Here is a 137231-nt window from a genome sequence, read left to right on the forward strand (position 1 = left end):
CGAGAGAAACGCGTCTTTGTGGAAGGCGTTAGCGGCGCTGTGTCCAGCGGCGTCCAGTGCGAGGCCGGAGCAGCTGAGCGGGGCGGTCCCCGACCGAGGCAAAAAGGACGTTTCCTGTGAGAAGGCGTCGTCCAAGTCTTCGGGGGAGCATCCCGAGCGCCCAACAGAGCCTGTCCCGTTCCTTGCGCCGCACAAGGTGTCGTACGGCGAGAAAGCGTTGTGGAGACTCCTGCCTGATGCGCTTGGCAGCCGGGCGCCGCGAGTCGAAGCGAGAGCCGCCCACTGAGACGAGAAGGCCGGACTGCGGGAAGCGAGAGACTCGGAAGGTTTGTCCAGTCCAAACTGCGTGCTTGCGAAAGTCGAAGCCCCGCCGCCCGCGGACAGACTCCAGCGCGACTCCCGCTCTCCCGCAGCTCCCTCGCCCCGAAAGAAGAGCCGGCTGGTCTCAGAGTTGCCACGCAAGAACGGGACGCAGCCGAGCGTCTCGTCTGTCGAGCGAAACTGGGCGGCGTTGAAGAAATCCGAACTTCGCGAGGACGCGCAATCAATCAGTGAGCCATTCTTGCTGGCACCCATTTTCGCACACGCAGGTTCTCGTGGACAGCAGGCGCCGGAGAGGCCGTACGCGCTGGAGAGCGTCGGCAGGTCGTCTTTGCCGTCTGGATCGTTCCTTCGCGACGAACCTAGGCTTCCTGGGGCGCCGGACTCGCCCCGAATCAGATCCTGCTTTCGCGGGCCGCTCAACCCCCCGCCGCCTCGCCCCTTTTCACTTGGCGGGGTCCACGAGGGCAAGGCCGCGCCTCCCCCCGCTCCTCTGGAGTCGCGCGCCTCGCTCGACGCCGACAAGCCGTCTCCTATCCAGAGGGGAAGTCGCCGCCCCGACTGACAGGGACGCCCCGAGTGGCAGGCGAGACCGTCGCTCTCTGCGTCTTCGCCCCATAGCGAGGCCAGGCTGTCGCCGCGAGGGAGCGCGCCGCGCGAGGCGCTGCCTCCGCTGGGCGAAAAGAGGTGTCCAAAGCGAGCAACGAGCGCCTTCTCTTCACTGGTCAACGACGCGCCAGTCTCCATCTTCCAGTCGAGGTCGGCGCGCCCCTCGCTGCCCGGTGTCCCGTCCCAGAAGGGAAGCCGGCCGCGAGGCCGCGGCGGCGAACCGCCGCTTGACCCGCCGAAGAGCCAGTGGGGGGTGCTGCTGGACCGCGGGTCGACGCTGAATCGCCTTTCAGGCTCGTCAGCGTCGGATTCGACTTCTTGCTTCTCTCTGATCTCTGCTGCGCCCAGCGGGCGGTCCGAGAAAGGCAGGTTTCCGCACGGCGAGAAGGCCCCGTTCGCCGGCTCTTTCCCCTCTTTGCTTCCCTCGACGCTCTCCTCGCCCTCGGCCTTGAAGCTCCGAGAACCGTTTACACCTGCGAGCTTTGCGCGCTTTTGGGGATGCGACGCGCCGGCGGAGTCTCGGTCGTTCGGCGTCGCCGAGTCGGCGTGACGCGTCTTGAAGGCATGAAGAAACTCCTCAATGCCGATGGCCAGGCTCTGCTCACTGTCTCCGACCTTGTTCTCCCCCTCGCCTCCGCCCACGCCGCGCCCGGTCCCTTGCCGACTCCTCCCTTCTTCCACATTCCCCTTGTCGCCTGCCTTCGGCTTCTGACGGCACGCCGCTGCGCGGCCACGCGTGAGTACGCCAGACTGAGCGGACGCACCCGTCCCCGAACCGCTTCCGTCTGCGTCCCCGCCCCGACCCGACTTGGAAGTCGCCCTCGACACTTCTTTGGAGCTGTATGGAAGGCGCATCGCGTCCTCGGCCTCCCCACCTGTCGCGTGGTCTTTCTGGTCGAGGTTGGCACTCTCCAACTTGCTGATCCCCTCGGACGCGATTCCGACTTCCGTCGTGCTCAAATCCTCGCCGGATCCAGGTTCCTCCCGCGACGTCTTCTCTCGGGGCGCCGAGCCGCCCTCTTCCGCCCCGCCCTTTGCGCTCTTCGGCCCTTCCTTCTCGCCTCTGTCTCCGCGCTTCGCGCCGGCCGTTCTGTCTCCCGAGCTGCTGGACTGCTCTCTCCACCTCGCTCCGCGGGATGCGCCGCCACTCTGGGACGACGTCGTGCTGCCTGACTTCTTCCGGCGGAGCTCTTCCCCCTCGCAGTCGAACAGACACGCTGCGTCTCCTTTCTCGCTTCTCGCCAGCACGTCCGCCTCCCCACACTCGCCGCTCTCTGCTCTCTGAGGAGTCGCCCCAGCGCGCTTTCTCTCTTCACATCCGGCGAGGCGCCCACAGCCGTCGGGCGTCGACGCCCCTTGCTCTGAAGGCCACAGCCCTAGAGCGCCGGAAGGCGGAAACGCGAACGGTCCCGTCTCGCGATGGGGCGACACTGCGCCGCTGCTAGCCTCGCCGAGGCCTTTCGGGTGTCGACCGCAGTGTGCTTTGCGTGGCGAAGCCAAGTCGAAGGAACTCCCTAGATCCGCGCTGACGCGCGTTTTGTCTCTCGAGAACGCCCGCAGCAGCTCCACAGCCTCCGCGGATGACCGTGGGCGTTTCTCGCTGTCTCCATCTCCATTCGGCCGCGAAGATAGGGCCCCTTTGTTCCACAGGAACTCGGCCAACTCGAAAAGGAGAGAAGTGGAATCCGTCTCCCTGCTGCCTCTGTCCGCCGCCAGGCGAGGAGCTCTGTCCTCTGTCTCGAGGAGCAAAAGGCCCGGTTCCGCCGTCCCCGCCTCGCCCCTGGAGACACTCTCCGTCCAGCACGGCGAGTGGCAGGGGCGAGACGAAGCCAAAAAGGGAGGCAAAAGTCTGTCTTCTGGACCCACCTCCCGCCCTCGCGACGCTGCAGCTTCGAGTCCTTCCTCCTGAGGCAGTCCAAACTCCGCCCTGCTACAGGGGCGAACTCTTCCCCACCGTCCTCCGCCCCACTCCTGGTCTCCACGCACTGGCCACGGCCCCTCGTCCCCGCCGAGGTCGCCGCGACCGCGGTAGCCGCCCGACCCGCGACTCCGGCCCCTGGCAACCGACGCAGCGAGGTCGGAGGCGGCAAAGGCTGAGAGCTGCGGGATTCCCAGCAAACTGGCGAAACAGGCTCCGGCGCGCGCGACCGCCGAGTACGCTGTCTCGACGTCGCGCATGACTGCGTCGAGTCGCGCATGCGCTCGGCGCGCCGCCTGTTCGCCGACGAAGAGACAGTCCAGGAAGAGGGCCACATCGGGCGGGGAGAACGGAGAAGCACTCCCCGCACAAGCGGACACGGGCACCCGCGCTGGGTCGCGCGGTTTTCTGCCGTGCGGCCACGCACTCTCACTCGGCGTGCACACGCTTGGGCCTTCGCTCCTCGACTCGTGCATGTCCAGGGACAACGAGCGTCTCCTGAAGGACGGGGCGACGGCGGGCGACGGCGGGATGGCTACATGCGTCCCGCGCTCCGGCCGTTCCGACTCGCCAGTCGGCGCGGAACGGTTCTCGCTAACCTCCTGATCTCCACTTTCGTGGGGAAGAGCGGCGAAGGCACCTGAACACGGCGCGGGATCGGAGACACCGACCACGGGACGCTGGGCCCCGTCGGGGTCCAGAGGCCCCGAGTCGACGATCTTCGCGGGCGTCGACTCGAGGCGCGGCGCGCAGACCTTGCCCTCGCCGTCGCTCCCGCGCCGTGCCTGGTTTTCTTCGTGAACGGAGAAGGACGACAAGGCACTACCCGTTCTCGACAGCGACTTTTCTTCATCTGAGGCCGCGAGACACGGCTTGGACGGCGCGTTGGAAGACATCGTGTTCGACCGCGAGAAAGACTCTGCCTGAGACTTCTCGGTCCCCTGTCCCTGCGTCTTCTTCCGTTTCTCTTCGCGCATGCCGGAAAGACTTCCGGGCGCGGCGGGTCTCTTCTCCTTCCTCTCGAGGCCCTTTGCTTCCGTGCCGTCTGTGCGGCTCTGCACGGCCGTCTGGGCGCGCGTCTCTTCGAGGACGCGAGCGCCCGGGGCCTCCACTCCTGCGCTCTTCTGCCTTGCCCCGTCTCCGCCCTCCGCTCCGGCGACTGACGGAAACGAAGTCAGGAACGAGCTCGTGGCGGGGACTTCCGTGGTCTGCGGACCTGGTTCGTTCACCGGTCCAGCGGCAGGCACCAAGACGTTCCCGTCCGATGTGGAAGAGGCGGAGGTCGACGAGGACGTCCGCCGAATCGTGAAGTTGCCGGAAGACGTCGCCAGTCTGCGAGAGAGAAGCCGATTCTTCTTGTCCTTCTCCTCGCGACCGCCTTTGCTCTGAACGGGCGAGCGCGACTCGCCCACGCCCAGCTGCGGCGCCTTGCCGGGCGTCGCGCATCCAGACGTCCCGCGAGACGCCGTCGTCTCTGCGAGCAGGCTCGACGGGGAAACCGCTTCCGTCGCATTCACAGACACCCTGCGGGAGCGAAGATTCAAAGCGAAGCCGCCACCTGGACGCGGGGCCTTCCCGCCCGCCTCGCTCTCCACAGTCGGCGACATTCTCGGGTCGAACGAGGCGCCGGATCTCAAAAAGGGGCGAGAGGGCGGAAGCCTGGGCCGCTCCTCGCACGGCTCAGCCGCCTCGACCTGGAAGGCAGAAAAAATTTCTGCGGTGTGGGACGGGTGTCGGAGCTCCGCGGTCGCTTCCCAGAAGCTTGGCGCCCCGGCGCAAACCCTCGAAATCGCATCCACGGGAGGAACGCCCGGCTTTGACTGGCTTTGCCGATCTCCTCGGCGTGGCGCCTGCCAGCAGTCCGTCAAGGCGGAGGCACGGGGAAGATGGAAAGTGCCGAGCAGTATCGACGCAAGATGCACATCCAGGGTCTGGCGGCGCGGAGAGCGGGAGGGGGGGGGTTCGGCGAGACTCTGACACGCGCGCGCGCCACGCGATCACACGCGCGTCTCTGCGACAGCAGGCCAAAACCCCGCCTCGTGAGTTCTCTTCCGCAGAGTCAGCAGCGCGGTCCCTCCAGATTCAGACAGCCTCTCGACCTTCCAGCTCTTTTTGTTCTCGCGGAAGCACGCCGCGAGTCGACTCCGGGTTTGCCGCAGCAAGGGGGGGAGGGGGGAGGGGCGAGGTCTGGGGAACGCAGGCGCGGCCTCCGTGCCTGTCCCTGTGAGCAGTTCCCCGCGAAAAAGTGGGATATGTTTGGGAGAGAGCACGACGCGCGTGTCTCAGGGGGGCGAGGAGAGACAGTTGTGGCAAGGAGAGTCGAGATCGAAGGACGCGTGTATGGAGTGCGCCTCGGCGGGGCGTCGCCGTCGTGTGTGGCCTGAAGAGGCAAGTTGCCCCTCTGCAAGAATCCCTGCCTCTCGCGAGCACACAGTCCCCCGTCGAACGTAGGTCGGAAGCACTCTCCCGTTGCTGACGCGAAAAGAGCCTCTCGGCTCCAGTGCGTGTCCGTGCTTGGCGCGAACTACACTACGCTCTCTCGCACATGGAAGCCGAGAGCAAACCCGCCTCACCCCGCCGGACGCGTTTGCTCGGGGAGCCAAGGCGTCTCTCTTCCAGAGGGGATTTTTGGCGAGTTTGAAGGGAGAACAGAGTTGAGAGGGAAAGGAAACGCACAGTCTCTGCGGTCTTTGCCAAAAAGAGCACACGCCTCCTCAGGGGCACGCACCGGTCCCTGATCCCCACAAAACTGCCGGTCTGACGTGGAGCCGGGCGAAGCCGCAGAGAGGCGCCTGGCGACGTCGAGAAGAGCCCGTTGTGTGACGGGTGTTCTCGATCTCAAACTACGGATTCAAGCGCGTTCGGGAGACGAGAAAGACACTGGAAGAGGCACTGCAGGCCTGCGCGCGACGGCACGAGTGAAGAAGCGAATGGGGAACGTGCAGGACACTCGGTTGGTGGCAGTTTCGACACAGCGCTAGCTCCAGAACGACTCTGAAAGGCAAAGAAGTCTTTCCACATCTTGGACTGAGACCCTCCGTCAAAACCCCATGTACCTTTCGGTTTGTTGGAGAGTTCCCAAGGCCGCTCAACAGCTGGGGCGGGAAACGAGACAGACAGGTCGGCTAGCTCGGCTGATTTCCGTTGGATGGAAGTCTTCAGAGACGTTCGGCATCCTCGAGGGTGCACTTTGTCGGGGATTTTCGGCGTAAGTGGCGTGTGTGGGACGGCGGAGCACACACCGGGACCCTCGGGGATTGCGCGAGGAAGAGGGCGACGAGAAGGGACGCGGCCGGAACCCACTGGGGCGCACCAGGCTTGCGGCAAGCGTGAAAAAGACAACCCCCACAGAAAGCGACACACGAAAAAAACGGGAGGAACGCCTGCCAAAAATCGAAGGCGACTCGGGATCGCGCAGAGAAAAAGAACCAGATGGCAACAAAACCGGACGGGGAGACCCCGCGGGTTCTCTCCCTGCGTTCGCCAGCTCTTCTCAAAAACGGCGTTTCGGACTCGACAGTTTCGCTGACACAGAAAACGCGCGTTCCAGGAGCGCAGATTTTTACACATTCTCTACACACGTGCGCCTTTCGCGTGCACTTGTGTGAAGCGCCTGTCGCCGTTTCCGGCGGAGTGGCTCAGCCTTGAGGCCTCCCCCCCTCGCTGCCTGACACTGCTCTCCACAGAGAACTCCCAACCACGCCGGAGCGGGTGAACGAACTCTCTCCGCTCTCCCCCCCCCTCCCCCCCGCCAGTGCGAGTCGGAACGGACGAAAAAAGCCGGTTCTCTTCGAGAGGGGAGCAAAAAGGACACAGACGCAGAAAGGAACCGACTAGCGCAGCATGAAACGGAGAGACGGCTAACAGGTGACCCGTAGATGGGCAAAACGCGTTGCTTGGCAAGCACACGGGCGGGGCCCACGCGACGGAAAGCGTCGGACTCCGCTCCGCACGGTTCCTTTTTGCGTTCCAGATCGAAACGCTCTCTTTTTCGCTCGTCTGAAAAGGTCAAAGGGAAAGTATGCGCGCCACTGCCGGCCGCATTTTAGGACAAAGCTTTCGAGGAGCAAGGCGGCACGTCGCAGCGACGCGTGTGGTACAAAATACACGATGCCTACTCCCCCCCCCCCCCCAATTTGTGCGCCACTCTCTCTTGCCCCGCTGAACTTCGTACCTGGACCCCTCGAAAGCGCGGCGAGTCGGAGATCATGTTCCCACTGTGTGTATCCCCTGGAACGGAGGGCTCTCCGGCGCACAGAGAAAAACGCGGAAAAGAGAAGGCGCGAACGAATCGCCACAGAAAAAGGTGTGTGTGTGCGAAAGCACAAAGCTGTCGGACGCTTGCCAAAGGCGTCGGATATTTTTGGGTCAAACGGAGCGCGGGACGGGGCACACTGCGCGGGGGCGGAGTTGGAGACGGCACGTCCTTCGTTGCCGCGCCGTTCGTTTCGGAGCAAAAACGGGCGACTGCGGAAACGAAGGAGAGTCCACTGCACTCCTCACAATCGGGGCACGGGCAGGCGAAAACCAGGAAGAACGAAGCGAGCGCAGGCCTCGTCGCTAAAAAAGAAGGGTTTCCGAAGTGCTCGGAAACGTGCAACCCGAGAGAGCGGGGAGAGGAGAGGGGTAAGATCCCGAGGCACTTGCCTCCTCTCGCGCGGCACCGAGACCAAGCAGAGCGAAGGGACAGGTGAACCGCCGTGGCATTCCAGCCAACTGCCACGCGTGGCCGAGAAAACACGTCGTTATAAATAGTATGGAGCGCGTCTCCGGGAAACACAGCGACAAAAGGGGAAAACGAGCGTTTCTCATAGGGCGTATATACACCGCAGAGAAATCGCCGACGCAAACACGCCGGGGATCCGTCCAGCCCGTTTAGAGAGAAGACGCAGGACCAAGGCGATGTGCGGAGGAAATCACAGAGAATCTCGAGAGCCGGAACGAAAGCGGCTCGCAGACGAGACGAGGCCGGTTCATTTCTGGGATTTCTCGGAGGCTCTGCGGCAACGCCTCGCTTTTTTTCTACGTGTGCTCGCGCCCGGCTGTGACCCGAGGGTCACTTTCCACAACCGAAAGACTCAGCGGAGAGAGAAGTGTCTGAAGTCGCCTCCTTTTAAAACGCTCTCTAGGTGACAAGTGCCGCACGTCTTACCGCCAGTTGAACGGAACGCTGGGGATGCAAAATGCCGCCTTCTGCCCCCGGGCACGGGAGGCAATCTCAGGCTCGGCAGGTTCGTGCCTCGGAAAGTGCTGCGGGTGCTGTGCCGTGTAACGGAGTCTGTACGACGCATCTTTCACCCGAGCGATACTCCTGCATGTCTACCCTGACGTGAACAGGAAATGTTCGTCGCAGCGGGAAGTAGAGGGCAACATTCGATGGTCTGTCGCGCATTTAAACAAACGTGAGTGGACGCCCGCCCCGGTAAGCTTGTCACCTAGGTCGTCTCACCCACTCTCCATGGGTCGGCGCAGGAAAGCCCGAACAACGTTCGTGATGAAGCACAATGCCTGTGGAAAGAACAGAATCCAGGGTAGTTTCAGAAGGCAGCCTAGACAGCCCCCGGGCTAGGGGGCGAGCGCGGCAGTTCTCTCTATGCGCTACGGACAGCCCTGGCAGCGGCGAGTTTCCACTGAAGTTCACATTTGCCTAAAGAGGGCACTCTCGCAGGTGTCTGAAACACCCAAAAGAAAGTGTTCTGCTACGCGTAAGCAAAGTGGAGCCGGCATGGAACCCAGTCTTGCGTGGCCAGAACCAGGAACTCCTGTGCCCAGAGTTCGTCCCTCGTGAAACAGCTTTTTGTCAACTTCGTGTCAGTAGCACGGTCGTCATGTACCGCTCCCAAACGCGGGGCTCGTCTGTCTTCAAAGCCCCCGTGAGTGCCCGCCCTTCGGGCACTCTTACCGCAAGTTTCTCACTGAAAGAGAGCTCTGCTCGCATACGTCACCAGGATGGGTCAAACTTCTTCCACTCTCGTGAAAACGGAATACCTTAGCACAGAATCGGCATGCGCAGTGCCAGTGAGAAGTCAGTCGACATACAAACATTGTTGGAACGCGCAGGGCCCCCAACGAATGGAGCTGGACGAAGCGGATTTCACGTGCGTGTGTTTCGGTTCAGTCAGTTGTCCAAGCGGCTCCTCTCTCGCCGCCGGCTCTTTTGTGCGGTTTGCTTAGTCCACGCTCCGCCCTCTCGGTTTGTCGAGTTGGGTGAGAACAACGAATGCCTTTTGCGTGCGGGGCGTTTGGGACGGCGCGCTTGCCTCGACTTCGCGCCCTCTCTCCCGTTCACTGTACGGGGTGTTAACTGACATTGCAACGAGCGCAGCGAACGCGTTTTCATCACAAGGATGTCCCCGGAGCGACTGTATGTACTCCTCGCTAGCTGCGGGGACGCTCGGACTGTAAGCCTGGACGACATTTTCTTCTCTTAAGTGCCGCTTGTTCTGCTGATCCATCTGAAGGAGTCGCCACTGGAAGTGTACGTACAGCTCCCGCAGTGCCGCCCAGAAGAACTCGCCTCCAGCGGCTGCGAAGGAAGCCGCGCGGGTCCACACCTCAGGAGAGTACAGAGACGGCAGCGAAATCGAAGTAGCAAACGAACGCGAGGGACCTGCTGAGAGCTGAGTGCGGTGCTCACTCTCCCCCAGGTCTGGTGAAGACGGAGGAGGAACCGCCGAGCGTTCTCGGGGCTCGGCGTCATCCTCCAAGACTCCCTCGCTATCTGTGTCGGGCCCCTCCAGTTCATCTTGGGCGGACTGCAACGGGAAATGAGACGCCCACAAGCGTCTCCCGTTTCGTGTCCGTAGAACTCTTCTCTGCGAAAGTTCACGAATGCCTCGCGTACGGGAAGTCTCTTCCCCTTCGCGACAGCCGGAAGGAGACGCCCTGGCGGCGGCCGCGGAAGACAGGGCCGAACCGACCGTATTTAACGCGTTTCTTGAAGGGGCTAACTCGGCTTCGCCGTCTTCCTGCCTGTCTCGATCGAATCGCCTTTCCAGGCTCTCGTCTCTCCCTCCGCCACCCTGCTGCGCCCTGTCGCTCCTCCTCCGCAGTTCCTCTCCGAGGCGCCCCCGCACAGCGTACACAGAATTACGGTGGGGCGAACGGTCTCTGTTGGGGTAGGGGCCCAGCCTGCTCGTCTCTCCTTGCCTAGCACACTGTGGGAGGACGTCGCGGAAAGAAATGTGCCCGAGATTCTCGCCACTGTTGACATCGAAAATGCGCACCATACTCTCTTCGGTGCCGCCTGTGACGAAGCGCCGCGACCCCTTGAGATAGAAGGACCGCCGAAAGTTCGTCGCGGCATTCGCGCGCGCGGACGGCAGGTCAAACCTGTCGGGGACCGCCTTATATTCGGGCAAGGCATACTGCCGGAGGACTGTATCGATGCCGGAGCACAAGAGCCAACGGCCGTCGTCGGAGAAGGCACACATGACATTCGGAGATCCAGTGGGGAAGGCCTGGACGGGCACCGCCGAGCTCGCTCCGCGGTCCCTAGACGGCGGCCAGGGCCTCCGTCGAAAGTCGCCTAAGAGACTTCCCGGGACTTGCGCGTCGAGCCGCGGCTGTCTCGGGCTCGCGCGCGGCCCCTCGCAGGCTCCCAGCGCGGCCGTCTTGCCCGGGGAGGCTGAGAGCCCAATCCGCTGGCGGAGGTCCCACACCTTGCACGTTTGGTCAAATGAAGCTGTGGCGAAAATGTGGGGCGAACACGACGAGAAACGCACAGTGTTGATGGAGCCGCTGTGGAGGCGCTGCAGAGTCCCGAGGCGCTGCCCCGTCGCGATGTCGTGAAGACTGAGGTCGGGGCTGAAGCCGGAGAGAAGAAGGAAGTCGTCGGTGCACGACACAGACAGCGAGCTCAGCTGCTGATCGAAAGAGACGCCCGTGTGAACCACGCGCAGAGACGAGGAACGCGACGAAGACGACCTCCAAGCTCCAAAAGGCCCACCACGACGCGAACCTCCGGACTGTTCATCTCGCTGGCGAGGAAAGCGAGAAGCGCCAGGAGAAGCCGTGTGGCTCACGGAGCAGCGCGCCGCTCGTGGGGCAGTCGCCTCTCGCCCCTGGGGCGCGAAGTCTTCATCTGAAGAGTCTCCTTCGCTGTCCTCAGCGCTGCTGCACGCCTCTGCGAGGCCGACATCCTCAGCTTCCGTTGAAGAGAAACCGTCCCTGTCAACATGCGAGATCGGCCTGTCGCGCCTTCGCCCGAGCCCCCTCTCCCGTTCTCCAGGACTCTTGAACCTCCGGCTCCAACCTCGCTCCCGTCTTCTGTCTCCGAGCCACGCTGCCTCGCCGAGGAACTGCGCCAAGTCCCACGCCACGTAGTACGGCGCTCCGGTCGCACTCGCGGCGCACACGAGTCGCCCAGGGTGATGGTGGAGCCAAGTCAAACCCAGAATCGGGCCGCTGTCCACAGCTAGCCCCGCGACAGCGCAGTCGCGTCGGCTGTCGATGATCTGGATCTACAGAGACACCACAGAGGAGAGAGAAACGCAGAGAGAAGCGAATCAGAACCCGCGCACGTCGGCACTCCGTCTCTCGGAGCCTCGGGGAGAGCCGGCGATGCAGGCGCGACGCCAGGTGAAAGGAGAAACGTCGTCCTGCTGGACTTCTGTGGGCACAGATTTGTCCAATCGCTGACTGAAGCGTGCGTTGCTACATGGAGCAAAAGCAACGAGAACACGAGGAAGCAGGAAAAGCGCATTGGGTGAAAGAAAGCGGCAACGCAGATACGGACGATGCCACGCGAGTCGAGTGCTTCCCTCCGCAGTGAGGCCCGCAGTCAAGTCTTGGCGTGCACGGTTTGTGACGAGGGGAGCTCTCGACTCTCGGGACACGGAGAGTTTTTGACCCAAAAAAGCGACGAGACCTGAACTGACGAGAAAAAACCCAAAACGCCACGGAAAGTCGGAGAAACGAAAACGCGAGAGAAAGCAGCCGTTTCCTGCCCTACCGATCCGTCTTTGTGGCCGCTGAGAATCACATCTGGAAGGTCAGGGTGGAATTCGAACTGTCGCGCGTCGGCGGTCGAACGAAGCAAGCGACGGGAGCACGCAAGACTTCTTCTTTCCAGGTTTTCTCGCGAAACAGAACTGTCGCGCGTCGCCCTCGGATAGGCAGCGAGCGGCTCCCCGCTGCTGCCTTCTTCACCATTCCCTGCAGAGGGAACGGAACGGCTGGGCGCGTCCCTGGAGTTCTCGACAGTCGAGCCTGCTGGTCTCGTCTCTCCCGTCTCTTTGCGAGTCTCCGACGGCGCGACAGAAGCTGACGGGGCAGCAGGTGAGGGAGACGCGCGGAGTGGACGCTGAGCGAGGCGCTCGACTTGCGAGCGGCCGGACGAGCCAAGAGCGCCGGCCTTTCGTCCCTCGTTCGACACCGGAAAAGCGTCTCGACAAAGAACAAACACCGGACTTCCGCGCTCCGGCTCCTCTAGTGCCACACGCAGGGCGCCTAGCCATGCTGCAGCTGCGTGCAGAGACGAATCGGGCCAGGACGGACCGCGCCCGGATGCAGAAGCGGGTAACCCACCGGGTAATGCATCCCTCGATGCCTGCGCTCTCTGCAAACACCGAGACGGTCCTACACTCTCTGGAGCTTCGTCCACGAATCTCTGCCCAGTCGTTTCTCCTGCTCTCTCACGATCCCCTGGCCGCCCGACCGCGCCTTCACGGACCCTGCGCGCGTCTTGCTTCTCGCCCGTTCTCCGGTTTTCTGCGGTCCGTTCCTCGAGAACGCCTGACGCTCTCCCCCTCGCGGAACCTCCTTTCTCCTCTTCGAGACCCCGACTGGAGGGGCGGCGAGAGGCGTCCGAGGCAAGGGAGAGAGCGGTGCCTTCCGTCTTCCGCTGGCCTTCGCTCGCCTCGTCCGCGTTGACGGAAGAGCGGGCGAGGAGCCGCGGAAGGGAAGAAACGAGCTCTGCCGACCTCCCACCAGCCGTGCATCCTGCCCCACGCAGTTTTCCCTCTTCCGCGACGACCGGCGAGGAACGAGCAGCGTGAGGGCTTCCAAGCGGCAGGTCCAGGCTGAGGACGAGAGGCGGAGGCAGGGGCGGGTGCGCAGCGACAGTCGAAAAGGGGACTGGAGCGAGAACAAGGCACAGACGCTCCCCGAAGAAGAACCGACAGTCCCGAACGAGGTAGGCCTCCGGCGGCGGCTGGGCCTGAAGACTCGGCGCAGATGGGGCCGACAAGGCAGGAGCAGAGGAGACCAGCCACGCACGGAACAGCGTTTTCTTCAGTCCCACATGCTTATCATGTCTCCTTTTTTTCTGGGGTCGGTCAGGGTCGTCCGCACTGGCGCCACTCCGTGCGCTCGCGGGTTGTCTACTCTCGTCGGTCTCTTTTTGCCGCGACGGCTCCATCCTCCGTGTTTCCGTGTCTCCGCCCTTCGGGCCCCGCCTCTCCCGCTGCCCGAAGACGGCAGGCGCCTTCCCTATCTCTGCGTCTGCCACGTCGCCGCGCAACTGTGGAGAGGTCGAGGCCGGAAAAAGCGAGGGCGCGCGCTCTGTGTCTTGCGAGTCTGCCGACGCGTTCTGTTTCCCAGCAGCACGCATGCCGGGGACGTCTTCGTCTTCCACATCCCCCCCACTCCAAGGCAGGAGTCCTCGCTCACGAAGCGAGACGAAGATGTGGATCCAGAGATCCTTGATCGTCGCCTCGCGACTCAGAAGAAGGCCTACCTCGACTTCTTCGGATGCGAGCACCGGCCGCCAGTTCCGCCTCTCTCTCAAAGTCGAACGCACCCGCGCGACGCCTGGCTCTGGAAGACGAGACGGAGGCAGCCTCTTTTGCGCGTCGCGCTCGCAGCAAGGTCCGACCGCCCAGGGCCCCTGTGCGGCGCCGCAGAGAGAAGAGCGATAGACACAGACTTGAGAGAAATCTCCACACGAGGAGACAGTCCAGCGGGACACACTGGGGAGGCGAACGCGCAGGAAGAGAAGCAGGGCTGGCGAGGGAACGCCCAGGCGATGCGCAGAGGCGAGCGGCGCGTGAAGCAGCCGAGAGAGCAAAGAGGGAGTGACGCAGAAGGCCGTCTCGTGGCCTTCGTTTTGCGCTGCATGCGACCGCGCAAGGCTCCTGGCCGAACCGCCCTTGGCAGGTTGTCGGGGCCCCACACCCTGTTGAGAGCTCTCATCTGGGCGGGACGCAGGCGCCGGCGTTCGAGGAAGGAACGAAACGGGGCGAGCGGAAAGCGGCCTTTCCCCGCCTCGTTCTCCCCCCTGAGGTTCGTGTTCCTCACGCACCCGGCGCTCTGTAGCATCGCATCCCTCCTTCGTGTCGCCCAAGGCGCGACGACTGCCCGAGAGCGCATCAGGAAGAACCTCAGCGCTTCCTTCTGCGTCCACGCGGGGCCTCGCCACTCGCAGCTTCAACCTCGGAGAGGAGGCAGACGAAAAAATCGAAGCAGAGAGCTCGGCCTCTCCGTGCCGTGGGACACTCGCCAGCAGCTGGCGACGGTCGCCCTCCAGCGATGCTGCAACAGGAGGTGACAGAGAAGACAAAGAGCAAGAAAAAGATGAAGAGGAAGATGAGGAAGAGGAGGAGGAGGAGGAAGGGGAGAAAAAAGAGAGACGGTGCGTGCGGGAGCACAAGCGAGGCGATCGGTGTGTCGATGGCGAACAAAACGCTTGAGGGTTTGAGACGGGGGATTTCGGCGGAGTCCTCGTAGCAGTCGAGTCAGGGAACAGGGTGGTTTCGTCCTCCACAGCTCCACGTTCCTGTGACAATCGACGTTTCCGCCTGCTTCTCGTGTTTCCAACTGTGTTCCCCTCCTCTTCGCGGTCCTGCCGCCCAGGACCACTTCCCACGCTTCCTTTCTCCGTCCCTGCACGCTTTGCTCCATCTTCCCTCCTCCGTCGTTCTCCCTCTGATGACCCTCGCCCTGCGCACCGCTGCGCCCCTTCTCCTTCTCTTCCTTCTCCTTCTCTTCTATCTCTTCGGTCTCCTTGTCTTCTCCGCGCTTCTTCCTCCTCGTGGTCTCCGCCTTCGTCTGCCTCTTCGGTTTCTCGCTCTGAGTGTGCCTCGGTTGCCTGGCACGGTTCGCGTCTGTGCAGTCCTCTCGCGGCGACTCTCTTTCCGCGCTCGGTCTCCTGTCCCTCGCCGCCTCCGATCACCCAGGTGGAGCCGTCGAACTTGGCCTTTCCCGAGGCCACGAAAGAGGCAGTCGCCGCCAGAGCCGCAGCCGCGCCCGGGCTTCCCGTCGCCGCTAGAGCGATCCAGGCGGTGAGGCCCGCGGCGGCGGCGACTCCGGCGCTTTCTCGGACGTTTTTCTGCGCTGAGAGGACAGTCATCGACACTGCAAACAGCGTCTCCACCCACGACAGACTCCAGGAAAAAGAAGGCTTCGATGCCCGGGGAGGACAAAGAGCCGAGGGCGACGCACAGAGCCTCACAGGGGGAGAGGACGACGCAGAGCGGGGGGACGGAGATGAAGAAAGAGAAGAGAATGACGAGCATCGAGAGGGGGAGGACAGAGAAGGAGAAGAGAGGAAAGAGAGAGACGAGGGAGGAGAAGGGGAGGAAGCAGAGAGAGAAGAGGAGAGGGACGGAGAGCGAGGGGGAAGCGCCGAGAGCGGACGGGAGCCTTCCGCAGCACAGAAGGCCGGAGACGCAAAAGGCGACGGAGTGGCAGGGCTGGAAGGCGACGGCAGGGAGGTCAGGGACGAGACAGAGAAGAGGGGAGGTGACGGCGCGTGTCTGGAAGAGGGTGAGAGGGGCGACCGCGGGAGCGAAGCTGACATCCAGGGAAAGAACGGTTCCCCACAGGGAGACGGGCCGTGTATCGGCGACGAAGGCGAGGAGAGAGACACTCGGCGGGGTTCGCCAGGTGGGCGTTTTGGAGACGCCGTGAGAGAGAGGCTCGAGAAAGAAGAGAAGGATCGACACGGGCGCAGCGCGACAAAAGGAAGAGACGACGAAGGCCAGCCATGTGGTTCTTCCGGCTCTCGCATCCACGCACCCCCTCGTCGCGTCAAACCCAACAGTGACTGGCTCGGCGCCACCGGCGAGCGTTTGCGCAGCCTCAACGGCGGCAAACTGGCGAGTCGCCCTTGGCCCTCTGAGAGGCTCGCAGACACAGAGCCGAGGCTTCTCGTCGCTGGCGCCTCTTCCCCCTCGCCGCGCGTCTCGCAGGTCTCTTCGGCTGCGTATGCGTCGCCCCAAGGCCCCCGGCCTCGCCCTGTCTCCTCCCCTCCAGCCCGTGAAGCAAAGCCGCTGGACGCCGGGCGGGCCCCGCCTCGGCTATCGAGGACCGAAAGCAGCCGCGAAACAGCGACGAGCTGAAAGCAGGCAGCGATCCAAGAAGAGAAGGAGACGTTGGAGAAGAGAGCGACGAGCCCAGGAGACAGGAGCTTTAAGAAGCTCGCCTCGTTGAACCGCTGTCCGTCTCCGCTGTCTCCTTCCCCGCACGCCCCATCTCCTCCTGCCTCTGATGCACCGTGCGGGGGGTCCCCTTCGCCCCAGCGCCGCTCCGCCACCGCCGCTCGCCCGGCTGCGTCTCCGTCCACCCCCCCACCGACGGTTTGTCGGCTCTGCGCGGAAGAAGCGGCGACGGACGGCGCGGTCGCTGCCTGTGCATTTGCGTGCCTGTCTTCGTGCGCAGCGGATAGCTGATGGTGGTAGTGCGAGTTTTCCAGAAACAGAAAAGCAAACAGCGTCGCGAGGCCGTCCTGCTCATGTCCCTCCTCGTCTTCCTCGTCAAAGGCGTAGTCGCTGTGAACGGCTGCAGAGGACAACGCGGCTGCAGCTGAGCAGGCCCCCGCGCCCCCACGGGCCGCCACGACCGCGGCCGCCGCAGTCGCCGCCGCTGCCAGGGCTCCAGAGACACTCGCTGTGAAGGCCGCGACAAGGGACGCGAGCAACACGCCCGCTGCAGCCGCTGTGGGGTGACCCGACCAGAGAGGTTCGAAGGCGTTCGCGACGAGAGCGGTCGCTTGCGCCGCGACCTCGGCGCCCGAACAGAGAAGCCTTTGCGGCGCAGGCGCGAGGCCGGAGGGGACACAGAGCCACCGTGTCTCGGCGTCGTGGCGGGAGTCGTCGCTGGAGCGCTGAGTGGCGTGGAGAGAGACGGCGGAGAGGAAGGACGGGGATGATGCATCAGAAGACGGCGAGAGACGCGAGCGACAGCCAAGGAGAAACCGGGCGACTCGCTCTGCCACGAAGGCTCCGGCCTCGGAATCCGAAGAAGCCGTCTCTTCTCCCGGCGGAGAGGCAGACCCAGGGCCCCACGCACGGAGACGGTGGTCGGGCCTAAAGCGCGCGCCTGCACGCGGTCGAGACGGAACGGCCTGGCTGTCTCTTCGCGCGCCTCCAGGCCTTCGCCGGCCGCTCGGCACCCACGCCGAGCAAGGAAGGCTCGCGAGAGACAAGGCAAGGCCGCCGGTGGTGTCTCCAGCGACGCGCGTGGCGCGGCCCGAGAGTGGACGCGCCGCCTCCCCCGCACACAGAGAAGAGGACGGCGAGTGCAGCGCAGAAGAAGGGGCGAGGAGAGACAGGTCGCGGCAACTGTCTCTGGAGGGCGGCAGCGGCCAGTCGAGCACGACGGCTCGCCGAGCACGCAGACGGCCGGAAGAGACAGGTGCACACGCAGCGGAGGCATCAGGACGGGCGGACGGCGAAGCCGCGAGGGCTCTGGCCCTCCTCTCGCAGTCCTCGCTTTCTCTCGAAACGAAGCACGGCGCCGCGAGAGCGACAGGCCGCTCGAACAAAAAGTGCTGGAGCGGGCAAAGCTCGTCGGTGTCGAGCACCAGCAGGCCGGGACGCCCGGCCCTCAGGTAGCGCAGGCGGCCCGAAAGGGTGCGGTCTTCTGGAGACAGCAGGGACGCGACTATCTCGTGGAGCACGCGCGCGGAAAAGGAGGCGTCACACGAAGCAGCTGAGGTGAGGGCAGGGATCTGTGGCCGTCGTCCACTGGGAGTGGCGAGGACCAGCAGATCCGGCTCTAAGCTGTTGTCTCTATCCCGCGTCCCCCTGTCCTCCTGGAGCACGAGGCGATGGGAGCGGGAGGCGAGCGCTCGGGGAGCGAGTGGCAGGGACACGCGGCTGCGCGCCTGTCTCTGCTGGCCCGCCAGGTGAGGGGCGCCAGAGGGGAAAGGACCAGGTCCAACCGGCGCGTTCACTTTCGCGCTCCTACCGCTTCCCCTTTTCTCCATGCATGCGCAGACGCTCTCTCGTGGACAAGTGAGAACGTCTCTGTCTCCGTTGCTGCGCAGAAGCTTCTCCGCGTCCGTGTCCAGTTCCAGGCCTTCTCTGCTCTCCACTCCTTTTTCTCTGGCCGGAAAAGGCGAACAGGCACCAGAAGGCGAAGCACTCGGGTTCTGCGTGGGATCCTCCGGCGGCAAGGAGTCGCGACGGCAACCGGTGTCACCGTCTCTTTTAGGCTGCGGGGGTTGCGAAAACGGAGACGCGACGAAGCAGGGAAGAGACGCGTCGAGAGCGTCTACATCTTCAAGCGCTCTGCGAGGCAAAGGCGGAAGGGGAAGAAGGAGGTCAACGGAGCCGACGCGAACCACGCATACTGACCTGGGTTCTCTCGCAAAGCTCTGAAGGAGATTCGGAGAAAACGAGGAAGAAAAAGAACCAGGAAGGAAGGCGTCACCTCGTCCACGTGCGCCTGCGGTCCTCCTACCCCCAGAAGCGTTCAAGACGTAGAGACGCTTCCAGTTGATGAACAGCAAATCTCGTGTGGACGCGTCGTCCTCTTGGGCGCGGGAAGCCGCTGTTCTCGCCCATTTCCACAGGCGGGCGTCGACATCCCCACAACAGAGCTCCTCTTGCGGCACGTCGGTACGGCCTTCGTCCCTGTCTGGCCAGCAATCTCGCCCTGCCCCGGCTTTCCGCGTTTTTTCATCAACTCCTCGCGCGCCATGCCTCGGAGACTGTCTTCTGCGCCGAGTCCGCGGACTCTCTAGCGCTCCACGAAAGTCGCACAGAGGCTCCTCGGCGTCATCCGACAAGAGAACGCAGCTGGAGGCAGGCACAGCGGAATCGTGCGTCGAAACCAAAGAGACGGCCGTCGGGCGACAGCTCGTCGGACGGAGGTCAGCACCATTCGCCAGAGTGGGGTAGCAGCTGTCGCTGCACAGATGGAGTCCTTCCCTCTCCGTCGGATGCCGAAAGGTTCGGTTCACTCTTGCGCATGAAGCGAAATGAGGCTCTTCGCGTTGGTGGAAAGCGCCGAAAGGCGGCAGACACGAGACGTGTGCACTTGCTTGAGCACACGCCGACGAGGGAGGCAGTTGTTCGCGCCACCGCGCAGCGAAGCCCTCCTGGAAGCAGCAACGCCGCCAAAGAAACGAACAACGAGAGAGCCAGAGAAGATCACGGGCGCACAACGAGAGGGAGACGAGATCCGGAGGAGAAAGGAAGCGCCCGACCTCTGCGATAAGACACGGCGAAAGCGACTGGAAGAAAGAAGAAGAAGAGCCCGGCGGCAGAGATGAAGATAAGAGAAAAGTGGAGTGAGAGAGGAACCCTTCTTCTGACAAGGTTCGTCGCACTGAAAGAAGTCGTCGGACATGTGGGAGAGACCGGCTCTCTGAGACTGCGAGAGGCGCGGTGAGGCCAGCAGTTCGAGAGAGAGAGGAAAGGCAAGAGGAAGAAGGGCTGGGCTCCGCAGTTCCCTGGTTATCGACCGACGAGGGTGACGCGCCAGCCGCAGAGAAGAAAGACTCCATCGAATACGAGTACGGGAGTCGCTTTCCGTCTCCTCTCCTCGCCACACGAGATGGACCCGCCGCGGTGAAAGCTCTCGGCTGGCCCAAGAGCGCCAGGCACGAGACGCCGCAGCCGCCCTCAGCTTCTGCCAGGAGGGGAAAACAGGCAGCGGTGTGTGGTCCCAAGGCCTTTTGCGAGACGAGAGGCGAAAGGCGTCTCTGTGGAGGGGAAGCAGCCTGTGTTCCGTGCTTCCTCCGACAGCCGCTCGGGCCTTGTGAGTTCACCACCTCTTCTCTCGCGTCCAGCTTCATCTCGGCCTCGTCGAAGTCCGGCAGAGAGCAGGCAAAAAGGCCCTCTGTCGTGCTTCGCTTTGGTTTTCCACGAAGAGCAGTCACGCCTTTCTGCACGGTTCTTTCGAAGGGGCTGGCCGCTTTGCGTTCAGCAGGGTGATCGGCGTCGGAAGCCTCTCTTCCCCCTGCGCAGCCTGTTGATGTGGACGGACCGGAGTGCGCTTTCTCAGGTGACCGGAGCGAGGGGCACTGGGAAACAATTGAGAAAGGCTCTATTTGGCGCAAGCAAGGAGTTCAGCGGACGAGCCGAGGGAGCGTCGAGCCAGTTTCCCCGGAAAGGCCAGGTTCTGGAAAGAGGCGCGCGTCTCCTTCCTTGACTCCAGGAGAAAAATGAACGCGCTGGCTGTGGGGCCAAGGTCAGCGGTGTGTGTCTCTCTAAACGAGACGGAGACTTGGAAAGCGGAAATGTCGCTGACGCATCCCTAGCCCCGCGCCGCATGTGCCGTCCTCTTTATCTGTGATCATGGGCAGCGTGCGGTGTCTTACCTCTCTGGGACACAGCAAAGGCTCAGCGAACGCTGCGCTTGCACATCCCCTAAAACGGCCGGGACAGGCGAGTGGTCATGTCAGGCTACGCCGACGGTTTCAGGCGGCAAACCTCCCGTCTCGGGAATATTTCCCCGAAAGCTAGAGGAAAGAAAGACGTCAGGGGCCGCGCGTTCGTCTCCGGGGCTTCTCGACTGTACGGACCCCGCATTGGACGCGGCATTCAGGAACGGTCAGTGGACGAGCAGAGAGAAATCACAGGCCCAGTGAGATGCTTCAGACGCTTCGCAACCCCCAAGCGGTGAGGAACTCGTAAATGAGTGAAAACAGAACAGACACAGCCGTCCTCGCCTTGACAGGGAGAAAGCTCGCCGCTTTTCGGTCCAGAACCGCCTTCAGGACCACGGAGCGAAGCCGAAAACGGGCGAGTCACGGAACAGCCCGCGTGGACACAGCGGAAATCGACCGTTAAAGCGCCGCTTTCCTCTTACAGACAGCAGTCTCTCTGCCTCCGTACATGCAGTAGGAGGCGGCACACATTTTGCAGCCTTCTGCTTTTGCCCAAACCAGCCGGTCTTCGGCACTCCCCGTGCCAGGTCGCTGTTCGGCTGTTGCAACGGTGTGTCGGAAGACGAGGTTCGAAGGGCCCAAAGGAACAGGCACACAGAGCAGGGCTGTTCCATTCTCGCGTCGGCAAAACCAGAGAGAAACCATCCAGTGAGAATTTGACGTGTGTTCTGAATACGAAGCGAAAAGTCGATGGCGACAGCTCTTAGCTGGATGGCCGCGTCGCCGTCGCGTTTCTGAGTGCGGACGTCACGACGTCCGTTCCGTGCGGGAGCGAACTCGAGGCCGCGTGCTCTCTTCTTGCGGAAGAGTTGTCATTCGCGCTGTCGCGCGAACATCTGCGCCGGTTAGAGGGCCGAATGTTCGAAAAAACTAGCCAACCTTTGCGCATCAGACCGGAAGACGTTTCGCCCCCATCCCACCCCGTGCGCTCCGGTACCAGCGCGGGAGAAAAGCCGTATCCGTCCATATCGCAACGTTGCTGTCTTCCGCGGAAACCGGTAGCACCTGTCGTCCCGCCAGATTTGCGACGCACACAAGCCTGCAGCTTCGATCGAGTCGGCAGGTACAGTTACATTCGAAACAAACAGAGAAGACTGGCCGGGAAGCGTTTCTAAACGAACTTGCGGGGAAGGGGGGACGGTAGGAACGGAGACACCGCGTCAAACAGTCCCGCGGACACAGTCGGCTTGTTAGCACGGAATCCACATGCACATACAGCCGAGAGAACAACCACGGAATGAAAGACGCGCGGCAACGGCCTGTGCGCGCCTTTTCGTGAAGCAACAATCATTTCGGGCAGTCAGTGCAGTGCTGAATCTTTGAGGGTGGAGCCAGGCCGAAAGCCAAGGCGATTGTCACAGACTGTCGGCCTCGCCCCGACAGAAGTCGCCGAGTCCACGTTTTTACGACTCATGCACCAGGCATTACCTCCGGTCGAGAGGTGGGTTTGCAGGGGGGTCTTTTTTGAGAAGATTCCGAAACCGGTCACGAGGGCCGGCCGTCAGAACTCAAAGCCAAGTACCACGTTCCCTTCGGGCGCAAACGCGGTCTGCGATCCCTGCTTGCAGTCAGGTGTAAAAATTTGGTGCTCACTTTTACACGCCGCAGGCGGGCTCTCGGAGCTGCCTACCTCGAATTTCTCTGCACACTCCTTCCCGGTGTCGTGAGTTAAAAAAGAGAGCGAACGCAGCTCGGCCAAAGGGGCGGCGCTGTCACACACACACAGTGGGTGCGACGCCAAGCTTGGAATAGCCGGCGAAGGAGATCCCCTCTGTAAATGCATCTGTGCAGATGGACACGCGCTTTAGCTGTGTTCCTGCTACCTTCCACTGTCTGCTGGTTTCTATTTGGTCCCCTTGTCGCGGCTTTCTTCAGGGGGTTGATAAAAACTCTGATTTCTTGGAGATCATCGCGGTAGTTTCGTGAACCGCCTCGCCCTAGCGCAATCAAATGGCTAACGCTTGGCCCCCGCGCAGTCGTTCTTACACCCGCCACATTGCATAGTCCAGCTTTTTTGCCGCGCACACATTGTATAGCGCTCATTCGCTTCTTTCAAACCCGGCGCGGCCGCAGAGGCTCCCCGCTGCTCTGCCGCCGTCAAGCGCTCTCTCACCACCCTGGGCTCCTCGAAGCGTTTTACCCAGAAACGAAAAGGTGTGTTAGCCTCAGTTTGTGAAAGAGTTTTGCCCATCTTTGCGTCCCGCGTCAACACCGCGAGCGTGGACGAGTTGTCAGTGTCTCTTCTATGATGCAATTCCTCTTGCCTTGATGCCGTGGACCAAGAAGAAGCTACGAGGGGGAGTACCGCCTTCCCTGTGGTGACTATCGCTCTGTGGAGTGAAAGCACGGTTGTTGCATTCCTCGAAAGTGCCTCAGTAATTCACGATTCGAAAGGCAACGAAAAGGTGAACGCAAGCGTGCGAAACACGGCGTCAGTCAGCCTGTACCGCTTTTACATGCGAGTTGCTGGACCTGCTACATGCCGGTAAAGATTCCAGGGTACAGTTTACAGACGGTGGGGGGTGTATCGCTGGTCCCGCGTTTCAAAAGAAAGCTTGCGGAGCACCTAGATGCGCAACAGCCGCACCTGTGCCTGATTTGGATTTGTAGCCAGGTCCAACGACAGGGGCTGTGTCTCAAAACGGCGTCCGCTCGCGGAGCATCGAAAGTGCCGCGCACGTTCGAAAGAATCTGCAATCGCACTGGTGGGCCACCCGCTGTGGACCACATTTTGACGAACACCTACCCGCGGGTGTGCGCCTACAATATACGTCCCTGCCCCAGACGGTTTTCTACGGTGTATTGACCGAATCTGCCTCGCTCCCGGATGTTTCTCTCCTTGCATTTTCCAAGGGATGGCCAAAGCTGGAACTCGGTTCCGTACGACCCAGGCTCCAAACATCTCCCTCTGAGCGCTAACGCCCAGAAAAAACAGCACTGGTCCGTAGAAAAGCTCTAGAGGTATTCCGCAGCGGTTCATTCACAGTTTCCTCACGCAGTCGCGCCGCCCTGACTCACGTAGTAATCGAGGACGTCGCCCTGAGAACACAGCCACAGCACCGAGCCGGACGCTCGACAGAGGCGAAAGTCTCTCCGCCGCAATCCGCGACTCAACGACGAAGAGTTTCGCTTCACACGCGCACTCACGGGTGCACAATCCACATGGACAGCTCCGACTTTGTCTATACGCCACCATTTTGGGGGCCCACCAACGAAACACACTGTACGAAGGAATTTAACTGGAAACGTTCTTCTGTATAGAGATGGCAGGTTCCGGCACCATACAACCGCGCGACATGCTCCGACGCAACAAAAGTGCAAAAACGGACAACAATGGCATCACAGCTCCGCACTGAACCAGTCGCCGGACGCAGAGGCACGCGACCCGCCTAAAGTCGGTCCTGTAAACTCCCCCCGCATTGCACCGGGTGAAGTCGTCTTCCGAGCCGCTAGCAGTTTCCCACGGACAGACAGGTGCCCGTCCTTTTTCTCCTTCCCGCTTCCTTTTTAGCAGCCTGCGCAGTCGACTTGCACTCACCTCACGCAGTTGAACGGAGAGAAACCGATCATGCTGGAGCCCCCGACGTGTGAGGGAACAAACTACCGGCAAGCCTTGAGGAAGGATTTCACACGGGAATCCCCAACAGCGACACGCGGCCGATCCCAGCGAACCTGCAAAGCAGAACCCGCAAAAAGAAGATCCGCACCGTCGGTCTCTCAAAAAAGCGCAAGACACTGTGGACATCTCACGATCCAGAGAAAACAAGACGCACGATGCAGGTGTGTTCCCGCGGAAAAGGAGTGCTCGTTCACGCGAGAAACCCGGTCCCTGTCCAGAACAAGTACATGCGCACGGCTGCTCACATATGAATTCCTCGAGGGACTGGTGTGTGTATGTCTCATCTTTGGACGAGGCACCGGCGGCCTTCCGCGTCCACACGCTCGACGGCCGAGATAATCTCCATTCACAGTTCCCCCCGCCGATTTTCAAATCTGTCAACTTCAGCGTACCTTGGCGGACCGCTCGATATCTCGACTTGCGAACAGCGACATCCATACCGGAGAACTCGGTCTTCACGTGCTTCAAGTGGGGAGAGAAGTCCTCTGTAGCATTCACGCGACTCCACAGCACCCGAACTACCGAGTGTTTTTGCCGACTTCAGTGCCTGCGTTTCTTTCTTGCACCATTTTTCCTACGCGTTCTTCCCCTGACTCTCTCTCCTCGACCCTGGTGGTGGCATTCCCCGATCCGCCGTCTCTCTCGTGAGTTCTTTTCGAAACTCTGCCCCTCGCACCTCTCGATTTCCCAACTGTGTTCCTTTCTCTGCTGCGTGCGCGCGCGCCGCCCTTCCCTCCCACAGTCTTGGGTCTCCTTCAGTCGCCTCCACCTTCCTGACGCCGCCGTCCCTGCGTGGCCAAAAGGCTCCTTTGCGGAACTCGCCGCGTCTCCCTGCTCACCTGGTGCCTTCGGACGCTCAGTGGCAAGGATTCGAAATTGATCCGCAGGCAACCACTCGGGCGAGCAGCGTTCCAAAGGACAGATCTCTCGGTTGAAGACGCCTCTAGTCGACACAGACTCCTGTCGATGCTCCGTTCGCGCAGGCAGCCAGTGGACGTTGTCCAGCGCCACGCGGCCGCCTCCGCTGTAGACAGTGACAGCGACTTCCACGAAGTCGCCCACGCAGACGCGCGCAACCGACCCCATCGCAGCTACACCGGTCTCGTCGCCGTGGAACCGACACATGTCACGGTGCATCCAGAGAGTCCGGCTACTGTGCGCGGCGCTCGCCGCCAACGAGTACGACACCGTGAAGCTGCGGGAAGGCGTGTGCGTCGGGCACGGCTGAAGAGAAAGAGGACCGCACACGCGTCGACACGTGGGAAGGCGGCGCTCCACGGACACAGGGCGAGAACCCACCAAAGGCGACAGAACCTGTGGACCTTTCTGATGCATCGACTCCACGCGGCAGTCGTTCTCTCACGTGCATATCGAAAAAAAGTGGAAGCAGAGACGTGCAGAACGTGCAAACACGCGAGAGGAGGGAGAGAGAGAGGCAATGTTTGCGCTTCACGCACCTGTCCACACGGAGAGAGAATGACGCCTTCGTCGAACTGGCTAGACGAACGTGTCCTCTCTCCAGTCTGTCGTCCGCGCGCTCGAGTCTTCCCACTGGCGGAGGCCTTGTCGTCCACCGAACGCGAAGTGGAGCTTGCGTCGTCGGGTATGTAGGAATATGTATACGAGATGTCAAGGATGTTTCCCTCGCATGCAGGGAGAACCTGCGCGACACACACGAGAGATGGACACGTGCAGACAGGGTTTTTTCCGAGCGCCGTTTTTGCGCGTAAAACCCTCGCTTCCGGTCTGCGCGCTTTGCCTCTGGCGCCCCTGCAACGAGAGGACGCCCGCGTACGCGGGGCATACGCCTGTGGCTGTGCACCACGCAGGCCACGCAGAGAAGGCGAAAAAAGCCGGCACAGCTCCCCGAGCTGACAAAATGGAAGAGGAACAGAGTGCTCGACAAAGAGAGCAAACGAAAACGTCCGGTACGTCTGGGAAACGTCCATAAACGGAAGAGACCTATTCGTGAACCGTTCTCCTATGTGCGTCCCACGTGGGCCAGCTGCAGCAGGCTGCAACGCAACGCTGAGACGCACCTTGGCAAAGATGACCCAGTCCACGCGGACTCCTCCATCGCCTGCCGTCTGGAGAGGCTGAAGCTTGACAGCGCTTCCCCAGACTTTCAAGTATTTTGAGTACATTTGCTGGAAGCCCTTTGTGACAGGCGCACACTTGTGTTCCATAGCCCTGAAGAAAACAAAGTGATGCGCGCGGGCGAAGAAATGACGACGGGAAGAACGTGAGGGAGCACACGTGCGGGGAAACGGTTCCTGTCAAGTAGCGCGGCGGACGCGAGGAGACAAGTAGCTGAAGTCCGACCACCCAAGCAAGTGCAGTTCACACCGGCAAGAACCTGGAATTCATGTCCGTCCACGGATGCGCTTTGTGCGGGTGTATATGCGCCTGCAGCGACCCTTCACGTACCGGTTGACCTTCATGAACCAGTGAGGACACACAGCCATGCAAGTTGCGAGGCTTTTGCCGAAGAGAAATGGAACAAGCAGTGACAAGGCGGGTTCGTCGAGAAACGGAAAGTGGTTTTTCTTGTTTCCGTAGATGCAGGCATCCGCGTCTGCGGACGCCTTGTTGCCGCTGCCCCTGGCAGACGTTCCTGCGGACGGGGGGCGTTCTTCGGTCTTTCCTGATTTCGCTATCGCCTTTTTTGGGAGCTTAGTGAGACCGAACGAGTAGGAGGGGGAGTGCGGCGAAAACCCTTCGAAGTCGCCCGCGAACTCGGCCAAGTCTCCATCGGCCCAGCCTTTTTCTTTCCCTTCCTGCGTGCACCCTCCACTGGCATGTGAAGGAAGGGCAATGTCTGCTGCGCTGAGCTGTGTAACCTGCTCTTTTTGTCGGCTTTGCTTCGAAGGCGGGGAACTCTTCCGCGCTGCATGTGGCTGTCCAGTGTGCAGACACGCGCCACTGGTCCCGGACGACGCCACGCTCCCGTTGCTCCTTTGGCGAGGGTCGCGTTTGGATTTGTCGGATGTGTTCACAGGATCCTTTCCCTTTCCCTCGGCCCTCTCCTTCCTGGCGTCCGAGCTTCGGCCCCCGGTCGCCCCGGTCACGCTGCCTGCAGAGGCAGTGGGGGAACCGGGCGAAGAACCGAGACTTCCGTCGACTTCCGTTTTCTCGTCGTCCTCTAAGTCTCTTTGGGAAGGTCCGTCAGACAGCGTTTCACAGGGGAAAAGTCGCGGGGATGGCGCCTTGACACCTGAATCCTTTGTCTGAAGCTTGAAGTGCGCGGGGCTGGCTACTGCACAGTCATCCTCCTCCGCGAAGTCGTTGACAGCTGCGTCTTCCCAGTCGGATCCCGTTGCCGTCGACTCCAGATTTGGAGGCTCTCCTTTAGCGGTCCGGCGCTTGCCGTCACTCGGATGAGAAGAGTTTCCGTCCTCGTCCGACTGCGCAGCATCCCGCCGGCGGTGGGCGCGTTCCTTTCCGCGTTTCTTCGCATCTGCACTGGCACTCGAATGGTCTACGGAGGAATTCAAACCCGACTGCTGCACAGACCGAGAGGGCTTTTCGCCCTTGGATGACAGTTTGCGGGGTCGGTTTGCAGCATCTCGCTTGCCGAGCTCCTGGCAGGCTTCCTCGGTGTTTGTCCTGACACGAGAACGGCCATTGCTTTCAGGCTGTGAATGGAAGGAGAGGCTACGGTTCGGGAACTGTCCCAAGCGGTTCTCGACACTCTTCAGAACAGCCAAATAGTTGTCATGCAAATCCGAGGCAGTGGATTCTGCGTTGCCCATTGTGGGGACGGTAGGAGGGAGAGGCAGGCAAAAAAGAGGACAAAAGCGAGAAGGCGCAACTGCACACGGAAAAGGAAACAGTTTCTGACTCCAGTCAATTTAAAATGTGTTGGAGAAAGCCGTTACGGAAAGGCGAGACGCCCCTAAGAGCGAAGGCAGTCCATCAAACCGGTCGGGCTCGCGCCGAGACAAACCAAGGGCAAAGTCTGCCCCCGGGAACAGAGGTAACCGGATTTCCGTCAAAGAGCAGAAAGACTACAAAAGTTGGCATTGACGTGCATCGAAAAACAAGGGGCTCCGCCAGGAGAAAGGAAAAGACGTGCAGAGCAGGTTGCATGGAAGATCGAGCGTAAATCTGACGAGCGGCTGACGGTTCTGGAGGTGAGAAAAGACTGTCCGCGAAGCAGCGAAAGTGACCGGAACCGCCGTGTGGTTGGCAGGAGTCTCGCCACACGTTTATGCACAATGAAGACGCTTTGCAAACAACCGTGAAAAAAACAGTACACTCTGAGTATCTGGCCTCTGAGCCGTTCTTGGTTCAGACGCTAAGGAGTGGGGCAAACGTACAGATTCGGCGCCCGCTGTATTGGGAACCAGCAACACCGGCGCGGAGAAAGTCAGGACGCGTACAGTTTACGCAGTCAACACGCGAGTTGCGAGAGCGGACGATACCTTAAAAAGCTCCGCGAACCATGTGCGGAAAGAGAAGACATTCCCTGAGGGTTTCCCGAGAAGGACAGATGAGCATCGCGTGTTTTTCACACGGGAACGGAAAAATTCGCCTCCCGAGAAAGCCTGGCCCGTGGCCGGCGAGTTGCAACGCGAAGGGTGTCTACGCGAAGACTCAAGACACCGCGCGAGCTTTGAAGCCGGTTCACGAACCATGACGCGCCTCCCAGTCGCGTTTTTTTTTCTCCAGTGGCTGTCGTGGAACTACGGGGGCGCAGAGGCAACCACTATCTCGATTTTTTACTTGCAGGAATGTCCTCGCTGGGGAGTTGTACGAGGAAAACTCGGAAAGGTCAGACTACATAGGGGGCTACCCGGTGGACAGCTCTACACAGGGGGGGCGGCGCGTCAAAAACGGTGGCGTTCACGAAGCTTAAAGGTGTTCGCAAATTGCCTTTTCTGTTGAGGACCACGGGGAAAAGCAGTTTCGCAAAAAGTTCGTGGGAGATACGTCAAAGGCTTCCCCCATATGTAGCTCAGCGCGGTATTTCCTGTCGGCGCGAATCTACGCCTATCTTCAAGGACGATGCGTGTCGCAGGGTGCCCGCCTCCTCATTTTGGCCACTATAGCTCAGCAGGCTGCCACGCCAGCTGTGTGTTGCTGAATGGCGTCGTGCTGGTAGTGAAACCTAGCAAGTAAAACAACCCAGCATGTAGCTAATATAGTTTCTTTCTCGGGCTCTGATGCTGTTTCGAGGACGGTCTCCACTCCTAGGAAACCAGCACCGGAAGCGGGTTTTCCGATCTGAGGATTCCGCTCGCGAACTTTGAATCGAATATAGACAGAATCTTAGCCTCACCTTCCTTTTCGCGAGGCCTAAGAGGCCGAAGGAAACGGCCAGCGGCATGAAGCGCATTCGAACCGCCCTTACCGCTTCCCGTGGAACCTCCCCTTCTCTCCCGGAGAGCTGGACGGGTTCGCTTTAACCCGAGGATACATAGAGGAGGAAGCCCAGAATGTCAGCAGGTGAAACTGCAGAGCTGCAATGCGCCGGATGTTAGCAATGTATGAAGGTGTGTTTGAGGAAAACGAGAACCCGATTAGTACGGAGAAAAGTACGCTTCATCTCGCGGTAGTGCCGATTATGCTTGAAAGCACACCGGCGCCCCTGGGCCACTCATACGACGTACAGAGAAAACGTGGAGAAGCCTCAGCACAAACGAACGCAGCATCTCTTGGTATAGCAGTGTTAGGTCACTACGTGTTTTCTGCTCTCAAGCACCCTGCTGTTGTGGCACTGCACTGGCTGAATGTGACGGCCAGTCTCTAATCTGGAAAGGCGGTAACTAGTCAAGTGCTAGGATGATCAGTTTTCTATTCGTCTTAAGCTAAATAGGTTACTCCCGAGGATCTCCTCCGGCAATGCTGCATCAGAGATGACACGGCGAAGCACGCTGAGGGAAAATTCTAGCCACGAAGTGCCGCCAAGTGACGCAGCCACATCCCGGAAACTCTCAGACTGCCTCTCTACTCGTTTTATATTACGGAACCTAAAGAGCCTCGGTTTTTGTCACAGGCAACGGTCACGGTATACCCATAGATATGGGGGGGGCGACGACGGCACGCTCCGTCAAAAAACGCAGACGTTGGTTCACAAACGGCGACCTCGTAATCCGATTGGAATTCCGCTTCAGCTAACCCGAGGTGACTTTTCCTAGACAGCAGGCATGTGCTGTGTCTGAGGTGATCCAATGAGTTGTGGTGTATCGTGCCGACCGGTTTGCCCTCGTATCACGCATGGCGAGACCGGCTACGATAAAAAGGCTCTAGGATCCCTTCACCAGGCCGAGGGCCGGTTTTGAAGAGTGGAAACGAAATGGCTGTCGTGATACAACGAAGAAAAGAGTTGGGGAGGATCTCGATTCAGTTTCTTTTCCCGACACATTTTGTTTGTTGTTTCGAAGAACCTTGATTTGTATTTCACTTCTCCACCAAGCAGTCGCCAGGAGACAGACACAGGTTTCGTTATCACCCCCCATCCCACTCAGGTCCGTTGTTAACAAGGCAAAGCAGTTATTCAAGAGAACACCAACCTAACAAAGAAAAAGCAGAGAACGACAGAAAAGCAAGTCGGTGTACGCGCGGTATCTATGGAGGGGCATAGCGCTGTTCGCGTGGAGGAGGAAGCCCGGGATGCTGATGATAAATGCGAAAGAGACTTGATGCTGCCCGAAGGGTCGCCCCTTTTTCTCCATATCATGCTGTTTTCTAGTGTAGGAGGATATCCACTACTCTATGCAACTTGTCGATCAGACAACTCTACGACGCTCTCCCCTTACCTCTTTTCAAGCCGATCCAGGATACTTGATCTCTAAACGGTCCGACAACAATAACGTGGCAATATACTACGCTGGGAGAGAAAATGGTGCTTTGCTGTGTTGTCACTGAAGATGCGACGCTGGAGGAGAATTATACCGAGGCCAGCGTTTAACGAGGAACAATTCTGCGCAGATAATTCCTTTGCTTGCAGAAAAAAGTAGAGCGTTTTGAAGAGTTGCTCTCATACCACCGTCATTTTCCAGAAAAAACAATTTCGACTGGAAAAACAACGTCGATCGGAGGGTGGAGTTCTCCGTAGAACTTCCTCGCACAAAAAACGATAAAGTTACTTGTCCTGGTTTCACGTTTCTCCGGAGAGCACAGAAAGAATCAGTGGCAGGGGTCGTGGAAAACCGTGCAAGTGACAAAAGGAGAAAAAGTCGGTAGACTTGTGCTTCTGTTCGACACTCTTTAACGTGCTGTGGCATCCGCCTCTGGAATAGACTGCATCCCGATTCTCCCCGGCATCAGCAGCGCTCTTACTTTCGGGCAGGATATCTCCGTTTTGCATCATGATTCATCAATACTCACACAAGATGTTGTCTGTGATAGCGCTAACGGAAGTTCGGCCTTCCGTCAGTGGTCGACAGATAAAGAAATCCTGCCCCTCTCTGCTTCAGTTGAACGCCACGCGCACTAGTGATCTGTTATATCTAACGGTTGGATGCTTCTAATATCAGGAAAATCGGAAGCATGGTTGTACCTTGTCTCCTCTCCAGTGTGTACAAAGAGCAGCCACAGTGAACCGTAGAGGTGGCAACAGTGGAGATGAGTTCCAAACAGGCTCTAGTCAATTCTCTTTCCCGTAGTTCCTAGAGCACACTGTCCCTCAGGTTGTTGATTGCGTCAGTCAGAATAAAGGCTGTTTCGACTCATCCTCCCCGTCGAGTTATTGAACTAAACTGGAGGATGCTTTGTCTCACGTCGAAAATACTATTTGCCAAACGTAGTCGGACTGCCGCATCCCCTCCAGGTTTCGCGAATCAAATCAAAACAACCTGTAACTCTCTTGAAACACACGGCGGGACAAAGCTTAGCCACGTGTCTCACTGCCCAGACACCTCCAAAACGTGCGAATGCAGGCAACACCGGCTGCTTTGGAACGGTTCAGCATCTACCTATTTGCCTCAACAAGACGTTTTCCACGTTCTTCTTGGCACGACTGACAGGTGAACACGAGATGCCAGTACTATGACAGCTCCTGTCCTGTACCGCCAGTATTCTGACAACTCCTATCCTCTACCATGCCTGAGCATGACGCCCAATCATTGCTGGATGCGTGGAATCGAGGCGCGTTGGGAGCTAGTGGCGTGCTGGGCAGCATCTTGTGGTCTGTGTGCCTTGGAATGGGCATCTTCCAGATCGGTGCAGCGAAGTATGTATCAGAACAGTTCGTTTGCCTTTTGCCCACATGAGACGGCACTGTCCGCTGAACCCGTCGACCTTCACGTGTTGTGCGAGCTGGGCTGTGCGCAGTTCAAAGCCTGAGTTGTCATTGCTAGGTGACGGTTTGTGCGCCGATGGAGTGTTGCCAGAATCCACGACGCCCTCTGCAAACTCGAATGGCTTTTCCCTCCGGACTGTCGTCGTCCAGGCTATAAAAACGGGTCCATTGCCCTTACCTGCATGCGTAGTCTCGCATGCGGGCTGCATGCGTGTCTTTGGTTTATTGATAGTTAAAACCAAACAGAAAGCACCTTGTTCGCTGTTTCTAAAGCTCTTTGCGGACCGCCGTGCGTGATCGAGGCAGGCCGTCCCGGGCGGGGTGCGGGACGAAAACGCACTGCTCCAGCGACGCCTGTGGTTGCGCTCGAGGCGTCTTGCGTTTCTCGGAAAGTTTGCGTTTCCGGTGTATCTACACGCCTATGACGCACACCTCTCCACGTTTGCTGCCAAAGGCCACACCAGCAGAGAGAGTCCGGCTCAGAGTTGGGCACAAACCGAAAGCTGGACCTTCAGCACTTATGTCGGGGACCAGTTGACTGTGTGATGGGGGGACCAGGAATGTGCGCGCGCGGAGTCGCCGACGCTCTCTTGCTTTCTTGGTCTCCGGACGGAAGACCGCGCGCGCGCGGCACAGGACGGGTCAGCATGTGCCACCGGTGATTAGGGCACGCCTGCAATCCCGTGCGCATGCCCGCCAGTTTTGAAGTCTTCTGCGCTGGAGTTATTGATCTTTTTCAAAGTTTTCAACACGTACTTTTGGATTCCTCCGTTCTCAAAACGCGTGGATGATGGCCAGCTGCGGCCACCAACGGTTGTGAAGAGTGCTGGGCGGAAACCGGATCAGGAAGGCAGTGCCAGGCGCACTGCATGAGTACAGAACAAAATATCCCCGCATGCTTTTTCATGCACTCCGGATTTTAAGAAAAACATTTCTTTTGGCATGCAACGGAAATTGGGGAGGTTCGCCAAGGGAAGTCGCGGTTTCCGGAATTGACCAACAGCGTCTTTCTTCGGTAAGACGTTTGCAGCGACGGCTGTTTTTCGGGGTGACGGAACGGCCGTTTGCCTGCTCCCCGATAGATTTGGTCCGTTTCGGGGTTTTGGCCATGCGGCCACGGCATCTTTCGGCGTTGTAGCAGAGGAAGGGAGGCCTCTTCTCAGGTCTCAGTGGCGTTTTATTGCGTGCATTCCAATCCTCTCCGTGACATTCTCCCTTCAGCAGGGGGAAACCGTGAAGTGGATGGGCCGGTGCGTTGCGGCACCATTCCGGTGAGATGTGCGTGTACACGGGGTGCATGTCCAACATTTATTGTGTCGGGTGCTCATTTCCTCGCCAACTGGCACTCTCCTCTCCATCGTGTGCCTGTTGCCTCTCCGTCTCTGATTTTCTTGCCTTTGTGCTGCACACCGAAGACTGGCACGAGACAACGCGCGCCAGTGCTTCGCTTGTGGGAGCATGCGTGCGCAGGGGTCACCGTTTCCTGGTCACTTTCTGAGCTTTTTACTCGTTCTACGTATCGCGATCAACCGCACTCCTCCTTTCGGTTCACTTACGCTTGCCTATGCGGCTAAAGAGGCCCAGTGCTCGTTGCGCGGAGTCACAGCGGTAGCTCCCGACAGGAAGGCGCGGATGTTGGCGCTTCCAGGCTGACTGCTGGACGTGAAAGTCCCGACTTTGCAACATCACCAACTTGAGCGTGTGGTGCGTAGACTCTGTCGACATCCTCAGCGCATGCGTCTGCAAACTGGCGCATGCTCCCGCTGCTTTCTGCTGTACTGGCTCTGCGTGGAGCGCCTGCGGCCATTCGGTGGGACGCGCTGTTGCGTGAAGCTTTCGGTATTTTTGCATGTGCAAGTTCCTCTGCGTGTCTGTGACGTCGCCTGGCCCGTCTGGACTGCCAAGGCCTCCTCGCTTTCCTGTCCGCACTCACGGATTGGGACTGAGGGAGGCACGTAAAGGCCAGGTCGCCTCGCAATGTTAAGCGTCCTCGCCCGCCCGGTGAACGCGCAGCCAAGAGCTTCTGTGGCTGACGGCGCTGCAGCTGCGGCGCCGGCTTAAACCTCGACGTCACCGGACACGCAGAAGGCGGCAGTCGATGGTTTTTCCAGTTCCTGCACTTCTCTATCGTCTGGAGGCCCTGGCTCAGACGTGCGCAGAGAGAGCACGGTTCCTCCGTCGACAAGTGAACCTCCGTCCTCTTCTCTCTCCCCCGCCTCGCAAATGTGTGCCGCCGCCGCCACCCACGCCGACGACACGACAGGTGTGATGGTCCCCAGCCCTTCTGTTTCTAATCACGCGGAAAACGTCGCCTCCAACCCCTGCCTCGCGATGGAGGCCGACCAAACTGCTGCCGGCGCTGCGGCAGCGGAGAACTCTGTTCTCTCGGCCAGTGTCGATCCACCGGCGGCGCCGTCCGCAGCCGAGGAAATGCATTGCGCTCCTTCGTTAGTGCCTGGCGAAGCGCCCCATCTCTTGGCTGCCATGGCGGAGGCAACGAGTAGCGACAAGGCTTCAAGTGACATGCCAGGCGTCCACCCTGGTGTCGCGGAAGGAGCGAACCCTTGCGGACCGGCCGGCGCAACTGCCGGGACCTCCGCGGCGGCGACTCACGATGGAGCTCTGAACCCGACTTCCGCTCTCCTGTCCATTTCCTCGGCATTTCTCGGTGGGACCAGCGCTGCCGGCGCGAGTGTGAAGGAAGTAGCCGATCTGGGCGAACTGTCCGGCGGGCTAACCAAGCAGGAAGCGGCAGCGGCGGTTGCCGCGATGGCGACCGCCGCCGGCGATTGCTCCGAGGGCGTCCTGGCCAGGCTCGCGGCAGTCCTCCCTCTCTCGTCTGGCGCCTGCCGTGCTCCACCTGCGAAAGGCGCTGCACAGGGCGGCGAACCTGCGACCGCGGACGGGAACAACGCACCTCTCTCTGACCTCCTCGGAATCTGTGGGGGGGAAGCAGCCTCGCAGGGTGGTGCGGCGCTCCAGGAAACGGCGAGCGGCGTCGACGCTGGACAGCCGACGGTCCCGGCCGAACCCGCGACTTCGGGCGGAACGGAACAAGCAACAGGGGCGGTCCCATCCGTTTCCGAGTTGCTGCTGGAAGGCTTGGTGAAGGCGGAGCAGCAAGACGGCGGCGCAGCCGCTGCGGCACTCGGCGCGGCGCTCAAACCAGGCCTGGTGCCTTCGGCCCTCACCTACAGCGCGAAGAAAGTGGCGGAAGTTGCCAAGGGTCGGCTGCTCGCGGGAAGTGCTGGAGCTTTGGATGGCGCAGGCGCTGGGCCGGGCGCGCTCTCAACGGCGCAAGCTGCCTCCTCTTCTCTCGACGTGTTTCAGCAGTGCGGTAAGCTGAGGGCTCGGTTCACATGCAACGTCGCGCTCGAGACCCGATATATCCGTTCCCTCCCCGCACCAACTAGAGACGCGAAGCTGCACTGCTTTCAAACACTTTCCGCTGGAAGCGTTTTTGCGCATGAGTGGCCGAGTGGAGAGTCATCCACACCGTGCGCACGGATCTTCCTCTGTTAGACTGGGGGCTCCGTCGGGCGGTGAACGCGTTCCGAGTGACGGAGGTTTGTTGATGGGGGCGGGTGTTCAGCGCGTCTCTTCACTCGCCGTTGCTGCCTGTCCTGCTTGTTCTTCAGCGCCCGGGTCCGGCGGAATGATGGTTCGTCTCGACGGCACGACCACTCCGGCCACATCGCCTTTCCTTTCCTCTCTTTCTTCGCTCGACTCCTTCAAACGCCTGTGCTATGGGGCGTCGTCTCCTTCTCTCTTCGAGACCTTGAGCGCAGGGAACAGCATTGACCAACTCTCTTCCCTCTCGTCTTTCTCTCTCCAGGCGTTGTCAGCCGCCGCCTCTGTTGACGAAGCAGCCGCAGCCCAGGCGGCCGCAGCTTCTCAGAATCAAACGCCAGAAACGACGGTTGCTGCCTTGGCGGGGACGCAACTCCAGGGCGCGTCGCCGCAGACAGTGGCGGCTCTGTCTTCGACCGCTCTCAATGCCGCTGCTGCAGGCCTCGCCCCAAACGCGCCCGGCGGCGCTTCGGCGGGCGCCACAGGAAGCGACGCTCGAGGGACGGAAGCGAGTTCGACCTCTGCAGTTTCCAGCGACGCTGTAAATGCCGAAGCTGCGTCTTCGGGCGACGCAAGTAGTTCGCTCGGACTGGCCAGTCCGTCTGTCTCTTGCCCCCAGGGGCCTTTGAGTGTCTTAAGCGGCCTGATGGCTGCGCCCGGCGCTGCTGGCGTGCCTCAGGGAGACGGTACAGAGGACACCACCAGTGCGGGCGGCGCGACATCTTCTGAACCGGCCTCCGGGGCGAACCTGGCGGGCGTGCCTGAGGGCGAGGAAACCGGGGTCAGCGGTGGGGCGGCTGCTGCGTCGCTCTCCGCTGGTGTCCTCGGCGCAGCTGGAGCAGACGGCCTCGTCGCCACAAGTCCAACCTCCGCGGCTGCTGCGGCAGCGACCGCAGCGGGCATGGGGTTCGCGATGGACAATGTGACGGCTGCGCTGCAGGCGGAACAGATGCAACGTCTCTTGGCAGAATTCGCCTCGTCGAGCGACCCGTACACCGCAGCCATGGCCATGGGCGGGTTGGGCTGCCCCGGCTTGGGCGCCGCCATGGCGGGCACCGCGGGCGCTGGGAGCAGCGGCGTCGCAGGAGCCGGCGCGGGAGTTGCAGGCGATGTGGTCTTGGACGAGCGGCAGAGACAACAGCTTCTAATTCCACACGAACACCAGCTGGCGGCTCTCACCTACCTGCAGAGCATGGAAGGCATGACGGGTAAGAGGCGTGAGTCGCCCCGGGACGGCGGGGGACGCACGGAAGGCTGCACGGGGGCGAGGGCTTCACGCGGGAGACTCTGTGCTGGGGCGACCAAACGCGCGCCGGTCGGGATCATCGCGACTCTCCCAGTTGTGTTCCGGGGCGCGTCGCGGACGTTTCAGACCGCACCGGGTTTCGTCTGCTTGTGCTCTTTTTGCGTGTTCAGATGCAGTGAACGGTTCGCTGTGGATGCCGGGGATTCTGGGGAGCCGGCTAGGCGCGACCGGCTTCTTCCACTCTCTCTACGACTTTGCAAACACCGCGCTCGCAGCAGCTGTGGCGGGTCCAGCAGCCACAACCGCGCGGACTTGTGCCGGGACGCCTCCTGAAGCCAGCGGTGCGGAAGTGCCCGTCGCGGGCACAGACGCCGCGGGGGCTGTCGGAGCGGCGTCGACAGGCCGCTCTCACCGACGGGGGACACAGGGCGCAGGACGCGGGCGCGGGGCTGCAGTGTCTCCTGTCTCTGACGCGTTGTGCGTCCCAGGGGCTGTCCTTGGTGCGACGGAGGCCTTCGCTCAGGGCGCTGCGGATCCGACGGGGGCGGGCGCCGACGCGGCGGCTGCCGCAGCGGCTGCCGCGGCGGCCTGGGGAGTTTATGGAGGAATTCCCACGACAGCGGGAGTGGGCGACGCGACACTTGGAGCGGAAGCAGTTGGGGATGTGGGCGCTGCGGCGCAGCCAGTGAAGCGAACCAGGTAGGAAGGAGAGTGATGCATTTCCAAGGGGACGTTCAAGAACCTGCGACGCCCGTTCTCGAGTGTGTCGCCTTGGAGCGCAGCGACGTGGCTTACGAGAAGTGCTGTGGGGATCTGCATCGGCGGAAGCAGGCGCAGTTTTTATGCGTTTGTTTTCCACCTCTCGGAGTCGGTGGTTTGGCTGTGGAAGGCGGGGGGACGCGCCGTGCTGGACGGGCGAGGCTTTTGCAGCGGCGTCTCGCGTGTGCAGTGTGTGTGTGTGTGGTCCGGTGCGTGCATTTTGCCTCGTCGCGAATCCGGCGCGTCACCCTGGCGTTCCGGTTTGCGTGTGTGTGAAATTGGGCGATCCTGCGCCTTTCTTTTCAGAGGGCGCCCGCGCAAGCGCCCCGCAGAGAGCCCGGCGGTTTCGGCGACAGGCGCGATGGCCGTGAAGCAAGATCCGGGACAAGTTGGAGGGAGCGCGAGTCCTGCCGCGCCGTCGGGCCTCGCCGTTGGAGACGACCAGAAAACCGGCGTCGTTCCAGGGGCCGAGGGGACAGCAGGCGCAGCCGGCGGTCCTGGAGCGGCAGCCGCCTTGCATCGCCGGCAACCATTGGCGACTGCGTCCGCACCGAAACGGTACAGACGGGGAACGAACAACCCGGACAGCGGTTTCCCAGGCGTGTCTTGGAACAGCCGCATGCAGGCGTGGTTGGCGTTCTATGTGGACAAGGAGGGAACGCGGCGCAGCCACACGTTCAAGTGTAACAAATTTGGAGGAATCGAGGTGAGGGCGCGCGAACGAGACTGCCGCGGTTTTTGTCTGGCGGCGATTTCCGGCCTGAAGTGGCCGCAGCTGCTCGGTGACGCAGCTGCGGGGAGACTGCAGCCGCCTCGAAACTGCCGGAGCGCACTTGCGAGGTCTGCTCCGCAGGGGGAGGGGGGGGGGGTATGATTTTTCGTGTTCTTTACAGCTGGAAACGCGTGACAGTGCTCGTTGCGCAGTATGGAAATGCACGTGCGGGCGCCTGGTGTTTTGCACCCGGTTTGAACGTTAAAAAACGTATCCAGGGTAAATTGCGAACGCGATGCACTTCACCTTTTGTGCTGCTGTGTTAACTATACGGTCCGTCGTTGCGTTGTCGTTGATCTTTCATTGACATCTGTTGCCATAAACATACTAACAACCTCACACCGGTTTTGAAGGACAGGACTTTTTAACGCCTGATCCTTTGACCTAGAAATACCATTCAGGCACGATAGGAAGCGGCGTCGCGGGACAGCGTGTCGGGGCGGGGTCCGCGCGTTTCTCTGGGTGTGTTGAGGTGAGGCGTCGCGGGAGAGAGATGTGCCCATCTGCTGTGTACCCGTCGGAAATGCGTGTCGCTGCGTCTGCCTCCAGACTGCACGGGTGGAAGCGATTGACTGGTTGATTCGAAAGCGCGGCGAGTTGCAAGCGGAGAGTGAGCAGCAGCGCCAGCAGGTCCAGCAGCAAGTTCAGCTTCAGGCTCAGCAGCTTCAGAGTGCGCAGGCGCCTTCCACTCAGCAGCTTCAAGCGCAGCTGCAACAGCGAACTCAGCAGCAACTCCAACTCCAGCAACTCCCGTTCACGCACACGACGCCCGACGGGCGCCTAGTCGGTTTAGGTGTCGGCCCCGACCAGCAGTCCGATCTCCAGCTGCATCAGTTGCTTCAAGAGGAACTGCTGCTTCAACAGCAACAACAACTGCTCCTGCAGCAGCATGCAGAGCAGCATTTGCAGCATCCGGGCGGCGCCACGACGCTTTCCGCGCTGGAGGCGCTCCAGCCGACGGCAGACGCTCTCGTGTGCGCGATCGGCGGCCTCGAGAAGGCTGCCGAAGAGTCGCTTATCTCGCAGCATGCGCAGGCAGCTGCTGTAGGTGGATCTTCCGACGACGCGGACAAAAGTGGAGTCGCTGCAGGCGTCGAGCCGCAGCCGGTGGAAGGTGCGGATCCGTTGCAAGCGGCGCAACCCGATCTGACTCCGGACGTCCATTCGATTATTCAGGCGGCCGGCGGAGAAGCGGCTCTCGAGCCGTGGGCACCCGCTGCAGTAGGAGCTGCCGGAGCAGACCTGGCGAGCGGCGAAGGGGGAGACGGCGGCGCGGGCCTCGGCCTCGACATCGGAGCGGGGCAAGACGGCGCAGCTCTGGTCGCCCAGATGAGCACGCCTGAGGACTTTCTGCAGAATGCAGAACTTGGAGGAGCGGTTGGCGAGATTCTGGGCTCGCTGCAAGAATCCGCAGCTGCAGACCACCCTGGTGTGGCGTTAGGCGCCGCCGCAGAGGACGTGCCGCCTCTCGGGGGCGACGGGGGTGAGACCCGTGGACTGGAAGTCACGATGGCGAGCGACGTTGCTGCCGCCGGGACTGGAGAGAAGGCAGAAGTCGAGCTCGGGACCACTGCGGTCGAAGGCGCGCTTTGCCAGTGAACGGAAGTGTTGGGAGACGCAACGGATACCGCCAGCGGGAGACGCCACGCATGCTTCGCCCCACGGAGTTACCGGCTGGGCATGGCGACGCAGAATCAAAGACGAAAGAGCCCTTGTGGTTGTCAGATTTCCTGCCCATTTGCTTCTTTCTGTCTTGTTCTCAAAGAATCGACAAGATTCTTGAAGCGCCAAAGTAGAGACACACCACCGCGCCTCCCTTCTGGGCGTGTTTAGTCCAAAGAGTACTCTCAAGAGACTGCGAAGTAGTTCAGCACGCGCTACAATTCACGCCGTCTGGAGAAGCTGTGGGGGCGTCAGGGGCGACGGGGAGGCGTACGTTTGCAAGATATTGAAAGAGAAACTCGAACGGCAAGATAGTTTTCTTTCTGCTCGGCCGTGACTAACATTGTGCGTCGATTGCGGTCGTTTAGAAGATGCGAGGGCTATCAGATGGGGCGAGATGAGTTGTCTTCATGTAGACTCTCTATTCGTCAACGTCCGGAGCTCTCCGTCCTTTTTTCTTCTCCAGTTTCTCCTGCGGCGTGTTGCGCTAGTTGATCGTCGATAGTTGCACGCTGTCTGCGAAAGTATTTTACCTGATTGGTTACATTTTTTGCAGTTGTGGTACTTCACTATGCAGTACGTCGCGTGCCTCCCGCGTCAAGGAAACGGCAGCTGCAATGGATTACGAGAGTAGTTTGCAATTGTTAATATAGCAGTAGATGCATTTTATCAGTGGCCTGCGTAGCACACTGCAGCATAGGAACGTGTGAAGACCTCAGTCAACCGTTTTCTCTTTTTAGTGCACTCACATCGCCCTCTGTTTATTCTGTGGTTATGCATCTGTATGGAGCTTCTGGTTTCCTGCGGGCGAAAAAGCGCGTTCATCTGTTACCTCTGGTCTTCCGTTTTTGGTTCGTGTCTTTCTGGGGAAAGGTTCATCTTTTTCGTGGCATTCACATTCTCCCTGTTCTATCTGGTGGAGGCTCTCACTGATGAAAAGAAAGGAAGAACGTGCTGTTACGAATTCATTCAGCCGAGCTTTTCTGCAGAGACGCCTGAAGGCGTCTGTTTCACTCGTCACCTGTGTGCAGTTCTCCCTGTGACCGTTTAATGGCTTCATGAGAGTATGCAACACACGCACTTCCCTGAGAACCTTTTGATATAGAAAGCTCAAAGTGTCCTCGTTTTGCATCCTTGCGAGACGGCTTCGGCCGACGGGAAGCATTGATGGGGCTGCTCTTTTCTTCGGCCCCTGCCGACAGTTGAAGATGCTTTCGTTTCGCGGCTGGCGTGTCTTTTCCGTGTCTCACACGGCAGTGTGCTCACGCGACGAGCAAGTTTTCTGGCATGCTGCACTTCCGTTTTTGACACACGGAATGTTTACGCGTGTTCTCGGGCACCTTTCGCCACTGACCAAGGGCTGTGTTTCATACACGGCCAGATCAGGACTGTTCTTGTGTGATAAAGACGTTCGGACTGGTCCTCACGAGCCCGAATAGTACGTTTGGCGTGTATACAGGCAGTTCCAAATTGGGGGGGTGTACGCTTGGCGCGTGATGGAGAAGGCGTCCTTCAGGCTTATACACAGGAACAGAGCCTCATGTGCGGTGTTGAAGCAACGTTCTCGCTACCCTGCGCAGTTTTTCCACTTTTTTTGCAGTTCTCTGTGCACGTGCAGGATAACGGTTTTCTCGACCGCATTTATTTCCGGGCAAAATTCCGAAAAGCGGTTCGAAACGTGCAAAGTGGAAAAATTCTTGGATCCTACTAAATCCTGCGTGGACCATTCTGGCGCGCCATCAAGTTCTGACTTCCATTTTGCAAAGGACGTGCGGACCTCGACGCGACCGTGGATAAAACCCAACGAATAGCCTCATTTAGGGAGCAGGCTGGACACACTGCACAGTGGTGATGCAGCACGCGTTCGTGCATGAAAAAATGACGGCAGTGAGGAACAGCTGCCTCGTTCCTTGAGCTGTGGATTATCACATGGACACTGCCCGTAGAAATGTTCCGACTTTTGCACTTGCGGTCCTTGTGAACGGCTTCGCTTGGGCTGGTACCTGCGGCCGTCTCTGTTTTGCTCAAACTACCTTTGTTGCTTGTGCTTTTCGCCGGGAACGAGACTGGCCAGCTCCTCACTTCTTGAGCCGAAGCCGCGGGGTTCCAGTGTGCAAGCGAACACGCAACGACGCTGTGCGTCTGCCAATGCCGGGTGACTCTGCACTTTTCAACTTTCATCTTGCAGTAGAATTGGTAATGCTGGCGCACATGTCAGCCATGGAAAGTGCTCCGTAAGTGCCCTGGGATCATAGGCCGGGGCAGACGACACGTTAACACAGCGTTGTTCACGATAGATACGTCTTCTGATACGTGTTAAAACTTCGTGATTGCTCGCAGCAATTAGTCAACTATCCGAAGTTTCCTGCTAAGACAGGCACCGCGCGCCAACCGCAAGTCTGTGTCTGAACTCCAAAACCAGTATCCGCTGTAGGGGTGTACTTCGTAGAACCAGCGGTACTGTGCAGATACGACGGGTTGGACGTCGGAATGTTACTGCTCAGCAGGCGTACTGAATCGCCTGGGGGTCTCTGGCTTCTTGCAGGCGCGGAGAAGAACTGATGCCAGTGAATAATAGCACGCTAGGCCTATGTGGAACTGGTATGCCTCTACTGATTGTTGAATTCATCACCCCCTAACAAGGCTATGAGTAACAGGCAAATCGCGATGTTGAAAGCGTCACGCTCCGAACATTGGCAGTTCTTGCCGGCAAAGAAAGTGAACACCAATGGCTCGTGCCAACAGTCGAGTTGTTGGTGTACTTTGCGTGTCTGACAACGTTTTAAAGTTAATCCGTCCTAGTGTAGCGGAGTGTTTTGCGTGCCTGAACTGTAGGAGAGGATATCTTTGCGAAGGGACACAAAGGTTCCCATGTACTTTTGTCCAACATTGAGCAAAATTTTTGGTAGTACAACGGGAGAAAACTTGAATTTAAGTTCAAAAAGGCCCATCCACAAACTTTTTCCACCGGCACCGACAAAATGAGGCCGCTCCTACAGACGCGTCCCGCGAAGTGGCGTTCGGCGCTGCACTCACCGCACACATTTCCTCGTCCTCCTGCCGTGTATAGCCCGTTCGGTTCCTCTTTCCCTCAGACAGAAGTATCGTCGCTAAGCACCGTTCCCACCCTGGGTGCATCCACTGACCACCGCTCTGCCGGGTTGCTAGGTACAAGGTCCACGTTCACCGCCCCTTTAACGATTCGTTGCAATTGCAAACCTAAGGAAATCTGCTACCAACCAATTGCTGGACCACCGCTGGAACGGGCGGTAACACGACCTTGATCTGTTTTACCACTTCTTGGCTTACAGACCATGGCACCGGGGACCGCTCCGAAGTCACCAAATACATCGGGGCAGCCGAGCTTGCGGTAGGCTCACGTGGGAACGAAATTTACCTGCTGCCGATCACTGTAACAGAAACGTTTGTTGCGCTCCTCCGCCTCATGACGTGGGAAGCTCGCCGCCAAAGAAGAATTTAATGCGTTGCATGACGGAATCCTGCGACCAAGATCCAGAACACCACAAAAGGGCGTCATCAGGACAGACTGCCCCAGCACTCCCCGCCTTCCTCGTATGCCTGTAAAACGACTCTCGCACGCCGCGCTTTTCAGCGCCAAGGAACCGGAGAATCTGCCTTCTTACAGTATGTCTGTGAAGGAGCGGCAGAGACCCAGACCTACACATGTCCTCAGAGACACGGGTTTTGCACCTTGCCCCTTTCTTGTGAGTTTGCCAACGGTCACGACAAGTCGATGTTTCGGATCGAAAAATGAACACATGCGCGGTCACACAGAGAAGACATTTGTCACCAGAGCTGTCTGCAGACAGGCTTCTCTTTCCCGCGCGTGAAGTCTAACTGCTTTACCTCACCTTGCTCGGATCATATGGTTTGTCTTTGCTGGGAATCTCCAAGATTGTCGGAATGATTTTGGTGTGGAGATCTACCATGTATCGAATGTCGTCGGCGACCTGGGAATAACGGATCCCGACACACAAAAGAGGTTACTATGTCCACAAACAAGAAAACCACAGCCACTGGACATGCAGAGCATTCGTCTTCCCGCCCAGAAAACGTTCTCGTTGAGTGAACAGCTTCTAGTTCTCTGTTCTCAATAGCCTCGGGCACCCCTTCTCATTTCTGACAACACAGCGGCTAACGCGCAGATCCAGGCCGGCGAATCTTCCAGAATTATTCCGAAGCTGGGAAGTTGAGCAAAGGATGAAATGCTCTGGACCGGTCAAACGTCGTGCCAGCCGGGTCCTCTCCACCCTAGCGTCAAGTCGCACCCACGCATCCCTCGACAGGCAATTTTTCCTGTTACCGGGGGGTGGGGGGGGGGGCTGGGGGACGACTTCGAAAGAGAACGGAAGACCGCCCAACAGACCATCGCTTACGTGCTGGTTGATGAGCAGGATGCCGATGTCTTGTCTCTCAGTCATCGTGCGAAAAGCCTCTTCAATATCTTGTCGCTTCGTTTCTGTAGACACACAATATGCGCTCACCACTTTGCATCTTTACTAATTCTCTGTCTGTGTCTGTACAGTTGAAAAGGCACAAACCACTCCTCGAACGCTGTTGAACGATCACGGAAGGTTCTGCGCTTCACTGCGCCTCGAAGTATGCACAGTGAGTCTGCTTCAGTATGGAAACAAATGCGGCTCTACTGCCCCTGTAACCGCTCCACAATGAAGTTTCGCAGCGGCCTCACACTACGTTTCTTTTGAAATGCGAAATGCACTGAGAACGAGTGTTGGACATTCTACATAGAATCGAACCCTCCACAGTACGCTGTCGGAAAGCGGGAAAACACATCACCGAGAATGCCTTACTTGAATCTACGACAAAGAAATTTGTGCGGCCAAGTCCATCTCTCATGCCAATGCCTGCCATGAGAAACCCAGCGACCGTATCCTGAGAGCAAAACAAGCATAAGGACCAAAAAAACCAACGACGAATGCCACGTCCACACAGTGCGTGTGCTTTTGGGTTCCAGTTCCACGAAGAAACAGCTCAGGCGAATGTGGCCAACGAGCAGCTGCCTGGTCCTCAGCTGTGCGTAAACTAGGCGTCCGCTCACAGTTTACTTTCCACAAAGGGAAGAAACTGCAATGCTGTGCTCGGGCGAGGTTGCGAGGGTATTATGCGTCGCCGCCGATTTCACATGGAATACTCACACCACCCCGCACGTGTTCATGCACAGCTCATTAGTAACTTTTTCCTGCTTCCGACGTCCTTTTTCTTTAGACCATGTAAGAACGTATACAGTCCTCTTCTCGCACGATGCGGGCTCAGCACGACGAAAAGCTCTGCAGAGAGCCATAGACACAATCGCCACGCTCGGCGTTGCCCGCCTCTGTAAGCCTGTCGTCTTTCCAGCAGTCTTTACAAGGTTCGCTCAGAAGCCTATTTCTGCATGTATTTAGACATAAGCATATAGGGGTGAGCTCGGACGGGGGTTCGACGCTGCGTCGATGTTCGTATAGGGTGCGCGACCAGTATGGTGACATTCCTTTGTGTCCGCTCAAGCCTCAACTCAATCCAGCCATTTGTGTCTAAAAATCTGGTCTGAATCCGCCGCGACGACAAGGACAACTATGGGTAAGGCGCTCACCTCATCACCAATAACCGCAACCTTCAGGTCAGTTCCTTGAACCCGCCCGAGTACCGGCGCCATTTTTGCCTCCTGAGAAAAAACGTGGAGTTTCAGTCACATTCAGTCAGCCCGCGGCTAACCTCAAGCGAAAATAGCGTGAAAGGACAAGAGTACAGAGAAGCCTCTCTGTAAAGGCCAACGTGAATGAGGGGCGACGGAACTGGTGAAAATGTCCTGCACATGGACGAGAGGTTCGTCAGCTGGCGGGTCAGCTTTAGCAGTCGTTCAGAGAAAGCACACGAACGTCTCGCGCCCCATTGTGCGGCCGAGGAAAACGTTCAGAATTCCACAGAAAGCAGTTGAACAGCTTCCAAACTAAGAGAGAAAGATACGAAGTGCCGTGTGTTGTTAACAAAGCCGGTGGAAGCTGGAAAAACAAAAGCACCAGCTAACGGAAACGAAGGTGGACCAGCGCAAACGGCTGAACGAAAGTACGTCTCGAATCCCACCTCGGCATCTAAAATGTCGTTTCACTGTGCTCTCATAATATAACGAAGCAATTTCTGGAAATAACCCTACGTTGCCTGTTCCTTGCGTTAGGAAGAACTATCAGCGGGATACTCGGCTGCATGCTTTTTCTGGAACAACTCGCGCTGCCAGCGCCGAACCCGCAAAATGGTCCCCGAAGCGCGAAGAACAGTTCCAACACCCACCTAATGCCATTGCCAGAACTCCTCTCTTTTATTTCGCCGTCATACTCGTTTTTCCAGGCCAACGTTTGACGAGGCACACGCGCAGGAAAGAATAAACTGCAGCACGGACGCCCTGCGAAGCATCAAGCGGGAAGCCAGCGGCATACCTCTGTTTTCTTTGCCCTATGCCGCAACCTCTCCCCTCCATTAATTGCACAGCTTCCGTCGTACCGCAACTGAAAACGACGAGGGGGCCGAGAGGCAACGCTTTATTCCGCTTGTAAGCTCAGATGTGCATCACTTACCAACGTGTTGGTGCCCGAGAGGAACGGCACCAGCAGCGCGCAGCACACGTCAGCAAATCCCGCTAACCGCCGTTGTCCTGGTGATAGAAAATACGACGAAAGATCGAGTAGCTAGTGTGGTCATCGACAGGTATATCACAAATTTTCGGGCAAACGTACCATACTCGAGCCAGGCAGCGCAGTGGTCTGGAACAGACTTATCTTGGGTTGCGTGGGCGGCCCACTGCACATCACCGAATATCCTGTGCCCAGCCGGAAGAATCTCTTCAGGTGTCGATAAACGCTACGCGGTGCAACAACGATACTCCTGGTGTGCCTACTCGACAGGAAACTGCCGATTCCTGGGCCACTCAGGAAACGTATGGTGCACTAGGCCCGCGTGATGGCGTGCGTGCTTCTCTGTCTGAGGACCATCGAGATCAACAGTTTTTCCCTGCCATCCGCAAGAATAGCTTGCATCCACATTATATAGTGGCGTGGCGTTTCACCAACCCTTTAGAAACGCCCGGAATGGCAACTGCGGACTTCCTCTTCGTTGCCAGGACACCTGTGTACAGTCGTTGGTTTTGCTTGGGTTCTGGCTGAGGACGCTGTGAGCCATCGGTCTCGCAACGTCTCATAGCCGAAGGGAATCGTTGTTCTCACATCAACAAAGGATATACAGACACGATTAAACTCACTGCCTCTCCTGGTGGCACAACCTGAAATTCTGTCGTATATACTACAAAGCCGCTGACAGACTCGGCAGGGTCGTCTCACTTCAAGGAGAGTCAACACCTCCCATAGGATCAAGCGGAGAACGGACATGCTTATATGAAGTCGGCGATATTTTGAGTTTAGAAGCGCACCAGCCTGGAATTCAGGAATTCCTAGGTTCTCCTCTAGCTTATTGCATTCTCCGTTTTTGTCCTCCGGCCGTTTAACGCGTGGGGGCGAAAACACGGTTTTCGACTAGCTCCAGATACTGATTTACGCCCACGTGGACGAAAGGATCGTGGAACAGAAAAACCTCTCCCTGGCAGTGTGGCATGCCGATGAAAAAAACTGGGGGAGGTGGGGGTACGGGAGCAGTTTATTCCCCACGACCCTCTGCAACTGAGAGCTCAGTCTGTGGACCTGCGTACCAAATGCCAAGCTGCATCTTTGGTGTCCCCTAAATCTCATGTTACCATGCGGCATGCTCCTAACTGCAAACCCATGCCTAAGGGTTTGAGAGAGCCACTGCACCGGTAAAGTATAAAATCCCCGTTTATTAACATAAACGCCTGCCGCACAGCTTTAGCTTCCCGCCGCAAGCGGCCTTTCTGTAAGAAACGAACGGCACGGGTTGATCAGACAGACGAAGGAGCTCCAGAGCGCCTGTGTGTGGCTGGGGTTGGAAGATTAACTGGTTCCTCCCCATGAATGCCAGTTAACGGACTGAATTTCATTCTTTGCATTTAGATATACTTCAGAAGCATCTTGTGTTGCTAGCTTTCTGAGGTTCAGTTCCTGCTGCAAGCGTGAGCAGCCGCCCTTTGCTTTGTGTACGGGACCAAAGAAGTTTTGCAGCGTTGGCATGAAAAATTATGTTCCGCGGCTATGGGTCCATAGAATAAAGCGTCCGGAGTACTAATAAAGAGTAACACCCTCATCTCGTCCGCTCGCAACTGACCACAATTGCTGCCTCGCGTGCTTTGTTTTTTTGCCATAGCGAAACACGGCTCAGAGGCTCTTCCATGGCGTTGTGCCAGCATTCTGAGGCCATGACTGTTGGGACACATGCTTTTTTTTACAGACGCACGTCACCACTAAGAGGAAAACACTACATAGGACACTTCGTAACCGCCACCGTTAGCACCGCCTACACTTCACTTGCGCTCTTAAAAAACTATGAGCTCGACCAGTTGACTGACTGGGCGTCCAGGACAACGTCCATTTTTTCCACTGGTCTCCTTCGAGGCCCAGATGACCTTCTACGCAGGTGATTTACGTGCGATGAAGCCAGCGCTATCGTTGCTTAGATGTTTTTATTCGAAACGACAACCGCAGACCGAGAGGGTACCGCAGCTCGGGCTGCAGCGAACGTAGTGGCGTTTTTCACCGCGTATAGGGCACCTCTGTGCGGCGCCTTTACTCGCCTACTTGAAATTGGAAGTAAACGTCCACAGATATCCGTGAGGCTTTGCCACAAACTGGAAAGGGAACGAATGCGAGCGGTACCGTCGGTACCTTCGAACACTATGCTCTACTGTTTTTTCCCCTCGATCCCCTTACCAACACATAGCCGTCCCGGGAGGGGACCGAGGCACCTTTCGATAGCGACACTAGGAAAAAGCGCGTTCTACACACGTGCGCTGTTCCCTCGGCTGGCATTCTCTGAACCGAAGCGTACTCTCAAACTCTCTGTTTTGAACGTGTCATCACACACACGCACAGCTGTTTCCCCAGATGTTCTGTGTCCTGAGGAAAAGTCTTGCGTTTTCTTGGGGGTCTGTCGCGCGGCTTCTGTCAAAGCTCGTCCGAAATGTGCCGCGAGGCCGCCTTCCGAACCAGCGCGTCGAGGTTGACTCAACGGTCGCCTTGCGGGGCAAGAGAGAATGCGGGTGAACCGGCAAACTCTGCTGCTACGTAGGCAACGCTCCCTGTGCGGCTGCTGGCGAGTGTTTGAGCGGGACAGCCTCGGAGCGTTTGCTAGCTGCGGGTGTTTCGATGCTCAACATCCACATGCACAGATATTGTCTCTCCCGTCCACACAACTTCCCAAATCGATGCTTTTTATCCCTTCTCGACACACTTTGACCGTTTTGGCCTGTATTTGGTGTCCAGCACTAAGGCCACTCGCTGTTCCCTCCCAAGCCGGACAGCCAGGTAATTCGACAAGACCACACGCCAGCCCCTCTTTCTCGACTTCCCGAGCTGTGAGATCGACAAACTGCAGAGCACTCCACGCAATTTCTCTTTTTTCTTAAATGCCTGCTTCTTGTTGCCGAGTCTGAGACAGAATTGCTTTCAGCTTTCGATTTTCTTCCGTAATGACCCTCGGGTTCCAGCGCCGCTCTCCAGCCTGCGGCGTGCTCCTGTAAACACACCCTTTCCCCAGTTTTCGTGACTCACACTTAGCCGTCCGGGAGCCGGCACTGAGTTCGCGTCCTCTTTTTCCACGACGAGGCACGCTGGGTCAAAACGGACACGCGGTGAAGGCAGGTTCACACTGTACTGCGTATGCCTTTGTATTTCTGCGACGGACGGGGAACTAGACTGGGGCGCGCCTTGAGACGACGCTGGACGCCTATTCCGGGCGCGTCTGTGTATCCGCCCATGCTGAAAGCTGTTTTGAAAATGGACCACAGAAGACTCGAATGGGTTGTTTCCAGATTTGAAAGGAACATCACTCCCAGGGGCCTGCAGCGTGCCGAGGACGAGTCTTTCTGTGACTTGCCACTATGTCCAGGGGAAGCCTGAGCCTGCCTAGGTTTTGAACACTCGTATCTTCCGGGCTCGGCTCGCATGGATTTTGCTGTAAGCTGGTGCCGTCCACCTTCAATGGTACTTCCTTTCCCGTGTCCGTTCCAGTTTCTCTCTTTCCTCTACGAACACACGTTTCTCTCCGTGGTTTTGCGAGTGTTTTCGCTAGGTGGAGGTCGAAGCGTTGCCTCCATCTTCGTCAGATTGCGCAGAGCGTAGTTTTTAATCCTTTCGCCGAAGAGAGGCGGCTGCACTACAGAGGTGTACATCTTCACCTTTCTGTCCCGCGTAGGCAAACCGCGGTTTTCGACACTGTGGTTCTTCTCGTTTTCTTTTGCATCCTTGCGCCCACGCTTCTGAAAACAACACTTCTCTTCCCCCGGCCCATCTTTTCCCCTGAATCGATGGAACTCTTTTCGCTCGTCGCTTTGCTTTCCTCCGCAAGACGCCTTGTCTCCTCCGTTGATGGCGGTACCCCATCTAGGCCTGCTGTGTCTCTCTCTCCATCGCCAATAGCAGCATCTTTCCCCGCTTTCTCGACACCTGTTTTCAGCCGTGGTTTTCTTCCACCCTTCCAGCGCATTCGCTTCGTTTCCCGTGAGGCGTGTTGTCTTTCCCCCACCGCGGTCTGTCTGCCATCGTTTTCTTACTAGGCCATTTCCGGTCTCCCCCTCGCCGCCGCTGGTGTACCCATTTAATGCCCATTTGTCGTGGCTTCATGTGCTCTTCCGACCTCTCTGTAGAAGACACGTTATGATGCCGGGAGGCTCGCCAGTTCCGTCACCGGCTCCTCGCACAGGCCTGCTGTACCGCCCGAATCCTGCAAGTAAATTCCTGGAGGCCCTGAAGCGACACACGGAAGAAGCTGAAAATAAGAAACTCTTTGACTCCGTCCCCTTGTTTCCCCTTCCGTCAGCCACTTCGACCGTATACACTGACACTGTGGTGACGATTCATCCGCTCGGGGCATCGACAGCGCGTCTCGAGGTGTGGAACCCCAAACAACCGGCATATCCGATACTTCTTCTCTGGGTCTCTCTGGGCGTAAGTGTGTCCGGTTGCATTGCCTGCCAGAAAGAAAGAAACCGTTTGCCTCGGAAACAGACAAGCGCGTCGACACACGCGAGATATGGGGAGCCAAGGATCTGACCGAGGACCACAGAGAGCGCTGGGATTTTGTGTGCGGCCTCGACACGTGACCAGGCACCTGGTTCCCAGCAAACGCTGTTCTGTTGGAGCAGCTATTTTAACGGTTTTGATGGACACGCGCTCCGTCAACTGCTGACTGCGCGCTACACATCAACCGTTCCTCCTGGATCCGTTTGAATCTTTTGTTGCGTTGCTTGCATTCTTTCCGTGGCCGTGTCGCCTCGCTTGCCACGAGGCTTCCTCAGTCTAGTGAAGGCGTCGCGTCTCGCACACCAGCTTTTCCCACGCGGATTCAGAGGAGTGCACAGAGAGAAGAACGTCACGACGCCCGAGTGCATCTGATTTCTCGGCATTTTGCGGTTTGCAGAAGCAGGGCGAGCTCCTTTTGCCGTTTGCCTGGATCCATCAGATTTCTGTTACTTTCGTTCCTCGTGTTTCTTCCCTGCAGACCAAATTAGGAGTTCCCCAGAACCGCTACGTTGTCCGAGTCTCCTCGCGCCTTCTTCATCCCCAGTCGAAACGGGTTCTCGTAGGCGCGGCGCTGTCCACTGCGGCTGTCCACCCGATCTTCGCGGCGCACAATTTCCTCGTCGTGCGACTCCCGGCAGAGACCAATTCCGGCTCTGGAAAAGAGGGAGACTACCAAACCTACTTGCTGGAGAAAGAAGTTCCCTCCGCCGCTCCTCCGAAGCCGACGAGCACTCGGGCCACTCGCCCCGCGCCCCCCGCGTCGCAGAGTTCTCCGTTCCTGTCCCCAGGAAGGGTGCCGGGAGGCCGCAGCGCCGGCGCCAACTTCGGTGTTGAACCGGTGAGGCGGAGGAAACAAGAAAGGACCAGACACTTACGAAGCGGGAAGAGAGGAAGCCGCGCCGGACACATGTGGAAGGCGCGGGCAACGCTTTTGCGCTTAAAAACCTGATGTCCCACGCTCCGCCGATGCTGAAAACAAGGCCAGGGTCCCCTATGAGGAAGCAGCAACCAGAACGCTGTCGGCTACCCCTGGCCCCGTGGCGGTTCCTGTCGCATTCTTCTGCGTCGACCCGTGCCTGTGTCTCTCGTTTCCCCCCCTTCCCCCCCCTCTGTGCTTGCAGCTGATTCTCAAGTTTTCCTGTTTGGCGCACGTCTCGCCTGAGGGGCGTTTGACAGATTCTACTCAGCTCCGATCGCGATGTTCTGGGGATCTTCCATTCGATTCCTGACTTTTTTCGCCCGTGTGCCGTCGCTTCCCCTTCTCGCCGGATGCCTTCTCCTGACTCGCTTCCGTTCCCGATTGTTCCTGATTTGTCTCTTCAGGACGCCAGCGGCGCGGTTGGAAACAGCGTGACTCCCCGCTTCCCCTCGGCCCGTTCAGTGGTCTCCCTCCAGATTCCCGAGTCCTCGTCAGCGCCCTTCTCTGCGTTTCGCTCCGCCGCACCGGTCCCCTCTGCATTCCCCCGTCCCACTGGGCAGAGCAGTCAAAGAGAACAGGGCGGGACAACCCACATCGAGAGAAGCATCTTAGAACACATCAACGATATCGCACGGTGCTCTTCCGGCTCGCTGGGGGGCGGCCGACCGACTCTCGAACTCGCCGCCTTCCTCCAGGGTGACCCGCAGGCGAGGCTGCACTGGACGTCCCTGCCTTACCTCCGCGCTGATGGTCCCCCTGGGACCGTTGCTGCGCGTCCCTATTGCGTGGAAACGGCACCCATAGACTTTGGACACCCGGGACAGCGCACCTCAGTGAGCAGAGAGAGACGCGGGAAGGGGGCTGTGGAAGAGAAAACCCGCTGCCCAGCAGTGGAACAGTGACACAGTGCGGAACGGGGACCTGTGCGCGTAGCAGACCGCGTTGACATACAGTGCGGAGGCGTGAGAGGGGTGACGGGGAGGGACTGAAGCAGACGAGATCGTGGTGGTGACCAGGTTTCAAAAGACAAAGGCGCAAAGCGTGCAAGAAACAAGTCCAGAACACGTTCAGAGGCAAGAGAGCACAGGAAGAACAAACACGAAGCGAAAACCGAGTGTCCTGCGTGGCCGATTTGACGTGTGCGTTCAGGCACTTCGTCTGTGTCAGTGGGGTGGTAGAGGCGAGAGAGCCGGCATGTGTCTCGATAGAAACAAGTTTCAAACGGAGACGCAGCGTGGTTGTGTTCCCTCGGGTATGTCTCTTTTTTTCTGTACTCACCTCTGGTTGGGTGTTTTGTGTGCGTCGGTGGAAAGTGCTCATTGCTTTTCTCCGTTCCGCGTCCATCCAAATGCATTGTTGACTGTGAGGAAAAGAACCTTTGTTCCTTGCATTCGCGGGGGGTTCAGCGTCTTTTCTCATGTGGGGTCCGTGTCGCCGGTTGACCGTCCAGCGTGAATTGATGTGGAAGTGTTGGAGACTCCTGGGTTTGTGTGTGTGCAGGATCTTCATGGACACCTCAAGGCTATTGAGGAGACATTCGAGGAAGAGCGGGAGGCCCGAAAGGCCAGTAAGTCTCGAGGATGTGTTTTCCGTTTCCCTCTGTGAGTGGGACCTCACCACACGGTCTCCCCGTCGCAGCGATTCGCTATTTCGTCCCATGCGGGGCCAGAGATAGGTCTTGCTGTGTCGTTGTGCTGCCAGTTTTCTGCCGCTCTCCATCCTCGCTTCGTCATTCTCTTCTACGTCTGATATACGTAGTTGCTACCCTATTTTCTCCGTTCGTGGCGGTTCCCGCCTCCGAATCCTAATTGGCCGGTCTTTACGGCGTCGTCGACTTCCGTGTCCCGGGCGTGTTTTCTCTCGTCGCAGAGCGGGAAAAACTGCGTGCGCGATCGGCAGAGTGCCGAGACGAAAGCAAGGCGCAGAGCAAGGCCGAGAAGAAACTCGAAGCCAAGCATTCTCGCGATCCGGCAGCTTCCGCGCCTTCCCAGATGGCGCCCGGTGCCTATACACTGGACACCGGGTCCGCCGGCCCAGGGACGCCGTCGTTCGCGGATGTCGGCCGAGGCCAGTATTTCCTCTCGACACCCGTTTCGCCGTCTGGGTCGTACCGCGGCGACTCGGCTCGAATGAGTCGGAGGGGAGCACCCAGTCCCCTTATGTCTGAGCGTTCCATGGGGTCCAGAGCCGACCAGGCGTTCTACTCGCGCGGCTACGACAGCATGGTCAGGGAGAAATCTGGAGTCCATTGGCGAGACGAAGATGCATACTTTCGGGAGGGGCTGTCTGGGGATCTCGGGTCTTCGGTCTCGCGCTTGTACACGGGGAGACAGTCTCGCTCCGCCGGGTGGATGCCCGCTCGCTCCTTCGGCAGCTCCTTCGACACGACGAGGAGTTTCACGGGGATGGGCGTCGGAAAGGATCGGAGCTTCAGGGCGACGAGCAACGACTACTCGTCGACGGACGAAGGCGATCGCGAGGCCTGGCCGAGTGGCGATTTCGCCGAGGGGTGGGCGGTCTTTGAGCGCGCTCGGCGCCGCTGGCTGCGGCGACGCCCGAGGGACGAAGACGACGAATCTGGCGAAGATGGCGGACGCCTCCCGAATCCGGCGATGCCTTCGCCCGTCTTGTTGAACTATTTGCAGCGCATGCAGCTGAAGGAACAGCGCCTCAAGGATCGAATCGCGGCTCTCAACCGGGCGGTGCCGTCACAGGAGACGAAAGTCGCCTTTGACTCTCTCTTTGGACGCTGGATGAAAGCGACGAAGCCTCCTGTCAGCGTGGCTATCGACGACCTCGTCGATCAGCTCTTGTACACGATCCCTGCGGGGACGTTTCTGGCGGGCAGAGCCAGCAAGGCGCGCAGCCTACGCCCTCGAGAGAACCACCGAGGCCAGGCGAAGCGTGTGGACACGGAGACTGGCGTTCGGAGCAGGCTCCAGTTCTACGAAGATCTCGCTGAAAAGCTGGAAACCAAACAGAGACGCGACCGCGAAGTGGAGAAGAAGAAGAAGGCGAAAGCGGACAATCAGAGTGACGGGCCGAAGCAAGGGACCCGACGACCGTTGACGGAACGCGTTTTCGGACAGCACCTCGGGTCGGAGACCGAACCGCAGCAGAGGCCGTCTGACCCCAGTTTCGCCACAAGAAGCCAGGCACTGCTCGCCCGCCGCCGCGCCACTTCTTCTGCTCGCCCGCAGCCGGACTGGTCGCCGCGCACGGTCTCCCACAGCGCTTCTCTCGTCCGTTTCGAGGCGCCGTCGCCCCTGTTCACGGCTTCTCCAGCTCACGGGCGCGCGTTCTTCGAGGACGCTGGGGGTAGGTCGCTTCCTTCACCGGAATCTGCCCCAGGGAAAACACAGCAACGGCGTCGGCCAGGTGAGCACGCCCGAGAGGAAACCGCGTGCGCTACCGCGAAGCCTCGCGGGGGGAGTGCACCCCGACTCGCCCCTGCTCCTAGGACTCTCATGGACTGGAAAAAAGGAGGGCGGGGATCGGAGTCAGACGTCGCTGAGAGGGTCCAAGTGCCCTGGGCCTCGGATCACGAGCTAGACTGCGGCGACACGTCAATTTCGTCTGAATCAGGAGACTTGCCTCGAGGCGTCGCAGGAGCCTCTGCTGTCCGGCGGACCTCTAGGGAGAAGCGGCGCAGCGGCGATGGCCAAAGGGAAAAACGCGTCGAGTCAGACGATGCTGAGGCGACTCGGGGGCCTTCTGTTGATCGAGGAGACACCAGAGGCGCGTCCCCTCTGGCCTGGTCGCGAGCAGGACCGCGAGGAGGCGCCAGGGTCCGCTCACACAGATCGAGGACATCGGATGGCGACAAGCGTTTTCAGACTTTGTCTCTCTTGCTGCCCGAGAGCGCACAAGGTGACGGAGGTCGCGCGGCCCTCAAAATTCACGTCGAACTGAGCGTCAACCCGGATGGAGGTCCAGCAGAAGGTGGGGCGACGCGCGGCACGGAGGGGCGAAGCCGCGGGCGCTCGAGGGGCGGCTGTCGAGGCGAGAAGAGAGAGGCGGAAAATGCGTGGCATACACCTGAGAAGGGAGAAGGCGCGCAGGACTCGCGCGCCTCCGTCTCGCGTTCTCTCCTCGAATGTTCCACCTCTGCCAGCTTCTCTTCCGCTTCTTTCGTTTCCCCCCGGAGACAGCCGCGCTCACCTCGCTGTCACCGTCTCGCGCCTTGGACAGAACCGGAAAAAAAGGTTCGGCAACGGACGGCGTCTTCGTCGATCAAACGTCACCGTGTTTCTCTCTCTTCGACGCAGGATTCGGTGACGGCCTCTTCTTTATGTGACCGGAATGTGGCAGCGAAAGCCTCGCCGCCGCGAACCGCCCGCCGACTGCGGCGTGTAGTCAAGCATTCCCGTCTTGCGTCGTCCTCCTCGTCGCGTCTCCCTTCTTCCTCTGTCTCTCCAGCTCTCAGCTCACGCGACGTCTCTCTGGATTCCATCTCCTCCGTCTCAGCTTCCACGTGTTCTCCTTTGTCAACGTCTTCTCTGCTGTCTTTTCTGCCCGACGTCCCTCCGCCTGTGCCAGCAAGACGACGAGGGAATGCTTCGTCCCCGCTCTCAAGACAAGATCAACGAGACGTAGAAGAGGCCGATGCCTGGCACGACTGTTCTTCTGTCTCGTCTCTCTGGTCCTCCCACGCGTCTTTCATCGCGAGCGCCAGCCAGGCCGATGACGCGTGTTCCTCGTTCTCTGCTTCCTGGCATACCTTTTCGTCGCGAGCGCGACGCCGAGCCGACCTGGCGCGATCGACTTGCTCCGGCGCTGCGTCCTCGCGTCGACGTGGCGTCCACCTTTTCCAATCGTCAGCGATACATCTTCAATGTCCCCCTGCTCACGACTTTTCTCCGCGCCACGAGGATTCATGTACCTCATGTTCTTTCCCGTCTTCTCCCCCCTCGGAGCTTCGTGGCGGCTCCCTCCGTCACCGGACCGCCTTCGTCTCTTCCCATGGCTCCGCGAGAAGTCCTTCCTTTTCTTCCGGGTCTCGGGGCTCGTCTCAGTCTTTTGCTGCTCGTCGCCAATCCTCGTCTTCTTTGCTGCCGCTCCGTGACTCTCCTCGATACGATATCCAATCTGTCCGTTCTTTCTCTCCTCCGCCAGCGTCCCCGGGCGCGTCTTCGCCGTCCAGGCCCTTTTCACCTCTTTTTCCCAGTTGTCGTTCTTTCCAATCAGTAACCAGTTCGGTTCCTGACGCCCCTCCCTCCGCCTCTCGTCCCACACGCTGCAGGCTGCGCTCGAACTCGCGCGCCTCCTCTTGTGTCGACGACGAAGCGACATACGCCAGGGACGAAGAACGCTGGCGCCGATTCACCGCCGCTCTCCAGTCCATTACGCGGGACCTCGCCGGCTTATCAGGGCCCTCCCGAGAAGGATCTCCGGCTTCTCGTCGGCAGAAGTCTCGGCGGAGAAGGTGGGGAGCGCGCTCGGACTCCCCTGACACATCTAGGCAAGGCACGTCGGACAAAACCCGTGCCTCGCCACTGTGGAAACGCGAATGGGCCAGGACGGCGAGCATGGGTGTCGCGCCTCGATCGCATCCCTCGGTCCGAGCTGCAGGCTCTCGTCTCCACCGTCTGGCGGATCCGCCGACCCCCGTCTCTTCTCGCGAGAGTTCTACGCGCGGCTTGAGTACGAACAGAGAATCCGAAGGGAGTTGGTTCTCCACACGGGGCAGCAGCATGCAGAGTTCCCCGTCTTCCTCTTTGTCGTCTCCTGCGTTTCGCTCTGACGCCCTCCGGGCTTCCCACAAAGACGAAGTCTTGGCTGATGCGAACCACGAAGCTGTGCGCTTGTCGACGGCGCGTTCTCGCACGCAGCCACGGCCAACAGCCTACACGAAAGATTCTCTGTTCTACTCGGCGCCGCCTTCCGTCCGGGTGCATGGACAAGGCGAAACGGTACCTCAGGACCAAGGCGCGACGCGACAGCCGCCGGCTGCTTCGCCTTCGAGTCCTTCAAAGGCAGGAGAGCCAGGCGTCTCCAAGCATGTGGCCGTTCCCGCCGAGCTGCGAGCGTCGCCAACTGCCGCAAAAGCAAAGGGAGAACCGCTCCAAAAAGGGGGTCAGGACGCATCTCCAGCTTCGACGGCGGACCCGCAGGCGACAGACCAGCAAGCTGGGGTTGCTCAGGTTCCGCAGGCTTCGCAACAACCCGCGCGAAAGGGCCCGCCTCCCAAGAAGCCGCTCCCCAAATACAAGGCGAAGACGAAACTGCCTGCGCCTCCGGCGCTCCGAGAGTGCGTGCGTTCGTTGAGCTTTCGTTCCTTTTCTCGGATGCAGAGTGAGAAAAAAGAGCAGGCGAACGCCGCCAGCAATCAGGCAGAGGCGGACGATCAGGCGGGGGGAGCGTCCGAGACAGCCCCGCCGACTTCAGATCCACAGGGCGCTCCTAGCAAGGCAGCCGCGGGGAAGACCGCGGAAAGCCTCAAGGATGCGAAGAAGGAAGCGAGTCAAGGCGCAGAAGCTGGGAAGGCTGGGGTGCCGAAAGAAGAGAGTCGTCAGGAGGCGAGCGCGTCTCCCGGAGAGAAGGAAAAAGCACGGCCCACAGAGCCTGGGGAAGACAAAGGCGGTGCGACGGCGCCGGTGGCGGCGACAGGCGAGCGTGAGAAGCCCCAGGAAGACGAAAACCTGCGGAAAGCGATTGCGGCGGCGGAGAAGGGGAAGAGGGAAGCAGACGCTGCATTCGAGGCCGTGATGCGATGGACAGATGTGTACCGAAATCAGATGGAGGCAAAGGAGTTGAACAAACCGCCGACTGCGAAGAGTGCGGAACAAACAGACGCGGTGCCGGGGCGAGACCACCTGCTCGTCTCGTCTGCGGAAATCGAACAAGCTGCCTCGGCCATGGCTGCAGCGAAAGAACGGAGACGGCGCGCGTCGGTGAGCACGTCTCCTAGCAGCGGCTACGCTCGGGCCTCGTCCGTGCCTCTCGAGGTGAATGTCCCTTTTCATCCCCTCCGGAAGAAGCCGGTCCCCACGAAGGCCCCGAGTCCCACGAATCTCCTGCCAAGTCGCCCGCCCAAGTCCCGCGCGAAACAACGCAGCGTGCCCGACACCCCCCTGGAGAAGTGTCTGCGCGGGATCAACGAATTCCTCACCAACACTTCAAAGTTCCCTCGGCAGACGGAGGCCATGTTCAGAGGCTCCGAGGGCGAGAAGAAAAGAAGAGAGTTGGAGAAGCAGACGCAGCTGCTTGTGGAGGCGATCCGCGCCGCGGCTGACGAAGGCGGAGTCGTCTACGCGGAGAAACTGAAGGAACTGATGGACGCTGCGCAGGACGTGGCGCATGCACTGGACGTTCACGCGGCCTCTGCTGCCGAAGGCCTGCGATACGTGGAAAGAGATCGGGGAGGACCGAGCGAACCGGAAGCGACCGCAAGAGACTCTGCGAAGAGCACTCAGGACGCGGGCAGAGAACCGGCGAGCAGAACGAAGGGCGAGAAGAGAGAGGGGCGGAAACTCAGACAGAAACAAACACCTGCGGCGAAACGGAAAGAGCTCGTGGACTTTTGCGAGGACCAAACGTCGAACATGACCGTCGACCAGATCGCCGAAAGGGTAGGTGCAATTGTCTCGTGCGTTTTTCTTGTGTATTCTAAGTCACGGGACTCGAGATCTGTAAACCTGGAGGAGTCTGGCACAAGACTTCTGAGGACCGCGCGCGAGACAGGCGGAGAGACGAGAACACTGGGGAGAGAAGAACGACAGACAGGCAAAGGCGCGCACATGGCCGTGTGGAACGACACTCGCAGTTCGAACTGTGAATACGACACGAACCAAAGAAAGCCAATACCCCCCGAGTGTCCCCCCCGAGAACCGCCGGAATTTCGCCCCCCCTTCCTCCCACGCAATCCTTTGCTCTGACTCACTGAGAACAGCGCCCCACACGTCGTCCCCAGATGTGTCGATCGCGTGCCTGTATGTGTCGCATCGGGCGTATCTCTGCGAACGTGCATGATGCGAGGCTTCCCACACATCTCAGCATTTTATGCTTTTACGTTTTCACCAGAGTCGCTGGAAACGAAAGTTTTTCTGGTGAACCGAGCTGTGCGCCTCGAAACAGTGCCTGGCTGGGTGTACCAGCATGTGGAGTTTCTTCTTGGGGTTGGCGTGGCTCTACAAGGCACATGCACGCGTCTGCAGCTGTCCACGACAAAACCGGGAGAAAGAGAAATGCACCTGGACACATGTGTGCCCCGATATCTCACGGTCGGTGAGCACGCGCACCGGTGGATTTGTCAGCTGGCGCATGCGCCGTTCCTCTCTCGTCTTTTTGTGTCTTTTTCCTTCCCTCAGGCCAACCGAGCCCTGTACCGAAGTGTGTCGGTGATTCTGACGGAGTCCCTTCGGGCGACGCGTCGCGCCTGCTTTGTCATGGACGGTGGATTTCGCGTCTGGGAGCAGCTGCCGGCGCTTCCCGCCAGCATTCCCGTTCGACCGCCGGAAGAAGTGGAAGACACCGTGACGTCGGCCGTTGTCCAGGTAGGCTGCTTTGCTCCACTCGCGGCGCGTAGCCATCAGACAGTCTTTCAAGACGGCAAAACTCGCCTTGTCCCACGAAGGCAGTGGGGCCTTTCCCGGCTGTCTCTCCACACGCTTCGGCTGACACCGAGTCGGCTGTCTTCCCCCTGTACACGCGAAAGGGGATGACCGCCTGCGGACCTTCAATCCAAACTCGTGCACTGCCGGCGACCAGTTTGAACTGACAGTAAAAACTGTCGGTTCGCAGAAGCAGAAACACTCCGCAGAATGGAAACCGCGACGTCCCCTGAGCCTTTGCCGGGGGATGCACCAGGTGGGAGGTCGGCGCCAGTTTCGGCGGCGAGGGTCCGTCGAGTTTCTTCACATCTGCGCGAAGATTTGGGGCATTACCCGCTTCGAGTCGCCTACTCTGGAGAACATAACATAGGGCGTTCCGAGGCGAAGACACGGGCCCCAATGCGCAGCCGCAGAGTCTCCCCGCTCGTTCACGCGTCTTGGAACTTGCAGGCGCGCGGCTCTGTTTGCCCCGAACTTACCGCGGAAACTCCCCAGAAATCCACCTGGTTGTAGATGTGTATGGAAGTAGCTCTGTTCCCACGGTGGTGTCGCGAACGTAGCTCTGCCGTGGGCCAGAGATTGCCTTGCGTAGTGTTTTCTGCTAGTAAGAGATAGCTGCTTCGTGTATTTAGCTGGCTCTACCAACCCTGCAGGTATAGATCCCGTGCGTATACCTGCCGTTTACCCTCATGTGCGCATGGCAGATGCTCACTGCCTCTCATTCTTAAATTTGGATTAATCTCCTTACAAGTGGCTTTCGGTTTGACGGGACTTCGACAACCAAATAACTCCAAACGAGTCACTCTCGCCCAGCTCTGTGGGTGTCTCTTCTGTCGCGCTGCTCTCTCGGAGGCACACTCCGCATTTGCCATCGTCTTCGCTTGTTCCTCGCAGTTCAACGTTCTGCGCAAGCGAGTGGAGAAGGAAGCGAAGGCGTTCGAGGAAGAAGGTTTCAGTGACGCGTCAACCGAGCCGACGACAGGCGGTGGCAGCCGTTTCCGGAGCCGTTCGCGACGAGAGGAGGAGGGCGGTCCGTCTATCTTCGGCCGCGGTGTCATGCTGAGGGAGATTGCCGACAGGCTCAAGTCCCCTTCGGAAACAGAGCGGCGACGCGCCTACCGAACTCTCGAGAAGATGCTGCGCCGGTGTTTGAAGGAGACCAGGTTTGCATCTGAGCCCGTGGACGACGACGTGCTGGGGCCTTCTGAATTCGAGAGACAGTTGGCGATGTACCGCGCGATCGAACGCAATTCCATCATGCAGCAGTTGAGAGAGATCTGCATATCGGGGAAGATCAAAGCAGAAGCGTGGGTGGACACGGACCCGACTTCGGACGACGACCGGGACTCCCACTTCACCTACCGCTCGTCTCGGGTACTCCCCACGTCGGCCGTCAGCGGTGAGGCCTCGAGAGACGGCGGCATCGCGAAGGCGAGACTTTTCACGGTGGGTCGGCGTGCGAGAGGCAGAACCGCGGGGAGCTGGAAAGAGAGACACAGTCTCGCGAGCCAGCGAGGGCGGGGAGCTGTAGAAAAGGGCGACCGTGACCGGGAGACGGAAAGGGGAGAGGCAAAAACGGAAAGTCTCACCCGAGTTGACTGATCGCGGGACGCTGGCGGGCCGTGCGCATGCGACGAGCGACACGGCAGAGGGTACCTGCGAGAGCGAATGACGGTTGAGCGTGAGAGAGGGACACCCACGCAAGAGTGAGAGGGAAGGGTCAGAAAGAACCAGGGAAGGAACTGGAGGCTTGTCTCAAAGAAAAGGGCTCGAGACGCAAATGCCACGGCGTGCACAAAAGGCAGTCTGTGGAGACGTGGAATCGCCTTGGGTGGGAAGTCTGGTGGTCTGGGGGTATGTCGCGCGTCTCCAAGAGAGATAGGTGCAAACAGTGACTTGGCCTGACAGGTTCAGCTGAAAGCCCTAGGAAGAGAGACGCTTCAACGAGACGCGCGCCGGTCTGGCTTCGTCAACTTCCGCTTCCTTGCAGGATATAAGTGCCTGCGTAGGGACGGTGGACGAGCTCGGGCCGGAGTCGACTGTGGGGGAGCGTGAACACGCGTCTTTGTGCTTCTCCTGTGTCTGTTTCCTGGAACGTCCAGAACGGCGGATACGGCGCAGAGCGGAACCTCGGTGACTTCGGATTCGGCGCGGGCGCCAAGGAGGCAGCCGGCATGCGGGGAGGGGGGACAGTGTTGTCGCTGTCCGTCCCAGGATCTCCGGTTTACCACTCGACTCCCACGAGGAGCCCACCCAAACGGAAGAGCCCGGCCAGCACAGCGCCGTTTCAGGGGAACATCGGGAAGGCGACAAACAGGCCAGCACAAACCTCGCGAGTCCAGACCGAGGTTCGGCAAGCGCCGGCGCCGTTTCACCCGCCGCTCGAAGAGCTCCTGAAGCAGCCCGTCGTTCCTACCAACGCAAATGGTGAGCCAGGAGGTGGGCGAGGCAAACGAGGAAAAGGCAGTCAAGGAGGCGCATCTGAGGGCGACGGCGAAAGCAAGGGAGAACGACGTGTATATCGAGGGTCGGGGAACCGGGACGCGAGAGAGACAGTCGGGTGAAGACAAGAGAGAAAACCGCCTGGAGAGAAAACGCACAAGGAAGTTGAGTGGAGAGAGACGCAGACACACAGAAAGAGAGAGAAGAGACAAGAATAAGAGAACATGGAGCGAGTGAAGCAGGCGAAAGAAATCGGAAAAAACCCTGGAAAGCTGTGGACACACACTTGGAACAGCCGTTGTGATCCCTGCTTCCCATTTCGCCAATTTCGCCCCGCTTCTTTTTGGCCGCTATTCCACTCATCACCACTCTTCGTTTCTCGCGTCAGCGGAGCTCGGATGTGTGCTGCTTTCGCCGAACTGGAAAAACGTTTCCTGTCAGCAGGCCTCCTGCGACACACCTGCGGTCGAAACTGCGCGCGTCCCCGGCGCATTTCGTCCTTCGCGCGGACTGTGGATTTCTCCTTCTTCTCCCACATCACGCTGGGTGCCCTCGTGCTCGCGCTTCTCTCTCTGCGCGCGCCTGGGCCCTGGCTGCACTTTTGCCTCTTGTCCCGTTTTCCCTCGTTTGCTTTCAGTCTACCAGATTGTCGCGCACGCAGCAGAAGACATTACGGGTCCGTCCCAGGCGGTCCCGAGATCCCCACCTCGTTTGGACCTCGCGCCGTCTTCGCTCTCGTCTCAAGGGGCCTCTTCCGCACGCAAAGGCGTGGCGCCAGGAGAGATTTCTTCCCCCCGAAGCGGTGTCGCTACACCGCCTGCTGAGCTGTACGCGGAACGCGTTCCTGTCTCGTCTCCTGTTAAGGGCGGCCGAGAGGTTTCCCCGCGTGACCAGACGGGCACGGATGTAACGGGGGCGACGGGGCGGGAGAGAGACACTTCTGGGCGGCGGTCGACGTCTGGGGGTGTCCTCCCGCTTTCCGGAGACAGCCTGCGAGGGGGGGGAGACAAGGGATCGGGTCGCGGCTCGGGCCGCGCCTGGTCCCGGTCGAGCGGCCGTGCCAGTGGGGCGAATTACCGTGGAGACGAGGTACGTCCAGGGCGCCCACCACCCATGCGAAACTCGACGTTCAGCGACATTTCGGCAGTCTCGGGTATGTCTGAACATCGCCTGCCTACGCAGCTTCGTCTGGACCTGCTTGAAGAGAAAAGAAGGCAAAAGAGAGAAGAACGGGAGCGCGGCCAAAGCGCAGAGACGGCGCAAGGAGACGCGCCCTGGGCTGCGCGGCAGCCGTTCCCCTCAAGGCTCCCGTCGGCCTTTGCCCACGCACGGAACGTCCTCGCAGATCCCAATAAAGTCCAGAACAAAGTCCGAGGACGAAGGACCACCGGCGTGTGGTTCCAGTACACCGATGAGGAGCGACAAGGCAAGTCGAAAAACAGAACCGACGCATTTGTATCTAGGGTAGTGCAAATCTGCGCACAGAGACCGTTTCGAGTTCCCGCCTCGTAGGTTCACACAGAGTGTCTAGCCACAGAGATGGTACGGCTGTGCGAGCTGGGGGCGCCTCGAATATATGCGTAAGTATGTACTTCCAGGTGCGAAGCAGTATGTGCTTGTACAACGCGAGCCTTCTCCATCTTGCAACGGGCAGTTTCGCCTTTCGAGCGAACTTTCTCGCTGTCTAGATGCTGTCGCCCCGTAGCGAGAAGCCTTGCCCCCGCGCTGCGGCGCAGGCACTGCTGCGGTGTCTGGCTGGCCTGCCGTCTGCGCACGTTCCAGTGTGTTTGCTTGTGAACTTACGAATCGTCGTCGCCGCTCTCTGTGTCGGTCTCTTCATGGCGCGTTCCAGAACCCGATTCTTGGTGCGCCTTCTGATCGAGTTCTCGTTCGTCATCCGTCCTCGTGGCGCACGTGTAGGCACGAGAGTGCGCCTATTTGGATGACTGGCATCATGTCAGGGCGGGCACGTGTGTTTTCTGCGCGTGAGTTCGTTGGTCGGGTTTTCTGGCGCCGTTGTCCATTTTTGAATCGCACATGTGCGTTCTTTGCTGGATCAATTGACACGCAATTTCAGGCTTCAAACACGCCAGGGAGGACGCTTCCAAAGCACCAGATTTTCTTCTTCTGAACGTCCCCAGCAAGCAGCATGGTGCGTCAGCACAAGTGAGTGCCTCGCGTTGGTCCGTCCGCGAGAGCCGTTTTGAAAAAAGCGGGGATTTGTAGACGAAGCAATGTTCATGGCTCGTGGAGAAGGACTGTGCAGAGCTTGAAGCTGGATCTTTTTGTGGGGCCACTCACGAGGTGAGGTGTGCATTGGCTTTCTGGTGAAGAGGTCGCATTCAGTGTCCCGACAAACAACGTGAGCGCGCTCTTCTACCTAAGGCGGCGGCCTGGAACGGCTCCCGCAGTCTGCGGGGCGCTGCATCACCTACGCTTATCCATGGTTTTCCGTCTGCGTTGGCGGCTGACTCTGTCCGCGCATGCGACATTGCATACCGGGGCCACAGACAAACGGTCGTCGGGTGATATTACGGGAGAGCCGACAGCTTGTGCCTGGAAGGAACGGTGCGTGGGTGCCAGAGTGTATACACCATGCAGATGAAAGCGATGATGCTTTGCAGTTATAGGCAAAAGCGATTCCCCCGTCCAATGTACGTACACCGCGATGCAGGATATCGTCGTCCCGCTAAAAGTCGCGTTCAAGGCTGAGGACTAGGGCCACAGCCTACTCGGCCGCGTGACTCTCGCATGTGTGTCTGGCGAGAGTCTCTCAAGCCTGAGCGCTGAGTGGTTGCACCAATGCTCGTGAGTACTTCGAATTCAACGCAAGTCATGTTTCGTCGAGATAATGATGTGGGTGTATTTTTGAAGGGAAGAGAATGCAGGCCCAGGCCAATGTTGGCAGATCGGAAGGTGTGCACTTTCTGAATATAAATCGCGCGTCTCTGCCTGTGTTCCTCCAGAGAAGTCGCTTCCGCCATACTACGTCACGGCTGCGGTCTCGGACATCGCGGAGTGTGGGTCTGGGGCGAGCCGCACGGGATGGAGCGAACAGACGAGCCGGCAGCAAACTACATGGCGCTAAATACGGGCCACAGCGAGGTCCGACGGTGGTAGACGAGCGGCGTATTAGCAACCTGAAATTTGTAGATCCACTGGACTTTAAGCCTCCACCTAGGAAGAAGAAACTCGCTGACACGGACTGGGCAAAGTACGGCCGTCCGGCACCTCGAATTGCCCGCGAACAGAGGGAACAGCTGCGGCCGCAAGTGACAGCTGACGCTGACTTGGATGCGTTCGACTGGGCCCTGGACAAGATTTACCACATTGTTGTGGGCGGGCACCCGGATGAGGCGGAAAAAAAAGAGAACGAGGGACTGCTTAAAGATGCGTCGTCCCCGGACGGCAGTCCACCGGAGGACAAAGACAAAACAACCACTCCGGCGGAACATCCAGGGCCAGACGGAACCGCGCCGGTGATCTCAGTGACGGCGGCGTCGCCCCTGGAGCCACAGTCCCCTGCGTCGCCTCAGCCCCCGAAAACCCCAAATGCGGTTCACGACCACAAGTTCGTTGCTGCAGCTACCGAAACGCCGTTCGGGAAGCTTGGAAGGCCAGAGGTGCCGCGGCGGCCCCGCAAAAGTGTAGCTACTCAGGCAGGCCTCCTCTCCACGCGCCAAGCAACGTTGAAACTACTGTCAACCAAGCCCCTAGATCTCTCCAAGGTTCAGAACCGACACAAAGGAGCACCAGTGCCCAACTTGTCCCCGGAAGAACTGAAACAGTTAGAGCTTGAGAGCGATTTAGAAGACGACTTCTCGTATCGCTCTGGTCGTCCGACACCTGGTGGAGCGGCCTGTACATTGCTTCTGCCGCCCGACTCAAAAGTCTCGGCCCAGCGTCTGCCGTCGCCCAGATCAGAACGTTCGATGCTTCAAGACCTCAAAGAAGGGATACAGAGAGGAGAGGAGGCGTTCCCTATCGTTGGCCGCGCGGCCGATCCGAGGGTGTTGGCGAAGGCTAAGAGAGAAGGCAAACAGATTAATGAAGGTGAGAAGGAGCAACAAAAAATTTCGACACAGATGCCGTCGTGCCACAGGGGCCATGGATACCGTACATGTCATGAAAATCCACCTGAGACACTGTTGTCAGTCTCGCCGATATGGTACCAAACGCGGTGTGTGACGCTGCGGAGGGGACACAGTTTTTAAGATGGCATGCAGCGAAGCCGCCAAAGAGAACAGTGTGTGAGTTTTATAGGGTGGCGGTTTTGCTTTGCCTCTGCAACAGAATGGCACCTTTCGTCCTTAAAGCCTACAAGTTCGCGCTGCGTACACTGCCCCGTAGTCATCCAGACACTCTTTCAGTTCCTTTTACACTTACATGTTATTTCGCTGATGTGTTTATGGCTCGTGACAGAGACAGCAGTCCTGCGTATTCAGTCAATGTGGAGACGACGTCGCGCGCAGACACGAAATAAAGGTTCACACTCAGCGTTGACGAAACGAAAGATGGTTACATATAACGTCGACCCAAGCCAGCAGTCAACCCGGGACGAAGTGAATGCGCGCGTGTTGTCCAAACTGCAAATGATCTGTAACGAAGCTGAGAAAGAGAAGGTACCCACGGTGAAAGTTCCACTAACGCTTCTCGAGAGCTTGCGTGAAGAAATAACTGGCAATGAAGGGATGCCATTCACACAGCTTTATGAGGTACCCGGCTACCCTGGAGTTAAGGGGAACTTCGACGGCCTATGGCGCATCTGGTTGCAGCAACGGGACCGCGATCACCAAGTTGGAGCATGGCTGACAGACTCTGCACCTGAACGAGTGGGAAAGGGTTACAATCTCCCGCCTTCTGGCCTCTGGCAACAAGAGATGTTTAATCCTTCTTTCAGCCGTTCTACTTCACCAAATTACCCAGCATCTGTGGGCTTACAGCCCGAGGCTCCAATGACAGACCACCTCGGGGTGCCAACATATCATGTTTCTCTGAGAAACCAAGCATCCATCGGCGTTCCGAGAGGCGGATATCCTCCTTCTGGTAGTGGGTATGAAAATTCCGCACTCAGCTACGATGTTGTGCGTGTTCCTGATGCCAACCTGTTTGAAGGCGTTGGTGGAGCACAGCAACAAGAAATGTTTGGACGAGAACGTGTCATGACTACCTATCCAGGATTAAGCAATCCCATGAACGAGACCAGCGAGAGTCACCTACCAGCGACGATAGATCCGGGGAGAAACCCGCTTGCTCGCGTTTATTATGGCCAGGCTGCCAACCAATGTGACGTGGATAATCGCGCCATACAAGGGCCGTTTCCTGGATCTGAACTGAACAGGTCTTTCGATATTTTCTGGGAACGCATGCAAGCAAATGACATGTTCAGCAAGCGGACGTAGCAGATGGCATATATATGACTTGGAAGCAACTATTCTAGGGGCACGGGGGCTGAGTAGGCACATTCTTTGGGGACCCATCGCCTTTGCTGACAGGCTGGCACTACACATTGCCACGCTGCGGGCAGTGCTACGGAGCGTGAGCCGCGTCGCTAATTGTGTTCGCCGGTATATCTTTGGTTTTCCATTTGTTGACTGAATGTGCTAGATGCTACGTTGACCGTACAAAAAACGCGTTGAGAGTCGACTTCGACTAACAGAGGGTCACGTCCAACGCCCAGGTTGCTCACAGGCAATCCCCGTATGAGTAACGGAAACGTGTTGCTTGTACGTAGAGATGGAACAGAGTGAAGAAACTGACCTGAAACTGTGAAAATACAAATGATGAACATATGCTTGTCCAAGTTTTGGGTCCGAGCGACATTCGTGATGACGGAGGGTTGCAATATAGCGCAGGTGGCGAGGTACACACGCTTTTCAGCTAACAGGATGCGGGCGCGGCAAGAGGCATTGAACGCGAAGGCTACTTCTTCCCTTGGCAATTAGTGCGAATGTGCAGAAACGAGATTTCCCGACACCGTAGGTACAGGCATGAGGCAGGGCAAGTTCCGTGTTATTTTGCTTAGATTCTCCACATCGGCCAAAGACACAATTACGGCGCGTGCTGGTATTGGATCGTAGTATATCGTAGTCTCACACCCGTTCAGTGCCAAATGATGCCAACAGAGACCACCCTTCCCCGGAATAAACCGTCGGTGGGGTCTCATCATTTTCGCCCTGCATGTAGAGGAGACAGCACCCATGCAAACAATATCGCCAGAAAAGAGCCGGTGTTCCTGTGCTATCACCAGCTGGGGACTGTACGGATGAAGCCAGGAACGTGAGGGAGGTGACGGCGCCGCGATCTTGAAGCTTAGCGGATGTTATTCAGCTTATGCCTATGGATTCTGCTCAATAGCAGCATTATGCGCCCTGGATATTGAATCCAGTTGCTGAGGCGAAATGGGTGCAACAGTCGCCAAGTCCTCCTCGGACGGAAGGGTTCGCAGCGGATAGGTTGTTTCGGTGGAGGCAGGATGCATCGCAATGGAGAGTGAGGGGGGGACTGCAGGATATGCTTGCGGAGTCGAGGGGGCTACAGTTATCTCGGGTTGCACTTCACTTGGCGCGTAGAAAACGTCAGTGAGGTCCATCGCCTGCACTCGCAACACGTATGGAATGACTACTGATGGAGTTGTTCCTCCAACGTACAGCTCGGAACACTGGAATAGACACGTCCTCGGTAACTGAAGCACGGATTCTTCTTTGCTCCAACGTTGATTTGGAGTATTCACCATTACCTGGTAGAATTTCCTCCGAGTTGGGGCACTTTTTCTTGCACTCCTGTTGACCACCACCAGTTCACAGACAAGGGTACCGTGAGGCGCGTGCGATATTTACCAGATGGGTACGGTCCTCTCCAGCAATAGCTGACGAGATTTGCCATATCGCTGCCTACCAAATTAATTAGGGTGAAAGATACTTACGGATGGCGGCGCTCCTCATAACACAACAAATTTCGCAAGGGATGGTGGCGCATTCCTACCAGCAAATGTATATTCAGTTGAGCTCCCCGTATGTGCCATCTCCGATGGGCATACTTCAGCTTCCTGTGACGTGGCAGTCGACGACAGTGCTGCGCACTTCTCTTTCATGGCAGCTGGGGTACAAAGAAATCGTTTACTCTGTTACATGTAAACGGCTGCGATGTACTCACCCAAACGTTTAAACGAGCAACCGCACTGCGGCGGGACTAGCTCGCTGCCAGCACGGGACTCGTCTAGCAGGCAAGCTGTCCCTGGGAATTTGCATAGCTTTTATTCAATGCGACTTCGAATCGCAGAGATAAACGTACCCTTATGTACATCGACGATAGTTGCGTATGGACCGCCTGTTGCGAGGATACCCAAATTCGGCCGGAGATTCATCGCCTGTGCCGTCCCTACCAAAGTGACGAAACCCGTCACGAGAAGCTTCATTGTGTTCCACGGATTTTAAAACCGTGGAGGCAGCAACAGTCCAATCCTGGCTATTTCCAGAAATCGATGATGAGGCCACAGCCGTTCTACAGTGAGACAGCTCGACATCAACTGCGAAGTGTAGAGACACTGCTCAATTGAGCAAAGCTGTGGCTGTCCACAGTGGCGACGTGACCGTGCCCACGAAACCATCGATTCCTTCCCAGCGATGCCACCGTATTACGCAAGTATTGCATTCACCCTGCTCCCAAAGCGGGCGCACCACCGTCCCACGTGATTTTTCTACTCCGAACTAGTAGCTGCGCAATCGGTGAAACGAGGCCTGCCCCCTCGTGAAGATCCACTAGAGCAAGTCGATGAACCAGCACAGTGGTCGTATTCCGACGTTGCTCAGCAGAAAACGGCAACTCTGTACTACGAAGATTCATTCGCAGTGACGCGCTCAGTCGGTCTTTCAACGAAAAACAGCGGCACCGCCGGGCGTCATGTACAAAATGGGGACCTCTAAAGGTACTCTACGAAGAGCCAAACCCTTGACAAGAACGTGGTGACGAGTGTGTAAGCGACGTGACCTGTACGGAATGCATGTGAAAAAGCAAAATTTGACTTGGTTAGCAAGTTAGAAGGCCTCTAACACAAGGCCGCATCGGGCTGCAGAAAGAGACCTGCGAGCTGTTTACGTGCCGCTTTTTGTGCTTCTACTCTGGTAGACTTTGTGCAGCATCCAAGACTAAATCTGGCATACAGCCAAATGTGCTAAACCAAAACTCACCGAACCAGCCGTTCTGGCCATTTCAAGGCAAGACCTCTGAACCATTGCTAGTGTCGGCTTGTTTCGGCGTTTGAACGCCGACTGGTGGGACTGCATGCGCCCGGCTGTTGTTAGGTCAAGCTTGACTGGGACAGTGCCTTGTCCACAGCGGTCCAAACATCGGCAAGAAACTGAAGCGAACAGTCTCTTTTTGTACTTCCAACAACATAGGTCAGATTGTTCCTGGTTTTGCGGGAAGAGTGTGCTTTCCTTGCCAGCTGAGTAAAACCCGGAACACCTCTGGGGTCCCCAAACCGTGGTGCAATTTTTTCTTTCCGTCTTTCGAGACATACTCGACAGTACGCTGGTATTCAAAGTATTGCTTTACAAAAACTTTACTTTCCGCGTACAGGGAGATCTAAACTAATCTTACGTGATTGTCTTTCGCTTGTATGTTGCAATAAGTATCCAAGTGACAATCGTTTCCCGGGGTGGCGAAGCCCGGGCCATGCCGGTCTTCCGCTGCCCTGTGAACCGTCGTGCTGATTTTGAGAGACGGGGTAATGCTCTGCCGTTCTGTATATTCTTTGTTTTTGTTTTCGACAACTGTCGAACACTGTGGCGCAAACCCTCCTCGGATTCCAATCGCTCCTTACTTGCGATTCTAAACTGCCTCGGATGTGCTGGGTCCGACAGCCCCTTTCACCGGAGATTATCAGCCCAGTTGCAAGTCTGTTGTGAACCAAAACATGGGGCCCCGAAGAGATGACCCGAACAAGACGGGCAGCTGCCCGTACTGCACAGTAAGTTTCTCGCTACGCCATGGAGTGTTTTTCACGCCAACATTTGTTTTGCGGAGCAGTCCTCTACCAGTCTGCCTCAGCAGTGAAACACGAGCTAGTTCGTAGGGAGGAGAGCGAAAGTAATATTTCTCACGCCATCTCGTTCACAGAGGCGCCGTTTCAAATGGGATAGATAATCTTTCTGAAGACAGTATGCGTGAGTCATGATTGCTGATATTCCAGCGGCTTGAATTTCCTTTGAGCGTGAAATCTGCTGCGCAGCTGATCTTTTTTTTTCTGTACACATTGTGTGCAGCTAAAAATGTACTGTAAGCAGCACCGGAATCAGCTGCAGCCACAAGGTGTCAATCCGGAATGGCGTCAACCGAAAGATTCCGCTGGGACCATGTCCCGCATGTATGACCAGATCATTACCAGCAAACTGACGAGATTCCGCGAACGGTTCAATGCCGCACTTGAAAAACACTCAGAAGCAATGTGGGGTCCCGATCCTCTTCTGCAGCTGAAATCCATGGAGACAAGCCCTCCCGAAGTGAAAAAGCCAAAGTGAGTGTGGGATGCGTTTCCCCGCTTCTTCCGTCATTGAATGTTTCCCTAACGCCGGCCACTCTCATCTGTTTGTGAGCTGTGTGAAAAGCTGCTGTTCCATTTGGTGTGTAAAATGTGATTGTCGCTTCGCGAGTCTTCGGGGTCGGCACCTCTCGGAGATAAGCAAACAGCACAGTCCGGATGCGTTGACTGACTTTTTTTTTTATGGTAGGCAGAGTTACAGTCACTGAATCCCTTGATTTTGGTTCCGGTCTCTGTGCGCCTGTTTAGCATTAAGATCGCCCTGACTGTATCATTTGCAGCCTGCCGCCTCCATCTTTCTTGCCCGGGGCTTTAAAGTGAGGCGTCAGAGCTAGCCCTGCCGAATCACCAAGGCCTGCAGCCAACTTCGGCCAGGGACGCTTACATGCCTATCAGACTAGTACTTGGACGGAAACTTGTGGGGGTACAGAAAACTGTGTTTCTTCTCGGTGCGTATCTAGCCGTAGGGAGGGGAAGGGAAGAGGAAACACACTAGGGGCGTTTTTTTTGTTGACGGGTTTGTGCGCGGCTGCGTGCTCCTTCGGGAGTCTGTGGGGTGGTCTCTTTCAGGAAGGCTAAGAAGGAGAGCAAAAAGAAGAAGGATAGCAAGAAGAAGAAAAAGAAACACAAGAAGAAGGCCAAGAAAAACAAGAAGCACAAATCTAGATCAAGCAGCAGTGACAGTAGCGACGACGATAGTGACTCTTCGTCATCCTCTTCCTCGTCATCATCTGAGTCGGATGAGGACAGGGACAGGTGCGTCCGTTCAGGAAGGGAGAGGACACTAGCAGAGTTTCATTTCTTTGTATGAGCAACATTAATCTTACGTGTGCTAGAGGTGTTCCTGACAGGGTTGATTGCCTGAAAGCCCTTCCGTGATGTATTTGCCTCATTCGCTTTCTGTCTCATCATCACCAGTCGAATGACACTTGTCTACAGCGGAGTACACCGCATATTTGACAAATAGAGCAAACTTTGAGCACAGTTTGTGCACAGGAAGGGCTGTAAGAGAGAAGAGATGGGCGACTCTTTCGGTCTACATTGGTGACTGAGTGCGGTGATACACGATGTTCATTCTGCAAGATAGGTGCTTATCGTTTTCGGCCATAGTGTGTGGCATAGTGCAAAGACGCTAACATTATGGCTCAGGCAGCTGGGTGGGATCCACTCGGTTGATGACTAGTATGAGCTTTGGGTGTATTCTTATTGTCGTTGCCTAATCAGCTGCATGACGCTGTGCCTTCGCTGTGGCCTGTTTTCCTACAGGAAGCGGTCCTCGAAGAAGCGCCGGCGCGACTCTTCATCCTCCGAAGATGAAGTAAGTAAATGTATAAATGTGGACCTTTACTCGAAGGAGGAAACAGTGGTATCTCCATCGTGTACTGCTCTCCCTGCCCACGTGTACAGGGGGACTTGACACTGTTCGTGAGAACCCCCTTTCACTGGAAGCGATTATTGTTAATAGTGAACAGAGGATGCAGCTTTTTGTCTGTCTAGAAGCTGACGTTTGTTTTAATGAGCATCCGACATTGTGCACAGAATAAGGATAGAGCTCAAGTGTGTGCCGCGTTAGCCTCTCTCGTGTTATGCTTTCTTGGGCGCTTCCGCGGTTGTCAGTGCATGGCCATGGCTGATCGCAGCCTTCTTATCTGCCGTCGTAGTCAAGAGATGGACGCTGAAGCTCTTTATCTGTGTGCGTGAATGTGTCTGAAGGTGCGAGAAAAGAAACAGCGGAGGGAGAGAGAACAGCCGGACAGCAGAGAAAGGAGACCTTCTCCATCACCCGAAAGGTGGTGACTATTCCCTGTGTGGGCACCTCTGGTGATTTTTGTTTAACAACGTGCTTTAGCGACCTTCGCGTCTATCCAAACCCTACACTGCTTCTCTATATTGCTTCTTTGTTCAGCGACCAAAGGTATTAGGGAATCAGGTATACATGTGATGCGAGCAATTCATGACGTTCGTACAAATATATGCTCTGGTGGCTTTACGGCTTGCTGGGCGTTCTGTGATGCGTCCGCATCAAATAAGATCTGTTTTTAGTCATGATGTGCTTTGGCTCAAAACAGTGCTATGGACAGAAATTTTGCTCGTCCTTTTCGTCTGCAAAAAGGTACTGCCACCTCATGCGATGGTAACAACGCCGGAAACGTACCGCGCACGTGGGCGTTCTCTGCCAGAGGCGATCCGCCACAACACGGTCGAGATACGACACATACAGCTTCTTGAATTTTCAGTGATTCCACTCGCAGGAATTTTTAAAAAAAAACACTCCGCAAATACTGACACCAATTTCACAGTCGAGAAATGCACACCCACTCGTGGAAGTTCCGCGTATGCAGGCGATTTTTTGCAACTGCCTTCGCAGGTCATGTTAAAACGCCATTTCTGTACACCAGTGCAGCATTATACTGTGGTGCGCACAGGCTTCGAAGCCCCAGTGGTTCTGCAGCTCTCGCCTGTACTGTCACTCATCAGAGAAGAGTAATGGATGTTGTAGTTGAACCGGCGTTGCGATCAGATCGAGCTACAGCTTTGTACGAACTCGGAAGAAAAGACGTGTGCACCTTCACAACCACACTCGATATAATGGAGACTTGACGAGAGCATCAAACCCTGTGTTAGCACACGGATACCGCTATGCCTTTCTTATCGAGACGAGCCGATGAACTACACTCTTCATTTACAACCGCCGTACCACCGTCCGGGCCTTCCTGTATTCCTGAACAGACGGAAACACTTTGCATAGTGTTGTAGCAAATTCTTTGCTGAGACGCTCTCAGGAAAAAATAGGGATATCCGTGCTTTGGGGTAGAGCTGGCGATCATACCATTACTACAGAACAGCTGTTCCGACCTGGAACACCACACAAAACAACACGTTGCAAACGCCTTCTTAGGCTGACAGAGTCGACGAGCGTCATCATATCACCCACTTTCCCCTTGTAGCTCTAATATCTGGACATTAAGAAAAGCCGTCGGCACCCGATCATGCCCTGCATCCTTGAAGGTAGCGTTTGCCGATTTCTTCTAACATGTTGCTGTTCGTCCCCATTTAGAGAAAAAAATCAAATTCCCTCCATTTTACCCACCGCGATATGGCTACGGCAACACCATGTCGCGAGGTAATACAGCAACAGTTGTTTTCCCGGCGTCGTCCCACCTGCTGCAGTTGCGTCGGAGAACGTGTATCGGTCTAGCGCCGGTGCCGCAAAGAACCTCTATAACCCGTGGTACTTTCCACTTCTTCCTTGATTACATCATTGACACATTCCTCGTCCAGAACCGGACTTATTGGTGGATTTTGTGGTGACGACGGACTGGAAGCATCAATGGAGTCCTGCGCGTTCAGCGACCACTGGCCTCGACTCCACGTCCTTAAGGCGCGCACTACCTCGTCCTGATTCGACGCAGACGACCCAAAGCTTGGTGCTTTCGTTATGTTAACGTCTCCAATGGACGATAAACTATCCACAGTACTCGAGTGAAAATACCTCATCTCCTTACTTTGGCCTTTCACTACTTTCGCTGAGTCGTCTAAGGCGCTGGATTTCTCCACTACACCACCATCCTGTTTCTTGCCTTTGCGGGAGTCTGCAGGGCGGGTAGACACGTGTGTACCTCTGTGAACCACTTCTCTACTCACAGCCTCCCCTTTCTCATCATGGAGAAGTGAATCTTCCTTCAGCATTGATTCCATCCACATGTCGCGGCTGTTCCGCCGCAGGACTTGGACGACAGGGTCGTCCGGGGACCGAGGCGAATGGAGTCCCATGTTGTTGGCTTCTGAGTCCACTTAAAAAAATATATACAAGGTCGAAATGAAGATTGCACAGACAAACACCGGCGAAAGTTTCGGTGATACGAGATCAATACTGGAGTTGACGACGCGGTCACTACACCAAGGGCGTCAGCTTGCCAACCAGGAAGACATTGTCACGAACGCCTTGCTCCAAAATCTACCGTCTCCGAACGTAAAAGAAGCGTCCCATGCACCAACTCTCCTCTGCTTATTTTTTGAGAACAAAACTCGTTGAAACCGTCGCAATCGACAAACCAAATCGATGGGTGAAGAGCGCAGCGGCTGTGGCCTGCGAGCCGTACCTCTATACAGCTGAAGACGGTGGAAGTGATTTCCTCTCAGTTCGCACATCGATTCAAAAAAGGCAGACACGTGACATGATGCAAAATTCATCTTTTCCTGAACTTCCTCACGGAATCGGCTTCCAAAAGTCACCAGAAAACTGCGACTTCCATGCTGAGTCAAACGGTTTTGAATAACGCCTACCCGATGACCGGAAATGCAGCGAATCGAGCTTCGCGACGCGGGCAAAAGTGAGTGGGTGCAGGCATTAGGAGAGGCAAGAAAGCTGGATCGTCTCAAAACCCCCGTCTTGCGCGAAGTGATCCTAGTTCAATGCCGACGTCCACAAGCTCCATTTTTCTACGATTCGCCTGACCCTTTTCTTCCCGCAAATACTGTGTGAAATGTAGAAGCGCTGTAATTCGCAGCGCCCCTGACTTTCTTGTCTCGGTACATGCATATCTTGGCGGCACTCCTTCGCCAAAGTCGAGACTGTGTTCTTCTGAATGCGCATACTTGTTCCCCCCCAAAAAAGCGTTTCTTGGGGGGGAAGACTTTACCACCTTCAAGATCCATGTATGTCCAAGCAAAGGGATTTTTTCCGCTGATGTTGGAGTCCTTCTGACTTATCGGCATGTAAGCAAGTCAGGCCGGGCAGTGCCCCATGGAACATGAAGAATTCGGCGTCGATGATGCTCAGGTCATCCCAATCTGCACATGTTTCCCTCTCGTCTTTCGCCCCATTGACTCTGTGTGTTTGTCAAGCACAGTAAGTTGGTCGCCGGTTGTGTCGTGGGCAACTTTTACCCGTGCACAAATTACCTATCCCTATCACTTCACGACAACTGAAAACATAGTGGTGAGTGTTACTACATTTGAACCTAAATGTTTTGTAAATTAAGAAATTGCTTTCGTTCTTGAAGGATCGACTTCTGAACAACGACTATGTGTAGTTTCAGAGAGGCTCCCATACGCCTGACACAGAGACTTTCCCCACATGCTCGGCACCGAACCAAGTCAGACAGCCATCACATCCGTGTAGAGGGCTGATCATGCAAAAGGACAGATTCTTGCGTGCTTCCCCTCCCCTCGTATTTCGGATCTGCTAGTTGAAGAGGGGAGGTGCCGTAACACTTTCCAGTTTGCAGTCCGTCTGACGAACATCCACCTGTCCCTGCTCTTTCTTATGAAAATGGCGGAACACGGAACTTCCACTTCCTCGAAAAAGAAGCGCCTCGCGGTATATCTCGAGCATACCTCCCCCTCGCTAAATACAGGAAGCAATGCACCGACGCCAGAAGATGCCCAAGGTGACACCGCGGTATCATGCGGGGCTACCTCGGGTCAAGGTCAGCGGGTTCAGATTGTCGCGCATGCAGTGAAAGCTCTCTTCCAGCGTTCCAAAGCCTCGCGTTGCCCTTCATCACCCCATTTGTCTCTAAATGACGACGCCACAAAGCCGTCCAAACCTTCAAAATACGGAAAAGAAGACAGCTCGACTTTTCCTTCAGCAGCCTCCCTCCCATCTGACGGGACCACGTCTTCGGACGAAGAGGGGATTACCTCTTCGTCGCGTGACGCTTCTCAGCCGATATCTTCCTCGGGCGTATCGACGCTCCTTTGGGCTCGTAGCCTTTTTGGAGAAGAAGAGGAAGAACTACTGTCCAACAACAGGGTATCGACGAGAACCCTGCTTGTTGGTGAAGGACAAAGAGGTGATTCTACGTATGAGCCCTCGAAGGCCACAGACCATACACAAGTCAACGGGCAAGAGCACCTGGCGGAAAGGGTAGAAAAAATGAAGTTCAGGTCATTGAAAGTTGGGCCGGCATCTGTAGGTGGTCTGCATATTCCCGTCATTGCCACGTCCTTGGATCTCCATATTGCTCCATTTTGGAGAACCGGAACGGAACAAGAGGTAAGCCTGCAAGCCTATGATCCGCGGGAGGGGGGGGGGGGGGTTCACAGCTATGGTCTCATTCTCGGAGAGGAGGGGGACACATGGTTTAGATCGAAAAGGTTAGGACTGGAAAGTTATTTCTACTTTTCGGTCGACTGTCCGCATTGTGTGTTCCCTTATGCAGGCTCGAGCGGAGTGGCGGAAAACTCGGGCCGCGTTACGGAGCGACTTCAAAAGGAAACACAAAACTGCTGTTCGTAGTTTGAAGGGAAACAACGCTCGTGTGTTTCAGAGGAAAGGAGGGTCGGCCGTGTCTGTTAAAGTCGCCGCTACTTTCGAGAAGCCAGTTTCATTCACTGCTTTTTAATTGGAACGGCCAAAAGTTTAAGCGGTTTCCGTTTCCTGCGTTGGCCTTCAGTCGGTTTCCACGGGCGCGTAGTATTTTGTTTTTTTGCGACATTGAAGCAGGAAAGAACACCTTTTCTTCCGTCCCTGTTTGTCTATGTCGCTTGGCAAGACGCGCACGGTAGTGTTGTTGTGCTGCCGGGATGTGGAAACCTACCACGCCTGCTCACCGGCCGCCTGCGTTCCCAATGTCGAGCTAGGAACAGAGGAGAAATTTAGGAAACGCCATATATATATATATATTTGGAGAGGAGAGAAGAGCGATCTCTGGAATCACGTACCACTCGCTTACGACCAGTGGCAGATCTCGCTCCGATAACGTAGCGACAGACAATCGCCAGGGGAAAGGGAGCCGTGCAGTTTGTGTCTACTTTATTGACTCGGTTACACTTGGGAATAGACAAATAAAGTATGCCAGAAGGAAATACAAAGGCCACTTTTAGGTAGGTTTGAGTTGCAGAGAACTCTGCAGGCGAAACACTTTTAGTTTCCCTTTGTCGAAAAGGCGCCGGCTCCTTCGTGAGTACGGGAAAATTCCAAAGTCGCTTTTTCCTCCTTGCTTCTCCCTCCAGTTCCTTCCTGTTGCTTCCCCTGAAGCGGAGTGAATGTGCCGCACTGAAGTTGGAAAATCCACCGAGCATGAGAGAGCGACAGACTGCAGCAAGCGCGACACAGCGCGACGCGTACCATGCTTCAAGAATCGCAACACACATGCAAAGCACCCCATTTGCCTGCAGAGCGCAAACAAACAATTCCCGCACATTATGACCTTCCAGTTAAACCTAACTGAAATTTGAAAAACTCCTGCGGCGTATTTTGCGCCCTCAAACGTGTCAGCACTGTGAAATTGGAAGATACTGCACAGAAAGTGACCTGCCGGCTGTCTCGTTCTGTCTCCTACCGCGGCACCGCGCATAATACACCACGAAAGGGGGAGTTTCGGCGGACATTTGAAAAAGAACGGGAGAGCTGAGCGAAGGGAGCAAGAGGCGGTCAGCAAATGTGAGAGCGAAGTTGAAAGCGGGGAACCGACAGAGCTTGCGAGACGAAACAAGAGCCAAGAAGAGCAAAGACGAACCGGCACCAGCGCGGCCTCCGGAGCCTTCTCTGGTTCCTTCGTCCTCGGGTACTATCTTTTCATCTCTAGCGACAGTGTAGCAACTTCTGGTCGGAGGGTCCGGTCTTCCCTGACCTGCATTCTCCGCGATTGGTTCATGGTGTGTCGAGAGCAAAAGGACTATACCCAGAGAGCAACTGACTGAAGACCCATCTCTGAAAGGTCTCGTCGACGCGCACGTCTACAATCTGAAATCACTTAAAACGGTCAATGAAGAGACAAGTCTGTTCGGTGCCGTTTCCCACGCGAGCAACACAAACCCCAGAAACAAAACTGGATCGCCTGTGACGGGGATAGCAAAAACCGACCGGATACACGCCACGCGTTACAACACGGGACGCTACAGGCTCCCCAACTGAGGCCTCCTGCGGCGTAAACTGGCTTCTTCGCTATAGACTTGTACACACTCGTATATCTGCTTTTCGTCGCCGTGTTTCCTCCTCCGTCCCTCAACCCCGTCCCCCTCCCTCCTTAATCCCGTCCCTTTCGCTGTCTGTTTCCCGTCCACTAGATGTATCTGCCCCATCTGATCCATATCCGGTTTTTTTCTTTCCTTCTTGCTTCATCTTAAGCCTTCAGCTTGTCGTCTAGCGACTCTCCAGTGAGGTTTTCAATAGCTTTGACCCACTCCCGGGTAGCCATCTCGACTTCATCGTCTGCGCTCTCGAGAAGCTCCACCAGCGTCTGAAGAGAGTCGTTGAGTGTGTCGACCATGGCAACGCCTAGGCGCTTCCACAGGTGAAGATAGATACGCGCGGCCGCAAAATGCACGTTCGCTTTGCCGCAGCTTCGCACCTTCTCGAGCAAGCTCAGATTCAGTTCTTCGACCTAAGAGAGGCACACAAACACACAACAACCAGCCGGAGTAAACTTCTGCTGCCGGCACTTCTTGCACAGACATGATCCGCCGCCGAGGGGCGCCAGCCTCCCGAGAGACGTGCACACACGCTCAGCTGCCTACCCACCGCGTCGCTCTGTACGTACATGCGTCTCGCTCGCCCTCTAGAATTATAAGGCCCTAACACATCGTCCTTCCTCGACTCGGGGGGCCACCAGCACGCATGAGCTTGTGTTTACGTCTCGAAGTTTTTACAGAGAAAGAGAGAAGGACGCGTGGCCGACTGCGGTATGATGCTCCTTTGCTTCGTTTCCGGCGTCTACCTGCGTGCTCGTGTTTTTTGGCTGCGAAGAGACCATGGGAGTCTCTCGCAGCGCAGTCTTCTCTCCTGTCTAACAGAGCAAGCGCTTGTGGAGACAAACCAAAAGAGAACACTTGCGGCAAACCCGCCACGAAGTTTGCGCCCGTCGCTGTCTCCCGCGCGGCTTTGCCCCACTCGCTTCGGCCCTTACCCGCATTTTATCGCCGAATGCATGCTCGAAAAGACCCGTGACCAAGGACCGTAGCGCACAGAACCACAGCTTCGACAGCCGCTGGGTTTGCGCACGCGTGCGCTGTGTCTCTCGCTCGCCTCGTTTATCCGCAGCCAAGCCAAGTCTGTCGTTTTCTCGCGAGTACCCAGGCAGGGGGAGACGAGGCAGAACTGCCAGGATGTCTGCCGCGTCGAGCGCGCAGGTGAGCAGGCGCTCAAAAAGCGATGGAGGCAGAGCCCCTGAGAATGGAAAGAAAGAGCAGAAAGCGAAACCGAATGGGATGGGAACAGAAGGAAGCACGCGCGCGGACGGCTTCAACGAGAAGGCAGAGAGAACTGGTGTGGCAAGCGGGAGTGAGAAAGTGGGCACGACGAAGGCTAGCCCATGAAACGTTATCACCAGCGCTCGGTTGGATCATAAACACGTGCACCAATTGGAAACCGACAAAAGACAACACTCACTCAACACCGGTCCACGCTAGTGGCGTTGAGAAACAAACACCATAAAATGACATCTCTCCCCGATCCACGAGAACCAGTTTGGTTTTGTTTTCTCTGCGGCTCTACGCTTGCACCTCCATATATTTATATATATATATATATATGCGTACCCATGTATGCATAGGCATATTTTTGAGAGTAATAAAACACTGCGGCCATGCGGCTCTCTTGACTTGGGTGTCGAAATGCGCTCCTGGTTGCCACTTGAGAAGAATGCGAAGCGTTGCTTACCACTCAAGTCCTTCTTCCAGCTGCGAAGAGAGGCGACGAGGGCGAGGAGGATGGGCATCCCCAACTCAAACCAAAACCACGTCGCACTGGACTCCAGTACACGCCCTCGAGATCCGCTCGCGCTCCTTTCTCTCTTCTCCCCCGAGTCCTGCAGAGACCGTTCGACACCAACCGTAACCACATACCTTTGTACACACATGCATATAAAGTGCATATATGTACAAACATACATACATTCATGCATACATATACATACGTATATAAGTGTATATGCACATGCATATATATATATATATATATATATATATATATATGGATACACGACTGCAGGCATTGAGAGTGTGCATACGCGGCTGCACCTGTGCATGCAGATGCGTGATCTATGTAGAGAGCGACAGGAACGCCGCTAGGTATTTGTTTGTCTTCCTTAAATGGCGGCGGGCACAGGAGGTCTTCCGGCCCGGAAAACAACGGGACAAAAGCTGTCTAAATCGAACAGGTTTTGCGGCGCAGAGAGAGCTGCCCTCTAGTTCCTTAACGACTCCCATCAGACACTGCTGGAGACCCTCAGCAGATGCCACCACCCCTCCAGAGTCACGTTCATCAGAAGACACGCACGAACTGTAACCCACCAATGCACGCGTACACTTTTGTATGTATATCTATATATATTTATACGTGTATACGTGGATAATGAATTGCGTTTACCACATATCGGTGGCTTGGATATGTGATGGAGGAAGAAGCGTCCCGTCTCGTTGAGGGAGTTGTTGAGGAACCAAGCGGTTGCTGTGGAAGTTAGAGAGTGCATGCATTCCACTTTTTGCCACTCCCCTTTTTCTCCCTTTGCATTCCTCTTTCGCTTGCTCTCTCGGCCTTACCTTGAGGCCCGGGTCGACCAGTGCGAGAGCCTGGTCTCTGCAAGCTGCCAAGGCGCTCTGAAAGTCGGCGAGCAAATCTTCCAGCAGAGCTTCAACGCCTCCGACGGACCCGAAGTCTCTGATGGCTGCTGTGTAAAAGAGAACGAGGAGGCGCGCGCCGCAGATCTCTCGAACGGAGAAAGACGCAGGCGCCGTTGCCAGACTCTCCGTGCCGTCTGTGCGTTTCTTCTCGGCCTTCCGTTTCCGCTTCTTCGAGACCACGTCGAACTCGTCTGCGGAGTCAGACTCTTCCGACGCTTCACTGGGTTCGCCGTCGGCGCCGGGCTGCAACAACGCTCGCTTCGGCCCTCGCAGAGAGCGAAGGAGCGACGACAAGAACGCCTGCAACTGCTGCATGCTCAGTTTCTGGCTCCAGCTCCGGAAGGCGCAATACAGCGCCGCTTCGACGCGGTGCAAATACGAAGGGGCGAAGGCCGCTGGTGGTAGCAGCCGGGCGCTCTGTTCGAGCGTGTGGACGAGCGAGACACTCGAGGCTTCGTCTCCGGCGTCCTCGCCCACAAACGCCCCCGAAGCGTCGCCCTCGTCTCGTCGTCGCTTCGTCGACTTCTTCCCGCCCGTCTCGGAGAGCTCGGGAACCTCCTCTTCGTCTTCTGGAAGGTCGTTCAAGAACAGTTCTCGGTCGTCCCCAGCATTGTCGGATCCCCATAGCAACTGCCGATGCACGTTTTGGACCTGGCCGCCATAGATCAGTTCCGCGAGGCACTCTGCGCGTTGCATGCGCGCCGCGACCGCTTCCTTTCCCGTGCTTCCTTTTCCGTCCCCGCCTGCGCAGACGACCGCCAAAGGCCGTGCACTCGACTCTTCGGCGCGGGAGAGACACAGGTGGACGAGGTGTACCATGAGCTTTGTGAGCACGGGCCGCTTTGCATCCGCGCGCGCCTGAGGCTGGGCCCCGATGACGGTACCCAGGATTTCAATGGTTCGGGACGCCTGGAAGTCTTGCAAGCCTCGTACGGAGAAGAACCCGACTCTCGCGTCTTCGGCCTGAGTCTCGCTGCTCGCCTTCGACACCTTCTCAGCTCTCTTTTTCTGCCCCGCTCCGGTGACTGCTTTCGACTTCGCAAAGACGCTGTGGAGGGATGGCAGCAAGAGGGTGATTGACCCTTGGAGGCGCATCGACGTCCCGAGCTCGGCAGCGAGCGCCGAGAGCAGCGTGTCCACGACGGGGCGTTCTCTCCACAGGGCGCTCTCTCGCGTCTCGGCGAGACCCTGTGGACTGCTCTTCGGCCCGAGGCGCCTCCACGCCTTCTCGCGCTTCCCGCCAAACAACGAGGAGGAGAAGCCGAAGGCGGAGCTCTGCCGAGCGCAGTGCTCCAACACCTCGCTCGCCAGACGACGCACACATGGTAGCTCCACGCTGGCGTCCACGAGGTAGAACTGCAGCGAGGCGTCGCAGGAGATCCTGGGCGCCGCGAGTCGGCGCAGGCACTCGAAGGCGACTCTTCTGTCCCTGTCGGTCGCGCCGTGAGAGTCTGTCGCGGAGAACGCGGCAAGAGAAGAATCGGATGGCGAGAAGACCCCGCGCCGGCCCTCGCCTGCCTCCGAGGCGTCGCGCGCGTCGCAGGAGAGTGCCGAAGCGAGAAGGGGATTGAGGAGAGTCGTGTGAAGGAGCGTGGAGGCGTGGGGCAGAAAGAAGTCCGTCCCGACCCGCTGCAGGAGGCCGAGAAGCGCAGCTAAGAGGCAGATGGCCAACTCGCTGATTCGCGGGTCACGGACGAAGAGCAAGCGGTTGAAAATGTCCTGGCTCCTCCGCGGGCCCGCAGCTGTCTCGGCGCTCTCCTGCGACGCGACCTCGAGCAGAGAAGGCAGGAGCTTGCGCAGGAGGAGCGAGAGCCGCGCAAAGATCGCATTGAAGTCGGCGAGGAACAGGGCGGCTGCATGCAGACTCCGGGACGTTTTCTGCCCCATACCCGCGCCGCGGGTCTCGCCTTCCCTGCCGTGAGAGGTCAGCGCGAGAGCAAGGAGACAGCGAGTGGCAGCCGTCGCGAGGGCGACGAGGCTGCGCAGATTCGCCCGACCAACCGAAGAGGGGAGAGCAAGCTGGGACGGAATGTTTCCAGATGCCTTCTTCAGCGTCAGCAAAAGGGGCGGAAGCGCGCCGTCGCGGAAGGCCTCCGGCAAGTACCCGCCAGCGAGTCGCGACAGCCGCGTCGCGAACTGCCAGGCTGCGACTCCCGCTGCGGTCACTGGAAGAGAAGACGAAGACGACCGCGCCGCCGGCTCCAGGAGACGCTTCGCGAGGATGGAGAGCAACAGCGCGTAGGGCGCCGTCAACGACGCCTCCGTCCAGGAGGAAGACGCGAACAGGGTCTGCGTGCACCAGAGAGCGGCACAGACAGCGAACGCGATGGGGAGCGAGGAGAGGCGACAAAAAGCGAGGCACCGCAGCAGAGAGACAGAAAGAGGCGCGAAGCGACACAGACAAAGCACCAAAAGACGAGAAAGAACCACGGACCCAGCAGACACCCCGCAAAAAAACAGTGTCACGAGAAGATGGTGTCAGTTCTACACCGACGACTGCGCGGTGCACCACCCCAGACATCTGCGTTTCCTCAGCTGACCCTGTCGCGACACAGAAACTCTGTCAATCGATTTATGGATATATAGAGCGACCCAGTAGATCACTTGCCATTTGCCGAAACAGGCGTAGAGAACAAAGAATCGCCATGGAGACACGCACCTCCCTCACTCCGCTGTCTCCGTGGCCTCTCTTTCCCCCGCTTACCCGCCAAAGCCTGTCTTCTGTTCCTTTGTGTCCTTCGTCGCCTCGCGTCTTGGCGCCGTCGACTGGAGGTCCGGCCTCTCCAGCGCCCAGACAGCTCTCAAGCTGCCCCGCGAGGCCGCGGAACAGCAGCGAAAAAAAAACAAAGTCGGCACTGGTTGAGGGCGCGGAGGATCGAGCGAAGCGGCCGCCCTCGGCGACGGCTTCCGCGGCTGCGTGCGCGGCTTCATCAGCGAGCAGCAACCTCGAGGCTGGGCACAGAGAAGACGGCCGAGAGGGAAAGAGGGCAGAGGGGAACGACGGGAGAAGAAGATGAATGGAAGGCGTGGAATGTTCAGATTGTGTTTCCTCTTCGTCTTCGCTCTCTGTCAGCGAGGAGCGGCGCGAGGGGACTGCGGGGTGGCTCGGCCTGCTGCAGACGCCGCCCGTTGTCGTCCGCGCTTTCGCCCGCTCTTCCGCGAACCTGCTGCGAAGCTCGTCCAGAGACTCTGTGCTTTGGAAGAACGCGTGCTGGACCCCCAGACACCCCAGGGCGATGCGCATGCAGCCAACAAGAGGCGAGAGCGCTCTGACAAAGAAGTGACAGAAACGCCGAACGGCGCGACAAGCGACGTGAGGTCCCGCCGAAAAAGATTTTGGCTGGAGACAAGAGACGCAACCACGAAAAAAGTGACCCCGAAGGGAGAAACCTTCACAGGCAAAACGCCCGAGAGACGAGACAGAACACGACAGAGAACGGTGAAAAGAGAGCGGGAGAGCGACGGAGACGCGAGAGACAAGTTAAGGAGCACACACACGGATAGACAGCGAGTTCTCCTGGATCCAATCACACGAATCAAAACACGCAAAACCTCCCTACCGAATAACGCTCTCCAGCAAAAGCTCCGCGCGTTGCTTGAGAATCGCCTCCTCGTCGAACACGCGTCCCAGTTCCGTCTCCTCTTCGCTTGCACCGTCTTCCAGCTCTCTTCTCTTCTTCGCAGATGCCGTTCCCGACAGCCAGCGCCTTTCCGCAAGAATCTAAGGAAAGAAGAGAATTGAAACCACGGCATCGCTCTATGTCCAAAGCCCTCATCGGGGGGAGGGGACAAGACCCAGCGTCCTCGTGCGGTAACACCACCGCAGACTGCCTTCCTTTCTGAAACTCGCTCGCTCGGTGCATGCACACATAAATACATGGATCTATCTATCTACATATATATATATGCTTTTCCACCTATTTTTGAATACGTTATTGTATGCACATCTCGGAATGGAGATGTCTCTATCTGTCACACGAGAGACACCGCAGCGTGAGAACGCCTCTCGCCTGGGGGAAGAAACTGCTCCTTCACTGGCGCAGATTCGCATGCCGCGACTCCTTGATTTTGTATCTGCGGAAGATGGTCAGTTCTCTGCGTGAGTGTGTGCATCTGGAGGCGCGATGCTCGCCTTTTTCTTGGGTTGTCCGCGTACACCCGGCGAGGAAGAGCCGGCTCACCTTCACGCTCAGGAGCGCTTCGACAAGTTCTTGAATCGACTGCGCTTCTTCTTCTCCTTCGCCGTCGAGAGCAAACGCGCTCAAAGAGAGGCCGGCGACACGTTGGAGATTGGGAAGTCCCTCCTTCTTCAAGTGTTCATACACCAGAAGCACCGCCGTGCTTGCTGCCCGGCAGTACACCTCTGCTGTGTTTCGTCCTTCAGCCGTGGAGCCGCGAGACCCGAAAAAAGAGCTATACACAGAAGAAAGCTCCTGCTGTCTCTTCTGATCGCACAACCCCTCATGCATGCAGGTCACCCGGCCCACCGCACAGCTCGGGAGATTGCGAGCAGGACGGCCGCCCACCGCCTCCGTCGTGGCGCGCGCGCCTTCATCTCTCCCTTTTTCTTTTTCTTCTTCTATCGTTTTGAGTTGTTTCTCTCTCGATGCCTTTGGCAGAAGCCGTCCTCTTGCTTCACACTGGAGCGCGACTGCTCCGGTGGCGAGTTGAGCGAGAGCGAGGAGTTGGTGCCCGTAGCAAGATTTTCCAGCTGTCCCGGCGTGGGCTGCCAGCATTTCCTTCAGTCTCTCCAGCAGAGCGCGGCGCGTGCCCCATCCCGATCGCATGTTTTTGCGGCGCTCCTTTCTTGCCTTCTTGTTCAGCAGAACCTCGTCTTCGTCGGATTCGCCTCCCTCCTGTCTCGCGTCGCTTCGCTTCGCGTTCCCCGTCTCGTCTTCCTCTTCTTCGTCTGCTGTGCTCGCCTCTTCGTCGTCCGCGCCCGCGTTCGCCTCTCGCCGCCGCTTCAGGAAGGCAGTTTCCCACTTCACCAAGACGGTGAGACAGCCCCCCACGAGCGCCTCTCTGCCGAGCACTGCACCGAAAGCCACAACAACATCGGCGACCGCAGCCTGGCTCTGAGTCCTCTCGCTGCGGCCACGCTGCTCGTCGCAGTCTTTCTCCTCCTCTTTGGCGCATTCTCCAAAGGCTGCCACACACAGAGGCTCCACCACCATCTGGACGAGACCGAGGACGTGTTTCGTCACGAGGTTTCTGCGGCGTTCTTCTTCGGCGCGTCGCTCTGCAGCCTTCTCGCTCGGCGTCTCCTCGGACGACTTTGCCGCCGAGTCTCTCGTCTTTTCGCCGACGCTTAGGAGACTGTTGAGGGCGGCGAAGAGAGAAGGCAGGTAGCTGCGCAACCCAGAAAGGACCAGAGGCGCCGCGACCAGGCGCGGGTTCAACAGACCGGCGCGCGCAAGCAGGCTCCCCAGCGCATGCAGGAGACCGGAGACAGCGCGGTGGAGCGAAGCTGCTGGCAGTTCCGCAACAGCTCTTCGTTGCGCACCAGCGGCAGTGTCGCATGCCGAGGCACAGCTCCGGAGCAACGCGGCCAGAAGGACGGGCGTGACGAGTGAGGAAGCGCCACGCCGCGCTTCGCCCGCTTTTACCTGTCCCCCGCCTGTGGCGCAGGCCTGCGCGAGGAGACGGGAAACGGCAGCGAGGCCGCGAAGGGTCTCTTCGTGGACCAGGAGACACGACGGGGATCCATCTCCTCGCGATGGCGCCTCGCTGCCTTGACGAGAAATCTTCTTCGACTTCTTGCCACCGGTGTCCATCCGGGAGGCGGCCGCACTGCTGGCTGCCGCACACACACTCAACAGGCTCTCCAGTGTGCGTCTCGTCGCGCGATGTTCTGTTTCCATTCCTTCCCTTTCAGAGGCGCTGCGGGCCGAGGGCGCCCCACAACCCTCGCTTCGGACCGCGGAGGCAAGGTGGCTCTTGAGGACTTCCTCGACTTTACCGAGTGAGCACCGGGCGAGGCGTCGCTCCTCTGCGCTTTCCCGGGCGTCTCTGTCTCCCTGGTCCTTCCTCTCTGAAAAGGAGGCGAGTTCCCGGCGGCTCTTCGCGTCCTTGCGGTGGGGGGCGGCTCGGCGGGCCGTTTCCGTCTCGAGTGAAGAACGGGCTTGAAGCTGGGATTCCACAAAGTCTGCGAGGAGCGCATCTCTCGCGCAAATGCGCATGCATGCGCTCTCTGCCTGGCCGCCTTGTGTCGCGCGTGAATCCGCCTTCTCCGCCTCGTCTGTCGCCTCGCCCTCCAGCGTTCCAATCGCCTGGACGAGCCGCACGAGTGTGGAAAGGGGGATCAGCGTCTCCGACCGCGGTCGCGCCTCCGGCTCTGGAGTCCCACCGGCGCCTGTCTCCTCGGGGCCTGTCCCTGCGGGGCCCGCAGCGCCCTCGAAGGCTTCGGCGTCCTGAAGCCGCAGACGCGTGGCCAGCTGCGGCGCAGTCGAGGCGAGACGCAACACAGAGAGGACGAGCTTGAGGCAGAGGTCCTCGGAAATCTGCAGGAGAATGCCTGAGGCGAAAACGCCGTCGATGAGTGTTTCGGCGGCTTGGGCGACCTCAGAAACCCGCGCGAGAGACAGCGAGGGGCCGAGGACGAGAGGTTCCGCAGAGGAGGGCGACTCTGAAGGCCGAAGATAGAACGCGCGTAGGCTGGTGGCGAGGACAGGTGAGGAAAGGGATCGGAGGAACGGTAAAAGAATGTCACAGACCAGGCTTGTGGCGCATGCGGGGGAGATCCGAGAGGGGCGGAGCGACTCCCCAGACTTCCACGAGGCCGCGCCCGACCCCAAGAGCGCCGCGGAGCCGAGCGAAACCGCAGGATCTCCCAACTTGTTCAGCAACTGGCAAGCGAGGCGAATGACCGGCGAGAAGAAAGAAGGCTTCGAACACAGCGAGAGCTGGGGCCACGAGCCCCTTGGCGACACGGCCAAAGGCGAGGCAACAGAGAAGGCGGTCGGCGAAGCAGGTGAAGACCGCGCAGACTGGAACGAAGGTGACCTGGATTCGGCGCTGTGGATCTCGAAACTCGCTTCTGGGGCGTGGAATTCCGCGACAAATGCGTCGACTTCCTCCTCGAGGGCGGGGAGGAGCGCCGAGAGAAGGCGGCTCGGCGCGCCGTGGAGAAGCAACCGCGCAAACGCCTTCTGCTCCCTGCCTTCTTGCACGAGGCACGCGAGGGCAAAGCAGAGGAAGGCCGCGACGCTGTCGGACGCTGTCGCGACAGTGGATCCGAAAACAACGTGCTCGAGCGTGGCGCGACCCTCGGGCCCTCCAGTCCCCGAGATCGACGTCCGGGACGGGAGAGAACCGAGAAGAGCAGAAGACGCAGACGAGAAGCCAGACAGAAAGAGGGAAAGGAACTCGAGGCAACTTCGCGGGGCGGCCTGCAAAACGGTTTGGAGGAACAGGTGCATCTTTGGATTCCTTTCTTCACCATCTGCAGGCCGCCCCTCGCCTCCGCGCATGCGCCGGACGAGGCCAAGGTGCGCCAGGCGCCGCCACCAGAGCTTCAAGCGGCTCTCAGTGACGCCGTGATGGGCTGCAGATCCGTCCCTTCCTGGAGCGCTCGCTGCTGACACCTCGCTGCTGCTCAGCAGCGACGAGAGCTCCTCGAGCAACAACTTGACTGCATCGCGCACTTCTCGGCCCTCGGCCCTGTCGTGCACAGAAAGCCAGAGCGGGAGAACGAGGATCCCGACGCAGGCCGCGTCTATTCGCCTCTCGGCGCCTCCCGCCTTGTGCCTTCCCTTCTCTCCGTCCTGGGTGTCTGCCTTCCGCTCGACGGTTTCCCCCTTCTTTTGCTCACTCTTCGACCTGCGCGTGCGCTGCAAGTCGCCGAGCCGCGCCGCCTGCGCCAGCAACGCGCGAGACAAGTCCACCAGGTTCACCTCGATCTGCTGTCGCAGCGAAGAGAAGGCGAGAAGTTCACACTCCTCCGCTGGCCCCCAGAGGCCCGAAGAGACACACGAGGAAGACGGGAAAAGACAAGACGCCTGCGCATGGATGGCGGCTGCTCCAAACCAATTTGCGCACTCCCGTCCACCGGTGAGAACGAATTCCTCTCTCTTTTGCGTCTCCGCGTTCGCAGCGATGCCGACCTCCTGGGCAGCGCCGCTGCTCAGACCTCGTGCGAGCGACACGCGGGACAGGAGCTGCGAGAGATGAGCCAAGAGAAGCAGTGTCTGGCCCTGGAAGGAGGAGAGAAAGGACTGAACAACTCGTGAAAAGAGGGCGAGGTCACTAAGAGCCAGAAGGAGGATCCGGCCCCTCAAGCGCCTCTCCAGTCTCTCGCGTTCGGCCTCAGGTTCGTCTTGCTCGCCGAAACCGAAAAAGTTGCAGAGAGGCGCAAACACCTCATGGAGATCGCTCGTATCGTCCTCTGCATGCGCGCCGTCCGCGCTCTCCTCGCGCGCTCCGGAAGCCCTGTCCGTTTTATCCCGCTGTTTCTTCTTTTTCTCGCGCGTCTCTTCTCCTTTTCTCGCCACCCGAGACTGCAGGAAGACTGCGACGCCATCCGCCACAGCCTTCACAGCTCGCCGAGCGTCTCGAGGGAAGGACGGCGCAGCAGCGCCTTGCGAACTCGACAGGGAAGACGAAGACGCGACTCCACGGGTTTCTGGCCGCGTCTTGGAGGCATCCTGCGAAGAAGAGGCCTGGCGTGACTCGGCCGCGTCAGGAGCCGCCGACAGACGTCTTTGCAGAAACTCGCAGAGGTGAACCAAATGGAACATCCAGAGAGGGACAGCCGCGGACGAGGACGCAGCGGAGGAAGAGGCCGAGGGGACGATGGTGGCCCCAGATATCTCCAGAAGCGCTGCTGTGGTGTACATACACGTGACGCTTGTCGAGCCCTCGTTCTCGGCGTCCTGGCTCCTCTCAGCCCGCTTGCGGCGCTCTTGTTCGAGGAACGCTTCCGCCACTAGAGACGACTGCATGCGACGCAGCGAGGACGAAGTGGAAGAAGACGCGGCCGGCGGAGAAGGCAGCGGAAGAAGCGCGTGCTGGACAAGAGCGTGGAATGCCGCGGAGGAAGCGAGCCTGTCGAGGGCGACGAATGAGAGGAGCAAAAAAACCAAAAGCGAAGAAGGTGAGAACAGGTCGACAAGAGCCTGGAGGGAAAGACGGAATGAACAGCCAGCGGAGGGAAGACAGCGGACCAGAGGAGCCCACGGGCCACAGAATGCCTCTACCGGCGATGGGAAGAGCGAACACCACGAGGAAACCAGAAGACAGATACAGTGAAGGTGAAACAGCCGCACAGACGGGACAATCACGCACCAGCCCTTTAGGAGAAGCGAACGACGCGCTTATAGATGCGTCCACATGGACACCCCAAGCGAGGACTTTCTCTGGACTTTTGAGTGGGGAGGAAGCGAAGACGCCACGAAAAGGCGTGGAAGCCGCGTACCTTTCCTGAGTGGCTGCCATTCCGAACTGCTCTTTCTCTTCCTTGTTGTTGGATGTATTTCCCCGTTCAAGTCGCATCTGCATCGCGTTCAAGACGTCGAGGGCGCCTGCGCGCAGCTCCCCAAAGGCTTTTCGCTTGGAACGGAGGGCGCTGGGCCTCCCTGCCTCTCCTTCAGTTTCCTGAGCCTCTCTGTCTTGTGCTTCTTCGGTTCTCTCTTCCTCTTCGCCGTGCGCTGCGTCGGGTCTGCTGGTGCCCCAAGCAAGCGCGAGGGCGACTGGGAGCAGGTGGCTAGCCAAAACCGCTCCAGCGAATTTCTCTCGTTCGTCTTCCGTTTCTTCCTTCTCCGCCTCCTGCTTCAGCAGCTCGGCACACGCGCGCAGGAGCGCCGGTGCCAGGGCCCGCAGGCGTGGAACGAGGAGGACCGCAGCGGCGAAGCACTGCGACGCGCCGCCGTTCTGGCGGGCGTTAGCGCTTGCGCCTTTCCCGGCCTCTTCTGCAGAGGAGCCTCCAGGAAAGAAGGCGGCCAAGACGAGCGCGCGGCCGGTCGCGGCAAGAGGCGACGGCAGGAGAGACGCGAGATCGGCGAGCAAGACAGACGTGGTTCGATGGAGACAGACAAAGGGCGAGAGGACGTGGCCGAGGGTCGTCGTGCCTCGGGCTGCCTGGAACGCAGAAAAGGACAGCAGAGAGGATGAAACAGCACACACGGGAGTGAAGCTGGAAGGGCGGCCAACACGGAAAAAACCTGCTTACAACGGGGCACGGTGAGCCAGGTCTTGATTTCGCACAAGCCGCACGCACCGGCTCACGCGGTTGCTGGCTGTGTGGTCCCCGCACCCGCAGACGTACCTCGACGACGAGGGAGGGATCTTCGTCTTGCAGGCGATCCAGGAGCAGTTCGACGAGGAGGATGCCTCTTTCAGTTCCTTTCTCCTGCTCGTCTCGTGAAGCGTCCTCTCCGTCGCTCTGTGTAGCGTTTAGACTGGTTTTTCGCGCCTCCTGGCGCCGGAAGCACGCGAGGGCAGTGCGAACGCCTTCGCGCCTGAGCTCCGCCTCACTCGCCATCAAGGCACTGAAGAGAGACAGGCCCTCGACGCGTGTGTCTCCGGACGCATCCCGGCCTTGCGAGAGGCGCCGGCCGTCCCCGCTTGAACCCTCTTCATGGAGCTTCGGAGTGTACAGAGGACATCCCAGAGACGGCAGGCCGTCGAAGACGTGGGAGAGAAGCAGCACGATATCTTCGCAGCTGGAGTGCCCAGCCGGCCGGGCGTCGGCGCTCTTCTCTGTGCGTTTCTCCTGTTCGGTGGCACGCGAAAAGAACGTGAGAGCTTTGGGGAGACTCAGCGGGTTCGCCGCGTCGATTCGCAGCAGCAGGCGACTGACGGCTTTGAAGAAAAGCGCGTGCTCCTTCTCCACGCAAGAATACAGGGTGGTAGACGATGTGGAGGCTGACACTTTCCTCGCGTTTTCTTGCTGCTCGCCCTCCTCCCTCTCGCTGGCAAGCTGCAAGGCGTGCTGACCCGCGCGCCGAAAGCTGTCAAAGAGCGTGAGAGCGATGACGATGAGCGACGGGGACGCCTCCTGCGTCTGAGAGAGCGAGGACAGAGAGAACAGAGAGGGAGGACCGAGGCGAGCACGGCTGGCGGGCGCCGCGACGCATGCAGCGCAGAGAGCCTCCGCTGTCGAAAGAAGCCGCTCTTGCAGGGGCGAGAAAGACGCAGATTCCGCAGATTGATGAGACGAAGAAGACAAGAAGAAGGAGAGGAGGGACTTGAAGAACGCTCGCAGAAAGGGTGCGCAGTTCAGTTGACGCACGGAAAGGAGCTGAGACGAGACACGGCAAGGGGGAGAAACGAACGCACAGAAGGGAAGGCAAAAGTGAACACGGCAGTGCTTTCCGAGACACACGTTTCAGACAGAGAGAGACCGGAAATTCAACATGTTTGAATTTCCCTCATGGAACGCAAAGGGTTAGAGGGTGCTTCTGCCTCGACGGGCGAGCCCGGACCTATCTCTCCTGCGCTTCTCTTCCGGTGGATCTTGACAGCTTGATGCACGTGGACACAAACTCTTGGGACACGGTGTACGTACAGGAAAGCTGACGTTGAACTCGCTCTTGTGTGCCTTGACTCTCGACCCCAAATGTTCAGGCTGGCTATACGGTTGCACGCGTGGGAGACTGCGCACTGGCGCAGGGGACACTGTCGGGGCATCACGCCCAATGACACCACAGTACACAGTCAGCGGTCGCCGTCTCCGCACAGCACACGTTCCACATCTATGCCCGGAAATCGACTAAGGCGGTCGCCGGGGCGGGGCTGTACACTGTTGCTTCCGTGTGCCGTTTGCTGCAAGAGAGGAAAACGTGCCTTACCTCCTCCATTGCCGCCGCCAGTCGCCTCCACTTGGTTAGGCGCCGCGTGACCGCCCCTGGCAGTGTACCCTGCAGAGCGAGGTTCTGCTTGTCGGCGAGAAGAACCAGAAGAGAAAAGATTTCGTTCTCCTTTGATGCAGAGAGGCGTGCGAGGCCGTCTTCTGTGGAAAGGAGGAGCGTTTGAGTCAACTGCTGCATCGCCGCCACCAAAATCGCCGGATCCAGCGTCGCGCGCGCGGCGATGTGCGTGAGAATGGCTACGCCAGACGCATGGAGTTCGGGTGTACGTACAGCTGAGGTCGGGCGCAGTGTCGACAAGAGGAAGGGGAGCAAGCACGGCGTGAGCGACCGCACAGCAGCGAGAGACGGGGCGGCGGCAATAGAATCGGAAACAAGCAGGGTGAAAAAAGAAAGAAGGGACGTGTTTTGCGCAGGCAGTCGAGAAGCGGGCAGGAGCAGAATCTCGTCGTTTCCCAGGTCGCGTGCGGCTTTGCCATCCTGGAGATGCGAGGGAAGGGGAGAGAGGCCTGCGTCCTTCAGTCGCGCGGGCGACAGAGGGGAAGAGACCCGAGCGACAGTGTCGACAAGGAACTGGAGAAGGAAGGGCGACGCCAGAATGACCTTGACAAAGTCTCTGCTCTGCAAAGGCGCACCCGAGGCGCGCATGCGTTCCAGGAAAATCCACGGCGAGTGGGGAGGAATCGTGAGGAGTCGGACGAGACGGACAAAGATCGGATAGTTGTGGTACGGCAGAGCGAGAGCGAGAAGAGCATCTTGGTTGTGCTGGTGAATCGCATATTGACGCAGAAGATACTCGAGCAGATACTGGGCATCCTGGAGGAGAAAGAAAGGCCCGAGGAGATCGCAGCAGAGGGCCACGCGTCTGTCCAGGACCCGCGCCTGGTCCGCTGTCATGAAGTCGCGCGAGTGAGGAGAGGACGCCTGTCCGTGCTCACTGGAGGAAAGAGCAAAGAAAGGCTCCAAGACTTCCACCAGCGGCTCTCGGCGACTTAGCGACTGGAGGGACGTCAGGGCTACGTCGCGGAGCGTTGCAATGTCGATTGAGGCCGCCTTTCGGGGATCGAACAGAAGCGAAGGAGCTGCATGCTGACGGCGAGAAGAAGAAGACGCAGAGGCGGAGGAAGACCCAACACCGAGGGCCTGCCGATGCAGCGCCAGCTGACGCTGCAGCTCGGAGACCATCGCGGCGATCGGAGGGCCGCGGCCACAAGATGGAGAGCAGAGCACACAGCGCGAAGAAAAGAGCGGCCGAGAGGCCTTGAGGGTGGACTGGCGAAGAAGGGGTTGAAAAAGAAGGCCCAGAACACCGAAAACCACCGGAGAGCTGCGGCGTCAGGCGATCCGCTGGGGCAAGTTGCGAAAAGTTACCTGGTCGTAAGCGGACTGGCGAGACTGTCTCACCCACGCACGCGCACCCTAAACGAGGCCAATGTTTGGAGTAGACAGCGTCGGTGGGATTCGAAAAAACCTGCATGAAACAGCTAAAAGTGGAAAGCGCGCGCTCCGGGAGGACTGGCGCGAGAGACAAGGGAGATCGATGATGGCGGGGCCTCACGTGGCTTCAAAGCCTCGATCAACGGCGAAGTTCAGTTATGAGATAAATTCAGAAGCAATTTTGCACATTCCCCTTTAGAGGCAGTCGACGTGTCCTCTCATTTGTGGAGAGAAAAGGCTGAGAAAGAACTTCGAGCAACGGAACGTTGTGGGGCTGCGCGGACAGTTGACAGGGAAGGGCCCTCTCTCTCAGCGCATGCCTACGAGGAAAGGCCAGTCCAGCTGTCCACAAATACGACGACCTAATGGAAACTGGAAAGACTAGCATGGAAACAGAAGGGCGAACGATCCGAAAAAACTGGCTGCTTCCCTTTTAACCGCCAGTGAGAAATTCACTCGCCCGCTGCCTTTTGACCCCACTGTCATCGCAAAGTGGCTCTTGCGGCTTCGCTCGCATGCCGACTGAAAGACGGACTAGCAACAGAGCTGGATGTGTTCCAGAAAGCGGAGGACGGACGCAGAAAAAGCTGCCACACGGTATCACATCTGGTTGTCTCTGTCATTTATCGTCATTTACTGTAACAGGCGGACGGCGCAAGGCTGTCTGACACTTTCTCGGGAGGGTCGATTGCCGTACAAAAACCAGAAACAGACGGCCATGCCGCTATCTCAGCGGGTCGTAATTTCATCACCCAAAAAGATCCTTGGGTGTCCCGCACACGACATACCTTCTCAGGAATAGCATTCTGGCTTACGTCGCCAACTGCATAGAGCGATATACAGAGCTAATGCCCTCATGTGTTTACAGAGGGCCTTGAATACACCGCCCGGTGGAGGGCTGACCTTCTTCAGCAACGGGTTCCTCTCTGGTCACGGAAGCATGGATGTTTTCTCTCCAGGCTGGTGACGAACTGTGCTTGCAGCTCTCTCGCGTCGATAACAGTCAGTCCAGAACGTCTCGGTGCGGTTTGCATCGAGGACGCCTTTCCCGCCGACCCTGAACCCCTTCGGAGTCTGGTATCTGAGACACAGTGATGCACTCGCGAGCTTTTCGGGGGCGCGGATGAGGTACAGTGTGTCGGCGGGAATGTGAGCCTGGTGTTTTAACAGCACCTCCAGCCTTGTTTTCACAGAGGTCGAAAGTGTGAAGTTGTGCGAGCGCCACATTTCAAGCTACGAAATGAGCGGCTGAATCAAAAAAGAAACGGCATAGTGTTGCCCCGTTCTAGCAGACAAGTATACCGGAGCTTCGATTGACGATATCGTTGTGGCCTACGACAAAGTGCCTCCCCTTGCACAGAAGCAACAGATGCCCAGTATTTACTGGAAGTGTCTCTGCACACTGACTGCTACGATCAGTGGATCGAACCTTTTCCCACTGGCGCCAGCTTGATCAGCACGGCCCCTTCAGCTTTCTTTTTTCTCACAACTGATTACGTAACTCACGCAGAATGGAGCGCAGGCAGGGCCACTGAAGTCCCTGGCGCTTCCTGCGCAGTTGAACCAAGTTTCATATGGCGTCGTCAGCCGGACTCGCTGACGGGGCGCGCGAGTTCTCTCTCGGATGAATACTTTCCCTTCAAAGGGCCCAGCCAGATAACGGGGTTCGAAAGAAAGCTTTTCGCATGCCTTACAGCCAGGTTGACTAATCGAGAATCGTGAATCGTGCAGCAACGCAGATACCCACGCACGGTCCCCGAACCCCCGAGAAGCAGTACCAAACGTAGAGGGTATCACCGTCGTTATCTTAGCAGATACATCCATACCAAGCATAACTCGGGCAAAACCTGTCTCAGCCTCCCCTATGCACGATACCTTTTCAATAAGGCTACGGTAGACGTACACGTAAAACGTACCGGGTCATCCCTTAAACACGGGAATTCAGCTTCTTCAAGTTCTTCTCATACAACGACATTTCTCGATCAGCAGTCCTTATCAAGAGGCCTGGCCTCGGCGCGCGTCAGTGAACTGTAACGAGGACGTCGACGATTGCGAACGCGGAAGTCCTCGTTGCTACTTTTCTGTGTTCTTCACTTCCAAGCCGATACACGGCATTCCTCGGGAGAAAACGTCAACGAAAAACCATGGACCTCGTCAGCAAAACGAGCTCCCGCACCGTGTGGTTATCATATCTTCCGATCGTACCCGGAAGGTTGTCTGCGGTGCCTGCTCATCATTGTTTAAAGCCGCTACCGAAATCCCTTTTTTCGACGGCGCTAGCTGGGGGGACCATAATGCGTCACTGTGCGTGGCCGGGCATCAGAGGGACTCAGAGCCAAGCCATGCGCCGTGCCAAAGAGTCGTTCCGAAAGCAGTATCCTCTGCTTCCCACGGAGGTCACACACGATGCGTCCTGCCTGGCACTTTGTGGCTGCGGAGGCACTGCTGTGGCATTCGCTCGCCTGTTCAACACGCCGGCGCTCCCGCGTGGAATCAAGGGCGCCAGTCTGATGTTCGGTAATCGAGACGCCACAAAACCGGTGCGGCGATGCCCAAATCGCCGCCTACTTTCCTAGGAATTTATTGGCTGAAAACCGCATGGTGACTGCCGTTGCCAGTCTGTAGCAAAAGTCCACGTATCGCGTTGGGTGGATTGACCCGTGCTTTGCGCTCCCGTGTGTGCACACAAGCTTGACACACACGCCGCCTGAACAGAAAGTCGGGGAAACCAAGTGACTCACGACAGAAGGGGTTTTTCATCGGACATCTGCTGCTGCGTGCGCTTACCATGTCCAGCCTGAATGAACCAGCTCCTCTACAAAGTGAAATTTCGTGCCGTGTCTCCCCCCCGCTCGCGTTAGCCAAGCGCCCCTGGGCCCCGTCTTGGTCAGAGACACTGTGCACCATGGAAACGGCGATTTTTGTGAGTCATGAGGAGCCTACGGTGTTAGGCACGTCTTTTTCGCGCCAACTTTCCCTTCCGAGGTCTAACCGTTGGCGGGTTTATCTTCTTGCTCTCAATCCCGCCCGGGATCCACATTCTTTCACAGTTGAACTTGCTTGGCCCCGGCATAGTCGGCGACCGGTGGGAGTTCCCTCGAGTGCATGGCGCACGGCGCGGCTTTTCGAAAGAAGGCAGTCTCAAAGTTGCCGTCCGTCGACGAGACCGAGAAGAGGCGGGAGGTTAACCCATCCAAGTCACAATTTACAAAAGCGCAGACTTTGCTAGTGAAGTCTGTTTTCTTGTGCCACTACGCACAGTGTTCGGCTGGGAGTGTGTCTCCTGTGGAACGCGTTCTTGAGAGCGACCGGTCCTGAATTTTCGCTGGTTTGCTTTGATGGTTTTCCGCGCGCTGCCCGGCTGTCGATTTCGAGCTCCGGCTCGGCATTTCGTCTATAAAGCACGTCTACAGGATGAAAGAACGTTTTGCCCTCGAGGGGGTTTTTCTCCACGCTTTGCTTCAGGTTAAAGTGCACACCGTTTTTCTAAGTGGAGGGGTTCATTCCGTTGCATTTTTGGCTGCGCGCTACTCGGCTCCTTGTGCATGCTAGGGATGACCTTCAAAAAAAATTCTTCCGTCACTTGGGCTCTGTCTGATTTCTCGTCTGTCAACAAACACTGGCTAGAAGGGAGACGTCTCGAGGAAGAACTCATCAACCCGAAGCCAAGAACCGGTGTCCCGTCCATCTTGCGCCAGCATCGATCGTTGCGTGTCTTGTCATCGTACAAGCGTCTGGCGTCCGGTCTCCGTTTCGCGAGAAGGAAAATCGTGGATTTTGCAAAAGGCCGGTCCAGCCGGTCCGACTCGACTGCCTTGCTTGGTCCTTTTCCCTTCGCTTCGTTGATGGCGACACACAACGAGTCTCTCCAAGCAGAGCCGCAGGGGCGAACGACTGCCAAGCGCCTTTTCGCGTGGACTGAGGACGACAGGCATTTTGCGCCTCTTCCTCATGGCGGTGTGACGTGCTTGCCTGCCGCCCCCGGTTCTGCCTGTCAGACCAGCTGTGGGGGGGAGGCGTCCACTGTAGGACTCCCAGGAACAGTTGGTCAGGAACTTGGGAAGCGTCGTCGCCTGCTGGGACCGGATGGCCGCTCCAGGGTGGTTTCGGGGGAGGACAATGAGAGAAAAGTGTCCGGGATCTCCGCTGGCAGTCGGATGACTGCTGCCGTATCTACGGCGCAGCTTTCGATGCCGTCACATTTTCCAGCGATCGGCGAAGCAGCCACTACGAACCACGTTCCCATGGGAGACGAGTCGGAAGAACTCGGCAGAACCTCGAGTGTTTCCTCTGTCGAGGTGGACATGGTGGACGCCGGCGGAGGCTCTCCTCCGAGACTCTCACCGAGGTCTCCTCCGAGACTGTCACCGACAGGCTCATCCTGTTCCGGAAAGGTGCTTGCCCACACCAGCGGAAGGACGAGTGCGAAGGAGTCGGTCGCCAACTCGGAGAGCCGATCTGCAGACTTTTCTCAGGCACAGGGCGAAGAGAGGAAGAACGAGAACTGTTACGCGATCATGCCTTTTCTTTCCGAAACGGCCGCCCAAATCCCGCGGCCTCTCGGGGAAGGCGAGCTCTCGTTGGACGCCCTTCTCCACGGGGCAAGCACCGGCGTCCATACACCTGCTCCGCTCTCGGAGATGATCAACGACCCCGAAGTCGCGAAACTCCTCCGAGACCAGCCTGCGAATCCGCTGGAAAGTCTCGAGCAAAGTAGCGAGGGCTTTCTACTCACGGAGGTTCTACGGAAGAAGCGAGAGGCGCGGCTGAAGAAGGCCATTCGCAACGTCGGGCGGATGGGAGAAGGGGGCGTTAGTTTGAGGGCGCTCTACGACCTCTGTGAAAGTGACAAAGAGGAATCAGAGCATGAGCGTGAAACAAAAGATCCTTCTCCAAGCGGAGCCCTGTCGCCCGATAAAGACGGAGAGGATGCATCCATGGACTGAGTATGAGACGCTGACAGCGACCCAGCGAGCGAAACGTCGAGTGGAGAAACGTACTCCTCGCATTCCTATGTGTCCATGTAGGTGGTCCGTTCAGCGGCAACGCTGTCGACATTGCCGAGGGGCGGCAAAGACGGTGTGGAGAAGATGGATAGGGAATTGCCGGTTCGACGTCGTGACGAGGGGGAAACTCTAAACTTTTTTTCACGACTGAGGAATATCCGGACGAGCGCAAGGGGGTATCGTGCAGGCGTCGTAGAGACTAGAGTAGGCCGAGAAAAGGTGGTGTTTCTCTGGGCCACATCGAGGACGTGCCGATCTCGAGGTGATGCTCTTTTCGGCCAAGGCTTTTCACAATGCCTTTGGAATACAGGGGGAGTCCAAGCTTGGCAGCGTCTCCTCTGCCGATGCCTGCGCCGGTGGGCTGCAAATTTGTTCGCCCGCCGTTTTTGCTGCTGGCGTGTCTTCTCGGGGAACAAGCTAGCCTACCGAGTGTGTCTCCTACAACGTTTCTCATTTTTTAAAGGTGCGAGAAACAGTATCTTCGCCACCGAAAGGACGTCAGGTTGCACGGTGACACCGTGCTCTCTCACAACTGAATTTCGCTTTGGTTCTTTAAAAACCTTGACGCTGGATAGGATGCATTTCGACGGAAGATTCTTCAGGTAGTACGCGACAGCGCAAATCCTCGGATTGGCGGGCTTCGGTGTGCATATATGGTTAATATGCTGTTTTCGATTAGCGGGAGCCTTCATATGTCTTCTGTGCGTGTTCCGTCCCGGTCTGTCTTCGTTCTGATGTATAGGTCGGAAGAACACGCTTTTCTGGCACTTCAGCTAGACACAACGACGAACCAGCGGACGCTCATAGATTGAATGTCACTGTGGATGACATCTCTGGAGAAAACCGCGAATAACGGCGCGCGGAGCTACGTTCGCGGTGGCACGGACACACAGTACCGAGGATCTGTTCGTTGAAATGAAGCCTTTCGTACGAACGCCAGGTGCATGAAAGGGGAAAGCAGATTCCTTTTCAACTGCGCCCCCGCATTGGGCCGGACACTGTCTGCTAGGCCGTAATGCAAGATCTATTCGTAGTTCACAGTCACATGAGTAATAACTACTGCTGTTCGGATTGTCTCCTTCGGCTGCCTCAGATTCCAAGATCCTCCGGCAACACGCTTGGTTAGGGGTCAGTAAACACTCATGTTTCATCTACTGCGGTGTGCGCGATTTCCGTGGCAGCAGCCACGTGTATTTCAGGCGTCCGCACAAAAAAGTGTAGCAGAAAATCCTCTTGGTTTACTGTGCTGTACATTTTACAAAAATGACGATGCACATGCAGTTTACACGGCCAGCCAGGGACAGCTGCCGCTTCTGCGCCGCCCCTGCGTGATCACATCCAGCAGCTCTGCGAGGATGATTCGCGGGGGGAGAACGATCAAATGTCTAACAGAAGTGGACCGTCCGACTCAGGCATGGCTGTGAACACGGCAAACAAATGCCTACACCTGGACATCTTTCATCTTCTGCCAGCGGGCCGTTCATAAAGGTATATACACATACAGCAGCGTGATCCTGTGCGAATCCCCACCTGGCTTTTGAGCGTCGCGCTGGCCGTCTTTGTCTGTGGATTTGCACAACAGATGCAAAAAAAGATCGCTCACAATCAGACAGTGATAGCGTTGCATTGGTGTACGACTTTGGAGCGGAAGGTCGCATCCGCAGTTCGTGTTTCGCATCCCTTAAGAGCGATGCCTGTGCACATGTCGGTCGGTCGCTGCCGGAAAACATTTCCGTGGGACCCGCCACTTCCGAGTTGGCACGATGAAAGACCTGGAACTGCGGAATCAAAATGCGGTTTCGTGAAAATGAAGAGTCTCAGTCAAAATATGAAGCACGAGCCCAGTGGAGAGCCCAGATTGCAAATCCGATGAACCGCTTTTGACGCAGCTCCAACGTTAGCTCCTGGCGACAACCAGTCAAACTCCATAAGACATGATGATACAGTTGACTGGATTCCGGGACGTTTGAGCTCAGAGAAACACTGGGTGTTGTCGGCATTTGGATTGCGGATTCAATTCGAGTAGCCCAGCAGGAAAAGGCGTCGCGCGTATCCACCCTTGCGAGACAAGATTTTGGTACCCGTGGTTGCCGCGTGGATGACCTTATGTTTTTGGCCTTTTGCGTACTGGAAAAGAACTGGCTCTTTTCTTCTACAAACTCATGTCCCCCTTTTCAATGACAGAACATAGAAGATCGAGTAAGAGCTTTGTTACCCCTTTCTCACCGTGCTTCCTCGTTATCACCCAGCACACTCTACGTCCACTGGTCCTCCTCCTCCCCCCCCCCCCCTTCTCGGGACACCCACATGGACCTGGGGGTTATCTGCGATTGCCGAGCCTGCTGTCTACAGAATACAAATACGTTCAGAGATCCTTCCCGGTACTCATTTCACACTGAAAAGAAGACCGCTGTGCACTTTTTTCATCGAAAGCTCGAGCCGTTCAGGCATCTGGGGCACGCGATCTACATTCCAAAGTCCGTGAAGTCCACGTGCTTGCCGACTTCACGACACCACTCTCCCTTGCGACTCCTCGACGCTTACTAACATGAAGCAACACATGTTCATCAGATGTCTTGTGACACGGGTCATTTCCTTTTTCCGGAGGCCCAGAAGCTGCGCCGACGCGTACAAACGGCATGATACAGGCTGCGACGTGCCCATTCACCTTTGAGTCAACGCCCATTCCTTTGTTATACCACTGGAAGAGCTCAAAATCGCTGTCCAGGCATTCGCGCAGAACTTTAGGACTCAACTGACGAACGCTATCGAAAAACCTCTCTGGATAGCCCGAGAGTTTATTTGTGTGGTCCTCCAAACCTGGCACGGACGGACTCGCGTGCCCGTTTCCGGGGGATCGGGTCGGAGTACGCTCCCCCGTGTCTGCTGAGGGTTCAGCCCACACAAAAGTCGACAGCTTGCAAAGGCCTGTTGTGCAGATCGGCTCGGTCCTCTCGTCTCCTTCAGCTCCTTCAGGTCTCTGCGCTTCTCCCTCGTTCGAAGATCCTTCTGCGTTTACTGCGCATTTCATCCGTTGTTTTCGTGGGAATCGGTCTTCTCGCGGGACGACGACGCTCACCGCGCAGGAAAAGATGGCGAGCTCTGTTGAGAGTCACGTCGTCTACGCCGTCATGTTCTTCTGCCGTTAACTGCTCTTTTTCGTCCCTTCGCCTTCCGCTCCATTCTTTGCAGTGAGAGGTTCTAGCTTTTGTCTGCAGCGATATCGCCTGCCGAATTTTTTCTGACCCTCGTTCGCCAAACTGTTCCGCCCCACTCGGGTTGGCGGTTGTCTTTTTGAACGTGCCAGTTCTCCCTCCACACTGCATGCGATCCATTGACTCGTGGTCTAGGCTTGCATCTGAGAAAAAGCTGTGTCTTTCTTTCCTCCGGGACTCCCAAGCTTCCTGATGCTCTCCCTTTCGTTTCCAGCCTCCTGTCCGCGCTGAGAGTGTCTGAACGGCATGCCGGTGAGTGGGGGTGGATCGCCGTCGACAGCTGCCGCTGTCTGTACCCGGCACAAGCACATCTTGGGCTGGACATCAGAACTTAAAAAGGGTGACAAAACGTGAAATCTGACGAGCCTTCGCCAGAATCTCGCTTCGGTTTCTCGGATTCTTTCCCCTGCTGGCCTTCCAAACTTCCGCCTTTGGCCTTGCAAGACCTTTACCTGTTTTGTAGTCCACCCAGCGGTCAAAGTCTGACGAGGCTCCTACGACGACGGCGGATGCGCTGCTTTCTTCCGATGTATTTTTGAGTCCAGAAAGTTCAGATTCCCTCGAGTCGCCTTCAAAACCTCCATTCCAATCCCAGTTAAACGAAGTCACGCCAGCGCTCAGGGGGGAAACTGCTTCTGACAAACCACCATGTGCCCGTCCTGCTCGTCCTCCGAGACGCCTCCTGCAGCGTCGCCCTCCTCCCAAGAAGCGAAGCGTCGCTTCGTGGAGGCTCACGCTGCACACCTTTCTTCGGTTTCTTCTTTCCCGTCCTTTACACGTGGACACCGCGAGTGTACCCGCACGGACCCTAAGGCGGAGGCAGGCGAACCAACGGGCTTGCGAGACGGCGCCCAGACGGAGAACGGAGAACAAGAAACCTCCCCTCCGCTTCAAGGCACATCGCCTTCGTCGTGTCCGTCTGCTTGTTTCGTCCCCTTATCTCCTGTCCCCCCGCCCTCTTCTGCGCCTTTGCCCCAAAGCTCGACGGCTGTCGTCGATTTTCTCAATTCTGCCGGTCTCCAGAACGCCGCCAGTGTCGCGATTGAGTTACGGACACATTTAGGTGTCTGTACAGTCGAGGATCTTCTCGTGGCGGTGTTTTTCGATGTCGACGAGGAGACCCTCGCTTCGGTGGCCTGCGAGAACAGAGGCGAGGCCTCCGACCGTCTGGGGATTCCACAAAACCTGCCTCGTTTCTCCCGGTTTCTCGCGAGCCTCAGCCAGTTCCGGGCTCGCCGCGGTAGCCACCAGGCGTCCTCCAGGCGGTCCTCTCCGACAACAGGCAGCCCTTCTTCGCGCTCGGATTCGGCGCGAGCCCTCAAGGCCAACGGCGATCCTGCGTCTGTTGGTTTCCTGTCGACCTCCTCTGTGTCTGGTGATTCGGGCGACACGGCTTCGTCTCTCTTCCTCTGTTCTACATCCCAGGGAGGAACCGGTTTCGCCCCGCAAGCTTCTGTTGACATTGGAACTCTCTCCGACCCTCTCTTCGCTTCGCACTCTTCCACTCTCCACGAAGCCGCCAAGCAGCTGGGAGCTCCCAACGGCAGCCCTACGAACAGATCCACAAGCGACGTCTGGTCCCTCGCGTCTTCTTCTCGGCCTTTGCGTCTGGATCTCCCTGTTTCCCCTTTTCTGGGGCAGAAGGCCTCTGCGACGTGCGGGGATGAAGCCGAAGAGAGTCCGGAGACACGGTGCACAGACACCCAAGAGACCAATGACACAGACCGGCCGGCGGCGGAGAGACAGGGACCGCAAGAAGCGTGCACCTGTTGCAAGTGTCCGCTCTTTCTAGAAGAAGGCACAACGGAGTGTCTTTGTCGCTACGTGCGCGGCCGCAACATGGAGCAGCTCTCCGACGTCTCCGAGGAAGACAAGAAAGCGATCGTTTTGCTCCTGGTCTCATACGCGAAGAACCACCTCAGCGAAATCGAGTTTGCGCTTCTACCGGTAAGACGAAAGGGGAGGCTCCCGGAGAAGGGAAAAGAGAAGGGCTGGGACGAAAGACACCGGACCACGAACGGAAGCACACACAGAGCGCCTCCAAACAACGAATGAGAAGGCAGGAGGGAAAGAGGAAGAGAGAACCCGACTCAGAGAGAGAAGAGACACAGGCGAAGCGAGCGAAGAGATGGGCGGAGAGGGAAAAACCAAAGGCGAGGGAGAGACGCAGAAGGAAAGAGAACACGCGACGTGCGAAGGCCCACTGGAGGATGCCCATTGCATCACAGAGAGGAGAGAAAAGCGAAAGGAAAAGAGTGAGAGCAACGCCTAGTTGCGTATTGCTGTCGCTTTTCTGCATGAGACGGAAAAAGACAGACTGGCTGGGCAAAAAAACATAAAAAGCGGTAGGCTTTTTTATCAGGCACGCCGACGACTGCAGAAAAAAAGCCTAACAGGACTCCCCACTGATAACGGAAAGACGGGAAAAAATAAGTGGGTGAGGCATTGGAGAGGAGAGAAAGAAGTCGAAGGAGAAAAGCTCGGCGAGCCTCACTCTCGCACAGGCCCCAAAACACATGAGAACAGGGGGCGGCGTGAGGATGGAGACAAGGAGACGCGGGGGGTTGTTGCGAAATTTCAGACAGGAGACAGAAACGGCAGAAAAAGTGGTCGAGCACAGGACCAGGAGGAACTAAGTCCACTCTTAGGGAAATCAAGGACGACAAAGGGGAGAGAGAGATCAGACGTAAGTGTCGGATGTACAAATGCAGATACACGCATGCATTTAGGTGTTCACCCGCTCTCGTTCGAGGTGCTTGTGTCTCTCGTGTTTTCGTTTTTTCCAGTACAGCGTCCGATCCGCAACCAGGAAACTGAAGCAACGCGGCATCTCGTCCTTTGCTCGCATCGCCGCTGTTTGCCTCACGGGTGTGGACCCTGTGCTCCAGCCTTCATCTCCATCTCCTCTTTCTTCTCCCCGAAGTGCTTCCTCTTCTTCCTCTTCTTCGTCGTCTTACTCCTCTTCTTCTTCCTCCTCTTCTTCGTCTTCTTCCTTTGCTTCTTCCTCTGCTTCTGCCTCTTCACCGTCTTCGTTTCTTCCCGTCCCGCGCCGCCCGACAGAGTGGCTGAGAGAAGAAGGCGGGCTGTCTCCGCTGGAGGCCTCTCACGTCTTCAAGGCAACTCGCCAAGTCGCTGCCGACCGCCTGCGCTTCCGTCTCGCCTCCGCATTCTCCTCCTACTCGCCACGAGACCTCCTTGGGCGCGTGGACAAGGACATCAAACAAATCGCCGACAGAGTGCGTGCATGCGGCCCCTGGCGAATCTGCTGAGGCTGCCGCCAAGACGCGACAAAAGGGGAAACCCTGTTTTCTCGCTTTTCTCCCAGTCGCGCGACTCGCTGTCGCCTCGAAACGCTCTTACCTGGAACCACGTGTTCACGCCTTTTTCCAGTGTTTCAAACTCGAGGGTGACCGCAACGACATCACCGTTTCTAGGTCACCGTTTATAAACCTGCCTGAATACGCATCCTCAAAAAAAGCCTTAATATGTACATCTATATGCACAGTTGCTGGTATTTGCTCATATATATATATATATATATATACGTCATGCAGATGCTGGACATCGACCGCATGTGCCCTCCTGCACAGACCGATATCGTTTTACAGACATACGATTGTGAGATAGATATAGGTGTATGCAGCTCTTCATATCGATATGAATTGGTTTGTAGGTAGTCGGCGTTTACATCCCTTTGTATCACTTTGCTGGATTTTTTCGGACTGGGGCTACCCGCGTGGGGCGAGTCGAAGCCCATCTGTCGCGTAGGATTTTCGATTTCCCGGCGGCTGCCCTATGGCGCTGTGCCTCGTGTTCGCGCAGGGCGTGTGCATGTGCGACTCCCTGCACGTGTGTTTCTCTTTTGTCTCCAGGTGTATTCTTCGGTCCAGTTCGATCGCTGGGTGTTTGACAACGTGATCGACACACCGTACGTCCAGCGCCTGCGCCAGCTGAAGCAGCTCGGCGCATGCATCATGGTGTTTCCTTCGGCCACGCACACGCGGTTCGAGCACTCGCTGGGCGTCGGCTACCTGGCGCGGAGTTTCTTCTCGAAACTCGCCTTGAAAATGGGTTTCGCCGCATTGCCTGGATGCGCCGCGGGACTCCCTGGGTGGACGGAAACCCCCGCTTGTCTCTGCGCGCTCGCGCTCCCGGGCTGTCGGGCGGCGGCCGCCCCCTTCATTTCTCCGCCCAAGTCTGTGCAGCGCCTAAAACTGCAAAGAGAAGAAGGCGACGCGTCTCGCGAAGCTGAGCTCCAACCCCACTCGGACTGCTTCGCCACCGCTTCGCCGCGCTCTCTCTGGGGCCTCCCCCCCGCCACTTCATGTGCCTCCGGGTTTCCCCTCTTTTCGTCTGGACAGCCCTTCGACTTTTCAGCCCTCGCGAGCGCTGTCGGTGCGCCCGCGAGTCTCTCGGACGCGCTCGGGTCGGAGGCCGGCTGCTGCACGCACTGTGGAAGCTTCGTGCTCTGCGACGCGTTCTCGCCGAACTTCTTCGGTCGGTCCTGGCGCGAGCAAATGGGCGAAGTCGCGCGGATCGCGAACTGCGTGGAAATTGCGGGACTCTGCCACGATCTCGGCCACGGCCCCTTCAGCCACACGTTCGAGAGCGGCTTCGTGAACCACGCAGACATCCGCAAGCGACGCGAGGGAGACAGCTGCCTCTTCGCGGGGGCGACCAGTCTCTGGTCCCACGAACAAATGTCCCTGCAGATGGCCGAGAAAGTCTTCGATCCCCTCACAGACATTGGCGGCGAACGCGAAGTCGACGAAGAAGACCTCCACATGGTGAAAAACATGATCGCAGGCGTTCCCCCGGAGTGGATGCGCCGCGGCGCAACGGGGCTCGACCCCCTGGACTCCCTCACCAGAGCCAGCTTTGACATTGTCGGTACGAAACAACGAGAAAGGAACGAATGAAAAGAAGGAAAAAGACGGAATAGACGAAGAATGGGAAGAAAGAAGGACGAAGAGCGAAGCGGGATGCTGAAAGTGTATAGGCGCATTTTTCGACAAAGGTATCGCGGCTTTGGAGTGCCCCGCCCTGCTTCTCGCTTGATCTCTCTTCCTGACTGCCTTCTGTGCATCTCACTCGAAACGCACACTCGGGTTCTTTCGTTGACCGCGTCCTTGCGGGGAGTCTCTGCGCGTCTTTCCTGCGATGCGTCTCGCGCAGCGAACAAGAGGAACGGACTGGACGTGGACCGATTCGACTACTGCAGACGAGACGCAGCTATCCTGCCGCCGTCGAACCCACTGCCCTCAGCGGCCGTCAACCGCCTGCTCGACTACAGTAGCGTCATCGACAGCGAGATCTGCTTCAACATCAAGGAACTGCACACCGTCTTCAATCTCTTCTACACGCGCTTCTCCCTCTTCAAAACTGTCTACACACACCGAATGGTCAAGGCCATGGAGCTCATGCTCTGCGAGGCCTTCCGCCGTGCAGATCCAACTTTCCATTGGAGCGACAAAATCCACTCGGTACGAAACAGTGCCTCTCATGGGTGCACACACACATATATACACACGTATAGATGTTTTTATACATGTATTGGTGCATGGATGCAGGTAGATTAACATGCTCAATATCTCACACATCTGCCTATACCTATATATATATATATATATATATGCATATGAACGTGCGCACACGTAGACAGACATATGTGTACCCACATCTGCAAGCAAAGATATAAGCATATACATTCATTTATAGATGTAGATAGATCTATGTAGAGATAGGTACGAATCTGGAGAATATTGCGTGGCTGGAGACATCTCAGGATTGGCCGTTTTCTTTTTTTCTTGGCTTTTGCTTCGCCAGCCTGACGAATTCCTGGAGTTGACTGACGAGCGGCTTCTCTACGATGTCCGCGCGCATCCGCTCTTTTCTGGCCGATCAAAATTCACGAGCGACCTCGACGACGAGGAACGCGAAAACCTCACCGAAGCGAAACGGCTGATTGACCTCGTCACGCGAAACCGAAAATCGGCCGACATCTTCAGATTCGCTGGAGAAGTTCCTCTGCAGGTCCGTTGTGCTTCATCTATATCTATTTATCTATCTATCTATCTATCTATCTATCTATCTATCTATCTATCTATCCATATGTATCTATCTATCCATCCAGATCTATCTATCCATCCATATCTATATCTATCTATCTATCCATCCAGATCTATCTATCCATCCATATCTGTATCTATCTATCTATCTATCTATCTATCTATCTATCTATCTCTATCTATCTATCTATCTGTCTATCTATCTATATCTATCTATCTATCTATCTATCTATCTATCTATACTTCTATACTTCTATATGAATCCACATATACAGATATATACAGGTATATCTATACGCATATATGTATATATATATATATATATATTTACCATCGGACGTCAACATATATCTGTAAAGAAATATCTACAGATTGATATGCATACATGCGTCTGTATTTACATATATTTGTTGGCCTAGTTCGATACAATGTCACTTGATAGAAGGGAGCGTTCGGTCACCAACCCGAAGAAATTCTATTCGATCTGTTTTTTACTCTCTTCCACATCATTGTCGCGGTTTTGCTTGTTTTCTTTTCAGGAATGTGACAACCAGAAACTGCGCGAATTGGAGGCCCTCGCAAGCCCCGACAGCATCGCTCAACACGCGCCCTGCAGTCAGCCTGGCCTCCCTGGCCTCGCCTCGGAAAGCTGCCGCCTCAAGGCGCAAGATCTCATTGTGGATTGTGCGTCAAAAAATGGGGAACACAGAAACCCTCTGAAGAGGACAGAAACTTTCTTGATACGCACACTCAAACATCCCTACCTACGTATAATATCTCTCTCTCTCTCTCTCTCTCTCTATATATATATATATATAGATATGTTTATGGGCATATGCCATGTTGCACGTGTAGCGATACCTATGTGTATATCCACGCAGTCGCACAGGTATGTCCACAGCTATGCATTTATAGTTTTATACATGTATATATATATATATATATGGGCATCTGCGTATGCCGGTGAACACGTGCGTGTGCAGTCAGCCACGGCTGTGTATGTGGGTGTACGTCTGCCTCTGCGTACACACCTGAGGATTTCTGTTTTCGGGGAGCATGGCGAGATTTACTCCGCTTTTTACGGCCACTGAGTGGTTCTGGGCGCGATACCCCAGCAGATTCGAGGCGTGGTGGATGCCTGTTTCTCTGTTGGATTTTGCCTTTCCCCCCGGCCACCCTCCGCGGTCCGTTTCAGGGAACACGAATCACTACGGCCAGGGGCAAGAAGATCCTTTGCAGTGCGTGCGGTTCTACAGCCCCGACAACGAAGACGTTTCTTTCCACGCATGCGATGAGACGCGCCGCCTGTACCCCAAGTCGTTTCAGGAAAGGTACTTGCGGCTGTACTGCAAAGAAACGCGCAAGCTGGAAGTCGCAAAGACTGCTTTCCAGGCCTTCTGCCGACACCACGGGCTGACCATCCAGGTAACCATTCGTAGCCGCCGACACGCCTCGTCTTCCCGTCTCGCCTCATGGTTTCGTTTCTCTTTTCTCCAATGCCCGCTTTCATTTCTGCTTTCCTCTTTCATTTTCTTCGGTTTCCATTCGCCTGTCGTTTGGTTTTTGCGGCTACAGAGCGACGGCGCCTCGGCCATCCCTCTCGTGGCCCAGCCTTCGTGCTCCACTCGCGGGGGGGGAAACCTTAGCGCTCTCGTCTGGCGGTGCGGCAGTCGCCGTCGCTCCTCCGTTTCCTCCGTCCGACGAAGCAGCTTCTCGAGCGACCGCGACATGCACGAGAGAAGTTTCGGCGCCTGTCCCCGCCACCCCCTCGCGTCTGGCCCCGGGTGTACGTACACTCGACACCCTGGCGACTGCAGCCGGAGTGCGAACGCGACGAGTTTCGGGCTTTCGCGGACCTCGCTGTACAGCCCAGACTGGTCGCCGTCTTCTACCCGCACGCTTCGTGTTTTTCCGCGACTGCAGCTGAGACGCCAAGCTCACGACTTTATTTACTTTCGCCCCACGCGCCTAGGCAGACCAGAAGCCTCGTGGGAGGCGTCTGCGGGGCTGGCTGGCCCTCAGCGAGGTGGTTTGCCGCTCAGGAACCACGCGTCGAGAGACGACGGACGTGCCCGAGGCGACAGAGACGCAACAGAGAAAGAAGGAACGCGAGCCTGTCTCTGGTACACAGTCGCGGGAGAAAAAGTGGACGCAGCAGGAGGCTGCGTGGACGAGAAGAAAAGCATGCGAAGAGAGAGAGGGGCCGCGAGCCTGCGAGGGCAACACATGCGCGACGGTGTATGGACACCTGGAGAAGACGACACACGCCTGAAGCGGCAAAAACTCGCAAACGACGACGGAGGACTGTGAGGAGAGCGTTTCAAAAAAGTTGAAAGGAAACGAGGTTTCTCAGCGCCGTGTCTGCCGACGTCCGGCAGCTGAACGGAGAACAAAGGGGAGGATCTCTCTGGTCGGGTTACTTCGGAAAAGGAAAAGCACTGACTGGTGCCTAAGAGAAGGTGCATCGCGACAAGGGAACGACCTGCGCGGAGCTGTGAGGAAGAAGACAAAGAAGGATGGAAGGGCCGCCAATGCGCGCGAGAGAGGGAAAAACACAGGCGCAAGTGTTAGGAGGAAGGAAAACGTCAGTGGACGAAAAGGCGAAGGAGACGCGAGCAGGTCGGCACTTCGGACAACAAAACATAGCCACGTGCCCACGAAGGCGCAAGCGCATAGACAAAAGAGAGGCGAGGAGAGAAGGAATGCTGGTAGGTTTGTGAGGAGCGGCTGGCGGGTGTCTCGTCGAGTTTTCGCATGGCCGATGAAGAGAACGACAGAAAGAAGAGATGGACATTGAGGCGTCGTACAGGGGCGCTTGGTCGCAGATAGCATGGACAACGCGTGAAGACGCACGCTTCTTGTTCACTCGACAGGCATTCCTCGCACTTTTTGCTCCCCCTACTCGACTCCTTTCCTGCCGATCACACCGTCTCAGGTTCGCCTGTTCTTGTCTCTTCTCCGCTTTGCCCCTGCCTCTTTCTTCCCCGACTCTAGTCTCTAGCGATGCGCCTCTCTCTCCCTTAATCTCTTTCCTCCCTATCTTCTGTGTCTCTGTCTCTCTCACCAGTTTTTCTTCTCTGTCTCTCTGCTCAGTTTTCTCAATGCATGTCTCCTCAGTTTTCGTCCTCTCCTCTCTCTGTATCTCTACTCGTTGTCGAGTTCGCTGCCTGTCTGTCGCTCTTCCCTCCTCGCTTTTTCGTCTTGCTGAGCCGCGATTGTCTGGATGCGCGCCGCTGCACTGGCCTTTTTGCGACAGAAACCCGCCGCTGTGGAGGAAACATTTCTCGTTTCGTTAAATCTAATTTTACTCGGAAAACGTTCCCATGAAAATTCACTCCAAACGCCTCTCCGCGTCTCTTATCTCTCGAGCCCCACAATTCACGTTCGCACATCCGCTGACACTCACAAGCATCTATACATCCCGAACGAAACATTTATATATATATATATATATATATATATATATATATGCGAATATATAGGAATAGATACACAAACGCAAATGCGCAACTTGGAATCCTTAAATGAATATATGCTCAATGTATGCACATGTTTATATATATGAGATTCAGTATACTAAAGCTCACCTTCATGGACATGCGGGGATGCGCAACGGGAGAGATACTTTGAGGTGTGAAAAGGCCAGTACAGCACGGGGAAGAGAAAGATAGATTCCCAGGGTAATGCTGACACAGCGGGTTTGGAATTTGGATGTAAACGATCGACAAGCTCTTGTTTTCCTGGGGCGGGAAATTTTCGCGAGATGCGACGACAACGCCGCAGAGCAGAGAAGCAAGAAAGAACACACAAAAACACCCTGGGATCTGGACTCGTATATCGACCTTACTAGGGAAAGGGACACACTGTCTGCGTGCGCTCGCGCACCAAATGTGAGAGCGTAAAAACACTCGAGGGGTGGTCAAAAGACGTGCAACATTTTCTGGGAGAAAACTGTGATCTGTCGAATCTACTGGGAGCTGGCAAGTCTACACAGTGCATGCTGACGCCGCGAACGTCTCCGGGCCTTGGTTCAACGCACAGTTCAGGTGTCGTGTCACTCTGCGAAAACGGAGTGTGAAGACATCTTTTCCTCATCCGTAGGCGCCACCGACGCAAACCATCGTGAATGCGCACCATAACTATCAAATACACGATCATATCTATATATACATATATAAATATAGTCAAGTGTACGTCCCGCGTAAGAAGCAGCAGGGAACACGTACGATTTGGCGTGTTTTAAAGTAGCCTAGAGGTCGGTGAACAGCATGTGGTATGTGGAACAACAACCCGCTCCTAAGTGTATTCTCGTCCACCGTCTTTGCCATACATACGTAACTTGCATGCATTCATATGTGTATGTTTGTATGTGTGTACGCATGCATATATATATATATATATATATATATATATGGACAAGCTTAGTGGGAAGGCGCAGTGTGGGCCTCGATTCTTGCGGAGGCAATTACGAGCAGTGAGAAGCGGATGCTCCCAGCTTCAAGCGAACATGTGCGTTTTCGGGAAACGGAAGACAACGGCAGTTTCAAGAAGATAGAGAGAAAGACGAGAAGGAGAAACGTGCGCTGGTTGACGGCGGACCGGAGCAGCGAGGCGGTGAAAATATGAGGAAACCGGGACGAGAGAGAAAGAAGACACGGACAGAAACCACTCTCTGATTCGCCCCTCTCATCGACCAGTTGCCCCCAAACAAGCTGGAAGGTCCCCCGCCCGAACCTCGCGCGCAACGCACAGGAAAGAAGCAAAGGGTATCACAAGTTCATGGCGAATGCACCGTCGCCGAACGGAGAACAGCGAGGAAGGCGCCGAAGCGAAGGACCCGAAAAAGACGGAAAAGAGCAAGAGAGAGCAAGAGAGAGAAAACCGAAAGGGGACCAAGCAAGACGAAACGAAGGCTTGACACACGCATACTTGGGCGTGGATGCGGCGCCTGACTCGAAAAGTGCCTTGGCCGAGGTGTACGTCCACCCGAGGCGCAACCGGAGACAGGCGTCTGAGGTGTACATACACCGGGCCCTCGAGCGGGCGTTTCTCTCAGAGAGCGCCGTTCGTTTCCAGTCATGCCCCTAGTACCTCTCTCTCCAGAGCAAGGAACGACTGGGACAGAACAAACTGGGAGTTTCCCCCGTCCGCATTCGTGCGCAGAAAAGCGAATCGGAGAGAGCAGACGAGGGAGTAACGAACAGGTCTTGTCGGCAGAAGCACGGGCACGGAGAAACACCGATTTTGCGTCTTTTCTCGATCGGAACAAAACCGATTTCGAGGCGAGACTCAGAGGGGTCAACGGGATAGACGCAGCGCGTCCCCATCCTTCTCAGGCAGAGAACGTGAAACAAACAAAATTTTCCGGCGTCAGCGGTGGCCGCCGCAGTTGAGATCCATGAATCCGGATGAACGAAAAAAAGGAAACACGAGAACGTGTTTTGATCGGCGCTGGAACTGTGCGTGTGTGCATGCACACCCAGGCGTCGGTTACGCTTCTGTGGAGGAGCGACACATCCTTCATCGAGCGCCTGTCCAAAAAACGCGTGCAGAGATGCACATGTCTAGGCCTAGCGACAGCCACCTTCATAAAATAGAAATCTACAGAAAACCGGGAATCCTATCGGTTTCCGGCAGTGCTCGTGATGTGGCCCTGCGCGAGTGCACCAGCATCGATCGAGTCAGCTGCGAGCTCGAGCGCCAGGAAGCAGCTGGAGACGGGACGGAAGCCGAGAAGGCGAGAGCGGGAGAGAACAAGAAAAACAGGACCCCGGGGAGTTGAGAAGAGGAAACAAGATGAGGCACGCCTTGGGGGAATGCCGCGCAGAGGACAAACAAATGACAAAAAGGGAGGGAACCAAAGAGGAAGGCATGGCAGAGGAGGGAAGTGCCCGAGCAAGCGGAAGAAAGGGGAACACGCGCTGGAAAAAGAGGCGCCTCGCGCTTTCTACCCAACCACGAAAAAAACGCCTGTATTCAGATTCTCAAACGGAACAACGGAGACAAATAGGCAAACCACGGTCGATGCTTTACCCCTAGACGCCAGTGCTTGCCCCCAAACCTAAAACAAATTCGTGTACTGGAGATGCTTGATCATCTACACACATCCCCGTGGACACATGTCGACAGACCGGAACGCGCACAGTGAGCTGACAGCTCTCTTCTTGAGATCTCCACATCTACATGAACATCCGCATGTCACTGTCGCATCCACAAACATACCTACACCTCTCCACTTACATACAAACGACATATATATATATATATATATATACGTATACATATATATACAGATATATACTTACACGTATATATATGTAGTTTAGAGATTGATTGGTCGAGCGGGAGGAGGAATGGACGGGGGAAAAAAGGCAAAGAGGGAAAGAAGACAAGACCAGACAGGGCGAAACCATGCGGGTAACTAGGCGCGGCCTCAGCTGTCCACGGGACTGGGCGCTCGAACAGACGCGAGGCTGCAGAGAACGGCGTCAATGACGGAAGGCGGCAGCTGTCGAGTGATGTCGTCAATTCTCTGAAAAGAACAGGCGGCCCGAATCGACAGGAGAAACAACGGTCGAAAAGGAAGAGCCGAAGGCAGTTTTGTGCACCGAAGCGGTCCTCGCACGGAAGCGAAAACATGTCAAAAGAAGGCGGGAAACGAGGAAGACCGCAGGACAGAGCCAGGTCTTTTGCGCGTGCCCGCGTTCTGTGAGACGAGAATCCCGACAGGAGAGAGAAGAGAGAGGACGGGAATGGAGACAGCACGAAAACCGAAGATGCACACAGTCACATCTCGCGCGAGTCGAGGCGTTTTTACAGGAGGAACCGTCATCCCCGGCGACGGGAAAAACGTACAGCGAAGACATGATCTCTTTCGCGGGAACAGAAGCAAGCGAGAAGAGCTTCACAAGCGAGAGACAGAAAGGCGAAACCACGAGTCGGTGTGTGTACCGGTACCGGTGTGGAATGAGAGAGCACGGCGGCGGAAGAGGAGAAAGAACCGCATACGCCATACACGAGAAAACGCTGAGTCGAAAACAGCGATAAAATGCGGAACGGCAGGAAGATGGCAAAGAGACGCGGAACACAGAGAGAGGAAGAGAAAGGTGCACAGAAGAGAAGGGGAACTCACCTCGAGAAGGGATTCCATATCGACGTTGTTCTTCCTGTCGGAAAGGTGCACATCCTTTAGATTTGCACATTCTTCCGACGTTCCTTCTTTGTGCGGCTGCGAACGGATCACCTCTCCCCGAGACTGTCCCTCATGCTTCTCCTTTCTTTCCGGCGCACTGTCCTTCGCTTTCGCGCCTCCCAAGACACTCTGTTCATTTGCGGCAACGCCATCTCGCTCTCCTGCCGCGTCCCCTCGACCGTCGGTCGCCACCGCGGACGCGCACAGTGGACCTGAACCTGTCCGCTTCTCACACCCTTCTGACAACTTTGCTGGCTCCATCGCGTTCTCCAGAGTGTGCTTCTGTCTCGATGTGACTTCGACGTCGCCTACTGCGCGGCTCGCTTCTCTTCCTCTGGGTCTCTCACTGAGCGACGGAAATTCACGAAGAGGCGCCGCTTTGGTCCCTTCGTCTCTCTGCTTGTCGCCAGCTTTCTTCGCTGGTCTCTGCAAACCGGAGTCTCCCGCGCCTCCGCGAGCTGATGCATGCGCGAGAAGGCATTTCTCCGCGTCGCGCGTTTCTGTCACGTTCTGTGCGACACTCGGGGGAGGACACGCCTCCTCGCTGTCCATGCCTGTTCGCACTTTTTCAAGATCCTCCCCGCGTTCGCCTCTCGCTCCCGAGGCCTTGCAGCCTCGGTGTGAAAACAGAGCGCCGGCGTCAAGGGCAACTCCGCCCAGTGCGTCGATTCGGGCCTTCACGTCCATCTCGCCATCCTGCTCGGCGTCCAGCTGCGCGCCTTCCCCACGTTTCCTCTCGCCCTCCTCGGAGACGAAAATTTTTCCACTTGAGAGACGCTTTCTGCCGAGACCGCTAGAAACGTCTGTTTTCAAGACGCCCGCTTCCGGGGCCTCCAGGCGGCTTCCCAAAAGCTTGTCGCCTCCCTCGTTTTCCCACCGCCGCACTTCGCACTCCCTCCCGTCTGCGTCAAAGCTGCGGGGAAACGATTTTCTCTCCCTCGCTCCCTCCGCATCGCTCATCGGCCGAGCCGAAAGCGTACAACTGTCTCCTCGGTCTCTCTCGCCTTCGCTCGGGTTCCTGGGCGTCTCCAGCGCCTCGCGTCTCACCTCTCGTGTGACACACCATCTCTCTGAACTCCGCTCTTCTCGCGTCTCAGTGTCCCTCTCCTCTCCCTTATCTGTCTTTGCGTCGCCCCGCACGCTTTCCCCCGTCGGCCCTGTCCCCTTCTCAGCTGCGGCGTCTTGGCGAACTTCCACACACACCGAGAAGGCACGACCTGCTGCACTGCGCACACGAGGCCTGTCTTCGCTCTCGAGACGCGCGTCAGGGTGAAGCGAAGAACTCGCTCGCTGCCCAGACACTTCAGCCCCTCCCGCCTTCCCAACTGTTTCCTTTTCGCCAGCTGGCCCTCCCCGAGCGGCTGCTTGCTCCGGCGCCGGCAGGAGGGAGAGCGCGAGCTCTGTCTCCGTGTGTGAGAAGAGCGAGTGTCGCATGTTGCGCTGCGCGTGTCTCGCGTTCGGTGAGGAAGAGAAGAACGGAAACGCCTCTCCGACCGGAGACTCCGCGCCGGCGCCCACAAGCGGCGGCAGGCCTTGTTGGTGCGCGGCGACGTGCGAGAGTACGAGTTGCTCGTGACGAGGCGACTCGCCTTGTTCTCGCCCACTTCCCACACCCGCAGCGCTGCCGGTCTCTGAGGCTCTCTCGCGTGTCGCCGGCAAAAGCGAACGCGTTCGGCATCTTCCCTCTGCCGCGAAAAGGGAAGACGGCGAGAGAGAAAGTGTCTCGACCTTGCCTTCTTGCTCAGACAGGCTTCGCAGCAGCGAAGCAGTCGATAGCTCTCGGCGCGCATGAGGCGAGACTGGCTCGAAGAGGTGTCCGTTGCTCGCGTCCGGGAGAAACGGTTGGCCACGCCAGGCGCCCGTCTGCGTCTCGAGATCCACTTTTCCTGGTCTCGACGCAGCTTCTCGCTCACACCTTTCGGTCGCTCGTTCGCTCGGCAGCGTCTGCCCGAGAGGGAACAACGAAAACAAGGGTGCGTCGCCATCGCCTGCTGCGAAAGAAGCCTCCCCCGTCGCGAGGCAGAACCGGAGCGACCGCGCCGGGGCCGGATCCGCAGAGTGCGCCGTTTTCAACTCCACCTGGCGACGAACGCACGGCGTAGAGGCCGAGGAAAAAGGCCGCGACACTGTCCAAACAGTCGAGCCGTCGAGCGTCTCGTCTTTCGCCTCCAGCAGAGCTTCAGCCGTCTGTGGACGTTTCGCGTCTCGCGACTCCAGTCGCGACAGAGGAAGAAACGGCGAGGCGGGCGCAGAGCCAGTGGGGGGCAGACCCCCGTCTTCGACTGACAACTCTTCGATTATGCACGGCGACTGCAGGCGAGCCTTCGGTTTTGTTTTCGGCACTGACTCGCGGTCGTCCTCCTCCTCGGTGCTTCGCGTGCTCAGTGACAGAGGGAGGGCCAAGGAGCTCAAAGCGAGGGCGTCCGTCTCAGAATCCAGCGACGGACCGCCTCTCAAGGCACCAGTCGGCGCGTCGCGTGTGGTGTCTCCGTGGCGCCGGGAAAGAAACGGAAAACACGTGACGCGCCCGTCTATCTCTCGGCCTGTCTCCGATGCCTCTCTCCTTGTTTCCTTCGCAATCTCCTTCGCAGTCTCTGCTTCCCATCCACGCGAGGCTGTCTTGGGTGCACATGCGCGATTGCGGGCGCCGACGCTGTCTCCCACCCCTGCTGGCGGAGGAAGTCCGTTCCTTGGTCCTCGACAGCTCTCTGCTTCGCGCACATCGCCGTCGGCTTCTCTGCCTTCTCTGAAGGCGGCCCGTTCTTTGCTGGGCAGAGCCGAGCGCAGGAGCGCGCCCGCACTCGGCGCCGAGACGAAAGCGGCTTCAGACGCGCGAGAGGACAGAGGAGGCGAGACACGATCGGGGTCGCCGACGCTTTCTTCCGCCGCGGAGTGGATCTTCGCGTCTCCTAGTGTGTCGCCCTCTCGGCCCCGCGACGCCCACACGTCCCAAGACGAAAGAAAGGAAAGAGGCAGCTGAGACTGAGGCTCATCTGCGCGCGGGTGGGCGCCAGCGACGCTCGGCTCTGGAGCCAGGGCCAGCGCCGGGTCCTCGGCACTCGTCAACGCTCGAGGTGTATAGACACCGGAGAACGCAGTCAAGCCGTCTGCATCGTGGTGAGGTGTACGCCCCCCGCCACTCGGCGGCGACGCAGCCAGCATCGCCCCAGAAGACAGCGAGGAGGCGAGCGAGGACACAGACGATCCGAGGGACGGGGCAGAGAAAAACGAGAGGGGCGTGCCGTTCGCCGTGGCGGTCCCGGGAACTGTCCCCGCGCCGATACTCGCGCCAGAGAGTGTGCTGCCGTCTCCAGAAGACGACAGAAAAAACGACGACCGCAACGTGGCGCCTTCGTCCCCCGCAATCGCCGTGGTCGCGGCTTCCGGGCTTCCGCCGTTTGATGCCGAAGGCTCTGGCCCTCCCGCTTCTTCTCTCTCCGCACTCTCGGTAGCTCGGTCGTTGCCTTCTCTCTTTCCGCCATGCACCTCCTTCCCGTCGCCTGCCGCGCGGCCGACGTGGACCGGAACGCCCGCAGTTGCCTCCTCCACGCGCCGCGCCTCCTGCTGCCCCGTGAAGGCACTCGAGGTCTCATTTGCAAAGAAGGGAAAAAGCGAAGAGAAAAAGGACGATGTGCGCTGCCGACAGATATCCTGAGCTTCAAAATCGTCCAACGTACTCCCGGCATCGCTGGCGCCTCGACGCTGTGGACACGTTTCGTGGCGGTCCGCGAAAACCGGGAAGAGACCTGAAGGGAGATGCTTGGGGCCCCTGCCGTAGATCTCTGCACACCCGGGCGCGACGCGCTTCTCATGCAGTGCCGTTCTGTCTTCCCCAGGGAAATCCGAAAGCCCTTCCTTGGGACTGCTTGCAGCGAGCGCAGAATTCACGCCTTCTCGCTCGCCCTTTCTCTCGCGCGTCTCTTGCCCTAGGGACGCGGAATTCGACACAAACTCCATGGGGTGTACAGACAGCGGAGCGACCCCTGGTGGCGGGTGTACATACACCTGGCGTCGCGCTCCCTCGTTACCTGCGTTTCCGGCGTGTGGCGCTTCTCGCGCAGGCGTGACCGAAGACGAGGTCGACGCGGGCAGGGAAGTGCCGGTCGAGAACGACGAGAAAGGCGCGTCGCCTTGTTGGCCTCGCTCTTCGGCGCGTCCCCACGAAGCAAAGGAGCCGCAGGGGCCGCGCGGAAAAGTGGAGAAAGTCGCCTCGTTGCAGCATTTTAAGCTGAAGAAGTCATGCTCGTTGAGACTGGCCTTCACCGCCCCATTCTTGGGTGCACCCGAAAGCCTGCCAGAACTTCCGAGTTGAGGACGGTTCTTCTCGCTTTCTGGGCTTCCCAGCTCGTCGCAGGCGTATCGAACACCACTCAAGGGTCCACGTACACCCGGAGGTCCACACCTATCCTCGTATCTGTCGCGGAGATTCGGCTCGCCATAGCCTTTTTGGATTTCTGCGATCCCTTCTCTCTCCCCGTCCTGCCGCCCTTCTTCTCGCCTTCGCCGTTCGGCGTCTCGGCCTTGAAGGGTCCCCGCTGAGGTCGCCTCTTGGCGCCGATTCCGCTGATTGTCTCTGCGGTCGGCGTGCACCGCTAGTTGGGCTCCATTCGAGATGCCATCCGCGAGTGCAGCGCCGTGGCGCGACGCGGGACACTCCACCTCGAGCCGTCTGCGGGTTTCTTCCTCGCTGTCTCTCCTCGTGGCCGACGGGTAATAGAGACATCCGCCGAAAGAACTGAGGCCGAGGCGTCCGCCCTCCTGCAGATGCTTCTGTGCCTCCCCGATCACGCACACGGCCCCGTCGTCCTCATCACGCGCCAACCCCCCCCGAGAAGGCCCACGTGGCGACTGCTGGCAGGCTCCGCGGCTCTGTCCCGGCAACTCAGCTCGACTGCCTGACCTCGCCAGAGCGTCCAGAGGCGGCGCAACCTCCGCGCGCCCGCTGGGGTCTGGTCCTGGTTCCCCCGCCCCGCGCTCATACGGGTGGCAGTGGCGGGAGTTGCGGCTGGCATTTGCAGCTCTCTCCGGCACTGTATGTACAGCCGAGAGCGCGCTGGAGAGGCTGCACGCGTGCGGTTCCGCGGTGCTTCGCATGTCGCCACAATGTGTTGCGCCTTGCTGGAAGAGCCGAAACGATAACGAAGACGGCGAGGGAGCACCAAAGGACGACGGAGCGGCACTCTGCGGCAGCGCTGGTTCCTGTCCAGTCCCCTGGGGTATCCCGAGATTCCCGCGGCCACTGACGTGTCCGCTCAACGGCAGGGCGCCGCTCTGGCGAGCCGCGAGGGGTGTCTGCCCCTGAGCCATTCGCGCGGCGTACGCCGGACAGAAACCCGCGGAGAGCGAAGAGACAGACGAAAAAGAAGAGACAGAAGAGAAGGGAGAAGCAAAGGAAGAAGAGCACGAGGGAGACGGGAAGTGTGTCCCTTTCTCTCCACAGTCGTTTCGTGCCTGGGTGCCGAAACCGCTGAGAGTTCCTCCGCCGCGCCCCCGCGAGTCTTCGCCGATAGCCTCTTGCCGGCCCGCATGCGACCCTAGAGAAGAGAAGGCCTGCGGCGGGTTCGCCTGGTTGAGAGCGACGGCGTTTTGCAGGTGGAGAAAGGGGAGCGTATGGGAGGGTCCGTTCGCGGCGCGAGACGCAAAGAGACAGGAAGGCACGGAGTCGAGAAGCGGCGACGAGAGGCCGTAGTCCTTGGCGAGCTTGATCGCGACGAGGCGACAGACCTCGTGCACCGACTGGCCAGTCGGGAGAAACGGCTCCGTGCTCTGCAGCAGCAGCGTCTGCGCCAACTGCGCGCGCTCCTGGACGCCCCCTGCGCCGCCCTCGCGGCCTGTCCCCGGCCCGCCGCCGCGCTCCTCGCCCAACCCTCCGTCGCGTCCATTTTCGGGTGTACATACACCCGAGGCGAGGCCCGCCTTTGCGGCCGCCTCCTCGCCGTGGCCGTCGTCGAGCAAGCTGAAGTGGGGAGACGGTTCTGCGGAGCCGGAGAGTCGGAGCAGCCGCGAGCTGGACGTGCACGTGAGGCCGATCTTTTTGAACTGGACCTTGAGTTGCTGGTCGCGAATCACCAGGGCCGTTTTCTTCTGCTGGACGAGCTCGTAGGCTGCCTGCAGAGTGGACAACTCGACGAACGCGTACGGCTGCAGATTGCTGCGCTCCCGCATCTCCACAGACAGCACGTAGCCGTGTTCGAGGAGCAGATTGATCGCCGACCGCAAGGCCTCCTTCGTGGTCCCCGGCACCATGTTCGACACGTAGACGCTGCGGCCGTGCGCAGTGTTGGGACGATCCGCGACGTGCTGCGAGAGGTCCTCGAAAGTCCACCGGCCGTTCGACCGCCCCGAGGCGCCGTCTGAGAAGGACGATGAGAAGGGAGACCCCGAAGACGACCGACAGAGCGCCGCATCCAGCGGCATCTTCACGCCCAGAAGACGCTCCAGCGGCTGCCTGACAGTCCTCTGAAGGCACACGAGAAAAGAGGGACAACGGGCGAGCGGGATGGGTGCCGTGAAAGAAACAAGGGGCGTGAAGCGAGGTGGGGACCAGGGGGGAGAGAAAGAGCGACAGAGAGAGCACGAGTGGGAGTCAGAGAGCCAGGAGGGGAGGAAGGCAGAGATGGCGACAGAGCACGGACAGGAAAGTGACGCGATGGAGCGACACGTGCTTTGCACGGAGGGCTTACCCGGATGCATTCGTTCACAGAGATGCCCGCGTGGCACTCGAAGCAGAACCTGCAGGGCTGAGAGGAAGCAAAAACGCCGGAACGGAGGCGAGAACCCCCTGGAAATGAGAGGGCGGGCCGACGGGCACGGTGACGTCCAAATTGAGCGCGTTCGACGACAAGAAACAGTGGCGACGCTGCAGCGCCTCTTGGAGTTGAGGTCCAATCCAAGGACGCGGTCGCGCGCGGGACAGAGTGAGAGGCAGGAACGCCGCAACACGCGCACAGAGAGAGCCGTGAAAAAGTGCGATGAGCAGGAACCCAGAGGGAAGGCAGCGAAAAGGGAAGGAAAGTGCTCTCAAGGCTTGTGTGTGTCCGTTCGTCTCCAGAGTACATCCCAGCAAGGGGCCGAAACGGAAAAAGAATCCAGTCCCATCGCCGGAGCTGCAGAAAGAGAAGCCCCACGTGGCAGGAGGAGAGTGAAGAGAGGAGAGGGAAGAGAGGAGAGGGAAGAAAGGAGAGGGAAGGAGAGAAGGCGTCTCGGCTTACGAGCGGGCAGTGCTCGCCGCGGTGGGACGAACGGTGGCAGTTGGGGCAGACGAACTCGCCGAAGGGGCAGTTGGTGATTTTGTGTTCCATCGAGTCGCAAGACAGACACAGGGTCGCTGAGCAGGAAGGAACAGAAGAGAAAGCAGAGCGACTGAGAGCAGGGAACGCGGAGAGAAAGCGCGCGAGCAAACACGCCACAGAAGGCGTGTACAGGCGCCGTGGCGACCAGGAGTTCCCCATGTGTGGCCACAGAGGAGACACCAGGACGGGAAGGCGAGCGAAAGCAACGTCGGCGGGGAAGAGGGCCTTCACGCACACATTTTCTGGTGTCTCGCCACATTCACAAACCTGGCTTCTTGCCGCCCGTTCCCAGTCTTACATTTCGCATACGCCTCGACCATTTCGAAGCGGCTGAGACGTAGAGGACGCGACTCGCGCTGGCACAGCACCTGCTTTGCGTGCCACAAATCACATCCTGGATTGAGGCCTGCGCTGCATAAGGCGCTGAGCACAGCTGCGAGACTCGAGCCTGCATGCACCGCTGAAGCCGCTGCGGTCCCGGATGGCGCGAACGCGGATGCGCTCGGGTGTTGAGGCGCGCCGTGCGAGGTCCCGGGGCCCGGGCGCGAGGGCGGGGCGGCGGCGGGGAGGGTTGGAGGCGCCGCAGGGGGGGCGCTGTGGAGCGGCGCATGCGGGAACTGCGGGCGGAGCAAGTGGAGAGGCGCAACGGAAGACGCGGCCGAAGTGGAAGAAGGGGAGGACGCCGGCTGGTGCGGCGGGAGAAGAGTCCCAGAGAAGGAAGAGGCGGGAGGCAGAAACGAAGGGGTTGAGGCGCTCGGCTGAGAGAGCGAAGAGCCAGTGACGGAAGGCGTCGCGCCGTCGGAGACGGAGGACGCCGGCTGGGAAAGGAGCAGATGGGGAAGAGGCGGATGCGCCGCGGCAGGAAGTTTGGATTGGTGACAAGGGTAGCCAAAGGACGAGGAGCCAGAGAGGCCCGGTGGGTAGCCCGCTGAAGCCGAGATCGACGCACGGCCTGCCGTTGAGGACGGAGGAAGAAAACAGGATCCTGCACCCTGGTCCGCCCCTGGGGTGTACGAACAGACGTGCCCCGAAGCAGAGGACGGGACGAAGAGCGGCGGCGTTGCGGGCGTTGCGGGCGAGGCGGAGGGGGGCGCAGAAGACGTGGACGCACTCGGTAGGAGCTGCGGGCCGCCGGCGCCGGACGATGTCGGGTGGAGCGAAGGTGACGCGGTGTACGTACACCCGAGGCCCGCAGCGCCGGCCGCGGCGCCTCGCGGAAAAGCCAAAGGCACGCCTTTGTTTCCATTCCCCTGCGAGGGACACAGAGGCGGCGGGTGCCTGGCCATTTCCTGAACCCCTGGAATGGAGGCCTGGACGCTTCCGATGGCGAGGGAAGAAGACTGCAGGGCGGCGACACCGCTCGACGCGCAAGAAGACGAACGGACTCCCGGGGACGGTGTACGCGCACTCGAGGCAAGGGACTCTTGCGCGGCTTGTTCGCCGCGCGCGTCGCGAGCGCCGCCGGACGGCTCGGGGCGAGGCACCGAGAAGGACGATGAAGGCGAGAACGGGTAGCTGCCCCCAGGGGTCGGTGGGACAAGATGAGGAGGGGGCCCAGAGTGCTGGAAGGGCGCGGCGTGCGGGTGGCCGAGGGCGGAAGCCAAGAGCGAAGCTTGGGAGCGGCGCACCTGTCGAGTTTTCCCCGACGCAGACCCGATCGCGCCGTCGCCGCCCAATCCCTCGCAAGTCAAAGGACCCGCATGCGCGGCGTCGCCAGCCTCGACTGCGGATGCTCGAGTCGGCGTGGCCGTCGCCGGCGGGAGCCGATTGGGAGGGAACGCGGGGGGGACTTCCATGTCGCCTCCGCCCATCGAGAGGAAATGCCGGTCCGAGAAAGGGTGGTACGCAGAGGCCGAAGCCTGGGAAGGTAGAGACGGTAGGTCCCGACGGGCTGCTTCGCCTTGCGGATAGAACGGAAACGGCTGCTCCGGGGACGTCCGATCAGCGCGCACTGCATACGCTGGAGGCTGACCCAACGGCAGGGAGGAAGGCGGAACGCCGCCCCCGCGAGGCTCGAGGTACCGGCACGCACTTCCCTCGTCGCTGGCCTTGCCTGCGGAGCCGCCCAAGTCGGAGACCGAAGCGGCGCCCGTGTCCCCTTCGCCGCTCGAAAGGCGCGACGCCAAAGGCGGGAACAGGAGGCGCTGAGCACGCGGACTGGAGAGTCCGGGAGAGCAGCCTTCGACGCAGCCTGGCCCGGACGGCGCAGTCGAGCCAGCAAGAACGCTGGACAGGTTGTCACGGGGCAGAAAGCGGCTGGGCGGCGGTGAGAAAGACGCCACAGCAGAGGACTCACTGGCATGAGTCCCGAGGTGGTCAGTTGTCGGGGACACTGCTGTCGCTGCAGTCGTCGAGAGCGTCGAAAGGGACGTCTGACTGCATCCAGTTCCTGGGCAGAGAAAAGGTTTGCATTCCGAAAAAAAAGGACCAGAAGAACGCGATGCAAAACGAGTGGCCGGTCGTACCCGCCGTGGCCGAAAGGTCCTACAGTGCGTTCTTGAGTTCTTTCTTCGCAAATCTTTTATGTGTCTTTTCAATTGACCTGGTTCTCGCGTTGTCGTGTTGCAACCGTCTGTCTCATTCTCGCCCGCCCCGTTTCGGCTGCCTTTGTCACTGTAAGTCCTAGTTACGATTCTCGTCTCGCTGGCGTTTTGGCGCCTGGACACCACGCCCTCACCGTCTGGGGTTGCAGCAAAATCTTCTGGGGGCACGCCCTCGCCTGTCGACGCCACGCCGGGGGCCTTGTCTCTCGGAGACGCCATGGAACCACATGCGAGGACCTCAGACATGTTGAACGCCACGGGGATCGACGGGATTTACGAGAAGACAGGGGCTCTCTTCTCGTTCAGGTTCCTTGCCTCGTTCGCCGTCCAGAACCCACAAGGGCAATAAAAGACGCAGCAGATTGCCCGTCCTCGGGCACTCGCCTCGAGGGGCGGCGATAGCCGATCGTCAGCTGCCTCGGCAGCACGAGAAGGAAGCCGGTAACAGAAAAAAGCAGATAGATGGACGCGAGGACGCGCAGAGCCTGAGGCACGTACGCGCAGGAAAGAGGCGAGTGCACGTGGGCCCTGTAGAGCCTCAGCGCATCGCACGCCTTGAAATAAGTCTTGTTCCTGGTTTTTTCCTCTTCTACTCTGTGCAGATCGAGCACCAGAGTGAAGGAGCTCTCTGGCTGTCTCCGACTTCCAATGTTCTTTCCTCGATCAAGTGAGGGAGACCTACGGAGAGCGAAAGGCGAAGCGCTACGCGTCTGCGAGGCACTCCTGCTGTTCACGCAGAAACAGACGAAGAAGAGAGCAGGCCGTCTGAAGCCCGAAAACGAGTTCTGCTGAAGCGAGGGAACAGGCTCTCGGTTTACGGTCGAGGGCGCCAGAGGGCGACGCTCACAGCCACCGGCAAGCCTTCCAGAGGCGCAGAGCGGGCCAAGACAGTCGAGGCCGCTGCGCTTGCCCAGCTCGGAGCTCGGGCCTGTATGCCTGCCTCGCGCATCTATCTGGGATGCAAGAGACAAGATCAAGTCAGCGAAGACAAGGCCGCCGAGTCGGCGTCCCTTGTCTAGACGGTGTGCACACCGAAAGGTGAAACTATGGATGGACAGGACGGCGTCCTCTCCTTTCTGGCGACAACCTCGGAACGAGAGACGTTCTCGCTACCGTCGCCTCCCTGTAGCGAAACTAGGATCTTGGGAATAAAACGCTTGCCTCTGTGACCATGTCAGCAACCAGGCAAGCAAAAGTTCTGTGCAGTCCGCGACTGGGAGTGTCTCTTCAACGTTTCGACCGAATCGCGTCTTCGCGTACGCCTGCCGCTGGGCGCGCCTCTCGCCGTTTTCTGCTGTCTCCCGACCTCCAGGGGGCGAGGCCCGGAGGCACCTGCGACGGAGCCGAAGGCGCGCGAGGGCCAAGGCCCCCGCTAGCAGCGCCTCGCGCGGCAGTTCAGGTTCTCCGCTGCCGCCTCATGACCTACGCAGATACGCAGACAGAACGCTGGAGCTGCAGCGAAACCAAGCGAAGGTCCGCCACGCGCAAGCAAATGCACGCCAGCTGAAATGCGAACGGCGTCGGACGCCTCCTGCTAGGTGGTGGACACGGGGGAGAAGGGAAGGAGGGTGGGGGTGGAGTGGCGAGCGGTCAGTCTCAAGCCGGCGAAGGCGACAGCCACATAATTCTCGCGGGGGGTGCCGTTGAGAGGCTGCTCGAGGGCGAGTGGCGATGTTTGGCGACGGCCGAACGGCGCCGCGCCTTCCGTAGTTGGGGCTCAGGAGGGGGACTGCGGGAGAAGAAACTGTTGCCGCGGCGGCCGTTAGACGACTCAAAAAGGCACGAGCGGGCCCCGACACACGCCACGGCTGGCTGGAATATGTCTTGCGAAGTGTGTAGGACACAAGGACGCAGAACGCGACGACAGAGAATTATTACTTGTGGGCAGTCATGCACTTGTGGAGGGGCGGCGGGGGGGGAGCACCAGGGCGAGGGATGCGCGCGAGAGGCGGCGTACGGACACTGCAGACTGAGAATGCTTGAGAGTCAATCGTTCGTATTACGGGACAGCTTTTCGGGTCTAGGTCTGACAGCGTGGATATCGACGTTGCGGAGGCCTCTCCTCCAGAAAGGGGGAGGGCTTCCCGTCACCAAGACAAGCGAAGCGACGACCAATGGGGCACCGAATAATTTGTGGGGAAAGGCCAGTAAACAATGTACGTGCCGGTGGTTCACACCTTGCGTCTGTTCACAAAAACGACCGCAAGGTGAAGATGTTTCAACAAGGGGAGAGACACTGTGGATGGCAGGGATGCATCAAGGCGCGCAGAAAGGCATCCGACAGTTGAAAGGGCCTTTTCCATTAACTCAGGAAAGCAGACAGATCGATCAGACAACACTGCCACAAGAACCTCAACGGCAGAGGGAAGGCAGGATACCCCGCCAGGAGCGATAAACACAATTCCACAAACGGCGTTCCTGCCTCGACTGACACACGACACCACCTCGGAGTGGACTCTGCACTGAACAGGCGGCCGCACAGCGGGAGAGCCACCGAGTTACCATCCAGCGTGTCTTCGAATGCCTGAAGGGGGGGACTTGACAGCTCAGATATCGGCGTGCCCAGTTTACACTACAGGTAATGGTCTGCGTTTCGGCCGCAAGGCCAGACTGCGAACAACTAGGAGCGTGGCAGGGTTCGCTCTCACTTTAGAAGACCGTGAAACCGAACGCTTTGGCGTGCGTTTTTACGGGCCATCTATGACACGGCATGTTCGAGCATCAGGAAATGTCTTCACAAAGACGCCTTTTTGAGAACAAACGGACAAGAGGACAAAAAGGGCGAGAGGTGTACGGAGGATATGGTGACTTCTTTGGACCAATCTATATTGGCCACTCGAGTTTTTGGTTGACGGAGAAACAGAAGTGCGGACACTACAAAAGGAGGTGGGAGGGGAGTGGGACTGAGACGCATCCACCTATGGAAAACGCCAAGTGAGAAAAAAGAAATTTTTCTGGGAGGTCTAATTTCTGCCGCGACAGCCTGCTGACAATCAAACGTATCACTGAGAGGATGAGTGCACTCCTCGGCCCGACGTCAGGGCAATACAGATAAAAAAACGTGCCCGTCCTGGGACGAAGACACAGACACAGGTTCTTCACTGTGACAGTCTCGGAATGGGGTATGATAGGCGTTGATGCAACGAATCCTTTGCAGGCATTGGCCTCGACTTACAGAGCTATCACGCACAGACACGACGGCGCTGGAGTCCACTCAAACGCTCGGCCATGGCAGGTGGATCAAAAACCAAGGAAACTCAACGTGAGGGGAACTGCAGATTATGGAAGTAGAGGACTCCACAAGAGACGACACCCGGAGCACGCAATGGCCGCAATCTCACGTGTCAAAGAGCTGGAGCCCGAAGCACTTCGAGACCAAGTCTGGTCCGGAAGAGTTACAGCTGGCGGGAAGTTAGTTTGCTTCTGTCGCTCGCCAGGAGCCCACCATGAACAGAGCTGAGGAAACGAACACGCAGCAAGGTATTGCAACGAGATGAAGAAAGAGTTGTGGACAGCTTAGAGTGCCGACCAAAAGAAATGCGGTCCGCAACAACACGCAGTAACGAGACAGCCACGTGGGGATGTGCACTTTGTTTTCGGCCGTATTGACAGACGGCACTGGCAAGAACATCGCACACACCAAGTACACAACAACAGTAGGATCTGGCGCACTGCAGCGCCTCCTCAGCACGGTCTGGGCGACAGCTCTAGTGCCCAGAGCAGGGACACTTGAAGAAGTATGCACTTGTCGTGCGCCCTTGCTTGTTCCGGCACTGACAACTTCCCATTATCGTCTATCTCCTCCACTCTCCGGAGGAAATATTCAATAGGAAAACCACCACCCTCCACTACCTGTTCCCCACCGGCCTGCGATCAAACACGCGACAACCTGGCGCTGAGCGTCGACTGTACTGCGGCCGCCAGATGACGCTGACATCGCCCTCTCTAGCAGCAAGCGCAAGCACTGTCCTGCAACTTTTCTCCCAAAGAGGGTTACTCGTGCTTTGGTCTCAAGTGACCACGGAACCCTATACACAAGCATGGCCGAACACGGCCTCCACAACCGCACACTGTTTACAAAACATTGGTCTACAAAAAGCGCATTTAACTCAGAAAGGCTTTAGTAGTGTCGCTTCCGTCCGTGTGTGTCAGAGTCTTGCAAGAGCAACAAGGACTTCGGGTCCCACACGCGGAGCAGAGCAAGCAATGGCTGGTGTGGCTGGCATGCAGTGAACCACAGTGGTACGCCAACGACCCTCCAAAAGATAGGCATTTTTGCTGCAGTAGGGCACAAAAAAGCAATAAATGCGTCAACCTCTTGATTTTCATCGCAAATTCCAGCCGCGCTTCTGCGCAGGCGGCAACCACTTCGAACGCTCGATCCGGCAACCACTTCGAACGCTCGATCCCTCTGGCTGCTCTGCGCGAATTTGCCTGAACTCGAGCGCTCTCACTGGACTGCCACGCGTTCTTCCTACTTTCTTTTAGTGTAGAGTGATTTTTGACGGTGGGTTGGCTGCTGATTTGCTGTGGGGCGACTCTCTCGTTGTTAGCCGGCTCGTCTGAAGTGTAGAATTCACTGCCGAGTGAACCGGATGGACATGAGTAATACACACAGTGTAGCAACTTGCAGAGACGCAAAAATGGCGTCTCCGCAGTTCACTGGCCGACGCACAAATGACGCGAGGACAGTGAAAGAAGACTATAGAACCGTAGGAGAGCAACTTCGCTGCCGCCTGTGCTGTAGCTACAGAAGACTGTTGGCGACTTGCATGTCTACACATCACAAACAATGTTGGCGCATTCACGCCGCACATTCCGAATTTTGTTCGTCTGTGCACGGGCTACTGAGGAGTCAGAATCTCTGCGATGAGAAATTGACGGAACGGCTTCTATGACTTCAATTTCTTTTGACGTCTGAAGGGGGCCGTGGATGTCCAGCAATACTTTCAAGAACCTTTCGACGGCAAAGGAGGGTTCCAGTTTTTTCCTGTTGCCTGCTGGTAACTGTCCCAACCGCTGCACCGAAGCTACACCTACCACGCCTAGTTCCTCCGGCTCAGCTTGCTACCGATGGAAAAGCAACCCATCACAATTCTGCCACAACCGTGGGATGAAAAAATCCGAAAAACGGCATGGAAACAGTACTGGAGCAGGCGTTCTGTTGGCACGGTTGTGGAGCGAACTAACTTGAACGCCACGGATCGTACATACTGGAGAAAAGTGAGTCCCGACGTTAAGCTGCGAAAGAAAACAACCCCCATCTTTAACGATAATAAGGAACCACGGGTGATCAACGGGGCTTTAATATGGCAGTGGGTACGGCGCGGTGCCGCACCAAAGAAACCAAACGGAACGCTATCTGCATCCCAGGATTCTAGAGTTCACGGCGAAGCCGAAACCAAGCAGTCTGCGATCTTCCGGTGGGTTACGTGCATGTCTCGTTCATGGGATTAGGAATCCATCGCTCCTGCAGCTCTTCTAATGTCGCTAATCGCAACCGACGACGAACAAGAGCCGATGCAGAGGATCAGACGGAGACACGGCGGAGGAGCTCGAGGCTCCATTCCCGCGTATGGTAGTGCTTGAGATGCTATCTGGGCCACACATTTGATATGGTACAATGCTTTCAGGTGTCGTTCACTGAATTCTTCAACGACACACGGGACACCACAGCCAGTGATGAAGAGGAAGAATCCGAGTAAATGTGTGGTATTGGGCTCCAGCAGCTGCCGAGCCGGTCCTACTCATCGTAGATTGCATCTACCACCTCCTACTTCAAGTATCCGACTCAGCAAATGCTACATGACGTCAGAGTTCAGTTCTTTCGTGTATTGTGTTGACTTCAATTCTTTCGAGGGTTGTGTTGTACGTGAGCGAGTGGCTGTCTATCTTGGTCTCTGCTCTCCGCTCACATACGCATTAGTGCCATCCAAACGAGAGTGCGAGTTGCGTGATCATAGTAACGACAGAGGTTGAAGCTGCGACGCAGAAAAGCAGTCAGAGATGCTTTTTTACCCACGCTGATCGTATGAATGATCGCCTCTCCATCAAAACCCGCCATTTTCTTTCCTAACGGGCCATTCATCTTAGATGTCGGAACTGGGCCGGTGAACCGATCAATATATGTCTGGTTGGGAGGTTTACAGACTCGCACAGGTGCCCTTTTGGGTTCAGGTCAATCGGTAGTCTAAATTTAAATTAAATGTACCATTTGCGTTGCCTCTTTTCCTCCTGCAAATCCCTAGGCGGGCTTCCATTTCGGGACTACTATCTCACGACCATTTCGCAAAGCCCGCCTGAAGTGCGGTGTCGGGTTAGCAAAACTGGTGTTCAGAACAGCGCACCGAAAGCGCGTGATGCTTCAGTCCTCTCTGGCAGACTAGCTTTTTCTCGGGAAGTTTTGCGACAAGGAAGCAATACCTTAAGGAAGAGTTATGAAGAAATTGGAATGACAGCAAAACAGTGTTCCCTCGATCCAGGCACACGACACTGCAAGTGGCTTCCTCTTCACCGACCTTTTAATGCCCCGTCACATACATTCACTTTAAGAGATGAAACGAACGTTCAGGTCGTTCCCCATCCTAGCATAATGATGACGCTTCCGGACAGCGCCTCCTTCTTCGTTCTTGGCAGTAAGCAGTTGTCCTTACTCGCTTCGTCTTTCCACTGACATAAGCTACAGAACAGGACGCCAAGAACTGCCGCTTGTTGACGAAGCCACCTGCATAAAAAAACGTCACACCACACACGCCACGGGAACCCTTCGCTTGACACGTTCCCAGACATCGGGGCAGACGGCACTCAGCCGCTCAACACTCTCGTTCTTACCTGGTCGTAGGCTTCGAGTACCAGAGCGACTAACAAATTGAGGATGATGGTGTCCGTTAGAATGTAAAAGGATACAAAGTACGCGCCACAACTGAAGACGGATGTGTGCTTCACAAGGGCCTGCAAATCAATCACAAAAGCATCGTCCCACCACACGTTCAACGCCCAAACAACGGCGTCGAAAAACACAGGGTGGAGCATCTCCCTGTCGCGTTCGGGAACGCGCACCGCAAGAGGTTTTGCCCGAGGAGCTCAGATGCACGAGCACTCTTCCGAGGAATCGACCCTGAATGTCCACCGGTCATTTCGTCACTGGTTTCCCATTCAAGATTATGTGTCACATCGTCTTCAGTCCAAGACCGAAACCGCACTCAGGCATGCGAAAACGCCGGCTCGATGCATCGCGAAATGAGGGCGCTGGGCATGCGTTCACCGTCAACACATTTCCACACCGACCGCGGAAGCCCAGCAGGGCGTCTCTCGTGGTGAAGGGGTCACACAGTTCAATGCGGCGGCTCGCTTGTGCCTGCCCCCGGGGGAGTGTGCGCTTCTTGAGGGGAAACTGGCAAGTATCAGTGTGATCCATGGTGTCCTGTGCGCGCACTTGCGTTGTTCTTGCGTGTACACCCAGCAAAACAAAGACGCTGCCCTGATATCCCCCCACGGGGCGAGCCAGCTCTCACCTTCAGTGAGTCGTCCCACCCGTTGACAGTGAGAAGAAAGAGCGTGACGAGGGACGCGAAGAAGTCGTTGAAGTTGAGAACTCCCCAGTCTGTCGGGTCCTCCATATCTGGGCCTTTCGGAGGCAGATGCTCCATATCGCACTTGATGATTCCACCAAACAATTCCATGCCGACTGTGCCGTAGGCACAGAAAATGACCACCAGCACCAGAAGCACCGGCTCCAAGGCCGACACGGCGGCCACCAAAGAGACAATCTGTGTATGCGAGCACACACCAGGGCATCGTGCACTAGGTATGAGCTCCGCCTACTCCCCGCTAAGGGAACGCAGCAGTGTTGTGGCTGCAGCGTCCCCCCTGCGAAGACCTGTAGGCGGGCTCTCGACAGGAGGTAAGCCTAACCGGCCGCACCCTCCACAACCACCAGCGTGGCTTCAACTGAAGTCCTCCCTGCTTGCGATTTCCACGGAGGCCAACGCGAGTCATCAGAGCCACCCTGCTCCCGCACTCTCTTCATTTCTACTCAAGTGCGACTATCTTCTCCACAGCCAGCAGCCCCTACCTCCGTTCTACCGGCGTCGCTCCGTGTCTCATTATCTATATACCTATCGACACATGTCCGGATCTACACCTACCGAGATCGACACCACTGTGTGTCTGCATCTGCATCTGAACATCTGAAGCGAACGGCAGTTCCATTCGAACCTGCACGTACACCTTAGTCTTTCTATGTTTCTGTCTATACCGCTTAATACCTACGCAAAAGTCATGCCGGCATGGATGCGTATGCTACGGGATGGCATGAGAAGGGCGCATATGTTCACTTTCGTATGAGGTGGATGTGCGGCGCCTGAGCGCCATTTTTTGGCGAAAAAGCACCTGACAGGACAAGGCAAGGCCCGTACCATCTTTCGGAGAGGCGAGATTCTGAAACAGATTCGAATGCCTCTCAGGACGCGAATGAAAGCCAGACAGCGTGAGAGGTCATCGAACGTCTCTGTGGTGCATAAGGGATGGAAGGCAGACGCGCTCCCTGCCCAGAGGCACGCCAACTCGAGCACCATGACCCCGCCTCCGACAACGATGTCGAATCTGCAAAAGCGTACAAGTCACCGAGTTCCACGCGCGTCTCGACAAAGGGGCGTCAAAGCACCACAAAGCCCCTTCCTCGTCCGTTATATCTCCACACGGTGGTTGTCTACCTCTACATAGATGAATAGGTATAGAGACAAGGGAAAACAGAGGGAAAAAAAAGGCGAGTGGAAGGTCGTTTGAGCCATCAGGGAGGGATGCGACGGTGCGTGTGGCCGACATGTGGCTGTAGCGAGACAGAGCGAGAAAAGAGAAGAGACAAAAACTGGGACACAGAGCGCCCCGGCGAAGGAAAACAGACTTACCGTTCGCGCAGACTGAAGCCGGTGTACCTCTGCATGGACGAGGTGAGGCGAATCCGAACAACGACGGAAACCAAGTAGACAAAGCTCAACGCATTCTGGATCCAGTAAGCACCTGCGACGGAGCCGAAACAGGATGCCGGCAGGCCTTCTGCAAGGTCGACAGGCGAAGACTCGATTTCTTCTCCGCTCAGCGTCGAGGCCTTCCTGATGAACTTGCGAGTCTGCAGAAAACACGCGAGAAGAAGTGACAGACAACGCCACGGTGGAGATACATAGGGCGGCTTTCACGCAGTCCCTCTCTCACA

The 137231-nt window shown here is 57.8% G+C and overlaps 15 protein-coding genes across 15 annotated transcripts in view; 6 read left to right on the top strand and 9 right to left on the bottom strand.

The window, feature by feature from the left end:
* NCLIV_054920 (uncharacterized protein) overlaps window positions 1-4455 on the bottom strand; it is a gene marked incomplete at both ends in the record, with an annotated part of 7457 nt that extends 3002 nt beyond the window's left edge. The window contains one exon of the mRNA XM_003885046.1: window positions 1-4455. This exon is cut by the window's left edge and continues 406 nt beyond it. Within this exon, the coding sequence (XP_003885095.1) occupies window positions 1-4455 (4455 nt within the window).
* Window positions 4456-9018: 4563 nt separating this feature from the next.
* NCLIV_054930 (hypothetical protein) lies at window positions 9019-19811 on the bottom strand (the record flags this gene model as incomplete). Its single annotated transcript, XM_003885047.1, has 4 exons — window positions 9019-11310; window positions 11802-14220; window positions 14737-15121; window positions 15806-19811. The coding sequence occupies 4 exons, from the start codon at window positions 19809-19811 to the stop codon at window positions 9019-9021; spliced, it is 9102 nt and encodes a 3033-aa protein (XP_003885096.1).
* A 3585-nt stretch (window positions 19812-23396) lies between these two features.
* NCLIV_054940 (conserved hypothetical protein) lies at window positions 23397-27776 on the bottom strand (the record flags this gene model as incomplete). The annotated part of the gene is made up of 7 exons (XM_003885048.1): window positions 23397-23444; window positions 23944-24077; window positions 24417-24509; window positions 24864-25248; window positions 25482-25685; window positions 26064-26214; window positions 26452-27776. 7 exons carry the CDS (start codon window positions 27774-27776, stop codon window positions 23397-23399), a joined length of 2340 nt encoding a protein of 779 aa, XP_003885097.1.
* A 6716-nt stretch (window positions 27777-34492) lies between these two features.
* Window positions 34493-40215, top strand: NCLIV_054950 (uncharacterized protein; the record flags this gene model as incomplete). The annotated part of the gene is made up of 5 exons (XM_003885049.1): window positions 34493-35606; window positions 35908-37047; window positions 37256-37784; window positions 38151-38550; window positions 39166-40215. The coding sequence occupies 5 exons, from the start codon at window positions 34493-34495 to the stop codon at window positions 40213-40215; spliced, it is 4233 nt and encodes a 1410-aa protein (XP_003885098.1).
* Window positions 40216-43721: 3506 nt separating this feature from the next.
* On the bottom strand, window positions 43722-45955 carry NCLIV_054960 (putative vacuolar ATP synthase subunit f; the record flags this gene model as incomplete). Its single annotated transcript, XM_003885050.1, has 5 exons — window positions 43722-43778; window positions 44151-44249; window positions 44676-44758; window positions 45111-45192; window positions 45893-45955. The coding sequence occupies 5 exons, from the start codon at window positions 45953-45955 to the stop codon at window positions 43722-43724; spliced, it is 384 nt and encodes a 127-aa protein (XP_003885099.1).
* A 5116-nt stretch (window positions 45956-51071) lies between these two features.
* Window positions 51072-68752, top strand: NCLIV_054970 (conserved hypothetical protein; the record flags this gene model as incomplete). The annotated part of the gene is made up of 14 exons (XM_003885051.1): window positions 51072-51362; window positions 51835-52275; window positions 52761-53189; window positions 53857-53923; window positions 54226-56298; window positions 57544-59927; window positions 60666-60851; window positions 61803-62354; window positions 63011-63335; window positions 63988-64439; window positions 65203-65266; window positions 65428-65516; window positions 66317-67403; window positions 67959-68752. 14 exons carry the CDS (start codon window positions 51072-51074, stop codon window positions 68750-68752), a joined length of 9234 nt encoding a protein of 3077 aa, XP_003885100.1.
* A 935-nt stretch (window positions 68753-69687) lies between these two features.
* NCLIV_054980 (conserved hypothetical protein) lies at window positions 69688-70767 on the bottom strand (the record flags this gene model as incomplete). Its single annotated transcript, XM_003885052.1, has 8 exons — window positions 69688-69945; window positions 70001-70035; window positions 70090-70132; window positions 70190-70218; window positions 70276-70330; window positions 70390-70448; window positions 70506-70586; window positions 70644-70767. 8 exons carry the CDS (start codon window positions 70765-70767, stop codon window positions 69688-69690), a joined length of 684 nt encoding a protein of 227 aa, XP_003885101.1.
* Window positions 70768-72267: 1500 nt separating this feature from the next.
* NCLIV_054990 (conserved hypothetical protein) lies at window positions 72268-73702 on the top strand (the record flags this gene model as incomplete). The annotated part of the gene is made up of 3 exons (XM_003885053.1): window positions 72268-72321; window positions 72617-72867; window positions 73462-73702. 3 exons carry the CDS (start codon window positions 72268-72270, stop codon window positions 73700-73702), a joined length of 546 nt encoding a protein of 181 aa, XP_003885102.1.
* A 2384-nt stretch (window positions 73703-76086) lies between these two features.
* NCLIV_055000 (conserved hypothetical protein) lies at window positions 76087-76665 on the bottom strand (the record flags this gene model as incomplete). The annotated part of the gene is made up of 1 exon (XM_003885054.1): window positions 76087-76665. One exon carries the CDS (start codon window positions 76663-76665, stop codon window positions 76087-76089), a length of 579 nt encoding a protein of 192 aa, XP_003885103.1.
* A 1495-nt stretch (window positions 76666-78160) lies between these two features.
* NCLIV_055010 (conserved hypothetical protein) lies at window positions 78161-79135 on the top strand (the record flags this gene model as incomplete). The annotated part of the gene is made up of 1 exon (XM_003885055.1): window positions 78161-79135. The coding sequence occupies one exon, from the start codon at window positions 78161-78163 to the stop codon at window positions 79133-79135; it is 975 nt and encodes a 324-aa protein (XP_003885104.1).
* A 1828-nt stretch (window positions 79136-80963) lies between these two features.
* On the bottom strand, window positions 80964-96449 carry NCLIV_055020 (conserved hypothetical protein; the record flags this gene model as incomplete). Its single annotated transcript, XM_003885056.1, has 10 exons — window positions 80964-81224; window positions 81747-82006; window positions 82499-82646; window positions 83380-85749; window positions 86165-86729; window positions 87021-87181; window positions 87642-92502; window positions 92873-93534; window positions 93722-94696; window positions 95247-96449. The coding sequence occupies 10 exons, from the start codon at window positions 96447-96449 to the stop codon at window positions 80964-80966; spliced, it is 11466 nt and encodes a 3821-aa protein (XP_003885105.1).
* Window positions 96450-100246: 3797 nt separating this feature from the next.
* NCLIV_055030 (conserved hypothetical protein) lies at window positions 100247-101647 on the top strand (the record flags this gene model as incomplete). The annotated part of the gene is made up of 1 exon (XM_003885057.1): window positions 100247-101647. The coding sequence occupies one exon, from the start codon at window positions 100247-100249 to the stop codon at window positions 101645-101647; it is 1401 nt and encodes a 466-aa protein (XP_003885106.1).
* Window positions 101648-105570: 3923 nt separating this feature from the next.
* On the top strand, window positions 105571-113300 carry NCLIV_055040 (Metal dependent phosphohydrolase, related; the record flags this gene model as incomplete). The annotated part of the gene is made up of 8 exons (XM_003885058.1): window positions 105571-106869; window positions 107709-108158; window positions 108795-109812; window positions 110098-110405; window positions 110749-110955; window positions 111530-111674; window positions 112186-112415; window positions 112566-113300. The coding sequence occupies 8 exons, from the start codon at window positions 105571-105573 to the stop codon at window positions 113298-113300; spliced, it is 4392 nt and encodes a 1463-aa protein (XP_003885107.1).
* Window positions 113301-117423: 4123 nt separating this feature from the next.
* Window positions 117424-128263, bottom strand: NCLIV_055050 (conserved hypothetical protein; the record flags this gene model as incomplete). Its single annotated transcript, XM_003885059.1, has 6 exons — window positions 117424-117522; window positions 118123-124641; window positions 124866-124922; window positions 125394-125509; window positions 125773-127863; window positions 128152-128263. The coding sequence occupies 6 exons, from the start codon at window positions 128261-128263 to the stop codon at window positions 117424-117426; spliced, it is 8994 nt and encodes a 2997-aa protein (XP_003885108.1).
* A 6433-nt stretch (window positions 128264-134696) lies between these two features.
* Window positions 134697-137231, bottom strand: part of NCLIV_055060 (putative cation channel family domain-containing protein) — a gene marked incomplete at both ends in the record, with an annotated part of 7124 nt that continues 4589 nt past the window's right edge. The window contains 5 exons of the mRNA XM_003885060.1: window positions 134697-134741; window positions 134849-134968; window positions 135532-135786; window positions 136435-136621; window positions 136927-137147. Of these exons, the coding sequence (XP_003885109.1) occupies window positions 134697-134741; window positions 134849-134968; window positions 135532-135786; window positions 136435-136621; window positions 136927-137147 (828 nt within the window). The remainder of the gene's footprint in view (window positions 134742-134848; window positions 134969-135531; window positions 135787-136434; window positions 136622-136926; window positions 137148-137231) is intronic.

The sequence above is a fragment of the Neospora caninum genome, chromosome XI, assembly GCF_000208865.1.
Source record: "Neospora caninum Liverpool complete genome, chromosome XI".
Taxonomy (NCBI): Eukaryota; Apicomplexa; class Conoidasida; order Eucoccidiorida; family Sarcocystidae; genus Neospora; species Neospora caninum.